Here is a 144,179-nt window from a genome sequence, read left to right as displayed (position 1 = left end):
TGCTGCTTCTTTTATATAGCATTGCATTTTGCAATAGTTAAACGTTGGCCGCTATGATGAGCCCCGCCTACTTCCTGCTTTTCCCTAATCTTAACCAAATTATTCAAACCTGCTTGTTTAATTATCTTAACCTGCTGCGTAATTTATAACCTGCTCAAAAATAACTTCCGGTCGTAGCTGTTCTTCTTTGAGGTTTAATGGCAATTGTTAACCAATAAATGTTGCATTACCTCCACCTACTAGACTGTACAACTCCCTTATTTATTTTTTTCACCTTTATTTAACCAAGTAGGCCAGTTGAGAATAAGTTCTCATTTACAACTGCGACCTGGCCAAGATAAAGCAAAGCAGTGCAACACAAACAACACTGAGTTACATAAATAAACAAATACCCTACCATCTAACAACACTCAAATTATAAAACACCACCCTACTCCACTATTTAAATCTATTTAGTTCTACCTCAGGCCAACAACCTGAATGGATGGGACACCACCACTTAACACACCCTGTAATGCTTCTGAAGTCTCACACACCGAAATCCCTCTCTGCAGTTGCCACCACAACCTACATTTTCTGCAATTTACGTTCCATCTCTGCAGTACAGTTGATAACCATTGCTATAAATGCTAAAAATCCAATCTTACTGAAACATATCACTTGTTGGCCTATCCCTCTGTACTGGTACAGATCTACTACTCACACCACTCTTTTCAGGATCCCTCCCCCTTGACACATCTTCCTCTACTATCTTCACTGTCTCAGCATATGACAACTTCTGCGCTACTCAAACCCTGGAAACCTCAACCTGCCTCTCACTTCTGATCCCCAGAACTATGGGCACCCCTACAATTAACACATACCACTACTTTCCCTAATGCTACACATTCCTTTGTCTCATGCCCTTCTGAACACTTCTCACACACAGGAACCTCCCTCCTTCACACTGCTGCCACATGCCCATAAGCTTGACACCTGTAAAAATGTAATGTATTTGGCACATAAGCTCGTACAGGATAACTTATATATCCTAACATCACTTTGTCGAGCAAAGACTCAACATCAAAACTCAAAAGAACAATGACTCTTCTGTTTAACCACTCGCGCCACCCTGTGTGCGTCGCACCAAGCGAAAAACATCACAAACACTGGGAATCTTCTCCTTCAGTTGGTCAACTTTTACATTTACTGCTACCCCATTAATCACGCCTTTTAATGGCACCCTTTTCTTGAGTGCAAAACAATTCACATGTCTTGCCCCCATTCGTTCTAATGCGGAGCACCTTCTCCCTCTGACCAGCAGAAACAAATGATTATCACAAGACCACTTCTGGTTACCCTCACTGATTCCACAGCATCCAACTCTGCTTTCACCCACCCTGAAAGCACCTGGATCAGCAAAAAGGCACTTTTTCCAAAACCACTCCTACTGTCAGACTCATCTTCGTCCTGATCCTCGGTCGTAGCTCAATCGAAGGGGCGTGTTTTTATAGGGAATTGTGTAATTAAAAAATAAATGTATAGGCCTTGAACAAGAAGTAGGTGGGATTTTCATGGTAATTATTATTTTATTTTTTTGCAATGTGGTTATGAGTAGGTTTAAAATCAGATTTTAATAAATCTAATAAATAAATCTAATAAATTGTAGAAATAGGCTGGATTTATAAAATGTTATTGGTCACATACACATGGTTAGCAGATGTTAATGCGAGTGTAGCGAAATGCTTGTGCTTCTAGTTCCGACCATGCAGTAATATCTAACAAGTAATCTAACAATTTCACAACTACCTTATACACACAAGTGTAAAGGAATTAATAAGAATATGTATATATAAATATATTGATCAAATCAAATTTTATTTGTCACATACACATGGTTAGCAGATGTTAATGCGAGTGTAGCGAAATGCTTGTGCTTCTAGTTCCGACAATGCAGTAATAACCAACGAGTAATCTAACCTAACAATTCCACAACTACTACCTTATACACACAAGTGTAAAGGGATAAAGAATATGTACATAAAGATATATGAATGAGTGATGGTACAGAACGGCATAGGCAAGATGCAGTAGATGGTATAGTGTACAGTCTATACATATGAGATGAGTAATGTAGGGTATGTAAACATAAAGTGGCATAGTTTAAAGTGGCTAGTGATACATGTATTACATAAAGATGGCAAGATGCAGTAGATGATATAGAGTACAGTATATAGATATACATATGAGATAAGTAATGAGAGTATGTAAACATTATATTAAGTGGCATTGTTTAAAGTGGCTAGTGATACATTTTTACATAATTTCCATCAATTCCCATTATTAAAGTGGCTGGAGTTGAGTCAGTATGTTGGCAGCGCCCACTAAATGTTAGTGGTGGCTGTTTAACAGTCTGATGGCCTTGAGATAGAAGCTGTTTTTCAGTTTCTCGGTCCCTGCTTTGATGCACCTGTACTGATTTTGCCTTCTGGATGATAGCGGGGTGAACAGGCAGTGGCTTGGGTGGTTGTTGTCCTTGATGATCTTTATGGCCTTCCTGTGACATCGGGTGGTGTATGTGTCCTGGAGGGCAGGTAGTTTGCCCCCGGTGATGCGTTGTGCAGACCTCACTACCCTCTGGAGAGCCTTACGGTTGTGGGCGGAGCAGTTGCCGTACCAGGCAGTGATACAGCCCGACAGGATGCTCTCGATTGTGCATCTGTAGAAGTTTGTGAGTGCTTTTGGTGACAAGCCGAATTTCTTCAGCCTCCTGAGGTTGAAGAGGTGCTGCTGCGCCTTCTTCACCACGCTGTCTGTGTGGGTGGACCAATTCAGTCTGTCTGTGATGTGTACGCCGAGGAACTTAAAACTTACTAACCTCTCCACTACTGTCCCGTCGATGTGGATAGGGGGGTGCTCCCTCTGCTGTTTCCTGAAGTCCACAATCATCTCCTTTGTTTTGTTGACGTTGAGTGTGAGGTTATTTTCCTGACACTACACTTCGAGGGCCCTCACCTCCTCCCTGTTGGCCGTCTCGTCGTTGTTGGTAATCAAGCCTACCACTGTAGTGTCATCCACAAACTTGATGATTGAGTTGGAGGCGTGCATGGCCATGCAGTCGTGGGTGAACAGGGAGTACAGGAGAGGGCTCAGAACGCATCCTTGTGGGGCCCCAGTGTTGAGGAACAGCGGGGTTGAGATGTTGTTACCTACCCTCACCACCTGGGGGCGGCCCGTCAGGAAGTCCAGGACCTAGTTGCACAGGGTGGCGTGTTTGGAGGGTACTATGGAGTTAAATGCTGAGCTGTAGTTGATGAACAGCATTCTTACATAGGTATTCCTCTTGTCCAGATGGGTTAGTGCAGTGTGATTGCGATTGCGTTGTCTGTGGACCTATTGGAGCGGTAAGCAAATTGGAGTGGGTCTAGGGTGTCCGGTAGGGTCGAGGTGATATGATCCTTGACTACTCTCTCAATGCACTTCATGATGACGGAAGTGAGTGCTACGGGGCCATAGTCCCACAAAGTCTATGACTTTGTTGTGGTAACTATTAATGACCGATTTTCATAGGGTATTGAGAATCATTAGGAATTGTGTTCTGTTGTAATAGCTAGGTATGAAGTGTCCCACTTCAGGAGGGCGGACGTGTGCTTCAGGAGGGTGGACATCTGTGCTAGAAAAGCAGAGGCCTTGGGCAGAGCATGTGAGCAGAGTTGAGCAGTTGGAAATCCTGCTCATCTGAGATGTGCACTCCAGCGCTCCATGTCCTTTCCTACCACAGCTAAAAACGTCCCGGTGCTCAGTTTTTTTTCTTCTCCTAAGCTCCTTTCGTTAAAAATCACAATTTAACCAACAGCCATCTATTTTTGTGACTACCTGGACCCCTATATGGATTTCAATGAAATATATTTGACTAAACATGGAAAGGGGAACGTAAGAAGCGAACATAATTTCAAAAAGCTACATGTCATATTAAACAGTATATAAACACTCTAAATAAGTCAGGAGCCAGACAGGGAGCCTAAGGAGGAACGGAAATTAATTATTTAGGGTATATTATTTCAAGGCTATAACCTACAAAGAAATACATTGTGAAGCATTTGCGAGTGCGACACAATAGGCTGGTAGGAACAAAGCACATATAGGCTATGACTTGCTTCGTCATTTTTCATTTAATTTGTGCCTTTGAAGTGCCTTTGAATTCATTTTTTAGAAACACGAGTCTGGCCGGTCTGTGGCTTCAGGCTCATACGATGGTGCCTGGAGAGCCGGTCAGCAGCAGAGAATATCCTCTCCACACTTGCAGAGCCACTGGGGATGCTAAACACCCTTTTGGCCACTCTTGCCAGGCTGTGCAGAGATGCAGTGCTACTGATTTTTTTTCTATAGGTAGGTCTAAAGGTTTTAAGGCAAAATAACCCAATCAAAACGGAAAGCTCCTTGAACGTGGGAATATGCCAGGCCTATTGGGCAAAAATCTATTATGGCCTATTGTATAGATAAAAAACGAAAATTAACAAATCGTTTTAAGAGATCAGATTTTTAGTTTAGAAATACTTTGCTCCAATGACACACTTATCTACCCACCTCGTTCTTTTCTTTTAGCATGTGCCGGTAGTAAGTACACCATCATGCTTTTGGGATAAGTGTCTTTTCAGATCCCAAAATGATTCTTTAGTTGTGGACACTACATCACCGCACTCCCTCACTTGATCTTGGTCCTCATCTTTGTAAGTCACCTTGATGTAGCACCTGTATGTTTTATCAGTTTCTGTATGAAAATATCTAGCGAACTCCATGACAGTAGCTAAAGTAAGGGGCTATAGCAGCACACAAGTACACTACAAATGCATGCTGGGGTGGGCATGCCCTAAGCTTATGAAGTGAGCACTATTGGAGCGAAATTGGAGCAGGCCGACGCTCCTTTGGGATTTTCGCTCACGCTCCTTTGGGATTTTCGCTCAAGCTCCAGTCAAATTGGGCACGCTCCGCTCGCATACTCTGGCCCTGGGTTCAAGCAACAATAGAACAATGAGCCAGATATTTCACCTGATGTACAAATGTGAAGCATCCAGTTGGCGTTTCCACTCACTACCAAATATGGTGAGAGGAAGCTCACTGAAGATGGAGCGAGATGGATTTTGGCAGACATTCTGCACATTTTCTGCATACATTTTTCTGTTTCCAAAACGAGAATCTGTAACAAACAAGTGGACTGCGTTTTGTAGATTTTACCCTTTGCCAAAGATTCCAAAAAGTGCATTGTTTAGGAAGAGTAAATGGGCTAATTGAGGTATTGCACACTTCGGAGTAGGCGTTGCATACTGGAAATATGCAAATAAATGCTAGAACACGCCAATAGGATCTCACTAGCTCGTGCTTGACTCTGCCCACCTCCTTGCTTGTTCTGCCCACTAGGATTCATTTGTTCCAATTGGAAACGACAAACAAGAGCCTATCTTGGATTAGTTATAAAACTGTGGTTCAAGCCTCTGTGTGAGTCGAATCAGGAGGAAGTAGTACTCGCTAAGCAGCGTGACGTTAGCCGAGGCATCCGATAGTGGCCACTAGATCTGCACTATTGTCTAGGATTGCATTCCCGGTGGACCGGCTTGTACATAAAGCATCCTCCATTCAGGCTGCAAATCCATACTTTTATTACTTTTGATCTTTTGGTCTTAATAAAACACAATTTTCCACCGCTATTTTTGGAATTTCTGACAATTTAGGATGTTGCACACTGCGTTCAGCCAAGGGTGCGCAACAATCCCAAAGCCTTGTTCACATTAAAAGCTCTGCATGATCAATCCAGCGTCTGCAGTAGCCGTACAGCATTTACTGTGATAAGGCCTCCGCAGAAGTCTGAGCAGCGGACTTGAAGGAAGTTGTCAAGGAAGGAAGTTTTTATACAGGACCTCCCGCCCCCACCTACCATCAACCAATAATTTCAATACTAGATTTGGCCTCTGAAAGGCTCCGCAATTGCGTTAAACCCTCCATATTGAGCCTCTGAATTGCATTGCCAGAGCAAGCATACATTTATATCATCTGTGGTATATTGATGCACGATGGCGCACGCGCACAGCCGGTTTGGGTTCCGTGTTACATTTTGACCCCCCACACCAAACGCGATCACGACACGCAGGTTAAAATATTAAAACAAACCCTGAACCAATTATGTGAATTTGGGGACAGGTTGAAAAGCATTAAACATTTATGGCAATTTAGCTAGCTAGCTTGCACTTGCTAGCTAATTTGTCCTATTTAGCTAATTTGCTGTTGCTAGCTAATTTGTTCTGGGATATAAACATTGAGTTGTTATTTTACCTGAAATGCACAAGGTCCTCTAATCCATCAAGTTAATCCATAGACAAAATGGTCAACCAAATCGTTTCTAGTCATCTCTCCTCCTTCCAGGCTTTTTCTTCTCTTGACTTTATATTGCGATTGGCAACTTTCATAAATTAGGTGCATTACCGCCACCGACCTATTTTGTCTTTGTCACCCATGTGGGTATAACCAATGAGGAGATCCCACGTGGGTACCTGCTTATATAAACCAATGAGGAGATGGGAGAGGCAGGACTTTTGGTGCGATCTGCGTCAGAAATAGAACTAACTTCTATTTTAGCCCTTGGCAACGCAGACGCTCGTTGGCGCAATAATTGAATAATAATAGATTGCACGCATCACGAGCGGTGTAGTCAGTCTGTTAGATGTTTTTCGAACTTTACGTCGTCTTCAGTCCAGCCAGAGTTCATTGAAGAACAGGAAGTTACCAAACCACAGAAGATGAAAATATATGGGTTTCGGTGATGGCTTTATGGGTTAGCTAGCAATTTGTAAATAATGACCTATTCCTGTGAGTACTATTTTAATAGTAATGTTACATTGCCTGTTAAGCCAACTATATTATGGCTGTTGCCTCCCGTTAGTTTATTGTGATGGTAAAGATGTTTGATTTTATGATAATTATTAGGTGGAGGTTGCTACAGTGGTATCATCAACCTAGCTTTTAGCTAGCTAGCTGCTCTGCAGTGCAAGGTAGCTTGACTTGCTATAAAGTTAGACAAACAAGTTGATGAAAAAGTAACTAAACAAAACATGTTTTATCACCTGAAACAATATATTTATCCTGTCTTGAATGAAAATGTCATATTTAGCATTTGTACAAAACAAATGCCATCTCTGACAAGACAGGCTCTTTTTCATCTTTCGTTACAAACACTAACTTACACTTGTCTGTTCAGTAGCGGGGCAAGACTCCGTAAACATGACCTACAGCGTAAGGAAATCCGTGTGGGGCATAAGTTGTCAGAATCTGAAAATGGTGGTGGAAAATTTGTTTTATTAAGACATTACACATTTGTACCATTTTTACCCAACGGCTCACCATTAAAGCTGGAAAATGAGGAAAATGATGCCGTAGAAGCCCGAATGACGGATGTTTTATTTACCAGCCGGTCCACTGGGACACTAGTGTAATACCGGGAATACACATAAATCCTAGACAGTGCAGATCTAGCGGCCACTATTGGCTGTCTAGGCTATCGTGACGTCCTTTACTTCTGTCTCTGATGGGTTTGGTGTCTGTATTTACAGTTGATGTTTGCCAATTTGTCAGCCATGATGACCCATGGGTTTAAGAGCAGTAAGCAAGACTTCACATTCGGACCATGGAAAGTGACTGCTGCAAAAACCCACATAATGAAGTCCAAGGACATTGAACGGTAAGCTATTCCAAGTATTTTGTGTCAAAATTTTGTGACAAATACTTTGTCTTTTTAATTCTCTGTTTAATGTTCTTAAGGTTTAGTCTACATTGGGGAGCTTGTTTATCGACTTAGACTTACTTTTAGTCATTCAAATTTCGACAATTTACCAACTAAGCTACATTGAGGTTAGTTGTGCAGGTTTCAATCTTGACAGTTTCGTCCCAGGTTAGGGGAGGAGATGCACATGCCCTCGCTCCCAGAGATGCTGTTTGGGGACAACATTCTACGCATCCAGCACACAGACGGCTATGGCATTGAGTTCAATGCCATCGATGCCCTCAAGAGGGTCAACAACATGCATGACTCTGTGAAAGTGGCCTGTGCACAGGAATGGCAAGAGAGCAGGTACAACCCATATCATAAGACCTCTGTGATAATACACTAGCCACCTGCTGTTGAAGTAGAAAAAACTGTGGCATTTTTAAATTGTTTAGTCCTAATCAGTCCTATTATGGAGAATGATCTCAGTGAGTGGATGTGGCTGTATTCCCAGGGCTGATTCTGAACACTCCAAAGAGGTAGTGAAACACTACGACTGGACATATACCACAGACTACAGAGGCACCTTGTTAGGAGAGGACCTGCAGATGACGGTGAGAGGCTTCTCGGTTCACACTGTGGATACACCACAATATACCAAACGCAAACATGACAAAATAAGGGACAAATCTTAACTTCTAAGTCCAAATTTAACTTAGACTCACATTGACATCGATGCATGACTAAGTGGAAGATTTTCTCCTAAGTCATTGGCTGTGTTTAAGGCAGACTTTATTTATTGCAGATGCCTGCCAGATCTCACATTGCTTGGATAGGTGATTAACATGTCATCTAACCACGCCATATGATATGGCAGTCTGACGCCCGACTGCGCCGTTAAGGATGTGTCACACAACCATCGGTTGATGAAATGCAACGACTGCAATGTAGTTAGTCTGGAACGCAATAGTTTTTCCGCATAGGCTTAATATTCTAAAACATTTTGGTCTCAAGATGTCTCTTGTCTGGGGGGCATTCACTAGGAATGAAACGGGCTGAAATGGGGAGGGTCCTACCTGAATGTGTCTAATAAGAAACTTTTATTTTCGTGGCAAAATACTTTATTTTTGCTATGGTGTGCACTAATGAATACACACCTGCTATTCCATCAGGCGACAGAAACGTCGGAGCGCATTGACATGGAGAAGCTGAAGGCGCGAGAGCAGATCATGTTCTTCGACGACGTGCTTTTGTTTGAGGACGAGCTGCACGACCACGGAGTGTCCATGATCAGCGTCAAAATAGTGAGTGGTAATTTCAGACAGGAACTGACACTTTATGATGACATCGCCCCATATGTCTGTCTCCGTGACAAGCACCAAAGGACATGCTCTTGGGGGGGCTGTAAGACCAGGAATAAAAAAGGCAATTTTCCTATTCAACTACTTATGTTAAATGCATTTCCTGAAATGCTTGCCTCTGAGAGGCTGATGAGGTTTTGAAGAATGACTTATCCTCTTGTTACCCACATGTGTGATACAGAGAGTGATGCCCACCAGTTTTTTCCTGCTTCTGAGGTTCTTCCTGCGAGTGGATGGAGTTCTGATCCGTATAAACGACACGCGGCTCTACCACGAGGCAAGTGTGACTGTGCTGTCCTGAGAAATGACAATCGATTAACCACCAGAGTGGATGTGCATGGCAGTCATATTCTGTGGATGTCTTTAGCAGGAAATGGACAATATTCACTGTTAAGAAGTTCAACAATGAAATGGCTAGGCCTACTTATGAAATGAGTCATCACTTACCCTGGTTTTCTTTACAGGCTGGAAAGAATTACATGATCAGAGAGTATAGTACTCGAGAAAGCAACATTTCAGAATTGCAGGTGAGAATTGTGTTTTCTGTTTGGAGAGTACATGTGTAGCGGAAGTCAGCTGGCAAGTCAGAGTAAGTTTAGTATCGTCTCCTTCCTGAAAGCTTGAAGCACTGATGCCTCAGATCCTTAAACCCCCTTACACTCGTGGAAAAAACATGTCTGACCAGTGTAGCATTTGAACAAGAACACTTTGAAGATTATGGGGAAATTATCTCACCAAAGGTGAGGACACAACAGTTCACCTGACAGAGGATTGAATCCAAACATTAAACTGTTGATGGGCGTTTTACATTTGCTGAACTTTTCACAGCATTAGTCAATCACGAAATCTGAAAATACTCTGGATACATTCAGTAACATAAGAATATTCATTGACATTTTGGAGTAGGTGCAGGATAAGATAAAACGATTACAATGGTTTGAGCGAGAGGTCTAACTTTTGTCTCCCAAGTGGCCGCACCTCCAAACTGCACCGCGTCTAAGTAATTTCAATGCAATTTTATGACTCAAGGAAAGAGCCTTCAACTATAAGGCCTTTGGTATGACTCGGCCAGGGTTTGAACTTCCAATCTCAGGTCACTTTTAACCACAAGTGATCAGCATTTCCATACTTTGCCAAAAAGTATGTATGGTTTTGTCTAAAACATATTGTCCAAATCATTCATGCATGTCACTGTGCAGCTGATACTATCATACCGCTATTGTAAAGGGTTAGTCATTTGCAAAATCTCCCTTCTTGTCTTCCAGAACGTCCCTGCTGCACTGTACACCGACCCCAATGAGATCTCCCAGCACTTAACCCTGAAACTGACTAAGTGTGAAAAGCTGGAGCTCCCTGAGACAGGCCCTCAGCCAGGGAACACAGAGGCCCCCCAGTGATGGAGAGCAGGCTGGGCACTATGACTGGACATCACATTCACTTGTGTCTGGACTTAAGACAAGGGCGGGCCAAACAAGGAAGAGTTTACCCTCCCTTTATTTTTTATAAACTGAGAACACTGCACCTGCCTCCCTCCACACAAAAAAACAAACAGTTCATAGATCTTCATTTTGGCATGGTCAAGTGGCCTCTTATTTGTGTTATTTCACATTTCCTCTATGTAAATGTTTTGGTAGGAAAACTGTGATAATTGTGTCTTTTCTATTAGAACACCACATAATGGTTGCGTTGAATTCTACGTAACGTAGTCTGATACTTGAAGGTTGTGCTATGTTAAATGCATGCAGCTTTGGCTTGGATATCACAGAGATGGCTACACTGAAAAAATATATATAAACACATCATGTAAAGTGTTGATCCCATGTTTCATGAGCTAAAATAAAAGATCACAGACATTTTTCATACGCACAAAAAGCTTGTTTCTCAATGTTGTGCACACATTTGTTTATATTACTGTTAGTGAGCATTTCACCTGACAGGTGTGGCATATGAGCAAGCTGATTAAACAGTATGATCATTACACAGGTGCACCTTGTACTGGGGACAAAAAAAGGCCACTAAATGTGCAGTTTCACACAACACAATGCCACAGTTGTTTCAAGTTTTGAGGAAGTGTGCTATTGGCATGATGATTGCAGGAATGTCCACGAGAGCTGTTGCCAGAGAATTTAATGTTAATTTCTCTACCGCCTCCACGTCGTTTTAGAGAATTTGGCAGTACGTCCAACCGACCTCACAACCGCAGACCACATTTGCACACCTGAAGAATTCCTGCACAATCTGTCAGAAACAGTCTCAGGGAATCTCACCTTTATGCTTGTCATCCTCACCAGGGTCTTGACCTGACTGCAGTTTGGCGTCGTTACCGACTTCACTGAGCAAATGCTCACCTTAGATGGCCACTGGCACACTGGAGAAGTGTGCTCTTCACGGATTAATCCTGGTTTCAACTACCAGGTAAATGGCAGACAGCATGTGTGGGCCAGCGGTTTGCTGATGTCAACCTTGTGATCAGAGTGCCCCCATGTTTTTGGCGGGATTATGGAATTAGCAGGCAATCGCTACGGACAACAAACACAAGTTTTTTTGATCGATGTTTGAATGCACAGAGATACCATGACGAGATCCTGAGGCCCATTGTCGTGCCATTCATCTGCCGCCATCACCCCATGTTTCAGCATGACAATGTACGGTCCAATGAATGACACACGGATCTGTACTCAATTCCTGGAAGTTGAAAATGTCCCAGTTCTTCCATTGCTTACACACTCACCAGACAGGTCACCCATTGAGCATGTTTGGGATGCTCTGTATCAAAGCGTGATCCAGTTCCCGCCAATATCCAGCAACTTTGCACAGCCATTGAAGAGGAGTGGGACAACATTCCACAGTCCGCAATGAACACCCTGATCAACTGTATGCAAACGAGATGTCGGGCTGCATGAGGAAAATGGTGGTCACACCAGATACTAACTGGTTTTCTGATCCACGTCCCTATTTTTTGTATCTGTGACCAACAGATGCATATCTGTATTCCCAGTCGGGAAATCCATAGATTAGGGCTTAATGAATTTATTTCAGTTGATGGATTGCCTTGTATGAACTGTAACTCAGTAAAATCATTTATATTTTTGTTCAGTGTATTATGGAGTTCCATTCCTCATGTGATCAAAACATTAAAAGAGCCTTTGTGTAAATAAATAAACTACACCAGAGTGGAACGGAAAGCACTTGTTTCCCTTCAGACATTATACGCTGCAGGATGGAACACAATTGTCACGTTTAGCTATCAAACCTAACTGGTTAGGTCAAGTTTTGAAGTAGAGGGAGTGCAGGGCTTAGCATGTCCCTCGAGGAGGCTAAAAAGAGATTTCGACTTGAAATAAAATATTTTCAGGAGTCGGGTAAAGGGAGGAGGATTGGAAGGAAAGAGAGGAGGTTGGAAAGACTGAGGGAGGCAGAGGATGGGTTTCTATCTGTTGAAGATACTGTAGCAATACTAAGGGAAAGAGTATGTCGAGGAAGATTGGTGTCAAGTTCAAACAGAGTGAGCCAGATGCCAGTTCAAGTTCTGGAGGTGAAATGGAAAGGGAAGAAGGTGTTGTGAGAAGCTCGGAGCCTGAGCCTTGCACTGATGGACATGGTTATGTTAAAGATACATTTGGTCCAGTGTGAGTAAGATTTTTGAAGAAGGTGGAACCAGTTCTTTCGGCTGATCCATGGGTGGTTTCAGGTTGGGTGGAAAAGATGGTGGGTGCTGTTGAGTCTGTGAAGCTTGTGATGTTGGTTTGTGTTTCTTCAGATCAGATGGAGCAGGCGCTTCATGCGAGGCAACTTGGGGAAGACCTGTATCTTACTTTGCGCTGAGCATTTATTCAGAGTCTTTACCTGACAAAGTAATGTTAGATATGAGTTATGCTATTAGAGCTTTAGTGCCAAAAAGACTGCTGTGTTATAGGTGTCACGTTTATGGGCATGTTGCAGCAGTGTGTTGGAGGGAGAATCCAAGATGTGGGAAGTGTGCTGGAGGACATGGGAAAGAGGAATGTGTAGTTTTAGTGGAAAAATGTGTGTTAACGATAGGGGTGCTCATGTTGCTGGTGATTGGAGGTGTCCTGTGCGAGAGCAGGTTGAGGTTGCCAGGGTCAGAGTAGTGCAGAAGATGTCTGCTCTATGCTGAGGCAGTGAAGAAAGATAGACCAATGAGTGATGTGTTTGAGTATGGTTGGCTTCTTAGCGTTCATCACGATGGTTATCAACTGTACTGCAGAAGTCACAGAAAATAGATGTTGTGGTGGCAGCTGCAGAGACGTACTTGGGGGTAGGTACGAGAATTGACTTCAGAGGAGTGACAGGGTGTGTTAAGTGGTAGTTTCCCATCCTCTCAGGTCGTTGGCCTGGGCTAGGATCAAATCTAATTTTATTTGTCACTTACTCCGAATACAACCGGTGAAATGCTTACTTATAAGCCCTTAACCAACATTGCAGTTCAAGAAATAGTTAAGAAAATATCTACTAAATAAACTAAAGTACATTATTTATTTTTTAAATCAAAATTAACAAGAAAATTACATAACAATCACGAGGATATATGCAGGGTGTACTGGTATCGAGTCAATGTGAGGGGTATATCTGTATTCCCAGTCGTGAAATCCATAGATTAGGGCTTAATGAATTTATTTCAGTTGATGGATTGCCTTGTATGAACTGTAACTCAGTAAAATCATTTATATTTTTGTTCAGTGTATTATGGAGTTCCATTCCTCATGTGATCAAAACATTAAAAGAGCCTTTGTGTAAATAAATAAACTACAAGTTAGTCGAGTTCATTTGTAAAGTGACTTCAAATCACCCAGTAATGGCTATCTGCAGCGTTCTAGGTAAATGTTGCAATCCTTCAGCCAGTCCTGGACCTGTGACCAAAAACGAGCTACATATGGACAGTACCAAAATAAATGATCGAATGACTCTGCCTCCTTGCAGCAAAATCTGTAGAGCTGGGAAGATTGTATCCCCCATATACAGTTGAAGTCGGAGGTTTACATACACCTTAGCCAAATACATTTCAACTCAGTTTTTCACAATTCCTGACATTTAATCCTAGTAAAAATTCCCTGTCTTAGGTCAGTTAGGATCACCACTTTATTTTAAGAATGTGAAATGTCAGAATAATAGTAGAGATAATTATTTATTTCAGCTTTTATTTCTTTCATCACATTCCCAGTGGATCAGAAGTTGACATACACTTAATAAGTATTTGGTAGCATTTCCTTTAAATTGTTTAATTTGGGTCAAATGTTTTGGGTAGCATTCCACAAGCTTCCCACAATAAGTTGGGTGAATTTTGGCCCATTCCTCCTGACAGAGCTGGTATAATTGAGTCAGGTTTGTAGGCCTCCTTGCTCGCACTCGCTTCTCAGTTCTTACCACAAATTTTCTATAGGATTGAGGTCAGGGCTTTGTGATGGCCACTCCAATACCTTGAGTTTGTTGTCCTTAAGCCATTTTGCCACAACTTTGGACCTATGCTTGGGTTCATTGTCCATTTGGAAAACCCATTTGCGACCAAGCTTTAACTTCCTGACTGATGTCTTGAGATGTTGCTTCAATATATCCACAATTTTCCCACCTCATGATGCCATCTATTTTGTGAAGTGCACCAGTCCCTCCTGCAGCAAAGCACCCCCACAACATGATGCTGCCACCCCCGTGCTTCACGATTGGGATGGTGTTCTTCGGCTTGCAAGCCTCCCCCTTTTTCCTCCAAACATAACGATGTTCATTATGGCCAAACAGTTCTATTTTTGTTTCATCAGACCAGAGGACATTTCTCCAAAAAGTACGATCTTTGTCCCCATGTGCAGTTGCAAACCGTAGTCTGGCTTTTTTATGGTGGTTTTGGAGCAGTGGCTTCTTCCTTGCTGAGCGGCCTTTCAGGTTATGTTGATATAGGACTCGTTTTACTGTAGATACTTGTGTACCTGTTTCCTCCAGCATCTTCACAAGGTCCTTTGCTGTTGTTCTGGGATTGATTTGCACTTTTCGCACCGAAGTACGTTCATCTCTAGGAAACAGAACGCGTCTTCTTCCTGAGCAGTATGACGGCTGCGTGGTCCCATGGTGTTTATACTTGCGTACTATTGTTTGTACAGATGAACGTGGTACCTTCAGGCGTTTGGAAATTACTCCTAAGGATGAACCAGGCTTGTGGAGGTCTACAAAACATTTTCTGAGGTCTTGGCTGATTGCTTTAGATTTTCCCATGATGTCAAGCAAAGTGGCACTGAGTTTGAAGGTAGGCCTTGAAATACATCCACAGGTACACCTCCAATTGACTCAAATGATTTCAATTAGCCTATCAGAAGCTTCTAAAGCCATGACATTTTCTGGAATTTTCCAAGCTGTTTGAATGCAGTCAACTTAGTGTATGTAAACTTCCACTGGAATTGTGATACAGTGAATTATAAGTGAAAAAAATATGTCTGTAAACAATTGTTGGAAAAATTACTTGTGTCATGCGCAAAGTAGATGTCCTAACCGACTTGCCAAAACTATAGTTTAACAAGAAATTTGGGGAGTGGTTGAAAAACTAGTTTTAATAATGACTACAACCTAAGTGTATGTAAACTTCCGACTTCAACTGTATGTATGTCCTGGGAAATGTTCTTGTTACTCACAACCACATTAGCTCAACCGTCCCGAGGGTGGTACACCGATCTGTAGAGATCATTAAGAGGTTTTAACTTCCTCTTGCTGAATCTGAGCTGAGCGGGGGGAGTAACATTATATAGAAAGGACCAGGAAAATAGTGTTGGGTCATTGAATATAGAAATACAACATATAAGTAACTGTTTAAATAATAGAAACATCAATATAAAGTGTCTTAATAGGGAGTTGGGCCACCACGAGCCGTCGGAACAACTTCAATGCGCCTTGGCATAGATTCTACAACTGTCTGGAAATCTATTGGAGTGATGCGACACCATTCTACCACAAGAAATTCCATAATTCGGTGTTATGGTGGTGGAAAAATCTGTCTCAGGCACCAGTCCAGAATCTCCCACAAGTATTCAATTGGGTTGAGATCTGGTGACTTACACACACACTTAAACCCTCTATGCTCCTTTGAGACCCTTCTTTCAAAGTCACTTAGATAGATATTTTGCTCTAGCCATGGTAGCTGAAATAATGGTCAACTGGGCATTTTTATACATGGCCCTAAGCATGATGGGATGTTAATTGCTTAATTAACTAAGGAACCACACCTGTGTCGAATCACCTGCTTTCAATATACTTTGTATCCCTCATTTACTCAAGTGTTTCCTTCATTTTGGCAGTTAGCCTTTGTCCTATATCACAATGTAGCTCAAAACAAGCATTTTGGAATCAACAAAATACTGTAAATACTGTAAATACTAATGGTCACATGGTTAAAGCCTGCCTGCCTTGTGATGCCCAATTCCAAATTGAACCCCTGCTCCAAGGCACTTGTAGATCTGAAATGATTTAGCTATCAGTAATTTGGTACCACTTACACCTATCCAATCTTTTCAGATCTACAAACATTTTACAAATGTTGTTGTGTTACTGCCTGAATTTAAAATGGATTAAATTAAGATAATTTTTTGTCAATGGCCTCTACACAATTCCACATAATGTCAAAGTGGACATTTTTACAAATTAATTACAAATGATAAGCTGAAATGTCTTGAGTCAATAAGTATTCAACCCCTTTGTTATGGCAAGCCTAGATAAGTTCAGGAGTAAAAACAAGTCACATAATAAGTCGCATGGACTCACTCTGTGTGCAATAATAGTGTTTAACATGATTTTTGAATGATTAATTCATCTCTGTACCCCACACATACAGATTATTGTAAGGTCCTTCAGTCGAGCAGTTCATTCTAAACACAGATTCAACCACAAAGACCAGGGGGGTTTTCCAATGCCTAGCAAAAAAGGATATCTATTGGTAGATAGGTTTAAAAAAGCAGGCGTTGAATATCCCTTTGAGCATGGTGAAGTTATTAATTACAATTTGGATGGTGTATCAATACACCCAGTCACTAGAAAGATACAGGCGTCCTTCCCAACTCAGTTGCCGGAGAGGAAGGAAACCGCTCAGGAATTTCACCATTAGTCCAATGGTGACTTTTAAACAGTTACAGAGTTTAAGGGCTGTGATAGGAGGAAACGGAAGATGGATCTACATTGTAGTTACTCCACAATACTAATCTAATTGACAGAGTGAAAAGAAGGAAGCCTGTACAGAATATAACTATTCCAAAACATGCATCCTGGTTGCAACAAGGCAAGTAACAAACAAGTAATACTGCAAAAAATGTGGCGAAAGCAATTACCATTTTGTTCTACATACAAAGTGTTATGTTTGGGTCAAATCCAAAACAAGACATTACTGAGTACCACTCTCCATATTGTCAAGCATAGTGGTGGCTGCACCATGTTATGGGTATGCTTGTAATTGTTAATGACTGGGGAGTTTTTCAGGATAAAAACTAAATTAAATGGAGCTAAGCACAGGCAAAATCCGAAAGGAAAACCTTGTTCAGTCTGCTTTCCACCAGACACTGGGAGATGAATTCACCTTTCAGCCGGACAATAACCTAAAACACAAGGCCAAATATAAACTGGATTTGCTTACCAAGAAGACAGTGAATGTTCCTGAGTGGCCGAGTTACAATTTTGACTTAAATCTACTTGAAATTCTATGGCAAGATCTGAAAATGGTTGTCTAGCAATGATCAACAACCAATTTGACAGAGCTTGAAGAATTTTGAAAAGGATAACAGTATAATGATTTCAAGGTTTTACTGCTAACCTACAAAGCATTACATGGGCTTGCTCCTACCTATCTTTCCGATTTGTTCCTGCCGTACATACCTACACGTACGCTACGGTCACAAGACGCAGGCCTCCTAATTGTCCCTAGAATTTCTAAGCAAACAGCTGGAGGCAGGGCTTTCTCCTATAGAGCTCCATTTTTATGGAATGGTCTGCTACCCATGTGAGAGACGTAGACTCGGTCTCAACTTTTAAGTCTTTACTGAAGACTCATCTCTTCAGTGGGTCATATGATTGAGTGTAGACTGGCCCAGGAGTGTGAAGGTGAATGGAAAGGCTCTGGAGCAACGAACTGCCCTTGCTGTCTCTGCCTGGCCGGTTCCCCTCTCTCCACTGGGATTCTCTGCCTCTAACCCTATTACAGGGGCTGAGTCACTGGCTTACTGGTGCTCTTTCATGCCGTCCCTAGGAGGGGTGCGTCACTTGAGTGGGTTGAGTCACTGACGTGGTCTTCCTGTCTGGGTTGGCGCCCCCCCTTGGGTTGTGCCGTGGCGGAGATCTTTGTGGGCTATACTCGGCCTTGTCTCAGGATGGTAAGTTGGTGGTTGAAGATATCCCTCTAGTGGTGTGGGGGCTGTGCTTTGGCAAAGTGGGTGGGGTTATATCCTTCCTGTTTGGCCATGTCCGGGGGTATCATCGGATGGGGCCACAGTGTCTCCTGACCCCTCCTGTCTCAGCCTCCAGTATTTATGCTGCAGTAGTTTATGTGTCGGGGGGCTAGTGTCAGTCTGTTATATCTGGAGTTCTCTTACTCTTACTTCTCCTGTCTTATCCGGTGTCCTGTGTGAATTTAAGTATGCTCTCTCTAATTCTCTCTTTCTTTCTCTCTCTCGGAGGACCTGAGCCCTAGGACCATGCCTCAGGACTACCTGGCATGATGCCTCCTTGCTGTCCCCAGTCCACCTGACCGTGCTGCTGCTCCATTTTCAACTGTTCTGCCTGCGGCTATGGAACCCTGACCTGTTCACCGGACGTGCTACCTGTCCCAGACCTGCTGTTTTCAATTCTCTAGAGGGCAGGAGCGGTAGAGATACTCTAAATGATCGGCTATGAAAAGCCAACTGACATTTACTCCTGAGGTGCTGACTTGCTGTTCCCTCGACAACTACTGTGATTATTATTATTTGACCATGCTGGTCATTTATGAACATTTGAACATCTTGGCCATGTTCTGTTATAATCTCCACCCGGCACAGCCAGAAGAGGACTGGCCACCCCTCATAACCTGGTTCCTCTCTAGGTTTCTTCCTAGGTTTTGGCCTTTCTAGGGAGTTTTTCCTAGCCACAGTGCTTCTACACCTGCATTGCTTGCTGTTTGGGGTTTTAGACTGGGTTTCTGTATAGTACTTTGAGATATCAGCTGATGTAAGAAGGGCTATAAAAATAAATGTTATTTTATTTGATAATGTTGCACAATCCAGATGTGGAAACCTCTTTGATTTACCCAGCAAGACTCACAGCTGTAAATGCTGCCAAAGATGCTTCCACAAAGTATTGACTCAGGGTTGTGAATACTTATGTAAATGAGATATTTCTGTATTACGTTTTCAATACATTTGCAAAAAATTCCCTTTTTTTTCTCACTTTGTCATTATGGGGTATTATGTCTAGATGGGTGAGAAAAAAAATATGTTTATATATATTCATATATTTAATTTTGAATTCAGGCTGTAACAACAAAATGTTGAATAAGTCCAAGGGTATGAATACTTTATGAAGCCAACCTGATAATGGTCTCCTTTCTCTAGGTCTAATCTGTTTGTGTCTGTGTTCTTCACAGCTGGAAAGATGCCTGTGCTGGAGGATACGTTCTATCTGAGGTTTAAAGACCATCCTCGTGTGTTTGGAGACGTGTGAAACCCCATCAGTAAGTGCATTTCAGTTGTAACAATTTACGTGTATTACCTAGCTGCTCTTAGAATCACATGATGTGTGTGTGTGTGTGTGTGTGTGTGTGTGTGTGTGTGTGTGTGTGTGTGTGTGTGTGTGTGTGTGTCTGTGTGTGTGTGTTTTGGATGGATCGTTATCGATGGTGGTCAATGTGATGCATTATCTGAGGAACAGAAGGGGGAAACACATGATGAGACAGAGTGATGAAGAGGAGGAAGAGGACCCCTCTGAGGTAACATGGCACATGTTGCATAAACAACATATTTAGTTGACATCACAATATCATGTATAGCTATTGGATGGATATTACATTTAAGTCAAAGTACATCTGCTATTTGGATATCAGCTTTCTTAAAGTGGATTATAAACTGTGCCACTCAGTCAGGATTTGAAATGGTTCATGAATCAATATGTTTGTGTTACTGTAGTTCATATTGCCCCTCATCAAAGTATTGAATCAGAAGATAGATGAGGCCCCATTCCAGATGTTTTGTTTAAACGGGCAAAATGCATGGTCTTGCCGTCAATTACTGAAATATGTCCCACATGATTGTGATGTTTCAGGAGCTGTCTGTAAGGTTCTGTCTCAGTCGTCTTCTGTCTCTCTCCTAGCCCACCGGCATGACCTTCCTCTGCGAAGAACCTCCCGGCCATCAGGCAGCTGCAGGCTGGACAGCCCATCCTTAGTGGCCCTGCTGAAAAAGGCGATTGGACAATGACAAAGTCCAGAGGACCGTGGCGCTCTTGTCGGAGGACCTGCTGGAGGTGTGCTAACGTACTAAAATGCAAACAGCATGCTCGTAAACCAACAACCACTGCCTTATATTAGGTCACACAATAATTAAATAAAGAGTCCTTTTTTAGGGGTTCAAGCAGCAAAGCTTGTGAACCCTGTTGTATTTTTTGCCATTCATTATTATGATTCCTGTTCTGCCAATTTGGTGAAAAAAATATTTTAAAAAAATATAAAAATAATATGGTGGTAAAGAACCATGATGGCAATGCCATACCAAATGACCTCATGTTGGAGCTATAACAAACTATTGAAAATGCTAATTTTGAAAGCTCACACACCTCACGCCTTGTGACCTAGAGTCATGAAATTTGGTACATAGGTTTTTCTCCTCACAAGGAACAAGGTTGCCTCAAGGACCCATAAGGTTCGCCATAATGGATTTTCAGCCATTTAGAATTTTGTGAAAAACACTTAAAACGCTACTCCTCTAGCACAGAAAGACTTATCTGCACAAAACGTAATATACAGTGCATTCGGAAAGTATTCAGACCCCTTCCCTTTTTCCATTTTTTTATTTAACATTACAGCCTTGTTCTAAAATTGATTAAATACATTTTTTCCCTCAATCTACACACAATGCCCCACAATGACAAAGCGAAAACAGGTTTTTAAATGTTTTGGAAAATAAAAAGAGAAATGCCTTATTTATATAAGTATTCAGACCCTTTGCTGTTTCCATTGATCATCCTTGAGATGTTACTACAACTTGATTGGAGTCCACATGTGGTAAATTAAATTGATTGGACACGATTTGGAAAGGCACATACCAGTCTATATAAGGTCCCACAGTTGACAGTGCATGTCAGAGCAAAAACCAAGTCATGAGGTTGAAGGAATTGTTAGTATAGCTCCGATACAGGATTTTGTGGAGGCACAGATCTGGGAAAGGGTACCAGAAAATGTCTGCAGCATTGAAGGTCCCCAAGAACACAGTGCGTCAAGCTTGTAGCGTCATACCCAAGAAGACTATAGGCTGTAATTACTGCCAAAGGATGCTTCAACAATGTACTGAGTAAAGGGTCTGAATACTTCTATAAATGTGATATCAGTTTTTTATCTAGAATAAATTTGCACAAATTTCTTAACCCGTTTGTGCTTTGTCGTTATGGGGTATTGTGTGTAAATTGATGAGGGGGAAAAAATGTTTTAATCATTTTAGAATAAGGCTGTAATGTAACAACATCTGAAAACAGTCAAGGGGTCTGAATACTTTCTGAATGCACTGAAAATCTATGGACCAAGGTCTACATTTGTCAGGCTAATATGTCAAACAACATTAACATTAAAGTGGGCTGGTACATAAATGCATATACATCAGACACAGATATTTGTATTGTAACAAAACTTTGTACACATGTTTCAAACACTGTCAAGACTCAACATACGCAAGCAAAATCAGATCGACCACACAGTGGTGCTACTCAGGACACATGTTTATATCTCTATATCTTTTTGACTCAGAGTGATGAAATTTGGCACACATGCTCAGTGATATGAGTCTAGCTGACCTGTAAAGCATGGTTCAGAAAAAAAACTGAATGCAAGCTCATTGGCTCATAGCGGCCATGTACATCTCATATGTATATACTATACTCGATACCATCTACTGCATCTTGCCTATGCCGTTCTGTACCATCACTCATTCATATGTTTTTATGTACATATTCTTCATCCCTTTACACTTGTGTGTATAAGGTAGTTGTTGTGAAATTGTTAGGTTAGATTACTCGTTGGTTATTACTGCATTGTCGGAACTAGAAGCACAAGCATTTCGCTACACTCGCATTAACATCTGCTAACCATGTGTATGTGACAAATAAGATTTGATTTGTTTGAGATACAGTCCTGGAAAATATTGCATTTAATGACATGGATACAGTGACTTGCGAAAGTATTCACCCCCCTTGGCATTTTTCCTATTTGTTGGCTTACAACCTGGAATTAAAATGGATTTTGGGGGGGTTGTATCATTTGATTTACACAACATGCCTACCAATTTGAAGATGCAAAATATTTTTTATTGTGAAACAAACAAGAAATAAGTAAAAATAACAGAAGAATTGAGCATGCACCACTATTCAGCCCCCCAAAGTCAATACTTTGTAGAGCCACCTTTTGCAGCAATTACAGTTGCAAGTCTCTTGGGGTATGTCTCTATAAGCTTGGCAGATCTAGCCACTGGGATTGTTACCTATTCTTCAAGGCAAAACTGCTCCAGCTCCTTCAAGTTGGATGGGTTCCGCTGGTGTACAGCAATCTTTAAGTCATACCACATATTCTCAATTGGATTGAGGTCTGGGCTTTGACTAGGCCATTCCAAGACATGTAAATGTTTCCCCTTAAACAACTCTAGTGTTGCTTTAGCAGTATGCTTAGGGTCATTGTCCTGCTGGAAGGTGTACCTCTGTCCCAGTCTCAAATCTCTGGAAGACTGAAACAGGTTTCTCTCAAGAATTTCCATGTATTTAGTGCCATCCATCATTCCTTCAATTCTGACCAGTTTCCCAGTCCCTGCCGATGGAAAAACATACCCACAGCATGATGCTGCCACCACCATGCATCACTGTGTGGATGGTGTTCTTGGGGTGATGTGAGGTGTTGGGTTTGCGCCAGACAGCATTTTCCTTGATGGCTTAAAAACAACATTTTAGTCTCATCTAACCAGAGTACCATCTTCCATATGTTTGGGGAGACTCCCACATGCCTTTAGGCGAACACCAAACGTGTTTGCTTATTTTTTTTTTAAGCAATGGCTTTTTTCTGGCCACTCTTCCGTTAACCCCAGCTCTGTGGAGTGTACGGTTTAAAGTGGTCCTAGGGACAGATACTCCAATCTCTGCTGTGGAGCTTTGCAGCTCCTTCAGGGTTATCTTTGGTCTCTTTGTTGCCTCTGATTAATTCCCTCCTTGCCTGGACCTTGAGTTTTGGCGGCCCTCTCTTGGCAGGTTTGTTGTGGTGCCATATTCTTTCCATTTTTAAATAATGGATTTAATGGTGCTCCGTGGGATGTTAAAAGTTTCTGATATTTTTTTATAACCCAACCCTGATCTGTACTTCTCCACAACTTTGTCCCGGACCTGTTTGGAGAGCTCCTTGGCTTTCATGGTGCCGCTTGCTTGGTGGTGCCCCTTGCTTGGTGGTGTTGCAGACTCTGGGGCCTATCAGAACAGGTGTGTATATACACTGAGATCATGTGACAGATCTTTTGCCACATAGATTGCACATAGGTCGACTTTATTTAACTAATTATGTGACCTCTGAAGGTAATTGGTTGCACCAGATCTTATTTAGGGGCTTCATAGCAAAGGGAATATAATACATATTCACGCACCACTTTTTCCATTTTCTATTTTTTAGAATTCTTTGAAACTAGTTATTTTTTTCATTTCTCTTCACCAATTTGGACTATTTTGTGTACTGTATGTCCATTACCTGAAATCCATATAAAAATCCATTTAAATTACAGGTTGTAATGCAACAAAATAGGAAACATGCCAAGGGGGTGAATACTTTTGCAAGGCACTCTACATAGATGCTATATACAAAATGTGGTGCCAATCGGTCCAGCGGTTCTGGAGAAGACGTTTAAAGTGGTCCAAAATACATCAAAAGCATATTGCATGATCATGTTTGATTTTGAGTTCTGATATTTGTCAAAACTGGTAAGAAGTATAGAAGTAACTCATATTAACCTCTACGAGATCGGTGTCCCTGAACCTGGACGGTTGTTGCTCAATATGCAATAATGTGACTCAAAAATGTTGTATACAACAGCCAACTTTCCAGGACATAGACATGCCTTATAGGTGATGTCCAATTTCTCCTGATGGTGGCACAGAAGGCCCACAGCTTGAACCCTGGCATTGCTGCTTGCAGCTCTACTTCTACTGTGTGCTTGAACCCATTTAAACGTGCGTGCGTGCGTGCGTGCGTGCGAGAGAGAGAGAGAGAGAGAGAGACAGTGATAGAGAGAAATAGGGTGGGTGGGCATGTATTTTTCGGAATGTTTTATCACAGTCCAAAATATTTTGGGAATTGTGTTTACAGATCTGATATGACTCTAAATGTATTATTATAAACTGGGTAATATGGGATCTGGATGCTGATAGGCTTAAACATCACCCTAGCTGCTCTTGCAAAATGTCTGTATGCCAACAGACTTTCTTGGTCCCACAGGTACACTGTAGTTGAATTGATCTGTGAACTCAGGCTGGATGATGTGGGCTGTGAGGACTGCAGCAGTTGTACATGGACAGTTCCAGAACTAGTCACAGGGAGGCTCTTTAGGGACCACAGGATGTTAAGCAGTAAACACTTGAGTTAGGGTCTTATCACTCTTTGAGTCAGTTGATAGGGTCTGTGTTACAATTCTGTGCCATTCTCCAGAAGTGTGCACTCTTCACTCCCCTTCATTAATTTAAAAGCATTGGATGTAAGGGAGGGAGTTTCCACCACATATTTCCTCAAGCCAGTCTATTCCTTTTAAATTCAAGTGCACACTTCGGTAAAAGAATGGATAATCCGAATGTAGCCAGTTTAAAGGTAGCGGTATATCATGTCAATAATCAGTCTGTCTCCCTCCAGTGGTCAGGGTCACTAACTGCAGTCTACAGACTTGTCGCATGAGAAACAAGATTCTCTGGTCTGATGAAACCAAGATTGAACTATTTGGCCTGAAGGAAACATCTGGAGAAAACGTGGCACCATACCTGCAATGAATTTTACGAACCTGTTGTTGCTTTGTCATTATGAGGTAGTGTGTGTAGATTGATGAGGGGGAAAAAAACAAATGTATCCATTTTAGAATAAGGTTGTAATGTAACAAAATGTAGAAACATTCAAAGGGTCTGAATTATTTTCAGAATGCACTGTATATAAGTGCTTTCATTTCTGAACAGTAAAAGAGATATATGTATGACAATACCCTCAAATTAAAGGTAACATTCTGTACTGTCGCCTCATATGAAACACGCTCAAGTATAGAGGCAATTATTTTTTTTATCTTCACTGTTCAAATACATATGAGGTAGGGAAATAAGCCACAGTTATTGTATTAATGTTAGCTTTAGTGAGAGGACAGTGTTTTTAGTGACAGGCCATGCTGTGGGACTGCAGCTGGCCAGGATAAAGCAAAGCAGTTCAACACATACAACAACACAGAGTTACACATGGAATAAACAAACATAAAATCAATAATACAGTACAAAAATCTATATACAGCATGTGCAAATGAGGTAGGATAAGAGAGGTAAGGCAATACATCGGCTATGGTGGCAAATTAATTACAATATAGCAATTAAACACTGGAATGGTAGGATGTGCAGAAGATGAATGTGCATGTTGAGATACTGGGGTGCAAAGGAGCAAGATAAATAAATAAATACAGTATGGGGATGAGGTAGATTGGATGGGCTATTTACAGATGAGCTATGTACTGGTGTGAGCAGCTCTGACAGCTGGTGCTTAAAGCTAGTGAGGGAGGTAAGAGTCTCCAGCTTCAGAGATTTTTGCAGTTCGTTCCAGTCATTGGCAGCAGAGAACTGGAAGGAGAGGCGGCCAAAGGAAAAATTGGCTTTGGGGGTGACCAGTGAGATATACCTGCTGGAGCGCGTGCTACGGGTGGGTGCTCATCGGCCATTGGACATAAACATTGCACAATAAGTTGGAAATCCACAGTGTCTCCCAACCCCTCCTGTCTCAGCCTCCAGTATTTATGCTGCAATAGTTTATGTGTCGGGGGGCTAGGGTCAGTGTGTTATATCTGGAGTATTTCTCCTGTCTTATCCAGTGTCCTGTAAGTATGCTCTCTCTAATTCTCTCTCTCTTCATTTCTTCCTTCCTTTCTTTCTTTCTCTCTCTCGGGGGGATCTGAGCCCTAGGACCATGCCTCAGGACTACCTGGCCTGATGACTTTTTGCTGTCCCCAGTCCACCTGGTCATGCTGCTGCTCCAGTTTCAACTGTTCTGCCTGCAGCTATGGAACCCTGACCTGTTCACTGGACGTGCTACCTGTCCCAGACCTGCTGTTTTCAAGTCTCTAGAGACAGCAGGAGTGGTAGAGATACTCTGAATGATCGGCTATGAAAAGCCAACTGACATTTACTCCTGAGGTGCTGACCTGTTGCACCCTCGATAACCACTGTGATTATTATTATTTGACTCTGCTGGTCATCTATGAACATTTGAACATCTTGGCCATGTTTTGTTATAATCTCCACCCGGCACAGCCAGAAGAGGACTGGCCACCCCTCATAGCCTGGTTCCTCTCTAGGTTTCTTCCTTGGTTCTGGCCTTTCTAGGGAGTTTTTCCAAACCACCGTGCTTCTACACCTGCATTGCTTGCTGTTTTGGGTTTTAGGCTGGGTTTCTGTACAGCACTTTGTGACATCAGCTGATGTAAGAAGGGCTTTATAAATACATTTGATTGAAATCGCAAATTCAACAATGAGTGGTTTGGAAGGAATCAATGAGTGGTTTGGAAGGAATCAGTGTGGCTAACTACAAGCATTGCAAAGCAATCATTAGCCGGCTGTGTGGTCCCAAGTCTAAGATTAAGGGTCTCTTTTCCTAGTTTAACATTATAAACATTCAACATTGGTCATGCTGTCAATGAAGCATGATTTGGTGTACAGGGAGAACACTGTAAGAATGGCGCATGTTCTGAATTATGTTGCTGTACTGTACATTTCAAAAGTGCTGAACAAATAGTTATATTGACAACGTCCGTCCTAACTCGCTCATTAATGTCTTAACTGAAATTACGGATTGTCTCTTATCCGTTTGTCGTCCCCTTATGCCATAGTGTGTACATCTCAATTGTCAGTAGAAACCACATTTGTTTAAGCAAGTCAGCCATATCAGCTATGTTTTTTGAAAAGGCAGTAAATGAGGCTGAATGAACTGTTTCGCTGCCAGACAAGGCTCCGCTGATAGCCAGGTGTAGCAGTGGTAAGGTGTTGGGACTGCCTTTGGGACTCTGCTGTTGGGACAGCTTTATGTAGGCCCTAACAGTTTGTGGGCACCGTTTGTCACCGTTATAGTGCAATTAACGTATTGTTTAGTGTTGTGTTATGTAGTGACTTTGCTGGCATGCATCCCACCATTTTTTGTTGTTGTCCCACCTAGATTTACATGCTATAAAATCGCCACTGTTAAGGACCAAAATATTATCATAGGAGCCATGGATAACTACAAAGATGGGGGCTCATGGAGGCTCAAATTGCTTGTATTTGCAATGTGGGATATTTTTCCTCACAAAAATGTTGTCTACAAGGCAAAAAAAATAAAGAAAAACCCCAATAATCATGTAATCTGAACACTTTTACTAGTTTCTTCCTATAACATTTCTCTGTTCACAAACATTGCTGATGGATGCCCCCTATATTACTTTTGTGATGCTATTTTCTTTTTCAACCATAAATTGTATAGTTTAGAGGCTTTTTTCAAAAGATCCCATAAAAGTCCCCAATAGAAATCCGTTCAAAATAAACTACAAGGCTTTGCAGGTAGACTATCAGTGATGCAGGTAGCATTGTGATATCATAACAACCATACTGTGTAGACAGACCATGGTAGAATTGTCGTAATACCTGTGGTAAAATGTTGGTACATTGATGAAACCTCAAAATTGTAAAACTGATTCAAATGTCCGTATTTCAAACTTCAACCGTATGGGAACAAAATTGAAAAAACATTTTACAATGATATCCTTGATTAAAAAAAACTTTTTGTATCTTTGTATACAAAACACAACTTAAAATACAGTGGCAGTGAACCATTAAATCACACCTTGAAGAATAAACGTGTCTTCCTTAACCTCTAACTTATTTATCCTAGATCCTTGCAGCGGGATGATCAGGAATGGGATCCCAGACCGCAATGTGCTCGAGTCCCGCCTCTCGGTGACCAACCCCCGGTAGGCAGAGGCTGGTCCCAGCACAGATTCTGTGCCCCAAGCGGCTTCAACAACAACAAGAGACAGGCCTGTGGTAGAGGACACCGTTCCTGACCTGTTACCAGAACAAATGAAGGTACAGAAGAGTTCCAGAGGCTCCTCAGCGTTTAACTACGAAGGTGTTACAAAGTAACCCTGACATTCAGTCTATGACAATTGTCCTCTGGGCTGCCATTCTGCTTAAGAGGGTACTTTGTTCTTGAGGGCTGTCATCTTGACTGTGAGCTTTGAGCAGTCCAGCTCCACAAACCCTTTCTGGAATGCCTCGAATATGTACTTCAGCTTTTTGGGGTAGCTGAGATTCAGAGCATATGTCATGTCAAGAAGAATGGCACAAGCCTGTGCGGCCCTGCCCAGACCGGTGATCACTTGGACCATCACTCAACATGGCACCCTCCTTCTTGATCACATAGAATTGCATTACATGTTGTGCAAGTTCTTGCAGGACATCACCCCCTTCAGCTTCCTGTAAATAAATAATACAGACAGATTCTCTCTCACACACACAAAGACACACACAAACACAGGGGATAGAATATTCCGATCAGAAAATGCTTTATTGCCCTCAGATGTTAGTCTTTAATGAGGTCACTTCCATCTTCAGCCAGGTAGTGAATCAAGCAACGTAAAACCACATATCTTGTCTTCTCAATGGGGGTACTGCTTGGGTTTTGAAATGAGGTAGATTGATGAGAAGAAAAAAAAGATTTGATCCATTTTAGAATAAGGCTGTAACGTAACAAAATATGGAAAAAGTCAACGGGCCTGAATATATTCCAAATGCACTGTACATTAGACCATCGTATTTACCTACAATGGGAAACGAATGTGATGCTTAGAGTAATCACCCAATTCCCTGACACATTATAAGCACCCATCGAGCGCATCCTGACTGGTTGCATCACTGCCTGGTATGGCAACTGCTCGGCCTCCACTACAGAGGGTAGTGCGAACGGCCTAGTACATCACTGGGGCCAAGCTTCCTGCCATCCAGGACCTCTATACCAGGCAGTGTCAGAGGAAGGCCCTAAAAATTGTCAAAGACTCCAGCCACCCTAGTCATAGACTGTTCTCTCTGCTACCACACGGCAAGCGGTACCCCCCCCCCCCCCCCCCCCCACACACACACACACACACACACACATTGACTCTGTACCGGTACACCCCTGTATATTGTCTCGCTATTGTTATTTTACTGCTGCTCATTAATTACTTGTTACTTTTATTTCTTATTCTTATCCATATATATTTTTTAACTGCATTGTTGGTTTGGGGCTCATAAGTAAGCATTTCACTGTAAGGTCTACTTCAAATTAAATCTAACTTTATTAGTCACATGCGCCAAATACAACAGGTGTTGTATTCGGCGCATGTGACTAATAAAATTCGATTTGATTTGAAGTGGTACACATCACCAAGTTCCTGCTGCACAACAACAATTACTTTCCCAGAGTACTCCAACTGATAAGACCTCAGATGCTCATCATACCAGGCACTTAGTGTCTTCACAATGAAGTTGACAATGAAACTTCACAATTACATTTTCCAAGATGACGATCTGAATTATATCCACAGAGTCAGGTAGTCCACCAGTACGGCCATAAGACAAGATCATACCGATACTGTATCTTGGACAATTGTACACGTTTGAGTAGGTTCCTTTTTTTAATGGATTCCCGTATTTCCTCATGCAGTCCTTCTAAAGGCACTGAAGATACTTTGGTGACACAAATGGTAGGTTTCATTGCATTTCCTTGTAAGTGGTAAGCCATCATCAGTTGATACCTTGTTGCCAGACTCTGTAACACATTTTTTAAGTTGCTAGTGTGTGTGACAATACGCTTGAAAAAAAACAATGTTTGGCCTCAAAGCGCATTGTCCATAATCCAACCAGAGGATCGAAGGCTTCAGTCAATCCAGGGTAATGTTCCAAAGAATGGTGTTTTGGGAACAACTTCACTTCAGGGAAAACGTCTAACAATCTATGAGTGTTCCAATATTTTTGAGTCAACGTAACAGATCGTTTCCTTGGTGTGGACAGGGACCACAATATGTTCCACAATGTCTTTTCACATCATGAGAATCTCCCATGCTGGCTCATCCAAAGGTATCCTTGGTCCTATTATGGGTGGCAATAACTTTATCAGGGCCCAATTCTCATGTGTGTTTCCTACAATATTCCTTTGAGCAGCAGTTTTTTCAGACTGACTGAGGGCAGTTTGTTTAACATCATCTGCTTTGCACAGGAGAGACAAGTATATGGATGTCAGTACGGACTGCAACTCTGATGGCACATTTGCCAGTACCCAATACACAGCTATTATTTTGTGCTTTTCCGGGAAGTTCCAAGAGGGTTACAACACCTCAAAGTCATCAATATAAAGAACTATACAGATTCAACTCAACTCTTCTAGAGCATAAAAATGATTTTGCTTATAATGTTTACCATCATAGAATGACTCATAACTAGAGGTTGGATTTTGTTAATGCCTTCTCTGCAATGTCTTTGTTCGCCAGTAGGTCCTGCAGTTTCAATAGCAGAGTGCCAATTTCTTCAACAATTGTATTTGACACATCTTCCTGATGATCACAATCTAAACGTGTGTCCTCACTGTCATTGTACTCCGGCACAGAAGGGTCACAAACGTATGGTTGAGCAATTAATTCATGTTGGCGTTGTCCAATAATATCTGCATTAAAACTACTGATTGAATGAGGATTGTGCTTTCTGCTTTTGTGAGTCACAAATGTGCCATATATATTTGTCCTAAAATCACATCCTTCAAATACACATTCTCCTGTTTCATGTTTCTTTAGATGCGTGCCAACATGTTGAAAATAGTCCTTCTCAGTAGGATAATGGGTGCCACACACGTTGCACAAAAAATACAGAACTACTCCTGGCCCATGTGTTTCCTCTTCTGTGTTCCATGTTTTGAAAGAGCAAGGGCAAGTTGAATGTAGACAAGGTATAGAATTTCCACAAGCAAATGTTCCATGCTGTAGTCTATAATGCTTCAGAAGAGCACCCTTAGAGGATGACACTGAATTGCAGACTGTACACTGCCATCTCATGGGTTGGTACCTAAGAAAAACAATAACCTTCAGTATCCACTCAAATCAATAGCCTAGGCAAAATATCCTATATTCACAAACTAGCAATCTTAGATGGTAGCTAGTCCAATTTTGACAAAGCACCACTTACATTAGTCAAAGGCTACTTTTAAAGATGCCATATGTGAAGTTTGGCCACTGGTTCAGAAAGTGGCCAAAATGGCTGACGACAAAATTATATGGATTCAACTAAAGGTTGTAGCTAATTGAGCTAAGACAGTAATTATGAATGTATTGAATGCTTATTGACCAATTCCTACCAAAGCGAGAGATTTAAAAAATATTTTGTCACCAACATTGCGGTCGTCATCTTTAATATTAAGGGTAATGATGACTGATTTTGCTAAATCAGTTTCATAATCATGATCCTACAGTTAGATGGTACAGTATATGTCATAAATTGTTTGCTAATTAGCCCACACAAGTGCAATTATTGAATGCAATATGCTGAGATGTACATACCTTTATGTTTCGAGATAATATGAATCAGCCACAATGCACATCTGTTAAAAGAAGAATATAGATGATTAACCATAACAAATAACACATTATCAAGAACCTGCAACAAGTAGCTGCAAAGTGTGTGTCACAAAATTGATTCATTATTTACATATCCATCCATGCCAAAGACTCAGCTACCTGGACCTCACATAACAAGCATTCACAATTTCGCTACATATTTTTTTTATTAGGTAACTAGCTAGCTAGATCTATACCAAATACTCAAATTTAGACATAGAAAAGAATGCAAAGCTGAAAAAGTCAAACCATCACATTGGTCTTCTACCAGAGCGAGCGCCACATGCAAATGAGCGAAAATAAATTAAAACTTCAGTCATTAGCTAGTTATTAGCTAACGTAAGTTAGAAATACACGGCTGACACATGACCACACCCCACCAGTTCGGGAGTTGTGGACATTGCTACACTACTAGCTAGCTCGCTATAATAAACATGGGCAGACAAACTTAAATTGGCTAATATTATCTAGCTAACACAAGCTCTCTTACGTTAGCTAGCTAGCTACTTACTAGCTAAAGTTATCAATAAAAAAATAATAAATTAAACCTAACAAGTTAGCTAGCTAGTATAGGTTATGTTAGCTAGTAACACATTACCAAACGAGATAGCTAACCATCGGTCACATTTTATCCAACAAATGCGCAGACAAAACAAGTTATCAAAAATCTGTTGTTACAATAATGCACAATACTCCATCATAGATTTGACTGGCAAATGCAGCTGATTTTTGGCCATCACCATCGCATTGAGCTAGTTGGAGCACGTTAATGTTAGCTAGCTAGCTAACCTTGTGCCTGCTAGCTAAATAAGTAATTATGTAAACATTTTCAGCTAACTTATTAGAAACTGTGTGGAGGCAGATCTGATAGAACAGCGCAATTTGCAGCAGACAGGAAGTGCAGAATATTAGATCCTAATGAATCCAATTGAATAGATTATTCTCTCTTTGGGGTGAATTATAAAATATGCTTAGATTTTAAATTGCCTTCTGAAGTAGGATTTAGTCTTCACGTTTTTTATTAAATTAACGTAGATCATCACTGCACAGATATAGAAAAACTTTAATTAGTCCATTTAAAAAACATTTTTTTTTATACATAATCTACTACCCAGCAAGCAATGAGGATTCGGCCCAGAAGCGGCCCTCTTCCGGTGGGCTGGAACTGATTGAATCGTCCCGGAATCGGATGTCGGACTCGGCCCGGAATCAAAATGAATGACTGCCCAGAATGTTTGCGTCTACTGGAATTCAACCGATTTTGCTGGCATCTCACCAGAATCCCCCCAGAATTGGCCCGATGCAAATGTAAATAATTGTATACAAAATTACCAGATTTAGTCATTTTAAATATTACTATTGTACATTTTATGCAGACAAATTATACCCATCCACCCCCCCAAAAAAATAAATATATACACCTTGTGACCATGTCAGCGTGCATGCACCTGGCCTGCCACAGGAGTCGCTACAGCACGATGGGACAAGGACATCCCAGCCGGCCAAACGCTCCCCTAACTCGGACGACGCTGGGCCAATTGTGCGTCGCCACATGGGTCTCCAAGTCGCTGCCGGCACGGGTATGGAACTAGAATTTTGTGCAAGTCGCTGCCGGCACGGGTATTGAACTAGCATTTTGTGGAAGTCGCTGCCGGCACGGGTATCGAACTAGCACTGCGATGCAATGCAGTGTCTTAGACCCCTGCCCCCCCTAGGAGGCTTCATCCACAAATTGCCTTGCACAAAGTATCAAAATACTAGGACTTTTAAAGAATTTAATTTAAATGTTAATTGTATTTTTTTGATCAAAGAAACAATGAGAAAATATGGGAAAATAAATAAATAATGAATAAAATATAAAGCAGCCTGTGTAATCATCTGCCAGAGAGTAGCCCCAATCGTCCCGAGACCCAAGTAATACATTTGGGCCAGATAACTCACACCGGAATCGGCCCGAGATCAATCCCCGCATCCTAGCCATAATTAATACTGCCTAAGGCGGCCCAGACTCGGGCCACATGATGTCAGCAGAGTCTGACTCTCAGCCGAGTGCCCCGACTCTGCAGGAATCGGTCCAGATCCACTGTGCTAGCTGGGAAGGCACCCCATTTTTTTTTTGTGCTTGTACACTCGCTCCATTTGATGAATGGAAATAGACATCCGTTTACAAAACACCAAGAAGTGTGCCTAATGACATTCAGTGATTGCAATTTATTAGGCCTACATTCATTGATTGACATATTTTTGTAACCTGAAACGTCAGGACACCTGAAATGGGGCTGAAACTGTCCTGGGAAAAAAGGGATAGTCACCCTCAATTTACTAGACTAGTCTACAATGTGTAGGCCTATTACCATGAACTTAAAATAGGCCTACCAGTAGCCAGTGATGTAGTGGTAAAATAATAGATGTGTCAACTCTGATTGTCGGTCGTGGTGAAAAAAGTAACGCAACCAATACTTTCAATGCATTTTTCGGAAAAAGGTGGCTAAACTGCGTTTAGTTGGGTTTACCCTCCACTAGGCCTACACCGCTGCCGGTACCCTCTCAGCCTAGGCAATGTTACGCACATGAACACACGCAGAACAGGTAGCCTACATTCAATACAATACACAAGTTGAATCAAACCATGTTTACACCCTAGTTCATGAGTTGTACAAAATGCATGAGTTGAATGCTTGGAGTCTTCACAGATCATGTGACATAAAACACTACCTTTCTTTCCTTACACAGGTCCCAGAGTGGCCCAGCAATCTAAGGCACTGCATCTCAGTGCAAGAGGTTTCACTACAGTCCCTGGTTCAAATCCAGGCAGTATCACATCTGGCCATGATTGGGTGGCGCACAATTGGCACAGCGTTGTCTGGGTTTGGCCGGGGTAGGCTGTTATTGTGAATAAGAATTTGTTCTTAACTGACTTGCCTGGTAGAATGAATGCCATTTATGACAGTTATTTGTAATTAATAAGTGTTTAACAATTGATTTAGAACATTGAACTTAAACGCTCTACGCTTTCTGGATGTTGGAGATCTTGGAAAATTAATTTAACTATACCTATTTAACATTTCATTATGTTTCACCATGAAAACAATTCTCATGGGCACACAAATCCAAAATAATTGATAGAAAATAATAAAGCTAAATAAATGGTCTACTTCTTCTGGCCAAAGACGGCACAGAGAGCACCGATACCCGCGCAACCGCCCCAGAAATTGCAAAAAACAAATCAAACAACGATCAATCAATCAAATTTAAAGACCTTCCTACATCAGCTGATGTCACAAAGTGCTGTACAGAAACCCAGCCTAAAACTCCAAACAGCAAGCAATGCAGGTGTAGAAGCACGATAAATCAATGCATTGGAGCAAAGGCATAGTCTATTTTTATCAAGGGTGCATGGCAAACAAATGACGAAAATGAGAAAGTACAAAGGAAAATGTATGCATTTAAAAGAGCTCAGCTGAGGCCGGAATTCAGCACTACTGAGTGGACAGTGCCATGGACAGAGATACAGCTTGTGCAGCCACCTAGAAATAAATGGTTTAACCATAACAGAGAGGTGGGAGTATTATTCATATTTTCATTTAATTTGGAAGCTTTTATTTTCATATTTACCATTACTTTTTAAACAAAGAACCAAAAGGTTCTATATAGAACCCCCAAAAACATTTTTTTTATAAGAGTATAGACTGACATATATAAAAATATTATTCATATTTTCTTCAACATACAAAGGACCTCATAAGATTCCTATAATATTTTTCCATATGGGTAAGCAATTCAGGCACGTGTAGCCTGGCATTTTATATAAGATGTACAGTACATACTAACAATTTTGTGAGATGGTAGACCGATGCCCTCTCACATCGGAGAGACAGAGATGGTGATCTTGCTTATAGCTTATTTTTATGAACAACTTGCAGACATCTCCGCAGTACCTTCCACACACTCAACAGAATCCTCCATTTGAAAAAACTGAGCCCTTGAGGCAGGAGGCCACAGGTGTGAGCAATCAACTAATTAACAGTCAGTGCAATGGATCAGTTCACAATTAAAGGGACATTAAAGGGACAACTCAGTCTACATTAAAACACAGGTAAAGGTTGGGCTGGTGAATAAAGACACATTAACTGGATTTAGATTCGATGATGAATAGGATCCTTGAATAGAAACACAATAGAATACATTTGCACAAATGACAGTGAAGGCTACTCCTCCACAAATTCCTAGGCAAGCTAATGTCTTGAAATTAAACTGTAATATCAACAAGGGCTTTTGCTAAACAGAAATGATTTCTGATGTGAAATTCTGATGGAAAAGGTTCCATGTAGAACCTCCCACTGGGCAAATACTGGTCAACGTTGTTTCCACTTCATTTCAACTAAAACAATATATATGTGAATCAATGTGGAAAACTGATTGAATTTGCAAAGTCATCAACTTAAGGGCATTTCATATTTTTTTCACCGAACTTTTTGCCTAAATGCAATGACATGGTGGCATTTTATTGATTTCACGTTGAATTCACGTTCGTTGACAACTAACTAGACATTGAACTGACGTCTGTTCCCAGTGGGCTTTCAAAAAGGGGTTCTTTGGATGAGAAGGGTTCTAGGTAGAACCCCTTCCCCTCCACAAATCACCCTTTTTTCCAGAGTGTAGTTGGTTAACTGTTGGCAAGCAGGCCATGGTTGGTGCAATGTTGGCATTTTGAATAGCTGCTAGAGGCAACAGCAGCTAAAAAGCAAACTATATCAGCTACTATCAGTTAACGACAGGGATTTGATCAGCTAGCCTTCGTCCACACGGCCTCAATCACAAGTCCCATAATCAAATTCACCAATAAGACCCGACAGCCGTCCTGTTGAAAGTAAAAACAGAGATACTGAATTAAGAGCCATGAGAATAAACCATCATCGAGCACTGAGTCTACAACAGTAGTACAGGTAGATAGCAGTACAACCATAGATATACAGTGAGTAGCATTATCTGTGCCTTTTCAGTCATTTTTCATAAGTCTTGTGGTTCCTCACCAGTAGATTTCTTCCAGTAGATCAGTCCAGCTACTACAAAGACCACCCCCAGCAGCAGCCCACAGACACCGATCACTATCTTGTTCTTCTCAGACTTAGGCAAGGAGGGGTCTGCAATTACACATTTAACAAAGATTATGGTCTCCAAACCACACGCAAAAGAAAATAGTATTTTAATCTCCCTATTCACCAGAGACATTGGGCTGTACGACACAAACTGGTGAACATTTCAGAGATGACTTGTGACTGTTCTACTCTTCAGCTGATGAGTTAAGAGTTGACTTTCCTTGTCCCCATGTTCATATTAGTGAGCCCTAAGATGAAATAGCCACTGTTCTGCAGCCCTGTTGGGGAGTCGGGTGAAGTCGCTCTCACTTATACACTTACTCCACCCACACACCCTTACTCCACCCATACCCTTACCCCAGTGATAAAGTTTGGGCTCAGTCTGGCTGATGTGCTCCACCATACAGATGATTCTCTCTCCAGTTGTGGGTGTGTACTTCAAATAGGACTGTATCTGGTAGCTCCAGAGTCCATTGGCCAGTATGTCAGTGGAGGTCACATCTGAGGTCACTTCCTCCCCGTTCCTCAGCCACGTCACTCTGATGTGTTTGGGGTAGAAGAAGTGGACGCTACACACAAGGCTGGAGTCACTGGATGGCCCCTCTAGCCTCAGTGTGACGTTGGGCTCAACTAGAGAAGAAGGTCAATGAATCAATGATGATACGTTATAACTGGAAAAATAAGGTTTCAAGCAGAAATGTTGAGTGCTTGCTACAGAAATCTGTAGCCTAAAATGGTGGGAAATGTGCCTGACCAGCACTCCATTGTTGAATTTCCAAATTTGTTAAAATTAGGTTAAGGGTTTGGTTGGTAAAGGGTAAGTTTAAGATTTTGGCTAGTCAGGCTGTCAATGGGATGCTAGTCAGAAAAGTCCCCTTAGTCTGTCCCTTCCCAGCTCAAGCAGTTAAATCCACAGTCAGTAAGATTTCCAGTTGTTTATGGTTCATTCCAACAATTCCTCCTTTATTTAGAAGAATATGGCTTTGAACCTTACTAGATTATTACAACTGACCTACAGTATTACTCCATGGTCTATGTTTTGTTGAAATGCAATAATGTAATTGAAAGAAAATGTGACATGTTATCAAGTACTGCAGAGCATATGCTATAGACGTAAAACAAATCAAGTGAAGGAGAACTTCCAGTTGTTAGTGAATTGTTATAATCACCCATAAACATCTCTACTGTGTTGTCGATCCGAGAAGCGTATGGCTTGCATAACACATCCATATCTGCTCTCCTCCTGGGGATCTCATCTGGGTCCTCATTCCACTTCTCTGCAGATATCACTCCCAATGCTGTGTATCCTGTCCACCTCTCTGTGGTGCTGTTGTACTGAGCCACCATGATCTTGTTAAAATGATGCTCTAAAATATACTCCATATCATGTAAATCTCTGGAGCTAAACCTACACCATGCATCATCGTGTGCAAAATCTTCATCTGAGGAATGAACTATAATAACAGAAAAAGGACATGTAAAAGTATTTTTTAATAGACAGATTTGAAGAGTTATGCACACTTCAGAAATATAATTATTAGGATATATCTGGCCGCCAGCCCATTAAATGCCCCCCTGAAGAAATTGGTCCAAAAATAATTTGTGCAGCCCTCCATTGAATTTCAAAATCCCTATGTGGCTCTCGAGCCAGAATTATTGCCCATCCTTGTTTTATAGTGTGTAAATTACTAGCATATAACTAGCCATACAAATGTGTTGTTTCATTGCAAGAATATGGGACAAATGTAAAACACTTTGGCCTAGATTCAATCAGATCAAGCCTTAATTAACCGCCGATTGCAGACACATAGCATAATATATTTTTTAGCGGTGTTGGAGGTGGAACTGCCTTGAAGTCACATTCCAGTGTTCGAATTTGTAAAGAAGGCTGCATGGGATTTCTGTTAATGCGACTCAGTTCAGCCAATTGCAATGTCCACTTTCTTTCACTGTTGAAAAGCAATAAAATCTCATTTGGATTATGATTGTTTGAACTCACCCACTTCAGACAGAGAGGAGAAGAGGAGCAGCAGGTGGATGGAGAAGCAATTCAGCACATACATGATCAAGTCTCAGAGTTAGAACTTTTCAACTGTGAAACAACACTGAGGAAACTAAAGCTATGTTTCAAAACCACCCTTTTAAACAGCTGGGAAACTTCCGTTTTGAACTCAGCAGGACAGTTGCCAACCTGGACTCAGGGGTAGACGTAACATAGTAGATGTAAATCCGGACCTGCCAATTAGTATGATATGTTACGGTATGTATTAAGTTTTAGCTGTTCTTCATCCATTTTGTATATGATATGTTATGGATTACAATTCCTTTGATATGTTACGAATTGCAATTCATACAATATGTTACGAATTGCAATTCATACAAAAGGTGTAGACCTTACAGTGAAATGCTTATTTACGAGCCTCTAACCAACAATGCAGTTTCAAAAAATACAATTATTTTAACAATTTGCTAAACGTATTATATGTTACGAATTCCAATTTGTTTTGGATAACGTTCGCAAGGAAGCTAGGTGACTAACGCCAACGTTAGCTAGGTGACTAACATTGGCTGGGCTAAGGTTAGGGTTAAGGTTAGGGTTAATTAAGGTAAGGTTTATGGAGTTAGGTTAAAGTGGCGCTGTATGATGCAACTTTTAAAGGAGAAACCACTGTATGTAGATATTCCATTAAAAATCAGCCGTTTCCAGCTACAATAGTCATTTACAACATTAACAATGTCTACACTGTATTTCTGATCAATTTGATGTTATTTTAATGGACAAAAATGTGATTTTCTTTCAAAAACAAGGACATTTCTAAGTGACCCCAAACTTTTGAACGGTAGTGTACATCAAAAGGTGCCATGTTATGGGCAAAGACACAAAACATCCACATCAAATTAAGTATTTTTCTTGATTTAATAACATGGAAAACAACCACTTTTGTGCAGTATTAATTGACCATCCATACAAACCACTTAATGTAAATGTACATTACTGTGTTGTACATAGGCTGGTCATCTAGGTTTGTACCTGTAGACTTTCCAGCGCCATGAAGAAAAACAATGCACAATACAGTAATTCAGTAATTGAGTACATTGAGACATAAAGTGGTTTGTGATGATGTGGCTCAGTTGGTGGAGCAGCGGCATGCAATTCTAAGGTTGTGGGATCGATTCCAATAGGGCACTGGGCCTTTACTAGTCCTGTATTAGCATACCTATATAGACCCCTTTACTGCATTCATTTCAAGAACCATACTCTTTCACTTCCTAAAACCTTCCCTTTAGGTGAATCCCCATGGCCACTGTTAGTAAATACTGTACGTTGATTCAGAGATAGCAGATAAAATTAGGGTTAGGCTTCTGCTTCCAAAATCAAAACGTGTCCGTTGCCAAAATCCAAAAGGAAGGAAAAAATAGGCAATGTAATCTCTAGACTGGCAGTGCTTATCTTTTCCATTCATTTTGAATTTCTGGCATATGTCAAGCTTTTTTAGCACCTTTTTACCAAAAGTAAATGACTGTAAGTCGCTTGAGATAATTCAACTTATTTTGACATTAGACTAATTGTGGATGTCTGAAAACATTGGAGTGCAATGTCCCTGTGATTAAATGGTAATAAGAACGATATAAAGTAAGGTATTACTCAGTCCTGTTTCAAACGGAGTTAGCTTCCCCAGTAGGCCGTCATTGTAAATAAGAATTTGTTCTTAACTGACTTGCCTAGTTAAATAAAGGTTACATAAAAATAAAACAGTTAAACTTACTAATACTGTAGTATTTACTATGGCAAATCTGTGGATGGGGGAGAAAATAAACATAAACATGTTTACTTCTCAGAGTTAGTTCCCCTCTGAGCTTTGGAAAACTGCAAGGGGAGGCACCAGTCATGTGAAGGTGGAGGATATAGTTTCATGAGATTTCGGGAAGCTAAAAATGTCGCTAAAAATCCCCTAATGTACAAAACTTAATTCAGGAACATACTTTTAACTCACTGCACACCTCAAAAAGAGGGTCCTGTTTGTTACTGTTAAATTCACAAAGTAGATTTCCCAGAGAGGAAGCCACCAATTGAAATCCAGAAAGTATCCATGAGGCCAAATCTAATCAGAACAAATGTAATCGAGGGCGAATATTATTATATCAATACATGGAGGACAGCACTTGCAACCATTCTCCATCAATGACCTTGCTTCGAATTAAGACAGAAACATAACAAAGAAATGGGAAAAGATAACAAACAAACACTCCACAGCAAAATACTGGATGACTCAGCACACACAGTGGGACTGCAGTTTTGTTATTAACACCCTCATCCAGGATACACTGCTGTGTAATGTAATGCCCTGTTGAAAGTTCAGTACTTTCAAACCTCGCTCACACAAAAAGCCCGACACATACTTAAATTAATTCCAGAAAAAAACATAGCAGTGGTCAAATGTTTTTTGTAAGTCAGAACATTTACATTTGAATAAGCTTCGGAATGTACAGTACTAGTCAAAAGTTTGGACACACCTACTCATTCAAGGGTTTTTCTTTATATTTACTATTATCTACATTGTAGAATAATAGTGAAGACATCAAAACTATGAAATAACACATATGAAATCATGTAGTAACCAAAAAAGTATGAAACAGATTCTTCAAAGTAGCCAGCCTTCGCCTTGATAACAGCTTTGCACATTCTTGGCATTCTCTCAACCAGTTTCCAGGTAGTCACCTGGAATGCATTTCAATTAGCAGGTGTGCCTTGTTAATTTGTGTAATTTCTTTCCTTCTTAATGCGTTTGAACCAATAAGTTGTGTTGTGACAAGGTAGGGGTGGAATACAGAACATAGCTCTATTTGGTAAAAGACCAAGTCCATATTATGGCAAGAACAGCTCAAATAAGCAAAGAGAAATGACAGTCCATCATTAATTTAAGACTTGAAGGTCAGTCAATACAGAACATTTCAAGAACTTTGAAAGTTTCTTCAAGTGCAGTCGAATAAACCATCAAGTGCTATGATGAAACTGGCTCTCATGAGAACCGCCACAGGAAAGGAAGACCCAGAGTTACCTCTGCAGCAGAGGATAAGTTCATTAGTTCCCCTCCTCAGAAATTGCAGCCCAAATAAATGCTTCACAGAGTTCAAGTAACAGATACATCTCAACATCAACTGTTCAGAGAAGACTGTGTGAATCAGGCATTCATGATTGAATTGCTGAAAAGAATCCACTACTAAAGGACACCAATAAGAAGACGAGACTTGCTTGGGCCAAGAAACATGAGCAATGGACGTTAGACCAGTGGAAATCTGGTCTGATGAGTCCAAATGTGAGCTTTTTGGTTCTACCCGACGTGCCTCTGTGAGACGCAGAATAGGTGAACGGATGATCTCCGCATGTGTGGTTCCCACCGTAAAGCATGGAGGAGGAGGTGTGAAGGTGTGGGGGTGTTTTGCGTGTGACACTGTCAGTGATTATTTAGAAGACACACTTAACCAGCATGGTTACCACATCTGGTTTGGGCTTAGTGGGACAATTACTCAACACACCTCCAGGCTGTGTAAGGGTTATTTGACCAAGAAGCAGAGTGATGGGAGTGCTGCATCAGATGACCTGGCCTCCACCATCACCCGACCTTAACCCAATTGAGATGGTTTGTGATGAGTTGGACCGCAGAGTGAAGGAAAAGCAGCCAACAAGTCCTCAGCATATGTAGGAACTCCTTCAAGGCAGTTGGAAAAGCATTCCGGGTGAAGCTGGTTGAGAGAAGGCCAAGAGTGTGCAAAGATGTCATCAAGGCTAAGGGTGGCTACTTTGAGAATCTCAAATATTATATATGTATATTTATATATATATATTTATTTGTTTAACACTTTTTTGGTTACTACAAGAAAAAACCCTTGAATGAGTAGGTGTGTCCAAAATTTTGACAGGTACTGTATCTGTAATGAATACTCAGGGAGAAAAAGGTGTGAGATTCACGCGCAGGGTACGACAGATGCTTAATGCCCGGGGGCAGTATTCGGTAGTTCGGATAACTGACGTGCCCAAAGTAAACTGCCTGTTACTCAGGCCCGGAAGCTAGGATATGCATATAATAGGTAACATTGGATAGAAAACACTCTGAAGTTTCTAGAACTGTTAAAGTAATGTCTGTGAGTATAACAGAACTGATATGGCAGGTGAAACCCCAAGGAGAATCCATCCAGAATTATTATTTTTGAGGTCACAGGCCATTCCAATGCTTGTCTATGGGATATTCAAAGGAATTCCTCCCAGATTGCAGTTCCTATGGCTTCCACTAGATGTCAACAGTCTTTAGAAAGGCACTTCGTTATTTATTTCCGGTATTGAACATACTACATTCCGTCTTAAATGTAATAATTTATTTACATATTAGGGTACCTGACGATTGATTAGAAATGCTGTTTGACTTGTTTGGACGAAGTTTACCGGTAACTTTTGGGATTCCTTTGTCTGCATGTTGAACGAGTGGAACGGGTGGATTACTGAATCAAACGCGCCAACTAAACTGACTTTTTGGGGATTTAAAGAATGACTTCATGTAACAAAACTATCATTTGTTGTGTAGCTGGGACCCTTGGGATTGGAAACAGAGGAAGATCTTCAAAGGTAAGTGATTTATTTTATTGCTATTTCCGATTTTTGTGAAGCCTCTGCTTGTTTGGAAATGTTTTTAATGCTGGTGAATGCGGGGCGCTTTCCGGAGATAATCGCATTGTATGCTTCCGCCGTAAAGCCTTTTTGAAATATGACAACGCAGTTGGATTAACAAGAAGTTAAGCTTTTAAACGATGTAAGACACTTGTATTTTCATGAATGTTTAATATTACAATTTTTGTATTTTGAAATTTGCGCTGTGCAATTTCACCGGATGTTGTCGTGGTGGGGCGCTAGTGTCCCACCTAGCCCAAAGAGGTTATTAAGCCTTCGCAGAAGGCAGGAATTGTGGTCACAGGCAGGCAATTGTCAAACACAGGTAGGCAGTCAAAAACAAACAATACCTCACAACCATACAAACAGAAAGACCTGAACTAAATAGGGAGCTGATGAGACCAGGTGAGAAATGATCACAGGAGAAATCAATGAACAAAAATGAAAGATAGGGCTACGTTCAAGAACACAAAGAAAAATAACACAAGGTTGACTAAGAAAAGAAAAGCAGAACCTTACAGTATCTCCCAATTTATTTATTTTTTATTGTAAAAAAAATACTTATTCTAAAAAATACAACTAACCTTCTACACTTTTTCAAATAGACAGAAATCAACAGCGAGTAATGGCGTACAGTGTTGACTGTGATTTACCAATATTGTGCACAATGTAATGTGATTATTATGACACTTAATTGCTTCAATCGTAATAGCTAGATCTCTCTAGTCCAGTGCCTCACTTCCCATCTTTTTTCCTGAGACTCAGTGGCTCTCTTTCCTTTGTAGATGAAGAATATTCCAGTAGCCAGCCCCAGCAGCCCAAGAGTGAGGCCCACTCCACAGAATACAGCAGGACCAGGACCAGCACTGGACCCACTGACCTTATATTCTGGAAGACAAGATGTGTCACCAGAATCAGCACAATACACAACCACTCATCACACACTGCCTTGGAATGGCTTGTTTCAGGTCTCAATTTCAGAGTTGTTTGAGTTCCTTCTTAAGGTTTAATATTAAAGTAAATATACTGAACAAAAATATAAACGCAACATAAAAGACCCCAGACATTTTCCACTTTTGTCCACAAATTTCATTACATCCCTATTAGTGAGCATTTCACTTTGCCAAGATAATCCATCCACCTGACTGGTGTGGCATATCAAAAAGCTGATTAAACAGCATGATCATTACACAGGTGCACCTAGTTCTTGGGACAATAAAAGGCCACTCTAAAATGTGCAGTTTTGTCACACAACACAATGCCATAGATGTCTCAAGTTCTGAGGGAACATGCAGTTGGCATGCTGACTGCAAGAATGTCCACCAGAGCTGTTGCCAGAGAATTTAATTTTAATTTCTCTGCCATAAGCCACCTCCAACGTAATTTTTGAGAATTTGGTGTATGTCCAACCGGTCTTACAACTGCAGATCACATGTAACCACGCCAACCCAAGACCTCAACATCCGGCTTCTTCCCTGGCGGGATCGTCTAAGACCAGCCACCCGAACACATCTGATTGGCTGGGCCTGGCTCCCCAGTGGGTGGGCTTATGGCCTCCCCTGGCTGCACTGCCTTCCCAGTCATGTGAAATCCATAGATTAGGGCCTAATGAATTTATTTCAATTGACTAATTTTCTTATATGAACTGTAACTCGTTGAAATTGTTGCACGTTGCGTTTATATTTTTGTTCAGTATAGAACCATGTACAAAAATATTATGTCCTCTCTCACCCCTGGTTTTGGGGTCCTTCAGGGCCGTGTGCGCCACAGCGCAGATGTAGACGTCTTCCTTTTGTGGGGTGAAACTCAGCCTGGAGAACTGGTGGAACGTTCCATCTTTATTAGGATAGTAACGACTGAGAGAGAATCCCTCAGTCACCTCCATTCCATTCTTGGTCCAGTTGACTTTGACAGGCGGGGGAAAGAAATCATTCACAAAGCAGATGAGGGTGTTCTCCACCCCCAGTTCCACCTCATCCCTGGGGTAGATGGTGCTCTCAGGGGCATCTGGAGGGCAACAAAAGCCTGAAACTGTATTCACTCAAAAATTGAAGTTTGTCAGACTTTCGAAATGTCAGTGCCTATTGTCCCATTCATTTGGGAATAAGGCAGATACTGTACATAGACCTACTCAAAAGATAGCATATTTGGTATTTGGTATTTTATTAGGATCCCCATTAGCTGTTGCGAAGCAGCAGCTACTCTTCCTTGGGTCCACACAAAACATGAAACATTACATAATAAAGAACATTAAGACAAGAACAGATCAAGGACAGAACTATATCCATTTAAAAAGGCACACGTAGCCTACATATCAACACATAATGTACACACAAATAATCTATGTCAAATAGGGGAGAGGCGTTGTGCTGTGAGGTGTGTGCTGTGAGGCTTTATCTGTTTTTTTTAACCAGGTTTGCTGTTCATTTGAGCAATATGAGATGGAACTGTACGCTTTCTTGAGTTTGTTCTGGATTTAGGGACTGTGAAAAGACCCCTGGTGGCATGTGTGGTGGGGTAGGTGTGTGTCAGGGCTGTGTGTAAGTTTGGGATTTTCAACTCATTACTGTTTCTTATAAAAATAAGAAATTATGCAGTCAGTCTCTCCTCAACCTTTAGCCAAGAGAGACTGGCATGCATAGTATATGACATTAACTCCGCTTGACAGACCACTCTGACAAAGATTGATTTTGGAGACGCACAAATCATATTGAATCACTGATTATTTATCAGTTTATGTGAGACATTCCCATCAATCTTCACTTACCTTTGATTTTTGGTATTTTCGGTTCAGACAGTTTGCCCCATGCGATGCTGTTTTTGCACCAAACTCTGCTAATGGTAGCATATTCACAAGCCCTTTCTTTATCCTCTGGTGTAATAGATATGAATTTAGGTAATGTAAACACTACATCTGCTATTAGACATGTATTACTGTTTTTATTGAAGTCACCATAGAAGACTTCATCTCCATCAATCTCAAGTCCCACCGCAGGATCACTTGACTCAAAGCATCCGTAGATAAAGTGAATTTCATGATGAACTGAAATGGGGGAAAACACATTACTTCAAATTAATCAACTGAGGTTTATATAATTTATCCAGGATGGTAATATCTACACTACCGGTCAAAAGTTTTAGAACACATACTCATTCAAAGATTTTTCTACATTTTTTACTATTTTCTACATTGTAGAATAATAGTGAAGACATCAAAACTATGAAATAACACATATGGAATGATGTAGTATCCAAAGAAGTGTTAAACAAATCAAAATATATTTTATATTTGACATTCTTCAAATAGCTACCCTTTGCCTTAATGAAAGCTTTGCACACTCTTGGCATTCTCTCAACCAGCTTCACCTGGAATACTTTTCCAACAGTCTTGAAGGAGGTCCCACATATGCTGAGTACTTTTGGGCTTCTTTTCATTCACTCTGCAGTCCGACTCATCCCAAACCATCTCAATTTGGTTGAGGTCAGGGGATAGTGGAGGCCAGGTCATCTGATGCATCACTCTCCTTCTTGGTAAAATAGCCCTTACACAGCCTTGAGGTGTGTTTGTTCATCCATATATTTATATGTCATATTCTTATTCCATCCCTTTACTTAGATTTGTGTGTATTAGGTAGTTGTTGTGGAATTGTTAGATTGCTTGTTAGATATTACTGCACTGTCGGAACTAGAAGCACAAGCATTTTGCTACACTTGCATTAACATCTGCTAACCATGTGTATGTGACCAATACAGTTTCATTTGATTTGATGTGTTGGGTCGTTGAAAAACAAATGATAGACCCACTAAGCCCAAACCCGATGGGATGGCGTATCGCTGCAGAATGCTGTGGTGGCCATGCTTGAGTGTGCCTTGAATTCTAAATAAATCACAGACAGTGTCACCAGCAAAGCACCCCCACACCATAACACCTCCTCCTCCATGCTTTACGGTTGTCACGTCTGCTCCCGCTCCCCCTCTCCGGTGCTCGAGGTCATCAGTTCACTCATCATTACGCACACCTACCACCGTCGTTATGCGCGCCTGCACTTAATTTTGTGACTCACCTGGACACCATCACGTCATTTACCTCCCCTATATCTGTCACCTCCTCAGTTTCATTCCCGAGTCAGCATTGATGTTGTTATGTTTCTCCTGTCCAGACGCTGTTCTTGTTTTGTTTCATGTCTATTTATTATTACACACCTTGTACCTGCATCTCATCTCCCAGCATCTGTCAATACGGAACTGTTACAGAATGCTGACTCCACAATTGGAGGCATCAGGGATGTTTTTTTAATTGTATTATCATTTTCGGGGGGTGACGTCGGGTCCGGGTGCCGCTACCGACGCAATCGGGGATACCTCAGCTGGCTTGTCAGGCTCCCACGCCTCGACCAGCCCGTCAGGCTCGCCCAGGTAGGACGCCAGGTGGCGCCCCTAGTGGGGGGAGGTACTGTCATGTCTGCTCCCGCGCCCCCTCTCCGGTGCTCGAGGTCATCAGTTCACTCATCATTACACACACCTGCCACCATCGTTACGCGCACCTGCGCTTAATTATCGGACTCACCTGGATTTACCTCCCCTATATCTGTCACTTTCATTCCGGAGTCAGCATTAATGTTGTGTTTTTCTGTCCAGACGCTGTTATTGTTTTGTTTCAAGTCTATTTATTATTAAATCCACACCCTGTACTTGCTTCTCGTTGCCCAGCGTCTGTCGTTATGGAAGCGTTACAACGGTGGGAAATACACATGCGGAGATCATCCGTTCACCCACAGTGCGTCTCACAAAGACACGGCGGTTGGAACCAAAAATCTCCAATTTGGACTCAAGAACAAAGGACAAATTTCCACCAGTCTAATGTCCATTGGCAATGTTTCTTGGCATAAGCAAGTCTCTTCTTATTATTGGTGTCCTTTAGTAGTGGTTTCTTTGCAGCAGTTTGACCATGAAGGCCTGATTCACACAGTCTCCTCTGAACAGTTGATATTGAGATGTATCCGGGGCGGCAGGTAGCCTAGTGATTAGAGCGTTGGACTAATAACCGCAAGGTTGCAAGTTCAAATCCCTGAGCTGACAAGGTAAAGATCTGTTGTTCTGCCCCTGAACAAGGCAGTTAAAACCTTTTCTCAATAGGGGGTGCTGTTTGCACTTTGTAAAAATGTCGTTCCCAAATTAAACGGCCTCGTACTCAATTCTTGCTCGTACAATATGCATATTATTATTACTATTGGATAGAAAACACTCTCTAGTTTCTAAAACCGTTTGAATTATTTCTCTGAGTGAAACAGAACTCATTCTGCAGCACACTTCCTGTCAGGAAGTGAGATTTCTGAAATCGAGGTCTCTGTTCTAGGGTCAGTTTATAAATTCCCATGTAAGCTATGGGGCTACATGCACTGCATACGCCTTCCCCTAGGTGTCAGTAAGCGTTGAGAATTTGAATGGAGTGGATTGCACCATCTGGGGCACTATAAAAGCTCTTGGAACGGAAGGTCCGACCTTTTCAACGGGGGGCCTGACGCAGGAGGGACATCACCATGGCGTCCTGAAAAGCTTTCGTTTTAGCAGTTCTATATCTCCGGCTCTGATTTAATTTGATTTTTGTCTTAAAAACTTCATAAGGTAGTTAATTTAAACCGACTTATAGCAGTTTATATCAGTTTATTGCGATTTTCTGGAATTTCTTTGTCACGCGCTATCGCGAGTTGGACACCTCTCCGGCACATGGCTAGCGTTAGCGGCTAATTCTACAGGAGAAAAGGACATCTTTCAACCAAAAGACGATTGTTCTGAACAAAGGACACCTTGGCCAAGATTCTGATGGAAGCTCATCAAAAAGAAGTCTTTATGCTGTTTATTCGTATTTATGTTGAAGAACGTTAAACAATAATTCCGCAATGAATTTCGGTGCGGTATCGCTTTAGCGCACGCTGTATGTCGTAGTAACGTTAATTTTAAAAATCTAACACAGCGGTTGCATTAAGAACTAATGTATCTTTCATTTGCTGTCCAACCTCTATTTTTTAGTCAAGTTTATGATTAGTTATCGATTAGATTAGGTGCCTCTCCAAGATGGCGCCGGACAGATTGCTTGAATTTTGGCTACTAATCACATTGTACAACCACGATTTGTGCCGCTGCATATGCACATTTTCGAACAAACCCTATGTGCATTGTGTAATTTGATATTACAGGACTGTCATCTGAAGAAGTTTATGAAGTTTAGTCAAAAATTATATATCTTTTGCTTGCTTGTTACGATCGCTAACCTTTGCTGCTGGTAAATGGCTTGTGTTTCTGGCTATTGTGGTAAGCTAATATAATGCTATATTGTGTTTTCGCTGTAAAGCACTTATTAAAAAATCTGAAATATTGGCTGGATTCACAAGATCTTTGTCTTTCATTTGCTGTGCGCTGTGTATTTTTCAGAAATGTTTTATGAGTATTTAGGTAATTCACGTTGCTCTCTGTAGTTATTCTAGTCGCTTTGGTGAGAGTTGTGATGGTGGCTGCAATGTAAAACTATGATTTATACCTGAAATATGCAAATTTTTCTAACAAAACATGTGCTATACAATAAATATGTTATCAGACTGTCATCTGATGAAGTTGTTTCTTGGTTAGTGGCTATTTATATCTTTATTTGGTCGCATTTGTGATACAACTTCTGAGGCTGGTAACTCTAATGAACTTATCCTCTGCAGCAGAGGTAACTCTGGAGCTTCCATTCCTGTGGCAGTCCTCATGAGAGCAAGTTTTATCAATGCACTTGATGGGTTTTGCGACTTCACTTTCCAAGTTCTTGGAATGTCCGGTATTGACTGACCTTCATGTCTTAAAGTAATGATGGTCTGTCGTTTCTCTTTGCTTATTTGAGCTGTTCTTACCACAATACACAACTGATTGGCTCAAATGCATTAAGAAGGAAAGAAATTCCACAAATGAACTTTTAAGAAGAAACACCTGTTAATTGAAATGCATTCCAGGTGACAACCTTATGAAGCTGGTTGAGAGAATGCCAATAGTGTGCAAAGCTGTCATAAAGGCAAAGGGTGGCTATTTGAAGAATCTCAAATATAAAATATATTTTGATTTGTGTAACACTTTTTTGGTTACTGCATGATTCCATATGTGTTATTTCATAGTTTTGATGTCTTCACTATTATTCTACAATGTAGAAAATAGTACAAATAAAGAAAAACCCTTGAACGAGTGCGTGTTCTAAAACTTTTGACCGGTAGTGTATATCAAACATGAACAAAGGCATTTACACTAGTACAGCATAAAACATAAATCAAACTCTTACTTTCTGCAGAAGTGCAAACGGCTCCAGTGAGAATCAGAATAATCACAGAGTAGTTCATCTCGAAGCTCATCTGTGTGTTTGAGAGAGTGCTGCAGAATCTAACTCTTTCAGTCTCTGATGGGAAGCTCTGAAAAGGAGGAAACTACAAATGTGTTGTTTCTGCTATTCTAATTCCTTTCATTCTTATGTGACCACACACCAAACTTATACACCCAGGCTAAGTTAAATACTGTTGTGGAAATTCACCACTAAGGACTCAAACTCAAAATAAATGAAGCAATCTTTATTAACGCAAGGAGAGGTTCACAAACTCAATACAAGTTTGATGAAAACTCTGAAGAGGATGTTCCCATTCAGTTATTTTATACTGCTACACAAACAAGTTATAAGCATACCGTAGATGGTTTCTGTATGTGACAGACTGATACCACATGAAGGCTTCTTACCTTGAAACTGACATAGTGTATCACTCCTTCTAGTTTGCAGAGCAATGTTCTGACCGTACTACCAAATTGCTTATGAGTGAAAGTGTGGTTTCCTCTGTGCACTCAACCAGTCACATGCTTGAAGCCAACCAAGACAGGTTATTACAAGAGCTGCATTGTTCTAAACATACAATCACATACACACCATAAAATGTCCATCACAATGTAATGAATTAGTTTTTTAATGTATGATTATACATTTCCATTGCTCTGAAACGGACGTCCGTTTCGTGGTTCACTAAAGCCCTGAAACAGGCCTTCAGTGAAACACTTCAGCTAAACATGTTCTGAATGTGATAAAAACAAGTCGTGTTGACAAAGAATGTGATGGCCTGAAAATAAGACTAGGCCTAGCTCAGCTCCAAACGACCATTGGTTGGGCCTACATCAAATTAAGCTGCTGGGCTAGAACTGTGACGCCCTGATCCGTTTCACCTGTCCCTGTGATTTTCTCCACCCCCTCCAGGTGTCGCTTATTTTCCTCAGTGTATTTATCCCTGTGTTTCCTGTCTCTCTATGCCAGTTAGTCTTGTATGTTCAAGTCAACCAGTGTGTTTTTCCCCCCGTACCCCTTTTCTATTCTCTTTTGCTAGTCTTCCCGGTTTTGACCACTGCCTGACTCTGGACTACTTATCCACCTGCCTGATCATCCTGCCTGCCCTGACCTTGAATCTGCCTGCCCTTCGGTACCTATTGGACTCTGAACTGGTTTTGACCTTTTGCCTGTACACGACCATTCTCTTGCCTACCCCTTTTTGGATGAATATAACATTATAAGACTCCAACCATCTGCCTCCTGTGTATGCATCTGGGTCTCGCCTTGTGTCATGATAAGAACCATATACAGCACCTTCAGAAAGTATTCACATCCTTTAACTTTTCCCATAAAAAAGTGATAGCCTGAATGTTATGAATTAAATTAAGTATTTGTGTCACTGATCTACACACAATACCCCATAAAGCAAAAATGTAATTTTGTTTTGAGAAATGTTAACAAATTAATTTTAAAATTAAAAGCTGAAATGTCTTGAGTCAAGTATTTAACACCTTTGTTATGGCAAGCCTAAATAAGTTCAGGAGTAAAATTTGCTTAACAAATCAGTTGCATGGACTCATTCTGTGTTCAATTGTCACGCCCTGACCATAGAGAGCTTTTATTCTCTATGTTGGTTAGGTCGGGGTGTGATTTAAGGGTGGGTTATCTAGGTGAATTATATTTCTACATTGGCCTAGTATGGTTCCCAATCAGAGGCAGCTGTTTATCGTTTTTTCTGATTGGGGGATCATATTTAGGTAGCCATTTTCCCATTGTGCTTTGTGGGATCTTGTCTATGTATAGTTGCCTGTGAGCATTATTATTTAGCTTCACGTTTCGTTTGTTCGTTTTGTTGGTTGAAGTTTTCTATTCCATAATAAAAGGATGGAAATATACCACGCTGCATCTTGGTCTACTCCTTATGACGAACGTGACATCAATAATAGTGGGTGTCAGGATTTTGATGTGGCAGTTATTGTTGTAATGTTTTTCCCCCATGAGACACCATAGGAACAAAGCCAGTATCACTTCCTCAAAATAAAATAACTCAAGAAATCTGTAATACATTTTTTTATTTTTTGCAGAGGTTTAAGTTTTACATCAATTTCACATCTAGCTAACGTGTTTGGTCCAGTATTTCGCAAGTAAAAAATGCGTGATGTGTTGTCTTATGTAAAAAATAAAAAATAAATCTGATCCGCTGCACTGTTGGGCAACTGTCTGCTGTTTGTGTGTTATGTAGTAGGATTGGATAGAGCGCAAACACCCCAGCTGTGTATCCCGTGTTAGTTGGCAAGTGAGCAGTCTAAATCAAAACCCAACCCTCAAGTAAGTCATGACGAACTGACTTAAACTCAGTTTTGGACGACACTGACTTTATGTTAAAAACTAATATCGATGTCACATAGGCTGTTTTCTGTCAGAGAAGTTATTTATAGCCTTCTGGTGTGCATTAAGCAAAGGAAGTAACTTTTTGTCCTGAATACAAAGCATTATGTTTGGGGCAAATCCAACACAAAACATCACTGAGTATAACTCTTCATACTTTCAAGCATGTTGGTGGCTGCATCATGTTATGGTATGCTTGTCATCGGCAAGGACTAGGGAGTTTTTTTAGGATAAAAATAAATGCAATATAACTAAGCACAGGCAAAATCCTACAGGAAAACCTGGTTCAGTCTGCTTTCCAACAGACACTGGGAAATGAATTCCCCTTTCAGCAGGTCAATTATTCAAGGCCAAATCTACACTGGAGTGGCTTACCAAGATGACATTAAATGTTCCTGTGTGGCCTATTTACAGTTTTGACCCTTGTAGGTCTAAGGACTTATATCGCAATAACTACTAAGCTAACATAAGACATTGTTTTAAGATGGTCATAATATGTATAATTTAGCCATTTGATTCAGAATTTTAGGACCACTGTCTTGAACTCACTGAATTCTGATTCGCCAGTTCCGAGTTTCCAGTTGTTTCGAACGCGGCAGAAGTCATGCCAATTTTGAGTGTTTATCCTTTTAAAGCTTGGAAAAGAGACCCTTAAACCCAGACTTGGACCACACACCCACTCCACTGAATAGCAATCTAGTGATTGCTTTGCAATGCTTGCAGTTAGCCACAGATTCCATCCAAACCACTCATTGTTGAATTTGCGATTTCCAACTTGTTGTGTAACATTATGTCCACTGGCCAATGAGCACTGATACATTTTATCTATGATTTCTCTTCATAATTTCTTTTCATATGACAAGGATTGAAAATTATTTGCCAGTAGATTGTCAACTTGATTCATGATTTTGACTGTTAGCTTACTAGCTAAGATTTTGAAAGTATGATGTTGACACGATCTGTCCAGTCAAAGCTACGGTACATATGTGATTTGACATAATTTTATCTGTGGACAATGACCTCGAGCCTTCTTGGATGGGCACTTCTAATGTAACTATGGCAGCACTTAAGGGGCTTAAATTTTCAAGCACTACCCGTAGATTCTGTGGTGATGTAGTGTCCCCATGAATGACAGAACACTGAGCCAATCACGGCGCAAATAGAGAACATTACCAACCCCTACGCACTGTATTTTCCGCTGTCAAAACCTGTCACGATTCAGAGTGACTCAAGCCAGTATGGACTTGGCTGTTGCCTCATGCAGGAGGGCCAGCCTGTGGCATTCGCCTCTAGGGCACTCACCCCAACAGAGCAGAACTATGCCCAGATAGAGAAGAAGTGCCTCAGCATTGTGTTTGCATGCCAACGCTTCCACCACTATCTGTACGGGCGCAAAAATATTACCGCAGAGACAGATCACAAGCCCCTTATTGCTATATTCAGCAAGCCTCTTCTGAATGCCCCAAAACGACTGCAGAGCATGCTACTGGCCCTACAAAACTACAACCTCAAGGTGGTGTATAAGCCAGGGCCAGAGATGTATGTGAGTGACACGCTCAGCAGGGCTACTGCATCAGGCACTTACACACGCTCCATGCATGAACAACACACAGTGTGCAGCTTACAAACAGAGCAAGTGGATGTTGAACACATCAACCAGGCTGACTACCTCAATGTTACGGACCAGCGCCTTATACAAATCAGACAGCACACAGACAGGGACGGACAGCTCCAGGCATTGAGGTCTGTGATTCTGAGGGACTGGCCCGACTGCAAGGAAGAAACTGCTTTAGCCGTCAGAGAATATTGGCCAGTCAAAGAGGAGCTCAGTGTTCAAAACGAAGTAATATTCAAGTGTCAGAGAGTCATTATTCCCCGGTCTCTGCGCCCTGAGATGTTGGCGTGTGTGCACTCAAGTCACATAGGAGGTGAGGCCTGTTACAGACAAGCACGTGACACACTGTATTGGCCAGGAATGCAGAGTGAAATCAAAGACTATGTCAGTAAATGCACAATCTGCAATGAATATGCCAGTGAGCAACAGAGAGAGACGATGATGTCCCACGAGCTACCGATGTGCCCCTGGCAGATAGTAAGTCTAGATCTCTTCCAGCACAGTGGCAAAGACTTTCTGCTGGTAGTCGATCATTACTCAGACTTTTGGGAGATTAACCTCCTCCCCGACCTCTCAGCAGAGACAACGATCAAACGCTGCAAGGCTCAGTTTGCCCGCTATGGCCAGCCCGATAGGGTAATTTCAGACAATGGACCCCAATTCTCCAGAGTTGAGTTCCGAAAATTTGCTGCAGGATGGGAATTCGAACACGTCACTTCATCACCACTACACCCAAAAGCTAATGGAAAGGCGGAGTCCGCAGTAAAACCGCAAAGAACCTATGCAAAAAGGCTCTGCGAGAGGGCAAAGATGTCTGGAAAGCAATCCTGCAGTGGCGCAATACCCCGACAGAAGGCATGGATAGCAGCCCGGCCCAGCGCCTCATGGCACGACGCTTAAAAGCAGCTCTGCCAGTAGCCAGCACTCTCCTGGAGCCATGTGTGGTGACAGACGTGCTGGTGAAGCTACGTCACAGAAGACAGGTCTCCAAGTTCATCTACGACAAATCAGCAAAAGACTTACCTGAGCTCAGGGTGGGTGAAACGGTCCTCGCAGACAAGCCCCCTGTCTTTTCACGCTGCGGACGTCTGTCCCAGCCACCAAAAATACTTAATCTGTAGGTTTCCCATCAGGGATTGTTGACAGACAGAGATAAAAGCGAAGAGAGTATCAAAATGTGTTGTTGTTACCTGAGAGAAAAAAAGAAAAGAAAAATACTAAACTGTTCCTGTTGGAAATTATTATTACTAGGTTTGTTTTGTTAGTGAATTGACACCTCCTGTCCTATTTAATTAAAAGGAAGATGTTATGGGTGTAAGATGGCACAGTGATGCCATCTGTTGGTAAATGTTCATTACTGCAACTCATGTGTTTTACCGGGGTGCTTGAGATACCCGGATGTATTGTGATGTACTGAACAAGACTGGTTACTCGCATCAATGCCTGTCTCGTCATTTAACATTCAAACACTATTCCAGTGTCATGCACTTCCACAGTAGGTACTCGGTTTATCTTATGTGCTGTTGCCTAGTCACCTTACCCCTACACACTCTAAGTGCATTCGGAAATTATTCAGACCCGTTGACATTTTCCACATTGTGTTACATTACAGCATTTTTCTAAAATTCAATTAATTTGTTTCCTCATCAATCTACACACAATACCCCATAATGGCAAAGCGAAAACAGGTTTAACATTTTTTGCAAATGTATTACAAATGAAAAACACAAATACCTTATTTACATCAGTATTCAGACCCTTTGCTATGAGAATTGATATTGAGCTCAGGTGCATCATGCTTCCATTGATCATCCTTGAGATGTTCCTACAACTTGATTGAAGTCCGCCTGTATTAAATTCAATTGAGTGGACATGATTTGGAAAGGCACACACCAGTCTATATAAGGTCCCACAGTTGACAGTGCATATCAGAGAAGAAACCAAGCCATGAGGTTGAAGGAATTGTCCGTAGAGCTCCGAGACAGGATTGTGTCCAGGCACAGATCTGGGGAAGGGTAAAAAAAAATGTCTGCAGCATTGAAGGTCTCCAAGAACACAGTGGCCTCCATCATTCTTAAATGGAAGAAGTTTGGAACCACCCAGACTCTTCCTAGAGCTGGTCAAACTGAGCAATCGGGGGAGAAGGGCCTTGATCAGGGGGGTGACCAAGAACCAGATGGTCACTGACAGAGCTCCAGAGTTCCTCTGTGGAGATGGGAGAACCTTCCAGAAGGTCAACCATCTCCGCAGCACTCCACCAATCAGGCCTTTGTGGTAGAGTGACCAAACGGAAGCCACTTCTCAGTAATAGGCACATGACAGCCCACTTGGAGTTTGGAGGAAACCTGGGACCATCCCTACGGTGAAGTATAGTGGTAGCACCATCATGCTGTGGGGATGTTATTCAGCGGCAGGGACATGGAGACTTGTCAGGATTGAGGGAAAGATGAACGGAGCAAAGTACAGAGAGATCCTTGATGAAAATCTGCCCCAGAGCACTCAGGACCTCAGACTGGGGTGAAGATTTCACCTTCCAACAGGACAACAACCCCAAGTACACAGCTAAGACAACGCAGGTGTGGCTTTGGGACAAGTCTCTGAATATCCTTGAGTGGCCCAGCAAGAGCCCGGACTTGAACCCGATCAAACATCTCTGGAGAGACCTGAAAATAGTTGTGCAGCGACACTCCTCATCCAACCTGACAGAGCTTGAGAGAATCTGCAGAAAATAATGGGCGAAACTCCCCAAATACAGGTGTGCTAAGCCTGTAGCGTCATACCCAAGAAGACTCAAGGCTGTAATCGCTGCTAAAGGTGCTTCAACAAAGTACTAAGTAAAGGGTCTAAATACTTATGTAAATGTGATTTTTCCATTGTTGGGATTTGAGTTTGCAAGAAAGGCATTTCACTGTACTTGTGCATGTGACATTAAAACTTGAAACTTAATTGGAGAGTTAATGTTTAGTGAAAAGTGTCCTTGTACAAATCAGGAGTCATACCTGCATTAGCATATTTGATTCTTCTGAAATCCACATTGTCACCTTCTGCAGTAGTCATTGTGTTCGTGGCGTACCTAAAACCTGAAACACAGCATCATCAAAATCAGCATAATCAATATTCAGCTCAGTTGCCTTGGTTTTGCTTGGCTCAGTAATGTGTACATGGCTTGTATGTTCCACAATGCTGTGACATTGGCATAAACTTTTCCCAAGCGCTGGTAGACAGGAGTTTCAGATGTATTTGGAGGACATGAGTGAGGTCACACGACACAGCCTAGGCCACTCACAGTGGGATCCCTCTCCACCACCAGCACCCCGTCCAGAATTATCTTCTGCTTCAGCCAGTAGACGATGGACCAGCCCACCACGCCCCCTCCTACAATCACGATGTAGGTAGGAGTGGTTCTTCACAAACGGTGTCCAGTCACTGCCAGGCATGGCGTCCGCCGCGTTCACCCTGAACGCTTTGCACTGGTTCTCTAGATCTGTGTTGAGAGATAGGTTGTTATTGTTATTTCTATTAGGACATAAGGCACTTCATTGAAGAAAAGCCTTTGATGTGTCATTCTAGTTATAACTAAGAAAACTACTCAGTTCTTCTCATATCGACTGCAGAGGGACTTGATGAGAATACATGGCATTCACACCAACTACAAGAAGAATTTCAACATATGATATTTTTACCTTTCATTTTAAATTTCAAATCAACTGAAATGATGTATGGGATTCATTTCAACATGTCAACAAAAAGTATTACAGCAAACAGCACTAAATGTCAACAATCAAAATGCATGTAGTAGTTTATCATCATTCACAATATATGAATATGAAATGTAATGAAAACTTATTTGGTAAATTAGCTAACTGGCTAATTAGGACATGGCCCATTCATAGACGCTAACTACCTTTAGCACCTATTGAGATAGTATCTTCTTCCTGGGGGACTTTTGTTTAGCCCTTACACTCGTGGAAATTGACCTATATGTACAGGGACAAATTTAAATGTTTCTAACAGAAGAACTATTTTAAAAAAAACATATGCCTGACCATGGCAGCATTTGAAAGAGAACACTTTGGAGATTATGGGGAAATTATCAGACCAGAAGGTGAGGACACAACAGTTCCCCTGAAAAGACTGAATCCAAACATTTCCACTGTTGATTTTATGTGCATTTTACATTTCCTGTAATTTTCACAGCATTTGTCAAAAACTAAATTCAAAAAATACTCTGGATACATTCAGTAACAAAGTAAGAATATTACATTTTAGCGTAGGTGCAAGATAAGAAATAAGGATTACAAGGGTTTGAGTGACGTCTAACTTGTGTCTCCAATTGGCCACACACTTCCCCAAACTGTGTACATTTCCTAAGTAATGTCAATGCACTTTTATGACTCAAGGAAAGACCCTTCAACTGTAAAGGTGGTTTTCTTTTTTACCTCTCCTAGCTTTGCCATTGAGGAACTGAAGTAAGCACACTTGTAATTGTTTTGTTTGGCACACAGTCCTACGTCCTCACGTCACACAATTACTGTAGTTGTTTACGCAATCCAAAAACGTTCCATTATAAATCGCAATCTGGGTCAGGTGGGCATCATTTGAATGCTTATTCTATTGCCAACATGACTAACTAAGTTATAAATTCCGGTATCACAGTGTTAGGCTTTCAAAAGGCACTTCAGACAAACCGATTAAAACTTTAATGCGCATAGAATGGAGTCATGAGAGCGTTCAAGTGCCTGTTCCTCAGCTAATTTTCTTCACAATACAACACACAGGCTGATTCTGTTCAGGACATGTCATCCTTGTAAAGGTGTCCGAATGCTTCCCAGCCGAAACAGTTCTGGGCAGTTTGTGCATATATTATACCGACGACATTTTGTGACGTTTTTGTACATTTTGGTTATTAGTGCACAATACATTTTTTCTCGAGCCAAGCCGAAGTAGTAGCCAAAGTCTACGCCTCTTTGTCAGTGATTGGTCAACAGTAGGGATTCTTCAATTAAGTGTTTGTCATCATTCAACAAACACTACCAGATCCACTAGCCCGTCAGCTTAGATGTTTTTATAAAAGAATGTTAGCTGATATAAAAAATGTTTGCTTATTGGCTAGTTGATCTAGACATTTCTGACAAGTTATAAATAGCTCTCTAAGGTATGCATTAACTAACATTACACGAGGAACTAATGATGCACTACCCACTTAACATTACACGAGGAACTAATGATGCACTACCCACTTTCTACTATTACAACTTTCAAGACTAAGTGTAAAACTGGACTGAGTTTCTTTTAAATATATGCCTACACCTCGGGCGCCCCACAGTTTGGGAACCACTGACCTAAGCAGGACCTAGCAAGACTAAGGCCATGACCTCAGCTATTAGCAGACTTAGAATTTTGTTTAACAATATTAAAAAAGGAATTCCGTTACCAACAGTAATACAAATAACAAAACATTATTAATAATAATAAGTTAATATTAATAATATTATGATAGTCTTATGGATCAAATCCCTTTAGCGGGATCGATTTGACAACATCCGGTGAAATGGCAGAGCGCCAAATTCATAAAAATATATAAAGATTTAACTTTCATGAAATCACACATGCAATACACCAAATTAAAGTTACACTTGTTGTTAATCCTGCCGCAGTGTCAGATTTCAAAAATGCTTAATGGCGAAAGCAAACCGTGCTATTATCTGAGGACAGCACCCCATCAAACAAAGACAGACAATCATAATTCAACCCGCCAGCCGCGACACAAAACTCAGAAATAAAGATATAATTCATGCCTTACCTTTCACGAGCTTCTTCTGTTGGCACTCCAATATGTCCCATAAACATCACAAATGGTCCTTTTGTTTGATTAATTCCTTCGTTATATATCCAAAATGTCCATTTATTTGGCTCGTTTGATCCAGAAAAACAACGGTTCCAACTCACGCTACAAAATCTTAAATGACCTGTAATCTTTGTCCACACATTTCAAACAACTTTCGTAATACAACATTAGGTATTTTTTGACCTAAATAATCGATCAAATTGAAGACGGGATAAGCAGCGTTCAACACCGGACGAAAATAAAGAAAGCATGTTCTAGGTCATGCGCACCAAATCAATAAAGTGAACCTGGAGTGACACAGGAAAATAACAGGGCTACTTCTTCATTTCTCTAAAGAAAAATATAAACCAATTTCTAAAGACTGTTGACATCTAGTGGAAGCTATAGGAATCGCAAGGATATTTATATTAAAACGGCCCTGCCATAGAAAATAAATGGAAAACAGATTGACCTCAAAAAAAAAAATCCCTGGATTGATTGTGCTCGGGGTTTCGCCTGCCAAATCAGTTCTGTTATACTCACAGACTTTATTCAAACAGTTTTAATTAAGAATCATGTTCCCAAAACAGTAGCAGAAACTTTAGAGTGTTTTCTATCCAAATCTACCAATTATATGCATATCCAAGGTTCTTGGCCTGAGTAGCAGGCAGTTTACTTTGGGCACACTTTTCATCCGGACGTGAAAATAGCGCCCCCAAGCCATTAGAAGTTTTAAATCACATTGTTATTTAGCCCATTCATATTGGTCATTCAGTACATTTTTCATATTGGATATAATGCACCGTAGTACACAATTTCCTGTACATTGATTTACAGTAAAAGGGGGGTCCATTCTACTTAGGAACACCTCTAGTTTCCAAATCCACAGAGTGTACAACCCAAGGAGCGCCACTGCTCATTCTGCGGCCCTTAAATAGTAGCCTAACAGCTTAAATCCAATCCGTTTTTCATATTGGACATACACTGAACCAAAATATAAATGCAACATGTAACGTGTTGGCAGCGAGCTTTACACCACTCCAGCCGCCACTTGGCCGTCCACATGATAATCTTAGGCTTCTGTGTGGCTGCTTGGGCATGGAAACCCACTTCATGAAGCCCCCGAAGAACAGTTCTTGTGCTGACGTTGCTTCCAGAGGCAGTTTGGAACTCGGTAGTGAGCGTTGCAACCTAGTACAGACAATTTTTAAGCGCTACGTGGTTCATCACTCGGCGGCCCTGTTCTGTGAGCTTGTTTGGCCTACGCGGCTGAGCCGTTGTTGCTCCTAGACGTTTCATCTTCACAATTACAGCAATTGTATTTGACCGCGGCATCTCTAACAGGGCAGAAATTTGACGAACTGACTTGTTGGAAAAGTGTCATCCTATGACGGTGCCACATTGAAAGTCACTGAGCTCTTCAGTAAGGCCATTCTACTGCCAGTGTTTGTCTATCGAGATTGAATGGCTGTTTGCTCAATTGTATACACCTGTCAGCAACGGGTGTGGCTAAAATAGCCATATCCACTGATTTGAAGGGCTGTCCACATACTTCTGTATATATAGTGTATCTGTATTTCCAGTAATGTGAAATCCATAGTTTAGGGCCTAATGAATTTATTTAAATTGACAGATTTCCTTATATGAACTGTAACTCAGTAAAAGCTTTGAAAGTGTTGCATGTTGTGTTTATATTTTTGTTCAGTGTTCATATTGCACCATACAAAATTATCTGTACATTGTGTCGCAGTTAAAGCTGGTCCATTCTACTCAGGAGCACTTCTATTTTCCAGATCCACAGAGTTTACTACCAGAGGAGCGTCGCTGCTCATTTATGGGCCTAGAGAGTGATGGGCCTAGAGAGTGGCCCATCAACTTCATATTGGACATACACATTGCACCGTACAAAAGTATCTATGGATTTGGAAACTATAATTGACTCACCTTTTACTGCGACACGTACAGATCATTTTGTATGGTACAATATGTATGTCCAATATAAAAAAACATTTGGGGTTACCAAGATTTTATATATATATATATATATATATATATATATATATATATATATATATATATATATATATAGTTAACTTTTATTGTAATTGCCATTACAGTCAATGGGTGAAAAGTAGGTGAAAAACATAGTTGTGATATCAGGGTGTCCACAACAGAGGACATTTCTTGATAAGCTCTTATGTCAGGGTCACACCCCAACACGTGATATTATTGAAAACGCCAGAGTGTCCTCTCAAAGGGACAGCAGGACAGTGGCTCATATGGCCTCAGAGATATGGAACAAGAACTGATTTTCACTAGGGATGACAAAAATTAATTGCTGTGTCTCAGGAGGAAAAATGACATGAGTACACAACAGTATATCGTATAGAAATTCTTTAAATCATTATTTGTAATGGAACTAGCATAAAATATATTGAGAATTTAGCAAATTTTCGCCCTAATTATTCATTTACAAAGTATACCGGACGTGACTTTTATTCTGAAGGAATAGAAGAAAAAAAATCCGTGACCCGGAAGTACTTCTTTATTCTTGCGTGCTTCACAGCGGTTTGAACAACAATAACAACCATTCGAAGGAAACGACAGAGGAAGGTAAGGAATGTTTTCTCAATGCCTTTTCGAAAGAGATGTGGTCCAATTGAACGATTATTATTGTTATGCACCATTGATTGAGGTGCAATATATGCCCTAAGTACATACGCATTTCTTTACCCGTCCAAGTAGCTACTGTTTTGGGAACATGATTCTCAATTTTTTTAAATGGTGTTCGCACAGTATCAAAAAACAACCAACCAGTACAGAATACAAACACGGATACATTATGCCATTGTTTATAGCAATGTAACAATGATGTCGCATTGCCCATCCATATAATACTTGTTCTATCGTGGATTGCCTTCTACATTGAAGAGGCTATAATATGGACACACCTGGTGCCCAAATTTACAAATTGATGACGTTTGTTGCACAGCGAGAGTCGAGTGGAGACGAACAGATTCGGTTCAGTCAGTCTTGATGATGAGCCCTTTCCAGTGATCTAGTTTATGGCCGTATTCGGATTAAAGCGACTGCCAACTGACCGATCTATTATTATCAATTATACTTACACATTGACTTTAAAATCCTGGTTCACAGTTACCAAGCTATCCACAACTCTGGAACCAAGTAAATGTCTGAACTCATCCTACCCCATGGGCACCCCACACGCACCCTTTGCCACTCCATCCACCTTCAGCAGGCCAACAGCAGTCTAAAAACTATGGGCGACAGGGATTTAGGTTGTGCTGCTCCTCGGCTGTGGAACACACTTTCAGTCACTGTCAGGGCCAGGGTTGCCATGTCAAGCTAAAATGTGAAGCCCAATGACCCCTGAACCTGCCCACAAGGCCTGAAAACTAGCCCAGTTTTTTTGTTGCAGCAAGAGAGTTGCCACATTTACCCATGAAACCCCTTTTCCATAAAGTTATCGTGTGAATTTAGGGTATATTGACGTCATTTTTAACAAGGTAGGCTAAGAAGCTAAATTCGTTTTTTCATTAAAATAATAATTCTTGCTAGTTTAAGAATATGCCACAGGAGAAAATATAATTTGTCCTCATTAAACTTGCCAGATCATTTTCCATCAAATGTAGCCAATCATTTAATGTAATTTTCATTGTGGACTTTTCCCCCATAACAGAAGCATGCGAGCGAGTTCCGTAACTTCCATTTCAAATGTCCACTCTCGCAGCGCTCCAGACCCTGGAACTGAGCATGAGTAAAACCCCTTTGATTGATATGGTAATCCATAAGAATAGTCAACATTAGAATTAAGTTTACTTTAAACCTCCTCTGAGCGAATTCATCTAAAGAGCTCTAGTGCGCCTAAAGTCCTCATCGAATGCTTTGTCCCTGTTATATTAGTTCTAGCAGTTCTAGTGCATTAATATGTTTTATGGAAAGAGGCTGTCTCCATAATGACCAATCTAAATAGCCTACCTACAACTGGTAAAAAGTCTCCGTGACTCAGTTGCCTCTGCTGCAACAATCTCTCAACCAGTGTTCTCAATGCAACTTAACCCTTCCCAACATTCACTAACTCAGTAACAGCCTACTCGCTGCCTGATAGTCAGCAGCAGGTTACAATGAAATATATATCTAAGAGAAATGCCATGGTGGCTTCGGTGCAATTTAGAAGTAGTCCAAAAACCTGCCACCTGCGACCAATACATTTTCACCTGCGACATTCTGAAAGTAGGCCTAATTTTCAGGAAAAGTGCGAACATGGCAACCCTGGTCAGGCTGCAGAGTCTCTGGTCTTGTTTAATCCTTATTAAGGCACAGCTAAAGACTGAGCTGTTCAGTAAAGCTTTCAAGGGCCTATGTCAATTCTGTTCTAATGTCCATCAGATCTGACGACAGCTTTGATTGTTGTCTGCTTAAGATGTTCTGTGTTTTGGATAGTTTAAATTATTTTTATAAAATGTTTTATTTTCTTCAGCACCTTGGGTGTATGAAAGTGCTTTACAAATTAAATGAATTATTATTATTATTATCTACAAATCACCTTTCATCATAAATATCGACTCATTATTATTTGTCGGTCACAATTTACCCATGATACATTGCGGTTTTGATCCTCTCGAACATAGCCTATGCTTGTGTGGCCCACGTATCCGGTATAGAATCACGTTTTCGACTGCTCATACAGTTCTGCTTCAGTACTGCAGTTTAAATGACGCCCGAACCAGAAAGACAATTTCCATTGACGGACACATAGACATTTTAAAATCTGACTTCTCTAAGACTCTTAAGTCGTCACCTTTTGTGCGCAAAACATGAATTGAATTATTCAAATGATTGTAGCAGAGATCCCCCAAAAATGTAATCACTCACAGCCAAAGATATTAACATTTTATATTAATCCAATGTCTGCCATGTTTTTGGATGACATAAAGATGTTGTCGCTGCTCCCTGTGCGCCCGGTCCATGCTATCCGGGATCCTTTGCACATCCCTACACCATTTAAGTTAAAATGTAAAATAGTTAAGGTTCGGTTAGGGTTATAGAAACTTAATCGAGAATTAGAAATTTGTCTGCCGAAGTTGGGAATTGTGAGTGTTCAGATTCATTCTGTATGAGTAATTGTTTTTTACGAAAATGTAACATAGTTGTACTTTTTCAGCTCCATCTAATGGTTGTGTCAGGGACAACAGTTGTTGACAACTGTAGCATTGCAGCAAAGCCTACAATTTTTTGATTCCTCATCAATCCACGTGGATTTAACTGTTTTTACAGTCATTTTCTTAATGGCTGCATGCTTATTAGTAACTGGAATAAGCAATTTCACAAATGTGTCAAGTGCTGCATCTGGTTGCTCCTCATTATTATTATTATTAAAAATCACTACAATAAATGTGCTTTAGCCGTCAGCCTGGCCTGATATTGGCTATACTATCTAGCTACTTTCCTTATTGCGGGAGCGAGGGATACTGAGCACCATGTTGTTTTGTTGCCGGTGTGGTGAAACCCATGATTTGTCAGTACAGATGGTTTGTTTGTCTATCAACAATGACAAGTCACCTTGGTCTGATAACTTGGATGGAAAATTACTGAGGATGACAGCATACGATATTGCCACTCTTATTTGCCATCTCTTCAATCTAGGCCTACAAGATGGAAAATTACTGAGGATGACAGGCCCTCAGGCCTGAAGGGAAGCAAAAGTAATTCCGCTACCCAGGAATAGCAAAGCACCCTTTACTGACTCAAATAGCCAGCCAATCAGCCTGTTACCAACCCTTAGATACAATTCAATTTCACAGTTAACCCTTTTAACACCAGATTTTCACCACGCTTATAGGGAAGGGCATTCAAAATGTACGGCACTTACACAAATGACTGATGATTGGCTGACAGAAATTGATAATACAAATATTGTGGGGGCTGTTTTGTTACACTTCAGTGCAGCTTTACATCCCCTGCTATATTGTAGATCGAAAGTTACTTGTCTAACATAACACAGAGGGTGTTCTTTATTGGAAGCATCTCCAACACAATACAGGTGGACAGGCATTCCCCAGGGCAGCTTTCTAGGGCCCTTACTTTTTAAATATCTTTACTAATGATCTGCCACTGGCTCTGAGTAAAGCCTGTGTGCCTATATATTAGAGGTCAACATCGACATCGATTATTTATTTATTTATATATAAATAATCGATGTTAAAATCATAATCTGTTGACCTCTAATATATATATATATATATGTGTATATGTATGTGTATGTAATAATGACAATTACAACAATACTGAATTAACACTTATTTTAACTTATTATAATACATAAATGAAAATCAATTTAGTCTCAAATAAAAAATGAAACATGTTCAATTTGGTTTAAATAATGCAAAAACACAGCATTGGAGAAGAAAGTAAAATGGCAATATGTGCCATGTAAAAAAGCTAACGTTTAAGTTCCTTGCTCAGAACATGAGAACATATGAAAGCTGGTGATTCCTTTTAACATGAGTCTTCAAAATTCCCAGTTAAGAAGTTTTAGGTTGTAGTTATTATAGGACTATTTCTCTCTATATGATTTGTATTTCATATACCTTTGACAATTGGGTGTTCTTATAGGCACTATAGTATTGCCAGCCTAATCTCGGGAGTTGATAGGCTTGAAGTCATAAACAGTGCTTTGCTTCAAGCATTGTGAAGAGCTGCTGGCAAACGCAGGAAAGTGCTGTTTGAATGAATGCTTACGAGCCTGCTGCTGCCTCCCACCTCTGTCAGACTGCTCTATGAAATATAAAATCATAGACTAAATTATAATATAATAAACACACAGAAATACCAGCCTTAGGTCATTAATATGGTCAAATCCGGAAACTATAATTTAGAAAACAAAGCGTTTATTCTTTAAGTGAACTACGGAACCGTTACGTATTTTATCGAACGGTGGCATCCATAACTAAATATACTTGTGTATTGATTTTAAGAAAGGCATTGATGTTTATGGTTAGGTACATTGGTGCAACGACAGTGCTTTTTTTTGCGAATGCGCTTGTTAAATCATCACCCGTTTGGTGAAGTAGGCTGTGATTCGATGATAAATTAACAGGCACCGCATTGATTATTTGCAACCAGGACAGCTAGTAACATCATCAACCATGTGTAGTTAACTAGTGATTATGTGAAGATTGATTGTTTTTTTATAAGATAAGTTTAATGCTAGCTAGCATCTTACCTTGACTTCTTGCTGCACTCGCGTAACAGGTGGTCAGCCTGCCACTCAGTCTTCTCGTGGAGTGCAATGTAATCGGCATCCAAAAATGCATATTACCGATTGTTATGAAAACTTGAAATCGGCCCTAATTAATCGGCCATGCCGATTAATTGGTCGACCTCTACTATGTATGCTGATGACTCAACACTATACACGTCAGCTACCACAACAAGTGAAATCACTGTAACACTTAACAAAGAGCTGTAGTCCGTTTCAGAATGGGTGGGAAAAAAATAAGTTAGTCCTGAGTATTTCAAAACATAAAAGCATTGTATTTGGGACAAATCATTCACCAAACCCTAAACCTCAACTAAAGTATTGTAATGAATAATGTGGAAATTGAGCAAGTTGCAATATGGTCAAAACATATTGATGCAACAGTAACTAAAGATGTGGAGAGGTCTGTCTATAATAAAGAAATGCTCTGCCTTCTTAAAAACACTATCAACAAGGCAGGTCCTACATGTCCAAGTTTTGTCGCACCTGGACCTGGACTACTGTGCAGTCGTGTGGTCAGGTACCACAAAGAGGGACTTAGGAACATTTAGATTAGCCCCGAACAGGGCAGCACAGCTGGCCCTTAAATGTTCACAGAGAATATGCATGTCAATTTCTCCTGGCTCAAAGTAGAGGAGTGATTGACTTCATCACTACTTGTATTCGTGAGAAGGGCTGACGTATTGAAATGTTTTATTTAAAAAAAACAAAAAAAAACTTTATTTAACTAGGCAAGCCAGTTAAGAACAATTTCTTATTTACAATGATGCCTTACTGAAGAACAGTGGTTTTACTGCCTTGTTCAGGGGTAGAATGACAAATTTTTACCTTGTCAGCTCGGGGATTTGATCCAGCAACCTTTCGGTTACTGGCCCAACGCTCTAACCACTAGGCTACCTGCTGCTATTTTATTAGCTACCTGAATGCACCCAGCTGTCTGTTTGAACTTCTAGTGTACAGCTCAGACACCCATGCATACAACAAAAGACATGCCACCAGAGGTCTCTTCACAGTCCCCAAGTCCAGAACAGACTATGGGAGGCGCACAGTACTACATAGAGCCATGACTACTCTATTCCACATCTAGGAACTCATGCAAGCTGTAAAATCTGATAAAAGAACAGATAAAAATATACCATATGGAACAGCGGGGACTGTGAAGAGACACACATGGCACAGACACACGATAACACACCCAGTATACACACACGTACACATGGATTTTAGTTTATATAATCATTTTGATTGAAAATGTATTTATTTAGTTCAGTTTTTATAATAAAAACAGCCTGTGGTTATTTGCTATTGGATTGGCAGAATGACACAACTACTAACACATTAGCCTACAGCTGGCCTGAGCATAACTTTTTTGAATGCACTTTAATTATCCGATGGCGAGGTGAAGCCTGCGCCCAAAGCACTGCAGGCGGGTCCAGTTCTCAAAGCGCAATGCTTTTATCATGTTGCTCCCGCTGTCACTTGTCATGCACACCTGTCGGTCTTCGCTCATCTTCCACGATACCAGAGAGTCTTTGAGACCCTGGGCTATTACTTCACCCGTATGATCATTGGGGAAGTAAGATGTGTGGATGCAGACATTTTTGCAATTTCCAGTCTTCATTTAAGTAGTGGACTGTCAAACTTAGGTATGGCTCTGACGTTCTGCTCGACCATAGATCGGCTGTGGTGGAAAAATAAGAAACACTAGCCAGCTTCTCTGCGACTTTTTCGCAGGTAGCGGTGTATAATCGAGGCAGGGCTTCTTCCGTAAAGTACTTGCTGCTTGGCAGCTGATATTTGTGGTCAACTGTACCTAACAGCTTTTTAAAGCCTGGTTTTCTACTGTAAAGATTGGGACCATATCTTTCGCTATGTAATAGGTCACTGCATCTGTTATCTCCTTCCACCTCAAACTTTTCTTGTCATAAGGGATTACGTTTGAAAAGGATGCGGCTGTGGTAGTTTGTCTTTTAGCAGACGTTTTGGGAATGGGGCGACTGGAATCGGCGTTGCGTAGTCTCACGCGTTCCTCCCATTCCACCGCGTGTTTCAGTTGCAGGTGATGGAAGAGGTTGGTTGTGCTGCTGCTTTTCGTAGCAATTGTCTTTTGACACATTTTGCACAGGACATTCGTTTGCTGAACATCAGACCTCGTAAACCCGACCACTTCCATATTACTGAAAAAAGATTGCTGCCCTTTTTGGGGATGATTTCCTCCTCACGAGAGGCTGAGCTAGCTTCCTCACTTTCCATTTTGGTGAAACTCTTACCGCCGCTACACTTCTCCGCCGTGGTTTCAATTTGTGAAAGGGTCCAGGGTTGTGATTGGTGTATTGTCACGCCCTGGCCATAGAGAGGCTTTTATTCTCTATTTTGGGTAGGCCAGGGTGTGACTAGGGTGGGCATTCTAGTTTCTTTATTTCTATGTTTTCTATTTCTTTGTGTTTGGCCGGGTGTGGTTCTCAATCAGAGGCAGCTGTCTATCGTTGTCTCTGATTGAGAATCATACTTAGGTAGCCTTTTTCCCACCTGGGTTTATGGGTAGTTTTCTGTTTAGTTTGGTTACCTTACAGAACTGTTCGTTTGTCTCTTGGTTATTTTTGTTCGTAGTGTTTTGAGTTAAATAAAAAATCATGAACACGTACCACGCTGCGCTTTGGTCCACTCCTCATTCTTCATCAGACGAGCGTTACATGGACAACGCGTGCACAGAGGTTATCATGCAATTGGGACATGATTTGACATTGGGCTGACAAAGAAGAGACAGTGAGATGCTGCATTTGTAAAACGTTACAACATTATAACAGAACCTCGATTCTTGCGATACAGGCATTTTCCATATCACGCGAAAATATAAACTTGAATATAATGAAAAAACTTGATATATCGCCCAGCCCTGGTCAGCATGATACAGTGGAGTGTGAAAAGGGTATTGTGAGTTCTGATGGGTCCAGGCCAGAGAATCAGTTTGCTGACAGACAGAATTTAACCCAACCAGATAGTGAAACTGATCAGTCTGATAATTTAGGAAGCACTGTAAGAATCAGACCTCTGTGTCCTTACAGCAGAGGTGACAGCTCTCTATCTCCAGACCTGGAGAGCCACTCAGTATGCACACTTTTGTTCCAGCCCAGAAGAAACACACCAGGCCCTGATTCAACTAATTGTGGTTCAGAGTCAGACTGAAGACCATTATTCGTTGTTCATTTGAAATTGAAACAGTGCTGGGCTGTCACTAAAGCCTACGCACCCAGTAGCACTCCATGACAGTTGGAGTTGGAGAGAGTGCATGGGCTTTTCTTTTGCCACACCAAACGGACTGTTGGGCAAAATTTATGCAGGTCAAGTGAAATCCTGTTCGACTCTAGTTTGATATGTTGAGGAACATTAGAGTAGAGTGAATCGTTGTTACTTCATTGAAATAGGTCATTCTATTAAATGGTTGCTTAATTGAGATCATGTCACAATGTGGAAGGATAATTGGGTCACTCTTTTAGCTCATGTAACACAGGCCCTCTTTTTCGTTCTCGTCCAGCTGGCCTGAGAGAGACAGCACCTCCTCACCACACTACAGCACAGGGCTGGCTGTCTGTGGTCCACACCAACTTTGACCCCTAGAGTGGCCATATTTTTAAGTCTCCGCTAACCTCAAATCAATGTGTTGTAGCATGAACAAGATTTGGATTGTTAGCATGTAGGCTAGCAGCAGACAAGTCAGCAGAAAAGACATGTAACTAAAGCTATGCGCTTTAACATATTTACAAATAATTTGTAGATTGGAAATGGACCGCAAGAAGCCTAAACAGATATATTTGACAAGAAACATATTATTTCAAACCTAGCTTACATTTGTATACGATCACATATCTCTCTGTTATGCATGGCAGTACTTTGGAGAAAAAAATATATAGCCTTGTTTATTTTATTGTGTTACTATTTCTTATTTCTTATTTAGCACATTTTTCGTACTTTCTAACTCTGTGTTGTTGGGAAAGGGCTTGTAAGTAAGCATTTCACAGTAAAGTCTACACATATCAAATTTAATTTGTCACATGTGCCGAATACAACAGGGCCAGTGAACACCTTACAGTGAAATGCTTACTTACCAGATAGTAACCAACAATGCAGTTTTAAGAAAAATAAGTATTAAGTATAAAATGGATAAGTAACAAATAATTAAAGAGCAGAAGTAAAATAACAGTAGCGAGGCAATATACAGGGGGTACCGGTACAGAGTCAATGTGCGGGGGCACCAGTTAGTCGAGGTAATTGAGGTATTATGTACATGTAGGTAGAGTTAAAGTGACTATGCATAGATCGTAAACAGAGAGTAGCAGCATTGTAAAATAAGTGTGTGGGGGGGGGGGGGGGCAATGCAAATAGTCTGGGTAGCCATTTTATTAGCTGTTCAGGAGTGTTATGCTGTTAAGAAGCCTTTTGGACCTCGACTTGGTGCTCCGGTACCGCTTGACGTGCGGAAGTAGAGAGCAGTCTATGACTAGGGTGGCTGGAGGCCTTCCTCTGACACTGCCTGGTATAAAGGTCCTGGATGGCAGGAAGCTTGGCTCCGGTGATGTACTGGGCTGTACTCACTACCATCTGTAGTGGTTTCTGGGATAATGGTGCTGATGTGAGCCATGACCAGCCTTTCAAAGCACTTCATGGCTACAGACGTGGGTGATACGGGTCTGTAGTCATTTAGGCAGGTTACCTTGGTGTTCTTGGGCACAGGGACTATGGTGGTCTGGTATTACAGACTCAGTCAGGGACAGGTTAAAAATGTCAGTAAATACACTTGCCAGTTGGTCACGCATGCTTGGAGTACACGTCCTGGTAATCTGTCTGGCCCAGCAGCCTTGTGAATGTTGACCTGTTTAAAGGTCTTACTCACATTGGCAACGGAGAGCGTGATCACTTAGTCGTTCGGAACTGCTGATGCTCTCATGCATGTTTCAGTGTTGCTTGCCTCGAAGCAATTTTGCTTGTCTGGTATGCTCATGTCACTGGGCAGCTTGCGGCTGTGCTTCCCTTTGTAGTCTGTAATAGTTTGCAAGCTCTTCCACATCCAACGAGCGTCAAAGCCGGTATAATAGGATTCAATCTTAGTCCTGTATTGACGCTTTGCCATGTTTAATGGTCATCGAAGGGCATAGCAGGATTTCTTATAACCTTCCGGGTTAGAGTACCGCTCCTTTAGCTCTACCCTTTAGCTCAGTGCGGATGTTGCCTGTCATCTATGGCTTCTGGTTGGGGTATGTACGTACAGTCACTGTGGGGGCGATGTCATCAATGCACTTATTGATGAAGCCAGGGACTGATGTGGTGTACTCCTCAATGCCATTGGGAGAATCCCAGAATATATTCCAGTCTGTGCTAGCAAAACAGTCCTGTAGCTTAGCATGAGCTTCATCTGACCACTTTTTTTATTTTTCCTGTTTTTATACACCTGTTGTATTCGGAGTATGTGACATAATATTTGATTTGAAGTATGTCTTCCATTCATTTCTCTCTCGCTCTCTCATCAGACAGCTGGGTCCATGGAGTCCTCTGATGAAGAGGCGCTGCGCACCTTCGTCCAGGTGGTCAGTGAGAAGTACAACCCAGAGAATTTCCCATACTGCCGTGGGAACGGCATGGGCGTCGTAGTGCTTTCCAGTCCACAGGGGTCGCCCATTAAAGGTGAGAGGTCAAGGCGCTATATCTTATGCTGCCTTCAAATGCTCATCAGAAGTGGGAATTACGAGGTTCCGATTGGGCAACAACCACTTGACGGCCCTCCCAAGTCGGATTTCCGAGTGGGAATGTTGGAGATCATTTTACCTGAGTTGTTGACGTATTGTCACTGACCTTTCAGCTTTTCAATCAAAAGGTGATTAAGCAAATACATTTTTGACATTGTCAAACTTGTCATTATGGATAATGTAGCTAGTTTGACTCTATTGTCAACGTTAAGTAAGCTAATTAACTTTATCATTAGCAACGTTAGCTAGCTCATCTACATAGATTTAATCTCATTGGATGAGGAATTATTCCGACACAATCATGTCGTATTTACTACTTCATAACTGGGAGGTTTCCCAGTTCCGACGACCATTTGAAGGCAGTGATTGAGTAATAACTTTGTGGTTAGGTGGCCAATGCATATTTTCTCTCTTGCATTTGTTTCGCTCCCTGCTAAACTGTGTTGGTGCATTGTAGATGATTTATAGGCTGATGAACATGTCTGAAAAAGTTGTTATTCCTCAAAGCAGAAGAGTCAAGGGCCACACTACAACCTACTTACCTTTTTTCTCAGAAAAACATAATTAAGAGGTAAGAACTCTATGTAGGCCTACTCATATGCATTATACAAGGTAATCACACTTCTAGTTACCCAGGAATACTGCATGTAGGCCTACTTGTATCCCTTACATATGGTATTCACACACATGAGTCATTCACTCATGCCTTCGCTTATCCCCAAGGACACTGCCTATGTAGTGATGTAAATGAGTAATAACAAAAAGTGATGCCAGGCTTTTGTCCCATCATGTATTGGGAATGTGATTCAATAAAGAACAATTATTCACGAGAAAGATTGTTGTCTCTCTCCAGATCGTCTGAATCTGCCGAGTGTGCTGGTCCTGGACGGCTGTGGCATCAGTAAAGCTGGGGACGAAGCTGAGGTGGCCACCTTTTGTGCCCATGTGGTGGAGCTGGACCTGTCCCACAACCAGCTACAAGACTGGGGGGAGGTGGGTACTGTAGTTCTCCTCATCCTCCTCGGCCTGGTTGTCATGTTATGCACTATTCATTTATCAGCAGCTAGCTATTAGCAGGAAGGCTGGCACTACAGAGTGTTTTGCCTTATTTTCTACACATCTAGGTTGTTGTTTTTTTAAAGTCCAATAGCTGGTTATTTTGTCATGTCCAGCATCTCCTGGCTAGCATGAAATAATCATGTAACAATGCTAAAAGAAACGGACTATATCCACTAGCGGCTACCTACCACGTCGCCCAGAGACATCATTCAACAAACAAATTCAACAAACAAGACCTTCATCTGTCAGTCAGTTCCAATTGCGCCAATCTATCTTTGGGTTGCCAGATATGCAGCATTGTGTATACTATCTACAATTGGGTTGCCAGTACAGTCAGTAAGTGTGATGGCTCCAATCTGTTTTTTTTGGGTTGCGAGATCTGCACGATTGTGTCTAACATCCCCAACCTGGACTTCCTTAACCTGAGTATGAACCCTCTGAGTGGGATTGAGCTGGAGCCAGGCCTGGCTGAGGTGTTCTTCCGAGTCCGCCGCCTGGTTCTCATCAACACCCGTGTCACTTGGGACACGGTACACACACTCACACGCCAGACCCCTGAGTAAGTCATGACAGACACTGGACTGCGAATCACATGGCACGTGAATACATGAATGTGTGTGTTTTGTATTTCAATATTTATTTGTATTTGTCTATGTGTTTTGTGTGTTTTTGCCATTATACCTTTGACCTTCTCAAGTTCAGGCTTGTCCAGGCATGTATTATATTTATTTGTATCCATATTTAACATGTATTTCAATGCCGTATACAGGGAGGTGCGTAGTCCATTTTGGGTTTAAGGCATGTATTATATTTCCATGTATCATGTTCAGGGCATGTTCAGGTATGTCCTGGATACTGTAGTTCCATGTATCTCGTAACTCTGGGGATCAGCTTCCCTTTCCCCAATCCTAACCTTAACCATTATTGTGGAAAATGTGAAATGGACCAAAGATCAGCATCTAGGGGCAACTTCACCCTACTCATATCTCATACTTTGTATTTCGATTCCATTTACACATGGCTACCTCTTTTTGATGCTTATACTATCGCCCCCTGTAGGTTAGAGGAGCTCTTCCTTTGTCTGAACGAATACGACCAAGTGGCCGAATCCCCGGTTCCCTGCCCCTCCCTGCGCCTGCTTCAGATCACAGACAACCAGCTACAGGAGTGGGACGAGGTGCGTAAGTTTGGGCCCATGTACCCGGGCCTGCAAAACCTGGTGTTGTCCAACAACAAACTGGGCTCTGTGGAGGAGGACACACCTCAGGACACACTGCAGCGCCTGTTTCCTAACCTGCGCAGCATCAACCTCAACAACTCAGGTATGCGAAGGGAGGGTCACCCATGCACACATACACAAGTATGCTCATACAGCGTGATCACATGCAGACATGCGTAGCATGAAGATACACCTATGCAAACATACTCGTACACAGCATGATGATTCGCACACACACACAGCATGAGCATATAGACAAATATCCCTCTTTCCTCTACCCAATTATACTCTTTCCATTCACTATTTCTTCCCTTTTGTCCGGTTCTTACTACTCCTCTCCTTCGGTACCTCTCTCTTTCCCCTCTGCCCGGACAGGGAACCCTTTAAAAATCAGTAGGTCTAGTTAGAAGGGCTCAAGTTATTTTACATTCCAATGTATTTTAAATGTACATTTGGCATTTCAAGTCTTCTTTTTTTAATGTACACACACCTCAGAAAAGAGCCGTCTGATGTGAAAATAGATGAATTGTACTACTTCTGTACACCATATTCAATACTGTATCCTGGGATTCCATAGAGAATGAGTACTGATATTTTACAAATCCTAACTCGTGTGTGTTAAAGGGCTGAACCGATGGGAGGACATAGAAAGGCTGAATTTCTTCCCTAAGCTGGAGGAGGTGAGGCTGATGGGGCTTCCCTTACTGCAGCCCTACACAAACAAAGAGAGACGCAGCCTCACCGTGGCACAGTGAGTACACACACACATTTTAGTCATTTAGCAGACGCTCTTGTCCAAAGTGACAGTGCATTAATCTCAAGGTAGCTAGGACAACCACATTGCACAGTCATGGTAAGTAAAACCTTTCCTCAATAAAGCGGCTATCAGCAAAGTCACTGCTAGTAAGAAAAGACAAGTGTTTGTGTTAGTGCAAGAAAGGTGCAAATACAACGGTAGGATGTGATTTTATTTATTTGTTTTTTAATCGGGTCGGGGAGGGCAAGTGCTGTGGGATTATTCAAGATACCTTTTGAAGAGGCACACACACACACACACACACACACACACACACACAATTGAATACACCCCTGTTTGATTTGACACACGTCACACACACTCATACATATTCTTTGTCCTTTTTGCAGGTTGCCGTCTGTGTCTGTGTTGAACGGGAGTGTGGTGACGGAAGGGGAGAGAGAAGACGCTGAGAGGTTCTTCATCAGACACTACCTGGACTTTCCTGAAGAGACGCTGCCTCATAGGTACTGTTGACACACACTAGTTTGTTGAGGTGGAGCTTTGTCAGAGGAGCTGTAAAACATGCGCACACATACGATTTTCTTCTGATAAGAACAACCTCATGTAAAACTTATCTCTGGTTCATAATAGCAAGAGCCCTCTGAGACACCCACTGTACCTTAACAATGGACGGGAATCACTTTGATTCACTACCTCTCAGCTACCTCCTACCTCTTTTTGCTTATGTTAACTCCCCCCAGTGTTCTTACACACCCAACCTCCTGTAACATATTGTCATCTCAGGATGGGCATTTCGGGGGGGTAGGTTTGGTTTGGGCCCATGCTGGAAAACTGATTGGCCCACGATTTTTGCCAGCCACATTCCACTTAACCTTAGGAGAATGCAAGGGAGGGATTTGCGGGGGAAGAGCGTGTTCCATGACTGGGGGAAAGTAACATTTGTGAGACAATGGCGCCAGTCTCTGCCCACTCAATGACTTCTTTGTGCCTTGGAATACTCAGATCGGAAAACCGATACACAAGGTGGCAGGTAGATTTTTTTTTTTTACCTCCTTCGCTCGATCACCTTAGGGGGCGATTGAGAGGTTGACTCATTTCCGTGTGTAACCGGAGCTGATGTAGCCCAAAACTTGACTCCAAACCGACACAGTGTCTCAGATAAGGGTACTGCAATGGAAGTGTCTCAAAGCCACAAACCATTCTCTTTAGGTCTTCTTTTTCTCTTTGCATTTTAAAAGCAAGGAGAGAGAGAGAAAGCGTTTACTTGCTCTTGGGTCTAAGCCTGTTTCTTTGCATGTGTGGGTACACATGTGGACGTGTGTGAGAGTGTCGGATGCGGTCAATGAGCACTGGGAAGGACTTAGGCGGCCGGGCTATCCCCGTTTGGCGGTGGTGCTATGAGAGAGGAGGGGCTATGAGAGGGGTGGGTAAGGATAGAGGGGAGAGGGAGAGGATTGGGCTTGGGATAAGGAGAGAGAAAGAAAGCAGGGGCTACAGAGAAGGGTAGAAGGGAGAGATGAAGGGGCTTATGGTGTGAAGAGAAGGGTGAGATGCGACGTGGAGTAATTAGTATGAGACAGAGAAGAGGAATTGAGGGCATACCCGGGGAAGTGACTAGGCAGCTGAGGTGGATTAAAGAACAGAGAGTGAAGCATGAAACACCAGAGATCTAGGGTAGTTACAAGGTTAGGTATTAGCCACAAACAGAGGAGGCTGGTGGGAGGAGTTATAGGAGGATGGGCTCATTGTAATGGCTTGAATGGTATTAATGGAACGGAGTCAAACATATGGAAACTGTGTTTGACTCCATTCTGTTTATGCCATTCCAGCCATTACAATGAGCCCGTCCTCCTATAACTTCTCCCACCAGCCTCCCCTGGACCCAATACATTTAGCTGTGTATAGAAACACAGGTATTAAATTAATGGCACCGCTTTTTTCAGGCACCACACTAAGCTAGGACCATTAGAAATTGCATTTAGCATTACCATACCTCACTCTCTCAATATCATTTACAGGGGTACAATATACAAGTTTCCACATTTAAATGAGACCTTTGAGTGAATGAAAAATGGGTTTCTCACAGAATGGCACTTTCTGCATTGACTGAGGGGTTAGAGGAGAATTCCCATGGCGGTGGCGCTTGCTGCTTTAGGCTGAAGCCCTGGCTACACACACCCACACTGAAACCCTGGCCAGGCGGGGTTTTCAGCGAGGGAAGGGGAAATTGATTTGATTGGCCCAACTGTTACAGTAGCTTTGAAAATGGGCTTTTCTCAGGGATTTTATTTAATCGTTCCTTGTCTCTAACTCAGCGTTCCCTCAAGGTGGGTGAGCGCTTTCTCACGGCTGAGAGAGAGGTAGAGAGCTCGCTGTGTTTCCCGAACGAGCACACACCACTCTTAACAAATATACACACACACTCATTCACTCACACACATTTGTCCCAACTTACCCCCACAGTGTCAGAGAAAGCTGTTTTCTTGGATAGTGGTTAGTCCAAGGATAATAAGATTGTGGGAGCTGTACTGTTTTGTTTCATGTTTTGTGTAACCCCAGGAAGAGTAGGTGCTGCTTTTGCAACAGCTAATGGGGATCCTAATAAAATACCAAACTACCATGTGGCCCGCAGCCTCCCTTTTTATAGGCCCACAGATCAATTTCCAAATACTTTTTTAAAAAGTGTGTGGTGGGGGAGAACTGTCGGGGTGAGGTTGTGCATCAGCAATTTTTCTCTTGGTATGTCAGTCACTGACAGTCACTCAATTAGCCCATAGCTCAATTAGCCCAATTAACAACTTTGGGCCCCATTGATTTTGTTAGTCACTCTCCGTAAGATATCATATTAAAAACTGCAAACATTTCTCTCCGCCTAATGGCAAAATTTCAGGAAATTAGCTGTAAAATTGCAAATTTTTCTCTCCGTCCCATCGCAAAATGAGTAAAATTGCATGAAATTAGTTATAAAATTGCCTAGTCTTTTCTCTGCCCAATGGCAAAATGTGTAGATTTGCAGGAAATTAACTCAAACTCGAATAAATTTTGCTTACGGCCTCCAAAAATCTAGGGCCGGCACTGACTGCATGTGTGGGTATAGATATGGGTACACAGTAGGATTGGGTGGTATCCAGATTTTCATGTCGTCATACTGTCCTTCTCTCGCCCTGGGATTTACGGTATTACCAGCTTAGTACACAAGGGGATGCCGAAAAACCCAGCCAGAAACATAATTGGGTGTCTATTACCAGAATGCTAACAATATTTGAATAAGTAATAACGAATTTACATAGAGGCTGCTAGCTAAATATGCTAATGAGCGCAAATTAAAATAAACAAATTGCAAAGACAGGCAATCCAGCTCATAAAGTTATGCATACAGCGTATTCAGAAAGTATTCAGACCCATTGACTTTTTCCACATTCTATGTTACAGCCTTATTATAAAATGTATTTTTTTAAATCCCCACATCAAGCTACACGCAATACTCCCAGTCCTGCTGCTGAAAAACATCCCCACAGCATGATGGCTACCACCGTGATTCACCGTAGGGATGGTGCCAGGTTTCCTCCAGATGTGACGCTTGGCATTCAGGCCAAAGAGTTCAATCTTGGTTTCATCAGATTGGAGAATCTTGTTTCTCATGGTCTGAGAGTTCTTTAGGTGCCTTTTGGCAAACTCCACGTGGGCTGGCATGTGCCTTTTTTTTTACTGAGGAGTGGCTTCCATCTGGCCGCTCTTCCATAAAGGCCTGATTGGTGGAGTGTTGCAGAGATGGTCGTTCTTCTGGAAGTTTCTACCATCTCCACAGAGGAACTGGTGCTCCATCGGGTTCTTGGTCACCTACCTGACCAAGGCTCTTCTCCCCTTATTGCTCTTGCAAGAGTCTTGGTTGTTCCAAACTTCTTCCATTTAAGAATGAAGGAGGCCATTTTGTTCTTGGGGACCTTCAATGCTGCAGAAATGTTTTGGTACCCTTCCTCAGATCTGTGCCTCGACACGATCCTGTCTCGGAGCTCTATGGACAATTCCTTTGACCTCATGGCTTAGTTTTTGCTCTGACATGCACTGTTAACTGTGGGACCTTATATAGACGTGATCGTGTGCCTTTACAAATGGTGTCCAATCAATTGAATTTACCACAGGTGGTTTCCAATCAAGTTGTAGAAACATCTCAAGGATGATCAAAGGAAACAGGATGCACCTGAGCTCAATTGCGAGCAAAGGGTCTGAATAATTCAGTAAATAAGTTATTTTTGTTTTATAGATTTCTTTCTTAGCAAAGATTTTACCTTTTTTTTTCACTTTGTCATTGTGGGGTATTGTTTGTAGATTGATGAGGATTTGTTTTTAATTAATCCATTTTAGAATAAGGATGTAATGTAACAAAATGTGGAAAAAGTGAAGGGGTCTGAATACTTTCCGAATGTGGGCGGGGGATTGATCCGGTGGCCTACAAAAGTCTCTAATAGGGTGTCATAGGCCCAATTAAAAAAGTAAGCATTGGCCATTTATTACATCACTTTTTTCACATGGTGGGGGTCAAATTTATTTTAAAATAAAAATTTGGTCACGGGCCAAAAAAGTTTGTGAATCCCTGCCATAATGTATGCATAAGCGCGCCTGCCAAAACTGACCAATCGCCACTATTCTCTCTACCAAATGACAAATCCTAACCTCCCGTCTATTCTGTCTCGTCTCCACAGGTACCATGTCCTGGTGTCCAAGTACGGACGGCTTGCCCCGCTGGCCGAGGTGGACTTGCGTCCGCGCTGCATGGCCACGCTGGAGGTGCGCTGGGGCGAGCGGACGGAGACTCTGAGCTTGCGGTTGGAGCAGACAGTCGGGGAGCTCAAGAAGGAGCTCAGGGCCCTGGTGGACCTGCCAGCCAACGGCATGCGGCTGTACTACATCGCCCGCGAGCTAGGCTCCGCGCTGGGACCTGAGGAGATGAAGTACGGCAGTCGGGCACTCCACTCGTACATGCTCCAAGACGGGGATGAGATCCTGGTGGTGCCCAAGACTAAGAGACGCACCATCTCGTCCACCTCCTTGGAGTCCTAAGAAGAGTGTGTGTGTGTGTGGAGGACTCAGGACTTATTTATAGACTGAGAAGCTTTTGGACACCAACTGTCTACGCTGTCTTTTATTAAATGTTTTAGATGTTTCTTGGTAAAGCACCTTACTGTATATAAATATATATACACACACACCCATATGACTTACACATGTATGCTACACGCACACTATCACACTGAGGGCTCTATTTTGGGCTTGGTGCGAAGCATTGCTATTGTCAGACGCTGGTGGCACGTCACACCACTGAGATTTTTCCATTGTATTTGGTTTGTCAAAATAGAGCCCAGAATAGTATTTTATCAGAAATATTACTTTTTAAGTAATGTTAGCACAATTAGCATACCCCCCCTCTCTCACCCCAGTCTTAAATCATGTGCTTCAGATATCCCAAGATAACCCCTGAGTCAGTATCACAGGGGGTGGTGCACTGAGAGAGACGCTTTGAGGATGATAGAGCTTGTGACACACAGAGACCACACAGAACATCACTGACCCCAACTCACTCAGGCGATCTGTCGGAAAGAGACAAGACAAGGCCAAATAGAAGGGGTTGGGTTGGTGGGCAGTTGCTATTAAAGGTGGAAAGAGAGGGGGATCTGGAGAAGGAGGTGCGCTCGGGTTGCTGTAGGTCTTCCTGCTGTCTGATTCCACATGAAGGGAGCAGCTCTCTCCCCTGCCGAGGGGTAGAGAGGTGGAGTGGGTGTTGGAGGGAGAGGCGGTGAACCCCAGGCCAGCCTCACTGAGTAACCACATACCGGCTGCTGTGTCACAGTCACTTCCTCTGTGCTTGGATTACAATGGGTTCACCCAACGGGCTGTGGCCTTCCTCGCCGCTTGCTCTCTCTCTCTCTTTCCATCTTCCTCTCTCCCCGTCATCCACACTTCACCTCCGTCTCACACACCCAACACCTCTTACTGGAACCAGTGTCCATTATTTTAGTACACCCTGGGTCAACAATGTGGCCCCAGAATTTGTGCTCTCCCATTGGTTCATGTTGTCTAATAGGTGTCTTCAGATTCAGAGACCTCCAATTGGTGTAAAGATGTGAGAAATGCCCTATGGGTAATCATATTTTGTTGCTGCCAAGTCCAAAGTCAATTTCACTCTGCTTTGGCGTCAGAGGTTAGCTACTCTTCTTATACATGGGAGAAATCAGTAAACCAAAGTGACGATGAAACTGGGTTTATTTACCAATCACTCTACCGATTTAGATTTGTTTTTATAATCTGAATTCCTCTTTGATCTTTTCACTTTACGTATTATGCAAAGTTTGCACCGGTGCAAAAGCTAAATGAACGTGGCCCTCAGTCTGTCAGCGCTAGGCTTTGTTTAGCAAAGTAGATGGATCTCGACCTTTTGGGAATTATTTTAGGCACATCACAGGTGCTTCTTGATCCGTTTATGTTGTGTTCGCATGGTTGGTAATGGTAAAGTATGCAATATAGTGTGTTGGCTGGGATCGTGGTTGGATTTTTAAAAATAGTGAGCCGTCATTTACTATGGAGGATTGCATGGACTTGTAACTTAAACTTGAGGGAACTACAATAAGAGTGTATGCTATAGAACATAGTCTATATACTATGTTTTTCTGTTATATTTTTTAGAAGATGATCAGATTAATAATTATCAAAGTGTTTCCGATGTATAATTTTTTTTCTGAAAGCTTCAATGCCTCCCGTTTCAAGAAAATGTTTTACCTTTTATCTTTGCTTAAAATCAAACTTAGTGTACACACACAGAGATCATTTATGGACATATGTTTACCTGCTGACTGTTGTTAAATCTGACTTTATGCATAGCACTGTAATAGACGTCTGTCTAAGACCCTGTAAAGTAATCTTGCTATATGTAAATACATTTATCAGATAAATCTATTTAGTAATGTCATTTTGCTTTATTGTGGTGATAATGTAAGGGTTTCTTTACTTTATGTTGGTAATGCTTTATTTTACAGCCCCATGTCAGATGGTATTTACCTACAGGTTTTTACCTATGGGTATTTTCTGCTACTCACTGTACACACACACACAGTACTTCAAAGAATTCTACATAGTTGGTTACTTCCACCAGGTGGTAACCAGGATGAAATTGTTAAACAGTATTATTAGGATTGCCTCATATTATTTCCAAGTAAATATCGGACTAAAGAGGAATAAAGCGTTACTTTTTTTTTGTTTACTTTTTAATATACGTGCTTTGTTCATAACCAAGTGGGAAGGTGGAAAAATCCACTTGAACGCCCCTCCAACTGGTAATTACTAGTATGAAACTCGTCTCATCCTGAGCTCCCACATGCTGACCTCTGGCATCACCTACTGAGAAAATGACCGTGATGACAGCATTTTTGGCTGTTAATTTTCTTTTTTATTGTTGCATTTATGAAGAGCAATGCGCTCAAAGAGCTTTATTTTCATGTAATCTGACAAAAGCACAGGTTCCAATCCAATTGCTGATGCTGTTCATCAAACTCCAGGCATTTACATTTGTAGGATGACATGAAAATAAAGCTCTATGGCCACGCAATGGCCATGTCAGTCTCCGGACTTGAAACCCTGTGGTTTGAAATGAAGAGGGCAGTCCATAAACGCAGACAAATGATATCAAGGATCTGGAAGGATTCTGGCAGCTGCATTAAAGAGTACCCGCAAAACACCAGTCTCAACGTCAACGATGAAGAGGCGACTCCAGGATGCTGGCCTTCGAGGCAGAGTTCCTCTGTCCAGCGTCTGTTCTTTTGCCCATCTTAATCTTTTCTTTTATTGGCCAGTCTGAGATATGTTTTTTTCTTTGCAACTCTGCCTAGAAGGCCAGCATCCCGAAGTCGCCTCTTCACTGTTGACGTTGTGTAAAAGGTCTGGGTGTAGCTGCTGCAGAGGAGTCAGGCGCAGGACAGCAGCGATAAGTAATAAAAGTACTTTTACTCAAAATTATCAAATACATGTAGAAATACCAAGCCCACACAATAGGAACGAAATACATAAAACAAACACGCACAAAAACCATGGGGAAAATAGAGGGTTAAATAATGAACATGTAATTGAGGAATTGAAACCGGGTGTGTAAAACAATGACAAAGCAAATGAAAAATGGACCGGCGATGGCTAGAAGGCCGGTGACGTCGAACGCCGCCCGAACAAGGAGAGGGACCGACCTCGGTGGAAGTCGTGACACGTTGAGACTGGTGTTTTGCGGGTATTATTTAAAGAAGCTGCCAGTTGAGGATTTGTGAGGCGTCTGTTTCTCAAACTAGACACTCTAATGTACTTGTCCTCTTGCTCAGTTGTGCATCGGGGCCTCCCACTCCTCTTTCTATTCTGGTTAGAGCCAGTTTGCACTGTTCAGTGAAGGGAGTAGTACACAGTGTTGTACAAGATCATCTGTTTCTTGGCAATTTATCGCATGGAATAGCCTTCATTTCTCAGAACAAGAATAGACTGACGAGTTTCAGAAGAACGGTCTTTGTTTCTGTTTCTGGCCATTTTGAGCCTGTAATCGAACCCACAAATGCTGATGCTCCAGATACTCAACTAGTCTAAAGAAGGCCAGTTTTATTGCTTCTTTAATCAGAACAACAGTTTTCAGCTGTGCTAACATAATTGCAAAAGTGTTTTCTAATGATCAATTATCCTTTTAAAATTATAAACTTTGATTAGCTAACACAATGTGCCATTGGAGTGATGGTTGCTGATAATGGGCCTATGTAGATATTCCATTAAAATAAATCAGCCCTTTCCAGCTACAATAGTCATTTGCAACATTAACAATGTCTACACTGTATTTCTGATCAATTTGATGTTATTTTAATTGACAATAGTTTTCTTTCAAAAACAAGGACATTTTTAAGTGACCCCAAACTTTTGAACAGTAATGTATGTACTGAAGTCACCACCATGGAGCACAAGTCTTCCAACTGGAGCCAAGCCAGTCCAGTCTCACAATCGCCCAGATCACTGCAACAACTTGGCTGCAAGGTAATCAGGCTTAATTGGTATCACCAAGCCTGGAGGTGCCGAAAGCTCCTCCTCCCCTCACTCCCCATCTTCCAGGCAGGGTGTGAACCACACAAGACACATTTGGCTGATGCCATCAGTGTCACACTCAGCCAATTCTGGCTGTTTGCTTAAAGCACCCAGACCGCCAGCTCCCAATCCCAACCTCCAATCCCAGCAGAGGCTCTGTCACTGCGCAACAGATGTGGCTGAGGTCCCCTCTGCCTGGGCCTTCTCTGACTGGAGCACCAGGGCCTCAAATTCCTCTACAGAGGGAAGACTGTGCTGGCTTGGGGTTACCAGGCTGTGACAACAGGGCTGTCCCGCTAATGCAGGGTCACGCCGAAGTTGGGAGGTGGTGGGGGTCGAGATGTTGCGTTACCTCTTCGCACCCTTGTCCCGTACCCAAGACCTGGCCCGGGGAGGCTGTATCCTGATCTCCCCCATTGCATTATGGAGCAGAAGCAAGGGCAGTGAGGGCTGAACGGAGCCCATTGTGTGCCCAGGAGTAGGAGTCGTTTGGGAATGTGAGGTTTGGGTTACCACAAGGAGGTTCTACATTATGGAGGAGAGGAGAGGAGGGCAAGGCTAACTGCTGGGCATAGGGGGGAGGTTAGAGGGTTGATATGGAATGGCCCACTCTGGGGATTGAATGACTCTCGCACTGAGCTCACCCGGAATCCAGTCTAGGACCTTTTTTTGGAAGGTCAAGCTTGATGGACTCTCCAGAACTTTTGATGTTCAATGCGCCAGACTTTATTCCCACAAAATACCCTCACCTGTCACTGGGTGGTCCGCAGAAACTGTTGATGTAATGATTTTATGACTTATTGATGTAACTGATCAGTCTGTTTCAATCATCACTATTTTATTTTCTCAACTTTAACAATTGAAATTACAATCAGACCATTTAGAAGTAAACCTCCTTGTCAGCAAGACTGTTCCTAGAAATACATGTTCTTCATTGAGGCATAGATGTGTCCTACCTTACATGGGGCAAATAGACAATGTCACCTCAGCTGAGCTCACTATGTAACATCCAATTTATACAACACTGTCCCCATTCCCAGTGAGCTAAATGGAGGGAGAGGGAGTGAAAGACCTTTATCCTCTCACTATCCATGCTGTGTTGTCATGTGTTGCTGCCTTGCAATGTTGTTGTCATAGGTCTCTCTTTATGGAAGTGTTGTGTTGTCTCTCTTGTTGTGATGTGTGTTTTGTCCTTTATTTATGTTGTATTATTTCTTTATTTTTTAATCCCAGGCCCCCGTCCCCGCAGGAGGCCTTGTGCCTTTTGGTAGGTCGTCAGTGTAAGTAAGAATTTGTTCTTAACTGACTTGCTTAGTTAAATAAAGGTTAATATTATTTTTTTAAATACAACTATCATGTTGGCTAATGAATTGTGTGTGTGTGTGTGTGTGTGTGTGTGTGTGTGTGTGTGTGTGTGTGTGTGTGTGTGTGTGTGTGTGTGTGTGTGTGTGTGTGTGTGTGTGTGTGTGTGTGTGAGTGAGTGAGTGAGTCCATGTGACAGTGGGAGTTCAAGTGAGAAAATCGGGCCTATTGTCCCCTTCTCAATTCCTCCAACTTCTCCACCGTCCTCGACACTTCCCAAAACACCGGCCGTTAGCACAGGAGGATCTCGGTCCCGGCAGGCCCACTGGGATCATGTTTTTTTTGTCCCCTTTGGTGTGTCGCTCTCTTTTCACAGGTTGGTAAAGAGTATATACATTTACACAACAACGCACTGGAGGAGTAAAATAATCCACCACAAAGAGCCCCTACACTGGTCACTGGGAACCCCAGGTCAGCCCTCAGTCCTGCAGCCTTTGACACGTCCTGCTCCCCCTCGCTCCAGTTACCTCCACTGTCCCCCTTGCAACAAAGCACCGACTGAGTCCCCTCTGCTTCCCACAGCCTATCAGAACAGATCTACCTGCCATTTCTTTCATACCTAATCTCTCCAGGATCTATGGAAATGTGGTATGCTGTGTGCCCATGTAAATGAGGCCCTTACTAATTAAAGAGAAGAACACAGTGTGTCCAAAGTGACTCATGTTAATTCTGTAAGTAGAACTACCCAATGTCTTGAAAAAGCATGGTTTTAGCCTGCGTGTGGTTTTTCTCTCTCTTTGTTTTTAGCCTGTAGAGTTCTGCCTAACTATCTAGATCTGTGCCCAAACAGTTCGAGCCTCTACTTTTAAAAATCCACCTTTCCAGAAATACGTTTCTCACTGTTGCCGCTTGTTACAGACCCCCCTCAGCCCCCAGCTGTGCCCTGGACACCATATGTGAATTGATTGCCCCCCCATCTATCTTCAGAGTTCGTACTGTTAGGTGACCTAAACTGGGATATACTTAACACCCCGGCCATCCTACAATCTAAGCTAGATGCCCTAAATCCCACACAAATTATCAAGGAACCTACCAGGTACAACCCTAAATCTGTAGACATGGGCACCCTCATAGATATCATCCTGACCAACTTGCCCTCCAAATACACCTCTGCTGTCTTCAACCAAGATCTCAGCGATCAGTGCCTCATTGCCTGAGTCCGTAATGGGTCCGCGGTCAAACGACCACCCCTCATCACTGTCAAACACTCCCTAAAATACTTAAAAGATAAATAAACGACCTCATCCTGTCAGTAGAAGATGCCTGGTTGTTCTTTAAAAGTGCTTTCCTCACCATCTTAAATAAGCATGCCCCATTCAAAAAATGTAGAACTAAGAACGGACACAGCTCCTGGTTCCCTCTTGACTTGACTGCCCTTGACCAGAACAAAAACATCCTGTGGCGTACTGCATTAGCATCGAATAGCCTCCACGATATGCAACTTTTCAGGGCACTCAGGAACCAATATACACAGTCAGTTAGGAAAGCAAAGGCTAGCTTTTTCAAACAGAAATTTGCATCCTGTAGCACTGATTCCAAAAAGTTCTGGGACACTGTAAATGGAGAATGAAGAATAAGAGCACCTCCTCCCAGCTGCCCACTGTACTGAGGCTAGGAAACACTGTCACCACCGATAATCTACGATAATAGAGAATTTCAAGAAGCATTTTTCTATGGCCAGCCATGCTTTCCACCTGGCTACCCCTACCCCGGCCAACAGCTCTGCAACCCCCGCGCTTAGCTGATGTTCTGAAAGAGCTGCAAAATCTGGACCCCGACAAATCAGCTGGGCTAGACATTGAAATTGTTGCAACCCCTATTACTAGCTTGTTCATCCTCTCTTTCGTATTGTCTGAGATCCCTAAAGATTTGGATGCTGCCGCGGTCATCCCCCTTTTCAAAAGAGGGTGACACTTTAGACCTAAACTGTTACAGACATACATCCATCCTGCCCTGCCTTTTCTAAGGTCTTCGAAAGCCAAGTTAACAAACAGATCACCGACCATTTCGAATCCCACCGTACCTTTTCCGCTATGCAATCTGGTTTCCGAGCTGGTCATAGGTGCACTTCAGCCACGCTCAAGGTCCTAAACGATATCATAACCGCAATCGATAACAGAGAGTACTGTGCATTGACCTGGCCAAGGCTTTTGACTCTGTCAATCACCGCATTCTTATCGGCGGACTCAATAACCTTGGTTCCTCAAATGACTGCCTCGCTTGGTTCACCAACTACTTCTCAGATAGAGTTCAGTGTGTCAAATCAGAGGGCCTGTTGTCCGGACCTCTGGTAGTCTCTATGGGGTCGCCACAGAGTTCAATTCTCGGGCTGAGTCTTTTCTCTGTGTACATCAATGATGTCGCTCTTGCTGCTGGTGATTCTCTGATCCACCTCTACGCAGACGACACCATTCTGTATACATCTGGCCCTTTAGACACTGTGTTAACAAACCTCCAGACGAGCTTCAATGCCATACAACACTCCTTCCGTGGCCTCCAACTGCTCTTAAATGCCAGTAAAACTAAATGCATGCTCTTCAACCGATCGCTGCCCGCACCCTCCCACCCGACTAGCATCACTACTCTTGACGGTTCTGACTTAGAATATGTGGACAACTACAAATACCTAGGTGTCTGGTTAGACTGTAAACTCTCCTTCCAGACTCACTCCAATCCAAAAATAAATCTAGAATCGGCTTCCTATTTCGCAACAAAGCATCCTTCACTCATGCTTTCAAACATACCCTCGTAAAACTGACTATCCTACCGATCCTTGACTTCGGCGATGTCATTTACAAAATAACCTCAAACACTCTACTCAGCAAATTGGATGTAGTATGTCACAGTGTCATCCTTTTATCACCAAAGCCCCATATACTACCCACCACTGAGACCTGTATGCTCTCGTTGGCTGACCCTCGCTAAATATCTGTTGCCAAACCCATTCCCTCCAGGTCATCTATAAGTCTTTGCTAGGTAAAGCCCCACCTTATCTCAGCTCATTGGTCACCATAGCAACACCCACCCATAGCACGCTCAAGCAGGTATGTTTCACTGGTCATCCCCAAAGCCAACACCTACTTTGGCCACCTTTCCTTCCAGTTCTCTGCTGCCAATGACTGGAACGAATTGCAAAAGTCACTGAAGCTGAAGACTTATCTCCCTCACTAACTATAAGCATCAGCTGTCAGAGCAGCTTACCGATCACTGCACCTGTACACAGCCCATCTGTAAATTGCCCACCAAACTCCCTCATCCCCATATTGTTCTTTTTTTGCTGTTTTTTGCACCCCAGTATCTTTATTTGCACATCATCATCTGCACATCTATCACTCCAGTGTTAATGCTAAATTGTAATTATTTCGCCACTATGGCCTATTTATTGCCTTGCCTCCATAATCTTACTACATTTGCACACACTGTACATATATTTTCTATTGTGTTATTGACTGTACATTTGTTTATCCCATGTGTACCTCTGTTGTTGTTTTTGTCGCACTGCTTTGCTTTATCTTGGCCAGGTCGCAGTTGTAAATGAGAACTTGTTGTCAACTGGCCTACCTGGTTAAATAAAGGTGAAATAAAAAAATAAAATTGGCTGGGTCTGAGCTGCTCAGGCGGAAAGCTTTAGCCATACAAAGACATGGACAGGGCTGAGGGGGGGAATCAGGGCCCAATCCAGGGGCTGGCATCTATGTCCGAAATCCTCTTTGTTGTAACTGTTTTGCCTTCCATGATTGGAGGGAAATAGGGTTTGGTTTCAATAATTTGCCTTTGCTTGTTGTAGTCTTTCTGCCCTCATTTCCAGGATATCTCATTTGCTCTCTCCCTCACTTTCGCTCTCCCTCTCTGCCCACGCAAAGTCCCCCTCAACTCCCCACCTACTACTTTCCCCAAACACTGATCTCAGATTAAGTTGAACACTATCCCTGGTAAAATTTGCACCTGCCTCTTTTAGTAAAGTTCCTTCCAGAGCCTTGGCAGGGGCTTACACTTTTGCCGCCCCTCTCATACAAGGAATCTCTTTCTCCCTGCTCCTTTTGATATCCATTGCATGCCCTAGGCAAGGATTTTGGCTGTTTTCTGGGACTCCCATTTTAACAGTACCGGTAATCCTGCTGGAAGTGAACGCGAAGCGCCCCTCTGTTTGGACGTCCCCCCCCCTCCCCTCCCATTATCACCATAACAACCGCCACCCCTCCGTCTTTTTCCAGTCCTCTCTTCACTTCTTTTAAACTCTGTGGATGGTTCCCAGTTGGATGGAACACATCTGTGTACTGGAGGAAGCCTGGTGAGAGTGGTGAGGGGTTAAATGTCCGTGTTCTGAAGGCAGGTGAGCGGTCCACCTATCTACCTCGTCCTCTAGCTCTCTCTCTCTCTCTCTCCCTTTCCCACCAACACCTGCATCACCGATTGATGGACAGGTGAGCTGCATCTGAATCTGACTCCCGGATAGGTGTGTGTTCAAACTCGTTTATCCTTGGAATTTCATCGTTTTTTAAAGATAATACAGAAATTCCTAACATGGTGGATTATCCCTGTTACTGGTAGCCATGTTGTATTTAAGGTTTCATGACAGTTTATAGCCTCACCCAGTTCAGCTCTTAGGAAATCAGGACATGGGAGCAAAGAGGACTTCATACAGCTTTATGAACATGTGTATGGTGATGTCGCATAGGGAAGAGGACAGTGCCATCCTTGGCATTTGGTCTTTAGAATAATGTCGTCTCTGTGTCATTAGTTAATACTGTATTAGGATTTGATGTTGCACGTTATAAGAATGCCCACTGCTGAGCATCTGGCACTGTAGTTTTTGACTTGACAACATGTATGTGCTAATGTTGTGATTTAGAAGTTTATCAGTCTGTCATTTCGTATCTCAGGAGCATTAGCCAACAGTCCTTAATCTATTTATGTCTTGAAGATGCATGGCAATAATGCTGCATTATTTGAATGTTCTGCCTGATGTAATTGGCATGAATTGGATGATTTTCTACAGTTGTTTTCTGTTCTATTTGTTGTAGCTAGAGTAGACTCCTCCTGATAGAGTCAGACGTTTAGGGCACTGGATTGTGAGCCCAGAGGGGTTGTGTTTACACCACTAGAAGAGCCCTTTTTTGTCTCAATTGTTCTGTTGAAACATTATGGAGTAAATGCCTGTCAGATAACGTGTGGGGGAACTGAAGGAGTGAAAATAGGGGTTGTGGTAATCTCTGTGTTGACAAAGCATGATGACAGGGCGATGACTGAACAATGATCCCCTCTCACCAGGGTCCACTAACCTTGGCACACCTGAACACAATTTACCACCAGGCTGAATACTGTACACGCATTACAGAGATGACCGTGTAGATGTGGAAGAGATAATTAATTCACATCACATTCCTCAGAGATCACGTTGAGGATAATGTTACACTAACTCCTAACGCTAAACCTAATTCTAACACTAATTATACTTTAACCCTAAACCCCCTAGAAATAGCATTTGACCTTGTGGGGACGAACAAAATGTCCCCAATAGGTCACAGGCATAGTTAAACATGTCCACACACACACACACACACACATACACACACAGAGAGAGAGAGACACACACACACACATAATCACACACAGAGAGAGACACACACATAAATACACACAGAGAGAGAGCGAAACACAGACAGAGAGTAGAAATAAATATATTATTATGAATTTATTTTATACAATACAACCATCACAAGAATTGTAGTATTTCAGTTTTTACAAGAAAACTATCATCCTGAAATTCACTCTTGTTGAAGGACCCTAGTCTCTCCTGTGAAACACATTTCTTGTCATTTTTAATATAACCGTGTTCGGTGTATTTCTCTGTTTACAAATACAATAACAATGATTGGCATCATTTTAAATTCACATTTCTGTTTTATACTAAAACAACATTTTAAACTTAAAAAAGGTTTAAGGGTTTCTGAACAGACCATAACCCACCCATCAAACTAGTTATACAATGGCCCACCACCCCTACTAAACAATCCACAGAACTGATCAAAGTCACAATAAGTCTTTTGTACCCCAAATTGCAATGGCCATTTCCCCCAAGTCTCACAGACACACACACACACCACCCCCCTCCATCTAAACGTGAATCGATTCTCAATTGCGTTACGGTTCTAGAAACATAAAGCCCTCTACTTTCATATCACATCAAAATATATTCACAAACACAAAATACACACTTACTGTACACTGTTTTAACCGGCTTTATCACAGTTGCAGCCGACAGTATTTTTCAGTGACAACACGGTTCTGGCAGCCTTCTTCCTTTACACACAGGTATTCGGAACATGCTAGATAGCTAATTTAGTAAAGGTTGTCCCTCTGTCTTCCGTAAACATGCTCTGTAATATGGAGATATGGCCATGTGATACCATGATGATATGTATCAATCGGATTATCTTTTGTTTTGCAAACTCTGCTACTGCGCATGCAGACCACCAGTCATACACCAGTCTCTTGAGGTACACAAACCAAGCACGGCTCATCACACATCTAACACCATCCCTACCGTGAAGCATGGTGGTGGCAGCATCATGCTATGGGGATGCTTTTCAGCAGCAGGGACTGGGAGACTAAGGATACAGGGAACAATGAATGGAGCCAAATACAGGCAAATCGTTGATGAGAACCTGCTCCAGCGTGTAAACCACTTTAAACAGGGGGGAACATTTATGTTCCAACAGCACAATGACCCGAAGGATACAGCCAAAGCAATGCTGGAATGGCTTCAGAACAAGAACGTGAAAGTCCTTGAGTGGCCCAGCCAAAGCCCAGACTGGAATCCCATTGAAAATCTGTGGAAAGACTTGAAGATTGCTGTTCACCGCCGCTCCACATCTAACTTAACCGAGTTTGAGAAAATCTGCAAGAAAAAATGGGAGAAAATCCCAAAATCCAGATGTGCAGAGCTGATACAGACATATCCAAGACGACTCAAAGCTGCAATCGCCGCCAAAGGTGCTACTACACAGTATTGACTCAGGGGTGTGAATACTTATGTAAATTATATACATCTGTATTTCATTGCCAATAAATATGCAAAAACATTAAAAAAATGTTTTCACTTTGTCCTTATGGGATATTGTGTGGACTTTATGCAAACTGGAAACCACGTATCCTGAGGCATTTATTGTAGCTGGGGATTTTAACAAAGCAAATTTGAGGACTAGGCTGCCAAAGTTCTATCAACATATCGGCTGTACTACTTGCGCTGCTAAGACTCTCGACCATTTCTATTAAAATATTCCGGAATGCTTACAAGGCCCTCCCCTGGCCTCCTTTCGGCGAATATGACCACGACTCCATCTTGCACGTGAAGTACCCGTGCTTAGACCTAATCAATGCTGTCTGACCAATCGGAATCCACGCTTCAGGATTGTTTGGTTCACGTGGACTGGGATATGTACCAGGTAGATTGTGAAAATAATCTAGACGCATACACGGATACGGTGACTGAGTTTATAAGGAAGTATATAGGAGATGTAGTACCCATAGTGACTATTAAAACCTACCTTAACCAGAAACCGTGGATAGATGGTAGCATTCGCGCGAAACTGAAAGTGCAGACCACCGCATTTAACCATGGAAAGGTGATTTGAGATGATGGCCAAATACAAACTGTAGTTATTCCCTCCGAGGCAAACAAACAAGCAAAATGTCCGTATACAGACAAAGTAGAGTCGCAATCCATCGGCTCAGACAAAAGACGTATGTGGCAGGGTCTACAGACAATCACCGACTATAAAAAGAAAACCAGCCACGTCACGGACACCGACACCGACGTCTTGCTTACAAACAAACTTAACACTTTCTTCGCACGCTTTGAGAATAATTGAGTGCCACCGACGTGGCCCGCTATCAAGGACTGTGGGTTCTCCATCTCCATGTCCGACGTAAGTAAGACATTTAAACGTGTTAACCCTCGCAAGGCTGCCAGCCCAGACAACATCCCTAGCCGTGTCCTCGGAGCATACGCAGACCAGCAGGCTGGTGTGTTTATGGACATATTCAATCTCACCCTATCCCAGTCTGCTGTCCCCACATGCTTCAAGATGACCACCATTGTTCCTGTACCTAAGAAGGCAAAGGAAATTGAAATAAATGACTATCGGCCCATAGCACTCACTTCTGTCATCATGAAGTGCTTTGAGAGGCTAGTCAAGGATCATATCACCTCCATCTTACCTGTCACCCTAGATCCACTTCAATTTGCTTACCGCCCCCAATAGGTCCACAGACGACGCAATCGCCATAACACTGCACACTCTCCTATCCCATCTGGACAAGAGGAATACCTATGTAAGAATGCTGTTCATTGACTATAGCTCAGCATTCAACACCATAGTACTCTCCAAGCTCATCATCAAGCTTGAGGCCCTGGGTTTCAACCGCCCTGTGCAATTGGGTCCTGGACATCCTGACGGGCCACCCCCAGGTGGTGAAGGTAGGAAACAACAACTCCCCTTCGCTGATCCTCAACACTGGGGCCCCACAAGAGTGCGTGTTCAGCCCTCTCCTGTACTCACTGTTCGCTCATGACTGCGTGGCCATGCACGCCTCCAACTCAATCATCAAGTTTGCAGATGACACAACTGTAGTAGGCTTGATTACCAAAAACGACGAGACAGCCTACAGGGAGGATGTGAGGGCACTCTAAGTGTGGTGTCAGGAAAACAACCTCTCTCTCAACGTCAACAAAACAAAGGAGATGATCGTGGACTTCAGGAAACAGCAGTGGGAGCACGCCCCTATCCACATCAACGGGGCAGTAGTGGAGTAGGTGGAAAGCTTGAAGTTCCTTGGCATACACATCACGGACAAACTGAAACGGTCCACCCACACAGACAGTCTGGTAAAGAATGCGCAAACAGCGCCTCTTCAACCTCAGGATTCTGAAGAAATTTGGCTTGTCACCTAAAATCCTCACAAATTTTACAGATGCCGAATTGAAAGCATCTTGTCGGGCTGTACCACCTGATACGGTGGTAATATCACCACCTGATACCTGAACTGCACCGCCCGCAACCGCAAGGTTATCCAGAGGGTGGTGCGGTCTGCCCAATGCATTACCAGGGGCAAACTACCCGCCCTCCAGGACACCTACAGCACCCGATGTCACAGGAAGGCCAAAAAGATCATCAAGGACATCAACCACCCGAGCCACTGGCTGTTCGCCCTGCTACCATCCAGAAGGCGAGGTCAGTACAGGTGCATCAAAGCTGGGACCAAGAGACTGAAAAACAGCTTCTATCTCAAGGCCATCAGACTGTTAAACAGCCATCACTAACACATAGAGGCTGCTGCCTACATACAGACTTGAAATCATTGGCCACTTTAATAAATGGATCACTAGTCACTTTAATAATGGCACTTTAATAATGTTTACTTATCTTGCATTACTCATCTCATATGTATATACTGTATTTTTATACCATCTATTGCATCTTGCCTATGCCTCTGTCATTGCTCATCGATATATTTATATGTACATATTCTTATTCCATTCCTTTACTTAGATTTGTGTGTATTGGGTAGTTGTTGTGGAATTGTTAGATTACATGTTAGATATTGCAGCACTGTCAGAACTAGAAGCACAAGCATTTCGCTACACTCGCTATAACATCTGCTAACCAAAAATTAGATTTGATTAATGCTACATTTCAGTCAATAAACATTACAAATTAGTCTGGTGCGCGTAGATTTTATGTTGTGCACCAGTGCTATACATGTATTTATTTTAGAGCTCTGGACAGGACGCAAGTGTAAACTTTGTTTTTACATTCAATTTATGACAACCATTAATTTAACATTCTACTACCATTCAATCAAATACTGCTTTGAATTAGATCAGGTCTTGTCCCTTAGATCAACTTGGCAGTACATTTGTTCAGTATAGAATGTCTAAATGCAACATGTAAAGTGTTGGTCCCATGTTTCATGTGCTGAAGTAAAAGATCCCCTAAATATTCCAGATGCACAAAAAGCTTATTGTGCACACATTTGTTTACATCCATGTTCGTTAGCGTTTCTCCTTTGTCAAGATAATTCATCCATGTCAAGAAGCTGATTAAACAGCATGATCATTACACAGGTGCACTTTGTGCTGGGTACAATAAAAGGACAATCTAAAATGTGTAGTTTTGTCACACAACACAATGCCACAGATGTCTCAAGTTTTGAGGAAGTGTTCAATTTGTTCTCAAAACAAGGTCTGGGCATACTGCCAAATTGCAGATTCTGATAAGTGAGGATTCGTTAAATCAGTCACTCGCATGAACACAGAAATTGGTTATTAGAACAGCACATGAATAGAACACAGAAATGTGTTATCAGAAAAGCACAAACATTAAAATTCCATTACACATTTTAGAGATTTTGGCAGTACGTTCAACAGGCCTCACAACTGCAGACCACGTGTATGACGTTGTGTGGGCGAACGTTTTCCTGATGTCAACGTTGTGAACAGAGTGCCCCATGATGGGGGTGGGGTTAAGGTACAGGCAGGCATAAGCTACGGACAACGAACACAATTGCATTTTATCGATAGCATTTTGAATGCACAGAGATACCATGATGAGATCCTGAGGCCCATTCATCCGCCGCTATCAGCTAATGTTTCAGCATAATAATGCAAAGTCCCAAGGATCTGTACACAGTTTCTGGAAGCTGAAAATGCCCCAGTTCTTCCATGGTGTCACGTTCCTGACCTGTTTTCTGTTGTTTTGTATGTGTGTGATGGTCAGGGCGTGAGTTTTGGGTGGGCAGTCTATGTTTTCCGTTTCTATGTTGGTTTTGGGTTGCCTGGTATGGCTCTTAATTAGAGGCAGGTGTTTTGCGTTTTCCTCTAATTGAGAGTCATATTAAGGTAGGAGGTTCTCACTGTTTGTGGGTGATTGTCGCTGTGTCTGTGTATTTTGCACCACACGGTACTGTCTCGTCTCGTTCGTTCGGTCGTTCCTGTCTGTTCATGTGTTTCCTCGTTTCATGTAAGTTATTAGTCTAGTTCGTCTAGTTCGTTTTGTTATTTTGTTTATCATTCAAGTGTATTTCGTTTCATGTTTTTCCATCTTGTCAAATAAACATTATGTATTCATCACCCGCTGCGCCTTGGTCTACTCACTCACCGAAAGAGAGCCGTTACAGAATCACCCACCAAACAAAGATCAAGCAGCGGGTTAACGAACAGCAACGACAGCAGCAGTGGGAAAAGGAGGATTGGACATGGGAAGAGATCCTGGACGGTAAAGGACCCTGGGCAGAGCCAGTGGAGTGTCGCCGCCCCAAAGCGGAGCTGGAGGCATCGAAAGCGGAGAGGCGACGTTATGAGGAGGCAGCACGGAAGCAAGGCTGGAAGCCCGCAAGTACTACCCTAAAATTTCTTGGGGGGGGGCTAAGAGGTAGTGGGCCGAGGGCAGGTAGGAGACCTGCGCCCACTTCCCAGGCTAACCGTGGAGAGCGGGAGTACGGGCAGACGCCGTGTTACGCAGTAGAGCGCACGGTGTCTCCTGTACGGGTGCATAGCCCAGTGCGGGTTATTCCACCTCCCCGCACTGGTAGGGCTAGATTGGGCATTGAGCCAAATGTCATGAGGCCGGCCCTACATATCTGGCCACCAGTACGTCTCCTTGGGCCGGCTTACATGGCACCAGCCTTACGCATGGTGTCCCCGGTTCGCCAACACAGCCCAGTGCGGGTTATTCCACCTCCCCGCACTGGACGGGCTACGGGGAGCATGCAACCAGGTAAGGTTGGGCAGGCTCAGTGCTCAAGGGAGCCAATACGCCTGCACGGTCCGGTATTTCCGGCGCTACCTCCTCGCCCCAGCCCAGTACCACCAGTGCCTACACCACGCACCAGGCTTCCAGTGCGTTTTAAGAGCCCTGTTCCTCCTCCACGCACTCTCCCTATGGTGCGTGTCTCCAGCCCAGTGCCTCCAGTTCCGGCACCACGCACTAAGCCATCTGTGCGTCTCCAGAGCCCTGTGCGCACTGTTCCTTCTCCCCGCACTCGCCCTGAGGTGCGTGCCCTCAGCCCGGTACCTCCAGTTCCGGTACCACGCACCAGGCCTATAGTGCGCTTCGAGAGGTCAGTGTGCCCTGTTCCTGCTCCCCGCACTAGCCTTGAAGTGCGTGCCGTCATCCCGGTACCTCCAGTTCCGGCACCACGCACCAGGCCTACTGTGCGCCTCAGCAGGGCAGAGTCGGCCGTCTGCCCAACGCCTTCTGCACTGCCTGTCTGCCCAACGCCTTCTGTACTGCCTGTCTGCCCAACGCCTTCTGCACTGCCTGTCTGCCCAACGCCTTCTGCACTGCCTGTCTGCCCAACGCCTTCTGCACTGCCTGTCTGCCCAACGCCTTCTGCACTGCCTGTCTGCCCAACGCCTTCTGCACTGCCTGTCTGCCCAACGCCTTCTGCACTGCCTGTCTGCCCAACGCCTTCTGCACTGCCTGTCTGCCCAACGCCTTCTGCACTGCCTGTCTGCCCAACGCCTTCTGCACTGCCTGTCTGCCCAACGCCTTCTGCACTGCCTGTCTGCCCAACGCCTTCTGCACTGCCTGTCTGCCCAACGCCTTCTGCACTGCCTGTCTGTCCAGCGCCGTCTGAGCCATCTGTCTGCCCAGCGCCGTCTGAGCCATCTGTCTGCCCAGCGCCGTCTGAGCCATCCGTCTGCCCAGCGCCGTCTGAGCCATCCGTCTGCCCAGCGCCGTCTGAGCCATCCGTCTGCCCAGCGCCGTCTGAGCCATCCGTCTGCCCAGCGCCGTCTGAGCCATCCGTCTGCCCAGCGCCTTCTGAGCCATCCGTCTGCCCAGCGCCTTCTGAGCCATCCGTCTGCCCAGCGCCTTCTGAGCCATCCGTCTGCTCAGCGCCTTCTGAGCCATCCGTCTGCCCAGCGCCTTCTGAGCCATCCGTCTGCCCAGCGCCTTCTGAGCCATCCGTCTGCCCAGCGTCTTCTGAGCCGTCCGTCTGCCCAGCGCCATTAGAGCCGTCCGTCTGTCCCGAGCCATTAGAGCCGTCCGTCAGTCAGGAGCCGCTAGAGCCGTCCGTCAGTCAGGAGCCGCTAGAGCCGTCCGTCAGTCAGGAGCCGCTAGAGCCGTCCGTCAGTCAGGAGCCGCTAGAGCCGTCCGTCAGTCAGGAGCCGCTAGAGCCGTCCGTCAGTCAGGAGCCGCTAGAGCCGTCCGTCAGTCAGGAGCCGCTAGAGCCGTCCGTCAGTCAGGAGCTGCCAGAGCCGCCAGCCAGTCAGGAGCTGCCAGAGCCGCCAGCCAGTCAGGAGCTGCCAGAGCCGCCAGCCAGTCAGGAGCCGCCAGCCAGTCAGGAGCTGCCCTACAGTCAGGAGCTGCCCCACAGTCAGGAGCTGCCCCACAGTCAGGAGCTGCCCCACAGTCAGGAGCTGCCCCACAGTCATGAGCTGCCCCACAGTCATGAGCTGCCCCACAGTCAGGAGCTGTCCCTCAACCCGGACCTGCCAGAGTCCCTCAGCCCGGACCTGCCAGAGTCCCTCAGCCCGGACCTGCCAGAGTCCCTCAGCCCGGACCTGCCAGAGTCCCTCAGCCCGGACCTGCCAGAGTCCCTCAGCCCGGACCTGCCAGAGTCCCTTATCCCGGTGCTGCCCCTTCATTTAGGTGGTTTTAGTTGGAGGGTGGTCATTGGGAGGGGAATACAGAAGCGGGGAGTGACTATGGTGGTGTGGGGACAGCGTCCGGAGCCTGAGCCACCACCGTGGTCAGATGCCCACCCAGACCCCCCCCTGGACTTTGTGCTGGTGCGCCCGGCGTTCGCACCTTGAGGGGGGGGTTCTGTCACGTTCCTGACCTGTTTTCTGTTGTTTTGTATGTGTGTGATGGTCAGGGCGTGAGTTTTGGGTGGGCAGTCTATGTTTTCTGTTTCTATGTTGGTTTTGGGTTGCCTGGTATGGCTCTTAGAGGCAGGTGTTTTGCGTTTTCCTCTAATTGAGAGTCATATTAAGGTAGGAGGTTCTCACTGTTTGTTTGTGGGTGATTGTCGCTGTGTCTGTGTATTTTGCACACGGTACTGTCTCGTTTCGGTCGTTCCTGTCTGTTCATGTGTTTCCTCGTTTCATGTAAGTTATTAGTTTAGGTCTGTCTAGTTCGTTTTGTTATTTTGTTTATCATTCAAGTGTATTTCGTTTCGTGTTTTTCCGTCTTGTCAAATAAACATTATGTATTCATCACCCGCTGCGCCTTGGTCTACTCACTCACCGAAAGAGAGCCGTTACACATGGCCTGTATACGCACCAGATATATCACCCATTTATGTTTTAGGGATCCCCATTAGCAGCTACTCTTCCTGGGGTCCAAACACATTAAGGCACTTACATATAAAAGATATCTACAATCTACAAAGATATCTACACCACTACATATCTACAATACAAAATGTCCTCTGGTGGCATGTCTTTTGGGGTGTGCATGGGTGTCCGAGCTATGTGCTAGTAGTTAAAACAGACAGCTCAGTGCATTCGGTTTGTCAACACTTCTGATTGATATGCATATTATTAATGTTAGCTGTACGTGGACATTTAAGGGCCAGCCGTGGTGCCCTGTTCTGAGCAACTTGTAATTTTCCCAAGTCCCTCTTTGTGGCACCTGACCACACTACTGAACAGGGCCTGAAGGACCTAGTGTTGTTAAGAAGGCAAAGCAGTGCTTTATTAAATCTTTGAAATTGTTGCATTTTATATTCATTTCAGTATAATTTGGCAGTAGAAAGCCTGCCAAGCCAGGCATCAACACGACCCGCGAGTGCCAAAGTAAGGACCCTGGCAATTCAAGCCAGCTCAATTAAAGCCATCGGTGCTCCGCTGTTTACGCTGCCCTCTCTTTAACAAACAAGGCATGGCTCCTAAACAGACGTGGTAATGAGGTCCCAGGCCTAGCTTCCTTCCTCAGACAAAGAGACGCTGGAGCGGCTTGGGTTGGGCCGCAGGGTTCCTGGCTTGGTCCACTCACACGGGACCTCAAGGTAAATGTGATCCCGACACATTGTTCCTGAACCCATAATGGGGCCTTTTCAAGGCTCCTCTAATGGGCCACCATAGCGGAGGGAAGGGGCGGGGGGTACCCCCACGGGAGACCTGGGAGACTGATCTTAAAGAAGTTACATGTCATCTTCGACCGGCTGGCCGGTTGTCTCTCGTTCCCCAGTGCTCTTGTTAAATGTTTTTTTTTTAATGAGAAGTTGTCTCTGTGAGTCACTCTTACATGTTTTTGGTATCAGCCTCCTAGAAGATATATGGTTCAAGTTGCTGGTGATGTGGTTCATGAGGTTTTGTGGGTCTATGGCTTTGGAACAATCGGAAAACTAAATCAACAACACCTTCCTGAATCGCTCTCATTTAAATGCCTTGTCCTCAATTAATTTTTCTCACTCTCATTGTCCTCAGTGGCCTTACTTCAATCCCTTCTCTGTCTATTTCCTCGATCTAGAATGATCAGACCAGGCACTCCAGTCATTCTCTTCCACCTCTTCAGCTTCTTTTCTCAGAGAGAAGGTAAGTGACGTGGCTCCGATTCTGATTCTGTATCTTATCTAGAGATATAAGATCAGAGCAAATTGCTCAAGGATCATTGTGTTATAGACCGTTACGAAAGAGTGAACGTTGTGTATGTTTAGAAGACATATGTTATTTTCCCTTTCTTTCTGGTTAAACAAGCATCACTTTATTCTTATCTTGATTGAAATCACCAAAATGTATCAGATTACATGAGTAGTCTCTCTATATGTTTATGAACAGTTGTTCCCCATTCTTTGCTAGAGCTGTTACGACAGTTGTCTTCCCCTTCATTCAGCTCTTTCTCAGGAGATCATGTACCCCTATGGGCGTACCTACCGAGATCTGGAGACACCCAAGATGGATGATGGGAGTTCCACTGAAAAAATAATACTCATGCCATTCATTTTTTTCAATAACACCTACCGCTCCATCTATGTAAGCTCCCATTTACCCCTTCTTTCCTTCCATACCAGTAAATATCCCCAACTCATAAGAGAGAAATGTTGATCCACCATATCATCCATCTAACCAATAATTGTTATTTTGATCATCAATCTGTTCATCAATAAATCAATTGGGACCGTGCCTCCCTTTCTCTCTCTATCTCTGCAGGTCAACAACGGTGTGATCTCCTTCGACGTGCAGGTGAGCCAGTTCACCCCCGAGGCCTTCCCCCTGAGTGACAGCAGATCCTTCATCGCCCCACTATGGGCAGACGTGCACAACGGCATCCGCGGAGACGTGTACTACCGTGAGAGCACAGACCCAGAGCTACTGGAGCGGGCCACACAAGACATCCGCAAGTACTTTAAGAACATGCCCACCTTCACAGCCACCTGGATCTTCGTCGCAACCTGGCACCAGGTCACCTTCTACGGAGGCAGTCAGACCACCCCGGTAAAATAACCACAATCACGAATCCCAGGGACTGCTATATGCTCCACACACAAAACACCTGCATGCACACGGACGATGGCCACTGATAGTACCATTTATCCTACAAAAAATGTTTTTAATCATGTGTCTCTGTGTGATGCTTGTGCAGAACTGAGAGTAACTTTTCATATGTAGTCATCTCAAGTTGAAATATCTTTGAACTTCTGGGTAAGTATTTGTTTAGTCTAATAGGGGTTGTTTGTTTATGTTAAATGGTAAATTCTACCATGTGGTGAATTTTTGTTTTGTCTCACTATTGAACTGACCATATGCTTGCACATTCTCACCTCTCTATAGGTGAACACATTTCAGGCTGTGTTGATATCGGACGGTCTGTCATGCTTTTCCATGTTCAACTATGGAGAGATCAACTGGAGCACAGGCACAGCCAGTGGCGGAGACCCTCTGACTGGTTTGGGTGGTAGCACAGCACAGGTAGTCCGATCATGATAACCTACATATACCACCCCTGGCACACATCAAACCAATGAGGGGATTCGATTAATGCCTCTGGCATGCCCCGGGTGAACCGGGTTAGCGTTGATTGCATTTGATTTGGAACCGGACTGCCTCCCGTGTGTGAGCCAGGTGCCCCGTTCTGGCCGTAGGCACAAAACAAAAGTGATGTTGGTTAAGCGCGTGGAGTAATGAGTAAGGTTCTGTGTTTTCACATGCAAAATGGATTGCTTTTGATAAAAAATGCTTTATCTGACTTTATCTGACAAATTTTTAACTAGTTTGAAAATTTGAATCTATATTTTATGGGAAATAGATGTTGTACAATGCACCATTCTGCATTGTTGACAATATGACAGAGCGGCACAGATTACCATTCCATTTGTTCAGGGCGCACCTTCCTCACCGACCTCACCAGGTCACCTGACGGGCATAGTTTAATCGAATCCCCTCAATCTCAACGCCCCACTTACCACCCCTAAAACACATCAGCCCAATCATGATGCCCCATACACCACCCCTAAAACGCATCAGCCCAATCATGGTGCCCCATATACCACCCTTAAAACATGTCAGACCAATCACATCCTCACAGATATAGCTAAAATACAGCAGACCAATCTTGATGCCTCCCACCTCTATGAAAGTGATAACCTCCTCACTTGCCTTTTCCCAATCTCTCCCCTCTCCAGTCAGGTTTTAATGGAGGAGAAATCGGTAACTTCCTCAACCTGCCTGGGTCCCGTTCCAATGCTGTGGTTGAAATCGAGAGGACGACCAATGTAAACCTGCCTGGCCGGTGGGTCTTCCGTGTAGACACTGCCCTGATAGACCCTGCCAATGGCTGCAGTTACAATGGTGGGTAAAACGTATAACATAACAAAGACTTGACACACTGATCAAATGTCTTGGTTCAAATGTCTAGGTACTAGTCAAGTGCATGTAGACAGTTTCTGTAAACTTGAATCACTCTCCTCATAACACAGCATGAGTCCCCTTATTAAAAAGCATCATGGCTGGGGAGACCCATAGTCATGAATGTCCATATCTTCCGACCCTCACTACCACACTTTTGATGGCTTCCTCTACCACTTCCAGGGCACCTGCTCCTACCTGTTAGCTCGGCCCTGCTGGGAGGTGGCTGGCCTGCAGTTCTTCAGCGTGGAGGCCAAGAACGAGAACCGCGGCGTGGCCTCTGTGTCCTGGCTGAGAGATGTCACTGTGGAGGTGTACGACCACAGAGTCACCCTGCCTAAGGGCAGCCAGGGCACAATACAGGTGAGCAGAGCAGCACTTCCAAGGAGGACAAATATGTAGGGATGTCTAGGTTTTAGCTCAGCAGGCTAACAGTCTTGTCAGTTTGCCATAGGTCAGATGGTTATAGGTCAGACGTTGTGCCTTTGGGAGGCTAGGTACATAACAGTGGTCTGATCATGTAGTTTGACAGGTAAGACCAGCAGATCCTGTGTACCGCTCTCCAAGAGATTCATTAGGTCATTACCTAATGTTTTCATAGGAATATTCCATCAACGTCCCACCAAACATACAAAGAATATGGTTGACATCTTCTCAGAATATAAGATATTCATGTTTTAGACACCTTTCATGAACATTCCTGTGTATCAGCCGTCAGGACGTCGCTTGATGGTCCCAAAGAAACCCAATTGTTTCATTATAACGCAGCATCCTTTGTTACTGTGGCCGAGCCCATCAAGGCTCTGTCATCCATTCACTGTTCTTTGTCTGTTGACCATTTTCGGGACACACGCACAGTGCTTTCAACGTACATATTTGACACACTATGAAAAACCTGATTACATTGTGCATGTTCATTTATACAGTAATTATTATTCAGCATGTCTTCATCTCGGATTTGAACTCACAACCTCTTGGTTCACAGCCTTCTGATGTATCTGCCACGCCACCATGTCTGTGTAATCAGACTATTCTCTCTTAATTCATTTGATTTACTTATTTCAGAAATGTTAGGGCTTTTATATAGTTTTCTTATGTTGGTGGGGCATATAACCTTGTTTTAATGTTACTCTTGAATCGCAATTATTATTTTTTAAAAGAAGAGTTTTTCTTGAGTGTGCCTTTAACAGAGCTGAGATTTCCTTCAAAGTGTATTCACCCTATTGCTTACACCTATCCAGATGTTTCAGATCTACACGCGTAGGAAGACGATGTTAGGGTTTGTATAGTCTGGACAGTGCCAGACTATACTGGCTCAATAAGCACCTGCTTTAGGGTTATCCTTTATTGGGACAGTGGTTAGGGCATTTGTCATTGGTGCTTGTGGCCTGGGTTTGTCACCTGCTACCGGAGTCACACTCACATTATTAGCAGTATACAGTATGTTAATGTCATTATTTGGCAACATTTACAGCACCCGTAATTGATCTAATAGAAATGTGTTTCTCAATGAAAGATGGGAACCTGTAGGAATACCCATTGAGCACAAATTATTTCAAGCTAGCTGTGGAATGAGGTTAAGGCATGTTCTTAACTCCGTTGCATGAGCATCTCTCCATCGTCTGCTTGAAATGCACTTTGAAGTAAATCTCTTAAAGTGCACTCAAGAAAAACTATTTTATTGATCATAGTGATTGAGGAGTAACATTAAAACCAGGTAAAATGCCCCACCAACAATAGACCACTATATAGAAAGCCCTAACGTTGTTGAAATAAGTACATCAAATAAATGATGAGAGAATATTCAGATTAACTGCTAACTGACACAGCCATGGAGGCGTAGCATAACTATCTGAATGCCGTGAACCAAGAGGTTGTGAGTTCAAATTCCGAGGTGAGGACATGCTGAATAATAATTACTGTTTAATTGAACATGCACAATATTATCATATTTTTCAAAAAGTGTCAAATATGTAAGTTGAAAGCACTGTGTCCCGAACATTGTCAACAGACAAAGAGCTGTGAATGGATCAGTGGTTCACCAATCAGGGCCTTGATGGGCTCAGCAACAGTTACAAGGCGAAATGTGTAATGTGAATTTTTTTGGGGGGGGGGGGGGCACGTTTCTTTGGGATCATCAGGTGAAGTCCTGCTACTAATACAAATACATTTTCTTGAAATATTCCCATGAAACATGTCTAGAAAATGCATATATTATGTTCTGAGCACATGGCAACCATGTTCTGTGTAAATTATGTTTGACATTTAGGGAATGTTTGCCAAGACATGCTAAATAGGTTCTCAGGAGGTTTTTGCTAACAGACATAGAATGTTCCCCTAACTAACAGAAAACTGAACACTCAAACATCTGGGGAACATTACAGGTAACATTACAAAAAAGTTATCTTTCTCTAGAATTGTTAGTTGGGCTATCTAATCTAATATGGTGTTTATGTGGTACTGTACTGCATAATCTGCCCTGAATTTCCTACCTCTCCTTTTCAAGGTGGATGGACTGATAAAGACACTGCCAGTCCAACTCCAGCTAGGCGCAGTCAGGGTGTACCAGTCGGGCATGGCCGTCGCCCTGGAGACCGACTTCGGCCTCCTGGTGACCTACGATGGGCAGCACTACGCCTCCATTTCCCTGCCCAGCTCCTACTTCAACAACACATGCGGCCTGTGCGGTAACTATAACGACGATCCTGCCGACGACCCTGTGCTGCCCGACGGCTCGCTGGCCGAGAGCGTAGTGGCGCTGGGTGGCAGCTGGCGGGCGGAGGACGCTGACTGGCGCTGCGCAGACGGCTGTGCCCAGAACTGCAGTGTCTGTGAACCATTGACCGAGGCGTTCTACTTCCGTCCGGACTACTGTGGAATCATCAACAAGACGGACGGGCCTTTCAGGGACTGCAGGGCAGTGGTGGACCCAACGGCCTTTGTCTACAGTTGTGTCTACGACATGTGCAGCAACAAGGACAACATTACCACCCTCTGTCAGGCCATTCAGGCCTACGCCTTAGCCTGCCAAGCCCTGGGGGTCACCATACGAACCTGGAGGTCACACACCTTCTGTGGTGGGTGCTCTTCTGTCCCGATGTATATCTATATGTCGAGTAGAAATGGTTTTGTTTGGACATTTTTATAGCTACCTATCCTTAAAATAAATGACCTACTGTTTCTGTTAGTGATGGATCTAAAATGTGTTGGGTGGGAGGGGCTGGTCCAACTCAGTGTCATAAAAAAAAATGCACACCTCCCCAAAGTTTAAAATATTTTCACATGACTCTCCCCTTTTACCGTAAAATAAATTGAACACCCTTCCCCAATATAATTACCTGAAAATAATGTTTATGACCACAAATAACAATAACTGTGTTTATAAAAGTGGATATCAACTTTGCCACTTCAGCATGCTTTTGTGGCGCAGTCGATGCCACGCAGGGCTACGGGCCAGAAGGTTGAGGGCTGGCCGACCACCACAGACGAGCTCACTCACCCTGCCTGTTTCATTACACTACGATCAGAGTCGGCTGCACACACTGATCAGCTAGGGGGAAATCAGATTTTCAACATTTTGATGCCATATTTAATTGTATAAAATATATCCAATTAATTTTCCACCAACAGGTTTCTGTGCCAATGCACCACACGACCAATAAACAAAGCATAACGACTTTGGGCACTTTAATATCATGGTTTGTGTTTTTAACACCACAATAAATAGACAATGTCAATCTTGACAAACAGAAATAATATCCCTCCCTACCTTGTAGGCTTACCTAGTATCGAAGGCTTGGCTTGACAATCTCCGAATGTCATTAAACTTTTTGGTATTTTGTAACAGATGTCTCTTTCCATTCATCAATTGGCCGCTGCACAGTTTGGATTGATTGATTTTATTTGTCAGTAAAAGAAATACGTACAGTACCAGTCAAATGTTTTTGGCCACACCTACTCATTCAAGAGTTTTCTTTATTTTGACTATTTTCCATATTGTAGAATAATAGTGAAGAGTGAAGTAGTGAAATAACACATATGGAATCATGTGGTAACCAAAAAAGTAGCCAACCTTTTCCTTGATGACAGCTTTGCACACTCTTGGCATTCTCTCGAGCAGCTTTATGAGGTAGTCACCTGGAATGCTTTTCTAACAGTCTTGAAGGAGTTTCCACATATGCTGAGCACTCGTTGACTGCTTTTCCTTCACTCTGCGGTCCAACTCATCCCAAACCATCTCCATTGGGTTGAGGTCGGGTGATGGTGGAGGCCAGGTCATCTAATGCAGCACTCCATCACTCTCCTTCTTGGACAAATAGCCCTTACACAGCCTGGAGGTGTGTTGGGTCATTGTCCTGTTGAAAAAACAAATGATAGTCCCACTAAGTGCAAAACAGATGGGAATGCGTATCACCACAAAATGCTGTGGTAGCCATGTTGGTTAAGCATGCCTTGAATTCTAAATAAATCACTGACAGTGGCACCAGCAAAGTACCTCCTCCTCTATGCTTCACAGTGGGAACCACACATGAGGAGATCTTCTGTTCACCTACTCTGCGTCTCACAAAGACACACCGTTTGGAACCCAAAGGTTTTGGACTCATCCGACCAAAGGACCGTTTTCCACCGGTCTAATGTCCATTGCTCGTGTTTCTTGCCCCAAACAAGTCTCTTCTTATTATTCGTGTCCTTTAGTAGTGGATTCTTTTCAGCAATTCAATCATGAATGCCTGATTCACACAGTCTCCTCTGAACAGTTGATGTTGAGATGTGTCTGTTACTTGAACTCTGTGAAGCATTTATTTGGGCTGTTATCTGAGGTGCAGTTAATTGCCGATATCTGAGGCTGGTAACTCTAATGATCATATCCTCTGCAGCAGAGGTAACTCTGGGTCTTTTCTGTGGCAGTCCTCATGAGAGCCAGTTTCATCATAGAGCTTGATGGTTTTTGCGACTGCACTTGAAGAAACTTTCAAAGTTCTTGAAATGTTCTGTATTGACTGACCTTCATGTCTTAAAGTAATGATGGACTGTCGTTCCTCTTTGCTTATTTGAGCTGTTCTTGCCATAATTTGGACTTGGTCTTTTACCAAATAGGGCTATCTTCTGTATACCACCCCTACCTTGTCACAACACAATTGATTGGCTCAAACGCATTAAGAAGGAAAGAAATTCCACATATTCACTTTTAAGAAGGCACACCTGTTAATTGAAATGCATCCCAGGTGACTACCTCATGAAGTTGTTTGAGAAAATGCCAAGAGTGTGCAAAGCTGTCATCAAGGCAAAGGGTGGTTTCTTTGAAGAATCTCGAATATAAAATATAATTTGATTTGTTTAACACTTTTTTGGGGTACTACATGATTCCATATGTGTTATTTCATAGTTTTAATGTCTTCACTATTATTCTACAATATAGAAAATAGTACAAATAAAGAAAAACCCTTCCCCATAATTTTGATTGCGGGGCTTAATTTTTTACATAATTAATATATAATTACATAGATATAGAGATGAATAAATGCTCAACCTTCAGATGAGTATGAGGGGTGATTTTAAGTACAATTCTTACAACTTTGTTTGGCTGGTAGCTTAGTCTTTAGATGTTTGGGGCTGTTGGTGAACCATGATGTGCAGACATAATCAATGTGACACTGGACTAGCAAACTTGCCAGAGTCTTCAGCATGTCTATAGCTAGGTTTCCATCCAATTGGCGACAGATTTTCATGCAAATATTCGAAAATATTCATAAAAACAATATGCCATTTCAGAGTTTCCTTTAGGAAAATTTGGCACCGGACAACATGACAGGGAAGATTTTAATTTACCGAACTTTTGAGAAATTTTATGGACATCCATACGCATTCAAATTCAACCTGACGCAGCCAGCACCATCAATAAACGAGGGATGTTGGACAAATGAGACACATTTACGTGTCCTTAAAAACAGCCTATAACAAATTACAAAAACACTATTCCTTGTGTTCTGATGTGTAGCATATGCAACACTTTATAGTAATTTTTTTTGTAGGGGTTTAAGGCTACTTTCCTAAAACAATAATTGTCCACCTCACGGTTCAGCTGTCAGAGATTTGAGCACTAAATGTGTCAGGGCATTGCAAGGCCTATAGGCTTCGGAAGAGAATCTTAGGCCTAACCCCGGAGAGATAGAGATATGCAGGTACCATGCTACGACACCGACATGCATTTCTTTATGTCAGATGGTTACTGCGTCTACTACACAGATATAGACGTACAGAAGGAGGGTAATTTGTAAATGTTCTATCCTTATATTTTGTATAAAGATAAGCACTATATTGTTAGATATTAGTAACTCTGGTAGGCCTGAAACGGTTTTCCTCACCTCAAATTCAACTGTCAGTTGCGGCAGTTTGACAACCCTCCCCTATTTTTGACCACCCCTCCCCCCAGTAAATGTCGATCTGTCCCTTAGATGTGGTTAATATCATAATGTAACTTACAGTAGTAATCATGTAGCACATAACAGCATAATCTTAGGTTAATATGATTTGTTAAATGCAGTAACATCCTATTTCTCCTTTGATTGGCTGCCAGCCCTGAAATGCCCTGAGTCCAGCCACTACCAGGTGTGCACCAGTGCCTGCGCCGCCTCATGCTCGGACCTCACCTCCCACCTGTACTGCACCCACCCTTGCACAGAGGGCTGCCAGTGCAACCCGGGATACGTGCTGAGTGGCAACCGTTGCGTCCAGCACCAGGACTGTGGCTGCGAGCGTGAAGGACTCTACTACCCTCTCAACGACACTTTCTGGGCGGGCCCTGCCGGCGAGGGTGGAGAGTGCACCCTGCGCTGCGTCTGTGGACCCAACGGCGAAGTCTCCTGCTTCAACGATTCATGTAGAGAAGGCGAGGTGTGTGTGACAGAGTTCGGCCTGTTGGGCTGTTACCCCCGCAGGGAGGGGGTGTGTTCTCTGAGCCAGAATGTCGTGACAGCCTCTTTCGACGGGAACTCCATGCCCTTCCCGGATGACAGCTCCTACTACCTGCTGAGGTCGTGTGGGCCAACGCCGGCCAACGTGTCTGCTGTGGAAGTAAAGATGGGCCGGCGGCTGGTAAACAAGGGTCCGTACTGGATGCGGCCCGTGGTGGTCAGGGTGGCCAACCTGGAGGCCCAGATGGGTGGATCGGACTTTGACACAGTGAAGGTCAGTATTATAGCCTGGTGCTCCAGTTGGTTTGTGCTTTAGCCAACTTTTCTCTATGTTTGTTCATTGTCATTCCAAATATACAGTATGGGACCAGGCTATTTTGGTGCTACCTCAGTCCGATTGAGAGAAAATGCATGAGTCTCCAGACAAGTAAACATACAAAAGTATGTGTAAAGATTCTCTGAGCATTGATATTGTGCTACATTGTGGGTAGGTTTTCCAGACCCAGGCACAGGAGGTTGGTGGCACCTTATTGGGGAGGACAGGCTCATGGTAATGGATGTAGTAGAATAAGTGGAATAGTACCAAACACATGGTTTCCATTTTATTGTATGCCATTCCATTCGCTCCGTTACAGCCATTATTATGAGCAGTCCTCCCCTCAGCAGCCTCCACTGGACCCAGGGCAACTTTACTTCTGGACTAAGAATCACTTTCAGTGGAGAAACTTCATTTAGCATTATTTTACACCAGGAGTAGGCTAAATATGAGTCTGGGAAACTGGCCCTGAAAGTCTGTCATCAAGAGATGAATACCTTTCTCAAAGTAATTTAGCTGGAATACGTAGTTCAATTGAGTACAGGCTTAACTGAATGACAACAGAGATAATATAGTAAGGAATTGTATTGAATAGTTTAGTATAGGCTTTGTCTCCGAGGAATGCTCCTCAGAGCAAGATTCTGATGACAGGTTGCCCCATGCTGGGGGAAAAGAGTTCTAATGACGGGTCTTAAGGTTATTATGCTGGTGGTGGTGGGGAGATAGGTCATTGGACGACTGTTGCTGCAAAAAAACAAGGTTTGAGTCGACATATAAATACCCCCCCTAGATTCATGCACATTGGTTGAAAGAAAGATAGTGATTATTGCACGAGTGAGTAGGTTAATCAGCAACAGCGGTGGAATTGCCTTAGTGTGCCATGCTCATAGGCGGAAGTTAATAGGTGAACGACATTCCACACGCTTGCTAATAGAAGAGGAGGAAGAGACGTGACGCTGTGCTGACGAGCTAACATTAAGACACTATACTATAAATACCTGACATGCTGACAAGGTATCATTATAACCCCTGCCATATAAATACCTGCAATGCTGATGAGTGAGACAGGAAGCGATGTGAATTATGAGTTTACTAGATGAATGAAAAGATCCATTCAGACCAGCCTCACTGATTGAAAATGTGTAACTACGTGACAGATATATCACTGCACTACTGTACATTACAGTGACTGAATGTTGCTGCTACTACCTCTCCATGACATAATGTTACGATGTGTCTAAATCCCAGCTCAACGGTGAGCTGGTACTACTGCCTTATGTCCACCCACTGGAGACCCTTATGATCTACCGCGCCCCTGGCAACGCTACTGTGGTGGAATCCAGCGGATTGGTCCTAGTCCGCTACACCCGTCAGGGTCTCCTCAACATCTCTCTCTCTACCCTCTTTTACAACGCCACCTGCGGCCTGTGCGGTCTCTTCAACGGAAACGCCAGCGACGATCTCCGTCTGCCTAACGGCCGGCTGGCCGAATCCCTCGAACTCTTCACTGACGGCTGGCGGGCCATCGCTGACGACCTGACGTGCAATGGCAATTGCGACAACCTGTACCGCATGTGCACGGACCTGCGGCTCTACCAGAGCCCGTGGATGTGTGGCAACATCAACGACCTGGGGAACAGCTCCTTCCTGGCGTGCCATGGTGCCGTCAACCCCTCGCCGTTCTTCCGGAACTGCCTGTACAACATGTGCGTGCGGGAGGGAAACCGCTCGGTGCTCTGCTCTTCGCTGCAGGCGTATGCCTCGGCCTGTCAGGATGCCCAGGTGGGCCTTGCTGCCTGGAGGAGTGCTACCAATTGCCGTGAGTTAGTCCCTCGCCACCACCTTGGAGTGATGTTGAGTGATGGACTGATTGTGTATTTTTCCTTTATTAACCAAACCATGGCTCTGCTAATTCTGAATAGCCCTTTCTCTTGTTTCTGTTTCTATCTCTGTCCCGACCTCTCTCTATGTCTCTCTCCTTTTCTCTCACTCTCTTTTTCTTTCTGTTACGGTCCCTCTATCTCTCTCTCTCTCTATTTGTCTTTTACCCCACTCTCATCTCTCTCCGCCCACCCCTCGCTCTCCTTCCCTCAGCCTTGCCCTGTCCGGAGAACAGCTATTTCGATGAGTGCACCAGCGCTTGCCCGCTGACCTGCCCCGGCCTGGACGAGCCCGCCGAGCTGTGCCCACTGCCCTGTCAGGAGGGCTGCCAGTGCAGGGAGGGCTTTGCACTCCACAATGGCCAGTGCGTGGCGCGCAGCGACTGCGGCTGCATCAGCTCTGGGGGCCGGCAGCTGGCCACCAACCAGATCTTCTGGAATGACTGGGAGTGCCAGGAGCGCTGCTACTGCAACGGCTCGGACAACAGCGTCTACTGCACGCTGGCACCGTGCCGGGAGGGTGAGTACTGCCAGGAGGGCTTTGAGGGCCTCTACTTCTGCCAGGCGCGCACCGAAGCGCTGTGCGTTGCCGCTGGTTACAGCCACTTTCTGCCATTCGGAGGTGTGCCCTTCGAGCTGCAGAGTAGCTGTACCTTGATCCTGGCAACAACGAGGTGCAACGGCGGAGTGGCGGGAGAGGAGGATATGGACCAGAGCACCGCCACCCGACCCAGGACGAGCACCAGCGCCGACCTCCCTCGCTTCAAGCTGTCAGCCCGGAACGAGGAGAGGGACACGGGGTAAGCCATCTGGGTGAGCGGGTTCATCTTGGAAGTCTACGGCTATGAGATTGAGGTGTCTCGGAGCTACAAACACACCATCACAGTGAGTGTATTATACACTTTTCACACTACCTTTCTGTCCTGAATTAAACTGTACTGTACTGGCTCAGATATTTTCATTTCCCATTGTCCTTTTAATCACGATTCCAGAAACTATGGTGGATGCGTAACTAGGCCAGCTCAGTAAAATTTGGTTTGACTTGTCTCGGTTCCACTCAGTAGGGTGTAAAGCCTGGGGCACAGTCAGTCTTGTTAGACCTTATTAGGAAGAACCACGTGTTGTAAGTAACAGGCCAAGAATCTTACCAATGCTTTTCAGTGCTTTTCAATCCAACTGAAAAAAAGACAGGAGAAATGTGTTCTTACTATGTCTTGACACTTTTCATTTCAATGCATATTCATCCTTCCAGTGTGACTGATGTGTTGTGAATCTCGCACAGACGTGTGAGGGAGAGTTATTTGTTCATCAAGCCGATAGAATAGCGGAGCAAAGAGTGAATTCCTCTTTGATTGGCTCAGGGCGGATCTTATTTCCATCGGCATCTTTTATCAGGCTGGATTGGGCTCAGGGGAACGGCTGACCTGAGCGACATTTGGAAAAGGTTCACAAACCTACACAAAGATCTGAGGAGAACCACAATACACACACTCAATCCTATACACTCACACTTGCTAGTTATATCACACACACACACACACACACACACACACACACACACACACACACACACACACACACACACACACACACACACACACACACACACACACACACACACACACACACACACACACACACACACACACACACACACACACACAAACAGTCATGACTCACTCTCCCATGCTCTCTCCCAGGTGAATAAGGAACGTCTGTACCTGCCTTTGGAGCTGGGGCCGGGGAAGGTCCACATCTTCACTTTCAGCTGGTGGTGGAGACGGACTTTGGCCTGAAAGTTGCCTTCGACTGGAACACCCTGCTCCTGCTCACGCTGCCTCGACGCCTCTACAAAGCCACCTGCGGCCTGTGCCAGGGCATGCCACTTTCCTCTCCACCCGCACTCACCACCAGCAACTGGGGCACGGCCTGGGCTGAGCAAGACACATTCTGCCAGGTGGGCTGTGGCGACTCGTGCCCACGTTGTGGGTTGGTCGAGAGAGGCTTTGGTGCCATCGATGCCCCTTTACTCGTCACGGACGCTTACGTGGAAGGCGTGGCCCAAGATGGTGAGGGAGGAGGAATCAATGTTGATGGCGGGGGTTACACAGGAATCCGATTCCACCTGGGCGAGGGGCTATACTTGTTTGTGGAGCCCGAGGCAGTGCGTCTGTGCGGGTTGATCGTGGACCGCGGCGGTGTGTTTGCGCGCTGCCACAGCAAGGTGGCACCGGCGTTCTTCTACCAGAACTGCCTGCAGGACACATGCCTGGACCAGGGTGCCTCGGGGACCATTTGCAACTGGCTGCAGATCTACACCAGCACATGCCAGACCCAGGGAGTGCGTGTGTTAGGCTGGAGGAGTGACACACCCTGTGGTGAGCACAATAATAATTGAGGCATGAATCAAGTAGATTGAGTTGAGTTTAATTCTCTCCAGCCCAGGTGGAGGCTTATCTTACATGGAACTACTCCTCAGTAGTAATAGCCTATTAGATAATATTAGGTTCTGACAAACAGAGTGAAAAACTAACGGACAACTGGTCAAAGCTCAAACCAAGTTTATTCACCCACTGGGTCAAACAGCTGCAAAGACATAACATGTTTACACAAGCACATATATTTATACCTTCCTCCTATGCTGAGTCTCCTCCTTGCACATCTGGACAACCAATACATCTCTGTTTGCTAGACAGGACTTTAGGGGTGCCTGTTCTTTCTCACCTCATCTGACCTTACCTCATCTGACCTGACCTCGGCCAAAATTCCTCACTCCTCCCCAACTTACGCCTGTCCTACCTTATCTGTTGACTGAAACCATAACCATTGCCCCCCTTCTCTCCATAGGATACATGAGATTTAACAATAGCATGTTCTTACAAAATGTAAACTTTCTGCACTCCCCTTTCTCACTCAGTAGATGTCCATACCCTCAGGAGTTTCGAAGTTAGTGCCCAACAATAACAACTGATACTTTCACCAAGGTTACATGGAGTTCTCAGTCATATGATGGAAGGAGAGATGAATCACAAAGCAGCAGCTTTGCGCTGTCAAATGAATTACCAACTGATATTTTAATGTTTGTTCTTATGTATTCAGCATCTATCCTCCACTTTGCACCCAAACTGTAATCTGTCCAGAGAACCAATGCCAGGTAAATGAATCATGTAATCATCATGTCTGTGTCTCAATCAAAGGCATCATATGCCCTCTATAATGCTTGGAGTAGGGTGCCATTTTGGACGCAACCCACATTTTCATTATAAAGACATGTTATTTTTCTCCTTCCGCAGTGCTGACGTGCCCAGCCAACAGCCACTACTCTAGCTGCATGTCAGTGTGCCAACCGCAGTGCGCCCCAGCCCGCGGCCAGAGGGAGTGCACCCAAGACTGTGTGGAGGGCTGCCAGTGTGACCAGGGATACTTCCTCAATGGCAAGGGTTGCATCCGGCCCCAGAACTGTGGCTGCTACAACGACGGCAAGTACTATGAGGTGAGTCAGTCACACAGACAGTAGTCTCTCTCCACAGACATTCATATACACGTGACAAGCAAGATTTCAATTATGGCTTGTGAAAGTACACAGAAAGTACTTAAGACACACTCCAGCTATATTTTTACTTTTTCTGTTGAGGAAAATTATGTTTTTTAGACACATGTGTAAACTTCATGGAGTAGGCCATTCAAGGAGTTGGTCTGATGGTGCCAATGGCGTTGAACCATTCTCAGCACGTTTCCTAAAAGTTCAAACATGATTGAGGGTAGATATATTTATATATATATTTTTTTCCCTTCAGATCTTTCATATATATATATATACAGTACCAGTCAAAAGTTTGGACACACCTACTCATTCATGGGTTTTTCTTTATTTTTTACTATTTTCTACATTCTACAATGTAGAAAATAGTAAAAATAAAGAAAAATCCTTGAATGAGTAGGTGTGTCTTAGAAGAGCAATAGAGCCGTCTGTAGCACAGGCGAAGTTTTTTCCCCCACTGATTTATACAGGTAAAATCCCACTGGGATTTAAATCTATTTTGTGAGCAAGGAAAGGCATTTTTTTTTTAAATATTGTAAAATGAGGTTTGTATCCTTCCCCCTGCTATCCCTCCTCCAGCCAAAACAGCTGTTCTGGAACAGTGATTGCACCAAGCGCTGCCAGTGCATCGGCCGTAATCTCATCCAGTGTGACCCGCGCCGCTGCAAGGCCGAGGAGGAGTGCGCCCTGCGCCATGGCGTGCGCGGCTGCTTCACCCAGCGCTCGCAGCACTGCGTGGCGTCCGGTGGCGGTGTCTTCAGGACCTTTGACGGGGCGTCCCTCCGCCTGCCTGCCTCCTGCTCCTTCGTGCTGTCCACCAACTGCCACAAGCTACCTGACCTCTCCTTTCAGCTCATCGCAAACTTCGACAAGTGGAGCACGCCCAACCTCACCACCATCTCCCATGCATACCTCTATATTAACGAGGAGAATATCCTGATCTCTGGGAGCACCGTGAAGGTGATGGGGAGGGATTGAGGGTAGATTTTAATGGATGAATTAAAGGGTGGTTAGATGGTTGGATGGACAGTTGAGTGCATGGCCGCAGGAAGATGATTTGGGGTGGGGGTGATGTCAACGGGTGCATTTTATTTTTGCATCGCGATCATCTGTTTATTTTGGAGAGAATACATGTGAAATTTGGGTGTTTTTATTAGTTTGAGGTTGGATGGTGAGTCATGTGTATAGTTACATATATCATACAATTATTTGTGTGTGTGTACTTAAAAAGTCTGACCACGAGTGCATGAATCTCACAGCCTGTCCTCCCCCCAACCAGGTGAACGGCACTCCTGTGTCGTTGCCTTTTGTCACGGGCCTGATGACGCGCGTCTCCACATCGGAGGGCTTCCTGGTCATCGACACGCCGCAGGACATCCAGGTGCGGTACAACCGCTTCAACACGCTCAGCATCACTATGGGCCAGCGGCTGCAAAACAAGGTTTGCTGTTGTTTTCCCTTATGGTTGGAGAACATACGGTAAGCATTATGTAGAACATTACATGGTTATTGTGAAGCATCTTTGGGTTTTAGAAAATAACTAAGAGAGCTATAAAATAGCATGTATTATTATTTGTAAGGTGTGCGGCCTTTGCGGCAACTTCAACGGAGACCCCACTGACGACTACATCACCTCCCATGGGAAGCCGGCCATCAGCGCCCTGGAGCTGGCCCAGAGCTGGAAGACCAATGGCATGCAGAACAGGTGAGGGGGAGAGGAGCCATGGGGAAGGGGGGGGGGGGGGGGGGGGGCATGGGAGAGATAGACAGTTAGTGGTTAAAGTGACAAAAAATTATATTTTAAAAAACCACCCTATGGTGTTGTTGCTTCCTCCAAGCCATTGAAAAATGTGTTTGCTGGTTATTTAGCAACGTCCAGAATCTCCTAGGATTTATGGAGAATGTAGTGGTGCTAGTTGAAACATATTGTATCATTGGTGCATTCAAAAGCATGGATGGATCTGCTAAACTCTACCTCTACCTCCCATCTCTTCACCTTCTCTCACTCCAGCTGTGATGAGACCCAGTACATGGCGCTGGCCCAGTCGTGTGAGAACACAGCTGTGTTGGGCCTCCAGGGCGAGGAGGGGTGCCAGAAGCTCACCCAGATGAAGGGCTTCTTCCAGCCCTGCCACGGCCTGCTGGACCCCAGGCCCTTCTACCAGTCCTGCTACCTGGACGGTTGCTACAACCACCACAAGGCCCAGGTGTGCGGCTCGCTGGCTGCCTACGCCGAGGCCTGCCGCTCCCTAGGCACGCTCACCACCAAGTGGATTGCCCAGGAGAATTGTTGTAAGGGCACAGGCATGGGGAGGGTCATGGGGGCATGGCGCCACTGGCAGGAGAGAATGCGTTTCTGGAAAGGGGTTACAAGGGGAGGTACAAGGGTGAATATTGATAAAACATGATAAAGAATATTCAGAACACTAAGGCCCTCAAATTCAAATCTGGATCTTGAAGGCAACTCCACTGCTTTTTTTTTCCTAATCAGGGACTGGTAGCCCTGCTAACAATTCTGTGGCAAAGTGTGTCAAATATGCAGGGCCAGACTAAGAAATTATATATACAGTGTGTGTGTGTATGTATATATATATATGTGTGTATATATATATATATATATATATATATATATATATATATATATATATATATATATATATATATATATATATATATATATATATATATATGCTACAGTAGGCTTCTAACTAACATTTCCAGTGCCACACTGACTCCCCTAATGATGAAGGTGAAGCCGTAGGCTACTCACGGGGATGGCCAATGCGCTCGTCGTGGCATTAGCCCATCTCAAGATGAGCTACTTTGAAAAACATTTCTGCTGTTAGCAAAAAATTGGGTGTTGAGAAAAAGAAAATCTATTGGTTGTACAAAGATTAGTATTTCCAGCAGTAGGCATTTGCTTTCCAAACAGTACGATTTCCCGCGATTGTATTTTGAAATCTGCAAAAGAGGCATACTGACAGCCGCAACCAACCATAGTCAGTCAAAGCTCCCATTCAAGTCAGGAGGACTGGCATCCATAGATGACAGTTCCCACTCAAATCAGGAGGACTGGCATCCATTGCTAGTGTACCCATGAGTTTAAAACCTCTACCGCTTCTCTCTCCCGGATTCGGGATCCCCCCCATCAAAAAAGCTGACCAGCATAGTCTAGCCTAACGCGACAGGGATATCATATAACATAATTTTCATGAAATCACAAGTCCAATACAGCAAATGAAAGATAAACATCTTGTGAATCCAGCCATCATTTCCGATTTTTTTAATGTTTTACAGCGAAAACACAATATGTATTTCTATTAGCTAACCACAATAGCAAAAGACTCAACCGCATATTTTCAGCATTTTTCTACCGCATAGGTAGCTATCACAAAACCGACCAAATAGAGATATAATTAGTCACTAACCAAGAAACAACTTCATCAGATGACAGTCTTATAACATGTTATACAATAAATGTATGTTTTGTTCGAAAATGTGCATATTTGAGGTATAAATCATAGTTTTACATTGCAGCTACCATCAAAAATATCACCAAAGCAGCCAGAATAATTACAGAGAGCAACGTGAAATACCTAAATGCTCATCATAAAACATTTATGAAAAATACATGGTGTACAGCAAATGAAAGATAAACATCTTGTGAATCCAGCCAATATTTCAGATTTTTTAAGTGTTTTACAGCGAAAACACAATATAGCATTATATTAGCTTACCACAATAGCCAAACACACAACCGCATTTATTCACTGCATAGATAGCATTCGCAAAAACCAGCAAAATATATAAAATTAATCACTAACCTTGACCAACTTCATCAGATGACAGTCTTATAACATCCTGTTACACAATACATATATGTTTTGTTCGAGAATGTGCATATTTAGAGGTACAAATCGTGGTTTTACATTATGAATACGTAGCCAAAATGCACAAAATTCTCCGGAGATATTTTGGACAGTCACCTAATCTAATCAAAGAACTCATCATAAACTTTACTAAAAAATACATGTTGGACAGCCAATGAAAGATACACTAGTTCTTAATGCAATCGCCGTGTTAGATTTTTAAAAATAACTTTACCATAACAAACAGCTTACGTTATAGCGAGACAGCGCCCGCAAAAAGGAAGGAAAATAGGACTAAACATTTTCCACAGAAATACGAAATAACATCATAAATGGTTCTTACTTTTGCTGAGCTTCCATCAGAATCTTGTACAAGGAGTCCTTTGTCCAGAATAAATCGTTGTTTGGTTTTAGAATGTCCTCTTCTCCTGTCGAATTAGCAACATTAGCTAGCCATGTGGCGCGAACATGCCCAAATTCTCCTGACGCAAAGAAAGGAAAATTCCAAAACTCGCAATAAACGTTGAATAAACTGATTCAACTCGGTTGGAAAAAACTACTTTATGATGTTTTTATCACATCTATCAAATAAAATCAGAGCCGGAGACATCCACCGTCTATACCGAACGCTTTTCAGAAGCCAATGCTGATGTCCTTCCCGCGCCTAGGTAGAGAAAGGAAATTGTGGTCACGTCATTCCAAGAGCTCTTGTTCGACCTCAGATCAAGCTAGACACCCCATTCCACCTTCCACTGCCTGTTCACATCTAGTGGAAGGCGTATGCAGTGCATGCAAATCCATAGAAATTAGGCAATTGAATAGGGAGGCCCTGGAACAGAGCATCGTTTTCAGATTTTTTACTTCCTGTCTGGAAGTTTGCTGCCAAATGAGTTCTGTTTTACTCACAGATATAATTCAAACAGTTTTAGAAACTTGAGAGTGTTTTCTATCCAATAGTAATAATAATATGCATATTGTACGATCTAGAATAGAGTACGAGGCCGTTTAAATTGGGCACGATTTTTTCCAAAGTGGAAATAGCGCCCCCCTATTGACAAGAAGTTTTAACAGTCAAATTGCCAAGGTAAGAGGTTCTAAAACCTTTCTATGGATTAATTGTCTATGGCTACAACGCAAGAAGCTGTATATTTAGTGCACATGCTGCCCAAACTGCTGCCTTCCCAATTGTAGACATACCGGTAACTACCAAAATAAAGGAAACACGTGAGTAAACAAGGGATACAAAGTATATGTTATGGTGTTGGGTGCATTTTCCTGGTTTAAGACCACTTGTAGAATCTATGCCAAGGCTCATTGAAGCTGTTCTTGCAGCCTTTTAAGACACTTTATGTTGGTGTTCCCTTTATTTTGGCAGATACCTGTATGTGCTTGTGATAACTTAATCCACAGTTATTTTATAAACTATTGATCCTCTGTAGCAAAATTATGCTCTCTGGTGTATTTTAAACATTGAGAGTGGGCTCCTGTGGTTGGATAACTCACACAATTGACCAGTGACATTTATTTATTATGAAGTTTACACAGTGGACACACCTACTCATTCAAGGGTTTTTCTTTCAAAGTTCTTGAAATGTTCCGCATTAACTGACCTTCATGTCTTAAAGTAATGATGGACTGTCGTTTCTCTTTGCTTATTTGAGCTGTTCTTGCCATAATATGGTCTTTACAAAATAAGGCTACAGTGGGGCAAAAAAGTATTTAGTCAGCCACCAATTGTGCAAGTTCTCCCACTTAAAAAGATGAGAGAGGCCTGTAATTGTCAGCATAGGTACACTTCACACACCATCAGGCGAAGTCCTAAAAACGTATTTAGGGACGTCCCTCTGAACAAGCTGGGAACTAGACAAAAAACTTCAGAGGACCTTGACAGAACGTACTATGTTTTAAACTATGTCATTTGAACACAGGAATGTTCTTTCAACGTTCCCACGAAACGTGTCTAGAACATTAATATCTTATATTCCGAGAACATCACAACCATGTTCTATGAATGTTTGGTTGTGACGTTGATGGAATATTCTCCTAACCCTCAGAAAACTAGACACATGAATGTTCTTACAACGTTCCAATGAAAAGTGTCTACAACATTAATATTGAATATTCTGAGAACATGGTAACCATGTTCTGGGCAAGTTCCGTTTGACATTAAGGGAATGGTCTCTGGGAAACAGTCCTTGCACATCACTGGAAGATTCATATGAAAATATTAGGTAAAGACCTAATGAGACTCTAAAGGGAACATTCTCCAAAGTTGTGGGAATTTTTGTTAGCTGGGAGGTGTGTGCAATTAAATGATCAGGTAGGACAGAAAACCAGCAGTACTCTGGACCTTGTAGGGTAAGATTTGAATAACCCTACTTTAAGGTAACATACAGAGTTCGGCAGGGGTAGGTCCGTTAACACAAAACACATTATGCAATGGTTATGGCTTTCATTGTTACGCAGATGATACACAGTTAAATGAGGTGTAGCTGTGGGGTCAATGAATTACTTGGGTGTGGATCCAAAACTTTGAGCATGCGTTGGTGTCCGTGGGGGAAATTTCAGGGAAATTTGATTTATGTTTCTCTAAACTGAGCATCAGGCTATTCAAGAATGACAGTCAGTTCAGTTGTGTTCTCATGGGTGAGTGTTAGTGGTGTGACAGCTAACATTGTTCCTGGATCTGTCTTTAGCAGAATGGATCTACGACCCTTGTGCAGGAGAGATCTGCACCAACAACACGTGTGAGCAGGAGAACGGGGGAGACCTGTGTGGCTGCCCTGAGCTGCCCAACAACGCTGGTGGTGAGTGCGGGGGGGGGGGGGGGGTTGTTTGTTAGGGCTAGACAAGAATAGAGACAAATGTAGAAATGTCTTTTCTTTTTATCTCAGTCATTTATTTATCATACTCGGTCTAATTTTGATCAAATCTCTTACAAGCGATACCTGGGTTGTGTTCACTAGGCATGAAATGGAAGTAAACCGTTTGAACACGACTTAAGGCCAAGTCTAGAAACTGAATACTGGGTAGCTACCGTATTCTTATGATTCTCAAGCCCTGTGTTTTCCTGCCAGGCGAGGATGACATAATCCAGGCGGAGGTGACATGTAAGCACGCCCAGATGGAGGTGTCCATCTCCAAGTGTAAGCTCTTCCAGCTGGGCTTCGAGCGTGAGGACGTGAGGATCAACGACCAGTACTGCCCCGGCATTGAGGGAGAGGACTTCATCTCCTTTCACATCAACAACACCAAGGGCCATTGCGGCTCCATTGTACAGGTAATTAACCACAGATTGAGGGTCAGTGGATCATTTTTCAATTCTAACCTTTATCAATAGGGGTGTGATAATATATCTGTCCCTGTATCAGTGGTCTCCTTCCACATAAACAACACAAAGGAACAGTGTGGGTCTATCAGAAAGGTAGCCACAGATCTAGAGTCGGATTAGTCTACCTTTAATAATCAGAACTGGAATCATTAACGGGATGAAAAATATCTGATCCTGGATTATTGGTTAGAGTGCTACTTCCACCTACGGGTGGCGAACACGTTTTAGGCTTGTGACTAAGGGCTAATAGAGCTCCATTTTCCTGGTGAGAAACTGCTATAATCCGTGTAGCCAATAGGGTAGATCTGTCCTCCTACAATGCAAAAAAAGTGAAATCTAAGTAAGCCTAAATATCGTATATTGAGTGATAAATCTCTTAAAATTAGTTTTTTTCCCAAGTTTTTTCATGCAAAGCTAAATGAGCTAATGTCATTGACAGATAGGTTTGCTTATTTTAACCTAAAAAAGGCTTAATACAGGTAAAGGCTTAATACAGGTAAATGATCTGCTAATGACATTAGATAACTTACTTAGTAAAAAAAAAATATATATTTTTTTTTTATCACTCAATAGAAGATACTCTACTTGACCAACAATATGTGGACACCTGCTTGCTAAACATCTCATTCCAAAATCATTAATATGGAGTTGGTCCCCCCTTTGCTGCTATAACAGCCTCCACTCTTCTGGAAAGGCGTTCCACTAGATGTTGAAACATTGCTGCGTGGACTTGCTTCCATTCAGCCATGAGCATTAGTGAGGTTGGTCACTGATGTTAGGCGATTAGGCATGGCTCGCAGCCGGTATTCCAATTCATCCCAAAGGTGTTCGATGGGGTTGAGGTCAGGACTCTGTGCAGGCCAGTCAAGTTCTTCCACACCGATCTCGACGAACCATTTCTGTTAGGGCCTCGCTTCGTGCACGGGGACATTGTCATGCTGAAACAGAAAAGGGCCTTCCACAAACTGTTGCCACAAAGTTGGAAGCACAGATTAATCTAGAATGTCATTGTTTATTTTATTTATTTCACCTTTATTTAACCAGGTAGGCAAATTGAGAACACGTTCTCATTTACAATTGCGACCTGGCCAAGATAAAGCAAAGCAGTTCGACACATACAACAACACATAGTTACACATGGAGTAAAACAAACATACAGTCAATAATACAGTGAAAATAAGTCTATATACAATATGAGCAAGTGAGGTGAGATAAGGGAGGTGAAGGCAAACAAAATATATATATAAATAAATAAAAAATATATATAAAAAGGCCATGGTGGCGAAGTAAATACAATATAGCAAGTAAAAAAAATAACACTGGAATGGTTGGTTTGCAGTGGAAGAAGGTGCAAAGTAGAGATAGAAATAATGGGGTGCAAAGGAGCAAAATAGATAAATACAGTAGGTAAAGAGATAGTTGTTTGGGCTAAATTATAGATCGGCTATGTACAGGTGCAGTAATTTATGAGCTGCTCTGACAGCTGGTGCTTAAAGCTAGTGAGGGAGGTAAGAGTTTCCAGTTTCAGAGATTTTTGTAGTTCGTTCCAGTCATTGGCAGCAGAGAACTGGAAGGAGAGGCGGCCAAAGGAAGAATTGGTTTTGGGGGTGACCAGAGAGATATACCTGCTGGAGCGCGTGCTACGGGTGGGCGTTGCTATGGTGACCAGCGAGCTGAGATAAGGGGGGACTTTACCTAGCAGGGTCTTGTAGATGACCTGGAGCCAGTGGGTTTGGCGACGAGTGTGAAGCGAGGGCCAGCCAACGAGAGCGTACAGGTCGCAGTTGTGGGTAGTATATGGGGCTTTGGTGACAAAACGGATGGCACTGTGATAGACTGCATCCAATTTATTGAGTAGGGTTTTGGAGGCTATTTTGTAAATGACATCACCGAAGTCGAGGATTGGTAGGATGGTCAGTTTTACAAGGGTATGTTTGGCAGCATGAGTGAAGGATGCTTTGTTGCGGAATAGGAAGCCGATTCTAGATTTAACTTTGGATTGGAGATGCTTGATGTGAGTCTGGAAGGAGAGTTTACAGTCTAACCAGACACCTAGGTATTTGTAGTTGTCCACATATTCTAAGTCAGAGCCGTCCAGAGTAGTGATGCTGGACAGGCGGGCAGGTGCAGGCAGCGATCGGTTGAAGAGCATGCATTTAGTTTTACTTGTATTTAAGAGCAATTGGAGGCCACGGAAGGAGAGTTGTATGGCATTGAAGCTCGCCTGGAGGGTTGTTAACACAGTGTCAAGAGAAGGGCCAGAAGTATACAGAATAGTGTCGTCTGCGTAGAGGTGGATCAGAGACTCACCAGCAGCAAGAGCGACATCATTGATGTATACAGAGAAGAGAGTCGGTCCAAGAATTGAACCCTGTGGCACCCCCATAGAGACTGCCAGAGGTCCGGACAACAGAGCCTCCGATTTGACACACTGAACTCGATCAGAGAAGTAGTTGGTGAACCAGGCGGGGCAATCATTAGAGAAACCAAGGCTGTCGAGTCTGCCGATGAGGATGTGGTGATTGACAGAGTCAAAAGCCTTGGCCAGGTCAATGAATATGGCTGCACAGTACTGTTTCCTATCGATAGCGGTTAAGATATCGTTTATGACCTTGAGCGTGGCTGAGGTGCACCCATGACCAGCTCTGAAACCAGATTGCATAGCGGAGAAGGTATGGTGGGATTAGAGATGGTCGGTAATCTGTTTGTTGACTTGGCTTTCGAGGACCTTAGAAAGGCAGGGTAGGATAGATATAGGTCTGTAGCAGTTTGGGTCTAGAGTGTCTCCCCCTTTGAAGAGGGGGATAACCGCAGCTGCTTTCCAATCTTTGGGAATCTCAGACGACACGAAAGAGAGGTTGAAAAGGCTGGTAATAGGGGTGGCAACAATTTCAGCAGATAGTTTTTAGAAAGAAAGGGTCCAGATTATCTAGCCCGGCTGATTTGTAAGGGTCCAGATTTTGCAGCGCTTTCAGAACATCAGCTGACTGTATTTGGGAGAAAGAGAAATGGGGAAGGCTTGGGCGAGTAGCAGAGGGGAGGCCAGTGCTGTTGACCGGGGTAGGGGTAGCCAGGTGGAAAGCATGGCCAGCCGTAGAAAAATGCTTATTGAAATTCTCAATTATAATGGATTTGTCGGTGGTGACAGTATTTCCTATCTTCAGTGCAGTTGGAAGCTGGGAGGAGGTGTTCTTATTCTCCATGGACTTTACAGTGTCCCAGAACTTTTTTGAGTTTGTGTTGCAGGAAGCAAATTTCTGCTTAAAAAGCTAGCCTTGGCTTTTCTAACTGCCTGTGTATACTGGTTTCTAGCTTCCCTGAAAAGTTGCATATCACGGGGGCTGTTCGATGCTAATGCAGAACGCCATAGGATGTTTTTCTGTTGGTTAACGGCAGTCAGGTCAGGAGAGAACCAAGGGCTATATCTGTTCCTGGTTCTAAATTTCTTGAATGGGGCATGCTTATTCAAGATGGTGAGGAAGGCATTTAAAAAAAATATCCAGGCATCCTCTACTGACGGGATGAGATCAATATCCTTCCAGGATACCTCGGCCAGGTCGATTAGAAAGGCCTGCTCGCTGAAGTGTTTCAGGGAGCGTTTGACAGTGATGAGTGGAGGTCGTTTGATCGCTGACCCATTACGGATACAGGCAATGAGGCAGTGATCGCTGAGATCTTGGTTGAAAACAGCAGAGGTGTATTTGGAGGGCAAGTTGGTTAGGATGATGTCTATGAGGGTACCCATGTTTACGGAATTGGGGTGATACCTGGTAGGTTCATTGATAATTTGTGTGAGATTGAGGGCATCAAGCTTAGATTGTAGGATGGCTGGGGTGTTAAGCATGTTCCAATTTAGGTCGCCTAGCAGCACAAGCTCTGAAGATAGATGGGGGGCAATCAGTTCACATATGGTGTCCAGAGCACAGCTGGGGGCAGAGGGTGGTCTATAGCAGGCGGCAACAGTGAGAGACTTGTTTTTAGAGAGGTGGATTTTTAAAAGTAGGAGTTCAAATTGTTTCGAAGCAGACCTGGATAGTAAAACAGAACTCTGCAGGCAATCCTTGCAGTAGATTGCAACACCGCCCCCTTTGGCCGTTCTATCTTGTCTGAAAATCTTGTAGTTAGGGATGAAAATGTCAGAATTTTTGGTGGTCTTCCTAAGCCAGGATTCAGACACGGCTAAAACATCTGGGTTGGCAGAGTGTGCTAAAGCAGTGAACAAAACAAACTTAGGGAGGAGGCTTCTAATGTTAACATGCATGAAACCAAGGCTATTACGGTTACAGAAGTCATCAAAAGAGAGCACCTGGGGAATAGGAGTGGAGCTAGGTACTGCAGGGCCTGGATTCACCTCTACATCACCAGAGGAACAGAGGAGGAGTAGGATAAGGGTACGGCTAAAAGCTATGAGAATTGGTCGTTTGGAACGTCTAGAACAGAGAGTAAAAGGAAGTTTCTGGGGGCGATAAAATAGCTTCAAGGAATAATGTACAGACAAACGTATGGTAGGATGTGAATACAGTGGAGGTAAACCTAGGTAATGGGTGATGTTGAGAGAGATATAGTCTCTAGAAACATCATTGAAACCAGGTGATGTCATCGCATATGTGGGTGGTGGAACTGAGAGGTTGGATATATAGTGAGCAGGGCTAGAGGCTCTACAGTGAAATAAGCCAATAAACACTAACCAGAACAGCAATGGACAAGGCATATTTACATTAAGGAGAGACATGCTTAATCGAGTGATCATAAGGGTCCAGTGAGTAGAGGTTGGTTGGGGGCACGGCGATCCAGACAGCTGGCCGGGTAGCTGGCTATCGGTAGCAAGATAACATAGGATGGAGGTCTGTTTTTATTTTTATTTTTTTTATTTTTTTTGTCACCTCGTTCGTTTCCGTCGGTAGATTAGTGGGGTTCCGTGTGGTAGAGGGGATCGATCCAATTGGCAAAATAGATATAGTGACCCAGGAAAAAAGAAAAAAAAATTGGCCGGTATATTTATTTAGATAGCAGCCGATAAGACAGCTAATAATTAGCAGATGGGTATTCAGAAACGTCGCAATGGAAAAGCCTGTTGAAACCACCTCGGACAATTACGTCGGCAGACCAGTCGTGATGGATCGGCGGGGCTCCGTGTCGGCAATAAAGGGTCCAGTCCAATTGGCAAAAGAGGTATTGTAGCCCAATAATTCGCTGGTAGGCCTCTTCGGCTAGCCGGCAGATGGGCCTAGCTCGAGGCTAGCTCAAGGCTAACTGGTGCTTGTTTCGGGACAGAGGTATTAGCCAGTAGTAGCCACCTGGTTGCAGCTAGCTAGCGACGATGATCCGGTGTAATTGTCCAGAGCTTGCGTCAGGAATCCGGTGATGTGGTAGAGAAAAAGCAGTCCTATATTCTCTGGGTTGATATCGCGCCTGCAGACTGGCAGGTATTTGCCCGAGCTGAAGCTGGCTGGTGTCCGAGTTAAGGGTGAAGACCGCAGCAGTGGCTAACTGACTACTAGCTAGTAGCTAGTTATCTGGCTAGCTTCTGATTGGGGTTACGGTTCTAAAGTATAAAAAATAGCAGATCCGTACCACATTGGGTGAGGCGGGTTGCGGGAATGTATATTTAGTTCCAAGATGGAAAGTGAAATTAAAATATATACGAAATGTATACAAAAAATACGAGGACTATTTACGCGGGACAAGACGGGACAAGACAAGACAAACACACGTCCGACTGCTACGCCTTCTTGGAACCAACATGTATGCTGTAGCGTTAAGATTTACCTTCACTGGAACTAATGGGCCTAGCCCAAACCATGAAAAACAGCCCCAGACCATTATTCCTCCTCCGCCAAACTTAACACTTGGCACTATGCATTGGGGCAAGCAGCGTTCTCCTGGAATCCGCCAAACCCAGATTCGTCCGTCGGGACTGGCAGATGGTGAAGCGTGATTCATCACCCCAGAGTCCAATAGCGGTGAGATTTACACCACTCCAGACAACACTTGTCATTGCTCATGGTAATCTTAGGCTTGTGTACGGCTGCTTGGCCATGAAAACCCATTTCATGAAGCTCCCGACGAACAGTTCTTGTGCTGACGTTTCTTCCAGAGGTAGTTTGGAACGCGGTAGTGAGTGTTGCAACCGATGACAGACAATTTTTACACGCTACTTGCTTCAGCACTCGGCGGTCCCATTCTGTAAGCTTGTGTGGCCTACCACTTCGCGGCTAAGCCGTTGTTGCCCCTAAACAATAACAGCACTTACAGTTGACCAGGGCAGCTCTAGCAGGGCAGAAATTTGACAAACTGACCTGTTGGAAAGATGGCATCCTATGACAGTGCCACGTTGAAAATCCCTGAGCTCTTCAGTAAGGGCATTCTACGACCAATGTTTGTCTATGGAGATTGCATGGCGGTGTGCTCGATTTTATACACCTGTCAGCAACTGGTGTGGCTGAAATAACCGAATCCACTAATTTGAAGGGGTGTCCACATACTTTTGTATATACAGTGTATTAGGCTTGCTTAGATTTCACTTTTTGCAGTGTATCCAAATTGCGAGTAGGGCTACATCTTACTAGTGAAATCTCTTCCCAGATCAATAGTCATACTATACCTACTGTATTGACGGTTATTGTCTGGAATTTCTATCTTCAAAATGTGAACATTTTATTTTCTACCAGTCCAACGGCACACACATCATGTACAAGAACACGGTGTGGATCGAGAGTGTGAACACAGGCAACATCATCACCAGGGACAAGACAATCAACGTGGAGTTTACCTGCGCCTACGAGCTAGACATCAAGATATCCTTGGAGACTGTGCTCAAGCCCATGCTCAGGTTAGAGGACCTTCTTTTTCTCAACACTAGGGTTGCAAATTTTCCAAAAATTCCCAGGTTTTCCAGAAACCCCAATTGTAAGATTCCCAGAATCAGAAGGGAATTAGCAGGAAATCTAGAATACTTGAATAAGGTTTTCTGGGAAACCTGGGAATTTTGCGGAAAGTTAACAGAATTTTGCAACCCTACATGATGAAATGTAGTCTGAAATATGCATTTATTTTGGTTTTATATCTATACATTTATGTGAACGATAGATATACAGTATGTGCCATGTCACATTGGACAAGGAGACAAGAGATTGCACACAACCAATGTTTTCCATTCCCTGACTTCCCTCTCTCCATCTCCCCCCCACCTTATCTCTCTCTCTCTCTCTCTCCCAACCTCCCTCTCGCTTTCTCTCTCACTCCCTCTCTCCAGTGTTATCAACCTCACTCTCCCCACCCAGGAAGGAAACTTCATCACTAAGATGGCGCTGTACAAGAACTCCTCGTACCGCCAGCCGTACCGCGAGGGCGAGGTGGTCCTGAGCACACGGGACGTCATCTTTGTGGGGGTGTTTGTGGAGGGGGCCGACGAGGACCAGCTCATCCTCATTGTCAATATGTGCTGGGCCACGCCGTCCCGCTACAGCAACGACCACCTCCGCTACGTCCTCATAGAGAGAGGGTAGGCTCAACACCTACAGCCAAAACAGCACCCTATCCATTATTAGGCTCGGGAAATTATTGCAACTTTCCCAATGTAATGGGTGCGTGCTGGTGGCAGGGAAGTCAGGCGCAGGAGAGTGAACTTGGTATAAACGGAGCAGTTTAATAAAGGCTAAAAAACTCAGAAAACCAATATATACAAAAGACGATATAAAAGGGTACAAAACCCGTCGCACACCAGAACATGACTTCCACAAAACATACAACAAACAATCACCGACAAAGACATGAGGGGAAACAGAGGGTTAAATACACAACATGTAATTGATGGGATTGAAACCAGGTGTGATGGAAGACGAGACAAAACCAATGGAAAATGGATCAGCGATGGCTAGAAGGTCGGTGATGTCGACCGCCAAACACCGCCCGAACAAGGAGAGGGACCAACTTTGGCGGAAGTTGTGACACCCAAAGGTTTTCCAGAAATCCTGGCTGTAGGATACTGTAAGACAACAAAGGAAAGGACCACACTAACTTCTCCTTCTTTGTTCCAAAGTTGTCCCAACGTCAAGGACAACACCATCAGCATGGCTGAGAACGGGGTGTCCCTCACCTGTCGCTTCCACGTCACCGTCTTCAAGTTCATCGGGGACTACAGTGAGGTCCACCTCCACTGTGACGTGTCACTGTGTGACCACGAGACCAATGCATGCAAAGTGGTGAGGAGATCCTGAACGCTGCACACTGAACATGGTGGTGACCACTGAGCACAGGTTCATATTACATCAGGAACTACTTTAATCTGTCCAGGAAACTGTCCAAAAGTGTTAATACAATGGCTAAGCTTACAATGGCTACGTTATTCCACCTTATCACGTGTGTGTGTGTGTGTGTGTGTGTGTGTGTGTGTGTGTGTGTGTGTGTGTGTGTGTGTGTGTGTGTGTGTGTGTGTGTGTGTGTGTGTGTGTGTGTGTGTGTGTGTGTGTGTGTGTGTATATATATAGAACTGTCCCCACAACAGGAGAATGTACTCAGACTACAGCGATCACAAGGAGCAGATCCTCACTGTAGGACCCATCAGAAGGCGAGGTACACATCAGTGTTGCCCTAGTGTGTGTATGTGATACAGACACGTTACCTTAATGTATGAGTGTGTGTATTGTCTGTGTCTGATGTCCAACTGCAACATCTGCATGCATTATGTTTGTGTAAATACTAGTATGTGTGTGATTGAATCATTTTGTGTTTATGTGTGCATATTAGAGTCGGACTGGTGTGAGGTGGGTAACGGAGGCTGTGAGCAGATCTGCACCAGTAAAGGGATGGGAGCTATGTGTAGCTGTGTGACTGGGGTGCTGCAGAGGGACGGCAAGAGCTGTCGAGGTAAACACACATCATCCTCTCACATCTATACAGTGCTAATAAATAATATGGGTCATTCTACGAATACTGCGTTTAAGGTAGTGTAATTTGGTTAAAAATACATTTATTTCCCCTAATTGTACCATTCTGTCATAAAGAGCAACTTCATAACAAACATGTTTCCCATCTCAATAGGTTCAATGAACAAAAATGACTATAACAGTGACTAGGGTTGCAAAATTCCGTTAACTGTCCAAAAATTCCCAGGTTTTACAGAAATACCGGTTGGAAGATTATCGGAATCAGAAGGGAATAAGCAAGAAAAATGTAATCCTCAAATCAGGATTTCTGCATAATCTGGGAATTTGGCAAAGAAAAAAGGAAGTACAATGTACGAGAGTTGGGGTCAATTAAATTTCAATAGACTGAATTGAAAATGTATTGATCCCACGCACTGTACAGTGGGCACATACTCAGTCTTAATTTTGAAGGTACTTACAGTGCCTTCAGAAAGTATGCACACCCCTTGACTTTTTCCACATTTTATTGTTACAGCCTGAATTAAAAATGTTTTAAATTGAGAGTTTGTGTCACACAACACCCCATAATGTCAAAATGAAAAGCTGAAATGTCTTGAGTCAATAAATATTCAACTCCTTGTTATGGCAAGGTTAAATAAGTTCCGGAGTAAGAATGTGCTTAACAAGTCACATAATAAGTTGCATGGACTCACTCTGTGTGCAATAATAGTGTTTAACATGATTTTTGAACGTATCATAACAATGGCTGGAAAAGAGCAAATGGAAGGGAAACCATGTATTTGATACCATTCCACTCATTCCACTCATTCCACTCCAGCCAATACCACAAGCCCGTCCTCCTCAATTAAGGTGCCACCAACCATCTGTGACACATACAATTATCTGTAAGATCCCTCAGTCGAGCAGTGAATTTCAAACACAGATTCAACCACAAAGACCAGGGAGGTTTTCCACTGCCTCGCAAAGAAGTGCACCTATTAGTAGGTGGGTAAAAAAAAGCAGACATTGAATATCCCTTTGAGCATGGTGAAGTTTTAATTACACTTTGGATGGTGTATCGATACACCCAGTCACTACAAAGATACAGGCGTCCTTCCTAACTCAGATGCCAGAGAGGATGGAAACCAACCACACACCATTAGGCCATTTGGGGACTTTAAAACAGTTGAATGTCTGTGATAGGAGAAAACTGACCCAACAACATTGTAGTTACTCCACAGTACTAACCTAATTGACAAAGGGAAAAGAAGGAAACCTGTACAGAATAAAATATTCCAAAACAATCATCCTGTTTGCAACAAGGCACTAAGCTAGTACGGCAAAAAAATGTGGCAAAACAATTTACTTTTTGTTCGGAATACAAAGTGTTATGTTTGGGGCAAATCCATTACAACACATTACTGAGTACTACTCTCCATATTTTCAAGCATATTGGTGGCTGTATCATGTTATGGGTGTGCTTGTAATCATTAAGGACTGGGTAGTTTTTTCCAGGATAAAAAAGAAACGTGATGCCAAGCGTCGGCTGGAGTGGTGCTAAGCACAAGCAAATTTATGGAGCAAAACCTGGTTCAGTCTGCTTTGGTATTTGGTATTTTATTAGGATCTCCATCGGCTGTTGCGAAAGCAGCAGCTACTCTTCCTGGGGTCCACACAGAACATGAAATATGACATAATACAGAACATTAATAAACAACAACAGCTCCCCGACACTGGAAGATGAATTCACCTTTCAGCAGGACTATAGCCTAAACCACAAGGCCAAATATGCGGTACACTGGAGTTGCTTACCAACAGGACATTGAATGTTCCTGATTGGCCTAGTTAGTTTAGACTTAAATCAGCTTGAAAATCTATGGCAAGACTTGAAAATGGCTGTCTAGAGATGATTAAAAACCAACTTGAAGAATTTAAAAAATAATAACGTGCAAATATTGTACAATCCAGGTGTGCAGAGCTCTTACAGACTTACCCAGAAAAACTCACAGATGTAATCGCTGCCAAAGTTGATTCTAACATATGTTGCCTCAGGAGTGTGTTGAGTTCGTGGCCCATGCCGCCCATCTCATGGTTTACAACTCACTAAACCATAGCTACAAGAAAAGTAGGGGATAGTGCAGTATTTTCTCCTAATTATAGAAAAGAGATGCCCTGTTACAAAGACAACCAGTTCACGACTTGGAGGAGCATTCCCTTTCTGATCCGAGATGCGTTAGAAAGTTACATTTTACAGTATTTTTTAAATATTGTTTTCCAGTATTTATAGTACTTTTTCCACTGGTATTAACTTGTTATTTACTAGGAAATGATGTGGTATCAATGGTACTTTCTTGTTCTTGGGTCGTTCCACAAAATGATTGCCTTTTGCGTCCCTTTGATATTTTAAGAAGAAATTGTGCACCATTATTTACTTTTAAAAGCCTGTTATATTCAGTGAAGTGCCCTTTAATATAGACCACATGAAGAATTCAATAAATCCATTTTTAATATGGATAAAGACTTCCTAAAGTTCCAAAATCCAGCATTTTCTCAGTTCACCCTCTGTGACATCCTGGAAGATTTTAATCCACTTAAGCCCTGCATTTCTCAAAATTGTCACAATGATTGTAAAGTCCTAGTTATTTTGTTGCTTTATCAAAGTCATTTCTAAAAATGTCATTAGTAATTCATTTGAAGGTAAAACACTGACCCTTACAGGTCAACCCTGTTTCATGTACTCTTGTTTTAATATGGTGAAACTATTCCTTTGAAAAAAACTATTCTAAAGAAAGAGTGAACATCTAATAGTCAAATCATACCATAAAAGCAGGTCAGCTGGTTCTAGTCTTAAAAAATAATAATTACGAAGCTTGCATTCAATTGCCCCGCTCTGTTGCACACAAGCGTCCATTTCCACTGTCACAAGGGGATTTATGGTTGATTTCAGATAAAATCGTCAACCCTGTTACGATCAACCCTGTTACTTTATTTGGCACTTACTGTACTATAGTCTTTTTTTTCTCTTTAAAAAAAAGTTTAACTTTATTATAGAATGTTAAAATTAGGTGAAATGTAAAGTAATTTTTCACCAAATTCACCAAATTGGTGGAACGACCCACTTATACAACACAATTGGTAACTACTTGTTAATCAAATACAAGATTAATACAAATCAATCTTCAAGAAACAAGCACGTAAATCATTAATACTGTATTGTTACCATTTTACCATCTACTTTTTAAGTAATGCCTGGTTATTTCGGAACCATAATGTAAAGTACCACCAAAATGTTTTATTTGATACCAAAACCACCAGGGTTCTCTTGTTTCTCATCTGACCTTTTATTCTACCCTTCATAAGATTCTATTTTTTTATTCCCTCCATGCAGCTGTCAGCTCCAGCGTTGACCTTCGACCCCTTGTTTTTCCTCTGGCTCTTAGCACCGTGGTCTCCGTGCTCCTCACTCACACACACAATTCCCTCTTCTCCTAACCCTGGGCGGACAGTCAGAGAGAGAGAGAGAGGAGGGAGGGAGAGAGAGACAGATAAAGAGAAGAGGAGAGCAGTATAACACGAAAAAACAGCAAACCAGAGGAGAGCAGACATCTACACGTCCTACTTACTGTCACAGAGACTTCCACAGCAACCAATCACAGAGCAGAGAAGCACTTCCCACCCGTTGCACTAAACAAAAACAACAACAATTCACAAGACTGGGGCACTGGATCACAATGGAAAAAGCCCTCCAAAAGAGTCTCTCTATTCACGTATACTTTAGCTAGACAGCAAAAAGTCGGTATATTTCATTTAACAAACAGCATAGTGAGTTAGTACTAGATACAGTGTTTTTTTAATGAGAGGTGAGGGCATAGTTTGCCCTACATTTATCTTTGATAGCAAAGCTTGGTTGCTAAAACGTTTTTAAAATAATTGTATCATTATTTATGTGTGAAGTCAGAGGCTGTGTATGTGAAGCGATTACCTGTTCCCTTCTCAAACCCTAATCCCCTACTCTGAAACTACAGTATGAGTCTCAGTAACATACAAAGTAATGCTCTGGTGCAGTGGTTCCCAAACTTTTTATAGTCCCGTACCCCTTCAAACATTCAACCTCTAGCACCAAGTTCAGCACACTCTCAAATGTTGTTTTTTGCCATCATTGTAAGCCTGCCACACACACATTATATGATACATTTATTAAACATAAGAATGAGTGTGAGTTTTTGTCACAACCCGGCTTGTGGGAAGTGACAAAGAGCTCTGATAGGACTATGGCACAAATAATAATATAATAAAAATCAATAATTTTGCTCTTTATTTAGCCATAAATTATAAAACTTTATTTGTTCATCAAAAATGTTGAATAACTCACCACAGGTTAATGAGCACGGTATGCTTGAAAGGATGCACATAACTCTGCAATGTTGGGTTGCATTGGAGAGAGTCTCAGCCTTTAATAATTTTCCACACACAGTCTGTGCCTGTATTTAGTTTTCATGCTAGTGAGGGCCGAGAATCCACTCTCACATAGGTACATGGTTGCAAAGGGCATCAGTGTCTTACCAGTGCGATTTGCCAAGGCAGGATACTCTGAGCGCAGCCCAATCCAGAAATCTGGCAGTGGCTTCTAATTTAAATTCAATTTTCACAGAACCGCTTGTTGCAATTTCGATGAGGCTCTCTTGTTCAGATATCGGCAGGTGCACTGGAAGCAGGGCATGAAAGGCATAACGAATCCAGTTGTTTGTGTCATCCGTTTTGGGAAAGTACCTGCATAACTGCGTGCCCAACTCACTCAGGTGCTTCGCTATATCATATTTGACAATGTCCGTAAGCTTGAGTTCATTTGCACACAAAAAATCATACAATGATGGAAAGACCTGTGTGTTGTCCTTGTTAATGCAGACAGAGAAGAGCTCCAACTTCTTAATCATAGACTCAATTTTGTCCTGCACATTGAATATAGTTGCGGAGAGTCCCTGTAATCCTAGATTCAGATCATTCAGGCGAGAAAAAACATCACCCAGATAGGCCAGTCATGTAAGAAACTCGTCATCATTCAAGCGGTCAGACAAGTGAAAATTCAAAAAAACTTGTCAATACATTGCCCCTTGATAACCAGCACATTTCTGTATGTTGTAAAAGCGTTACATGGTTGCTGCCCATATCATTGCATAGTGCAGAAAATACACGAGAGTTCAGAGGCCTTGCTTTAACAAAGTTAACAATTTTCACTGTAGTGTCCAAAACGTCTTTCAAGCTGTCAGGCATTCCCTTTGCACCAAGAGCCTCTCGTTGGATGCTGCAGTGTACCCAAGTGGCGTCGGGAGCAACTGCTTGCACACAAGTTACCACTCCACTATGTTTCCCTGTCATGGCGTTTGTGCCATCAGTACAGATACGAACACATCTTGACCACCAAAGTCCATTTGATGTCACAAAGCTGTCCATATATCCTCTACTGTTGTCCTGGTTTCCAGTGGTTTGCGGAAGAGGATGTCTTCCTTAATTGACCCCCCATAAACGTAACAGACATATACCAGGTGCTATGCCAGGCCCGCCATGTCTGTTGACTCATCCAGCTGTAATGCATAGAATTCACTGGCTTGTATGCGAAGCAGTAATTGTTTCAAAACATCTCCTGTCATGTCACTGATGCGTCATGAAATGGTGTTGTTTGATGAAGGCATTGTCTGTATAGTTTTTTTGGCCTTTTCCCCCAGCATTGTCCCAGCCATGTCCATGGCAGCAGGAATAATTAAGTCCTCCACAATAGTATGGGGCTTGCTTGTACTAGCCACTCGGTAGCTCACCATATAAGACGCTTCTAGCCCCTTCTTATTAATGGTATCTGTTGCTTTATACATGTCTTACTACTCGAAAATCGTCTTTGTTCTCGCTCAAAAAACTCCTGTGGCTTATTTTTCAAATTGTCATGCTTAGTTTCTAAATGTCTACGCAAGAGGGAAGGTTTCCCGCGAGAGAGTAACGGTTAATGTGATTGGATGTTAATTATTTGATTAGGCTACCTGTATTTTACATTGTGTTGTTATTTCGCTGAACACGAGATGGTTTAATATTCTTTTTGGCAGTAAATCAAGGCTACTCAGATGAGAAAAAAAACTCACTCAAATGTATAGCCCCGTTGGAAAATATAAATGTACTGTTTGAAAATGTGAAGATTTTTTTTATTTTTAATGTGAATCACATTTTTATTTGGCGTACCCCCGACGTCAATGCGCGTACCCCTGTACGCTCACCCTAGTTTGGGAATAACTGCTGTGGTGGATGTGTCTTGAATACCAAAGTGTTTGGTCATGTCCCACTGACATTTTACATGCCTACTTCATGGCACATGTGCCAGTCTCAATCAGAAACAGTTCTAAAATAACTTATGTTTCAAATGATGCTTTCAGACACATTTGATTGAAAGAATAATAATATTGTGAAGGTTAAATTCATTCTCAAAAATGTATTTTGGTTAAAAAAAGTCACAACATTAATTTTATAAAGACCGATGTAGAACTGTCCAGACCGATATCAGTATGAGCTAAATATCAAAGTGACCTGGGTCAAATTAAAAATATATATATTTTTATTTTACCTTTATTTAACTAGGCAAGTCAGTTAAGAACAAATTCTTATTTTCAAATTATCGTATCTTCAAATGTGCCTACCTATGCTGTTCTCAGCAAGTGAACAGGTGATGTTTTTGTACAATGAATGACACAGAAGGAACCTCACCCCACTCCATATAGCTAGCAATAACAATTTCCTTTTAGAAAATATCAGAGTATTTCATAACCTTTTCATTATGTACAAATGCACATATTGTTAATACAGGCTTTTTAAAGTATATTGTATGAATTTCAAATGGCCTTTAAATGTTGAGTTTGGATAATTAAGCAACCCAAAAAGGCAGCAAGACAAGAGAGGCAACCATCCCATTTTAGAGAAGCAGTACCATTTCCAGAATAAAATAAATGGTTCTCATAACACATTACCATTGTGTCTCTTATGTCAATGTTTCTTAATTTGCTCCTACGTGCATTAATGCTTCAATGATTTTATAAAACCATAAACTCAGGGCCTCGGGGCCTCCCGAGTGGTTCACTGTAGTTACTGTAACGCGGTGCTAGAGGCGTCACTACAGACCTGAGTTCGATTCCGGGTTGTATCACAACCGGCCATGATCGGGAGTCCCATAGGGTGGCACACAATTGGCCAAGCGTCGTCCAGGTTAGGGGAGGGTTTGGCTGGGGGGCTTTACTTGGCTCATCGCGCTCTAGTAACTCCTTGGCGGGCCAGGCACCTGCAGGTTGACCTTGGTCTTCAGTTGAATGGTGGTTTGGCGGGTCATGTTTCGGAGAACACATGACTTGACCTTCGCCTACCGAGCCTGTTGGGGAGTTGCAGCGATGAGACAAAATCGAAATTGGGGAGAAAAGGGGGTAAAACACAGTTGGTGTAACGGCAGATTTCCTCCTCTTCGTCTGAAGAGGAGGTGTAGCAGGGATCGGACCAAAGCGCAGCGTGGTTAGTGTTCATCATGACTTTAATTAAGACAATAAACGTGAACACTACAAAATACGAAAACAATAAATGTGAAAAACCGAAACAGTCCTGTCTGGTGCATAAACACAAAGACAGAAGACAACCACCCACAAACCCCAACACAAAACAGGCTACCTAAATATGGTTCCCAATCAGAGACAATGACTAACACCTGCCTCTGATTGAGAACCATATCAGGCCAAACATAGAAACGTGAAAACTAGACACACAACATAGAATGCCCACTCAGCTCACGTCCTGACCAACACTAAAACAAAGAAAACACAAAAGAACTATGGTCAGAACGTGACAGTTGGAAAAAGATATTTCAACAAATATACAGAAACTCAATTAATTATATGGTTAACATTTGTGAAAGAGCTACAAATTTTAATATGCTTACCAGTAATTTGACTTTGTACAGGTGAATGATAAATAGGCACGAAATTCTACATATGAGCGTGTGCAGGACATGGGTATCTCGTCGCAAAAACTACTGTGTGATGGGCGGGTCTAAAAGACATTTAACATTTGTTTTTACTGGAGATCAGAAGTGTACGGTGAGAGAGAAAGGTAGGTTGATGTTGCCAGGATCAGAGTAGTACAGAGGGTGTATTATGCTGAGACAGTGAAGACCCCAAATGATTACTATTATATACACTGCTCAAAAAAATAAAGGGAACACTTAAACAACACACTGTAACTCCAAGTCAATCACACTTCTGTGAAATCAAACTGTCCACTTAGGAAGCAACACTGATTGACAATAAATTTCACATGCTGTTGTGCAAATGGAATAGACAAAAGGTGGAAATTATAGGCAATTAGCAAGACACCCCCAATAAAGGAGTGGTTCTGCAGGTGGTGACCACAGACCACTTCTCAGTTCCTATGCTTCCTGGCTGATGTTTTGGTCACTTTTGAATACTGGTGGTGCTTTCACTCTAGTGGTAGCATGAGACGGAGTCTACAACCCACACAATTGGATCAGGTAGTGCAGATCATCCAGGATGGCACATCAATGCGAGCTGTGGCAAGAAGGTTTGCTGTGTCTGTCAGCGTAGTGTCCAGAGCATGGAGGCGCTACCAGGAGACAGGCCAGTACATCAGGAGACGTGGAGGAGGCCGTAGGAGGGCAACAACCCAGCAGCAGGACCGCCTTTGTGCCAGGAGGAGCAGGTGGAGCACTGCCAGAGCGCTGCAAAATGACCTCCAGCAGGCCACAAATGTGCATGTGTCTGCTCAAACGGTCAGAAACAGACTCCATGAGGGTGGTATGAGGGCCCGACGTCCACAGGTGGGGGTTGTGCTTACAGCCCAACACCGTGCAGGACGTTTGGCATTTGCCAGAGAACACCAAGATTGGCAAATTCGCCACTGGCGCCCTGTGCTCTTCACAGATGAAAGCAGGTTCACACTGAGCACATGTGACAGACGTGACAGAGTCTGGAGACGCCGTGGAGAACGTTCTGCTGCCTGCAACATCCTCCAGCATGACCGGTTTGGCGGTGGGTCAGTCATGGTGTGGGGTGGCATTTCTTTGTGGGGCCGCACAGCCCTCCATGTGCTCGCCAGAGGTAGCCTGACTGCCATTAGGTACCGAGATGAGATCCTCAGACCCCTTGTGAGACCATATGCTGGTGCGGTTCGCCCCGGGTTCCTCCTAATGCAAGACAACGCTCAACCTCATGTGGCTGGAGTGTGTCAGCAGTTCCTGCAAGAGGAAGGCATTGATGCTATGGACTGGCCCGCCCGTTCCCCAGACCTGAATCCAATTGAGCACATCTGGGACATCATGTCTCGCTCCATCCACCAACGCCACGTTGCACCTCAGACTGTCCAGGAGTTGGCGGATGCTTTAGTTCAGGTCTGGGAGGAGATCCCTCAGGAGACCATCCGCCACCTCATCAGGAGCATGCCCAGGCGTTGTAGGGAGGTCATACAGGCACGTAGAGGCCACACACACTACTGAGCCTCATTTTGACTTGTTTTAAGGACATTACATCAAAGTTGGATCAGCCTGTAGTGTGGTTTTCCACTTTAATTTTGAGTGTGACTCCAAATCTAGACCTCCATGGGATGATAAATTTGATTTCCATCGATCATTTTTGTGTGATTTTGTTGTCAGCACATTCAACTATGTAAAGAAAAAAGTATTTAATAAGAATATTTCATTCATTCAGCTCTAGGATGTGTTATTTTAGTGTTCCCTTTATTTTTTTGAGCAGTGTATATTTTTAGGAACTCAGTTGGGGTCTCAACTTACTGTTGGTAGTTAAAATAGTACAATACACAAGGTGCAAGTTCAAAATTTGGTTGTGCTTCAACAGTTTTTCTCTTGTGTTGTCAGTCACTGACAGTCCCTAAATTAGTCATGTCAGCTAACAATATTTAGACTGGTAAGTTAGTCTAACCAGTTAAA

At 42.9% G+C, this 144,179-nt stretch overlaps 4 protein-coding genes and 1 long non-coding RNA gene across 5 annotated transcripts in view; 2 read left to right on the top strand and 3 right to left on the bottom strand.

Annotated features, from left to right (window-relative positions):
• Nucleotides 1-10,951, top strand: part of LOC129819982 (TIP41-like protein) — an 11,336-nt gene extending 385 nt beyond the window's left edge. Inside the window, exons 2-8 of the mRNA XM_055876738.1 lie at nt 7,581-7,708; nt 7,919-8,098; nt 8,247-8,346; nt 8,905-9,036; nt 9,275-9,370; nt 9,558-9,620; nt 10,359-10,951. Coding sequence (XP_055732713.1) covers nt 7,584-7,708; nt 7,919-8,098; nt 8,247-8,346; nt 8,905-9,036; nt 9,275-9,370; nt 9,558-9,620; nt 10,359-10,490 — 828 coding nt within the window. The 5' untranslated portion in view covers nt 7,581-7,583 and the 3' untranslated portion in view covers nt 10,491-10,951. The remainder of the gene's footprint in view (nt 1-7,580; nt 7,709-7,918; nt 8,099-8,246; nt 8,347-8,904; nt 9,037-9,274; nt 9,371-9,557; nt 9,621-10,358) is intronic.
• A 24,467-nt stretch (nt 10,952-35,418) lies between these two features.
• Nucleotides 35,419-41,784, bottom strand: LOC129819977 (H-2 class II histocompatibility antigen, E-S beta chain-like). The gene is made up of 5 exons (XM_055876723.1): nt 39,285-41,784; nt 38,455-38,739; nt 37,643-37,915; nt 37,220-37,330; nt 35,419-37,047 (listed from the first exon to the last, which is right to left on the bottom strand). Exons 1-5 carry the CDS (start codon nt 39,346-39,348, stop codon nt 36,998-37,000), a joined length of 783 nt encoding a protein of 260 aa, XP_055732698.1. The 5' UTR covers nt 39,349-41,784; the 3' UTR covers nt 35,419-36,997.
• A 2,352-nt stretch (nt 41,785-44,136) lies between these two features.
• On the bottom strand, nt 44,137-56,513 carry LOC129819965 (H-2 class II histocompatibility antigen, A-Q alpha chain-like). Its single transcript, XM_055876712.1, has 5 exons — nt 56,306-56,513; nt 51,259-51,385; nt 46,717-46,992; nt 45,681-45,956; nt 44,137-44,837 (listed from the first exon to the last, which is right to left on the bottom strand). Exons 2-5 carry the CDS (start codon nt 51,326-51,328, stop codon nt 44,662-44,664), a joined length of 798 nt encoding a protein of 265 aa, XP_055732687.1. The 5' UTR covers nt 51,329-51,385; nt 56,306-56,513; the 3' UTR covers nt 44,137-44,661.
• A 1,765-nt stretch (nt 56,514-58,278) lies between these two features.
• Nucleotides 58,279-61,506, bottom strand: LOC129868845 (uncharacterized). Its single transcript, XR_008761825.1, has 3 exons — nt 61,086-61,506; nt 58,569-58,766; nt 58,279-58,362 (listed from the first exon to the last, which is right to left on the bottom strand). It is a non-coding gene; the product is annotated as an uncharacterized LOC129868845 (long non-coding RNA).
• Nucleotides 61,507-63,614: 2,108 nt separating this feature from the next.
• On the top strand, nt 63,615-141,199 carry LOC129867106 (alpha-tectorin-like). The gene is made up of 33 exons (XM_055940287.1): nt 63,615-63,722; nt 73,917-74,070; nt 74,986-75,125; nt 75,569-75,750; nt 76,251-76,513; nt 77,035-77,161; nt 77,557-77,673; nt 81,874-82,224; nt 103,111-103,175; nt 103,474-103,613; nt 103,791-104,075; nt 104,412-104,549; nt 105,263-105,352; nt 105,669-105,848; nt 107,992-108,562; nt 112,063-112,673; nt 113,964-114,534; nt 114,810-115,395; nt 115,588-115,595; nt 116,305-116,973; nt 117,889-118,088; nt 118,716-119,096; nt 119,416-119,577; nt 119,717-119,841; nt 120,148-120,428; nt 124,702-124,812; nt 125,083-125,285; nt 132,008-132,168; nt 132,592-132,840; nt 133,378-133,540; nt 133,826-133,910; nt 134,085-134,204; nt 137,592-141,199. The coding sequence occupies exons 2-33, from the start codon at nt 73,929-73,931 to the stop codon at nt 137,693-137,695; spliced, it is 7,581 nt and encodes a 2,526-aa protein (XP_055796262.1). The 5' UTR covers nt 63,615-63,722; nt 73,917-73,928; the 3' UTR covers nt 137,696-141,199.
• The last annotated feature ends 2,980 nt before the right edge of the window (nt 141,200-144,179 follow it).

Source organism: Salvelinus fontinalis, chromosome 2 (assembly GCF_029448725.1).
Source record: "Salvelinus fontinalis isolate EN_2023a chromosome 2, ASM2944872v1, whole genome shotgun sequence".
NCBI classification, from domain to species: domain Eukaryota; kingdom Metazoa; phylum Chordata; class Actinopteri; order Salmoniformes; family Salmonidae; genus Salvelinus; species Salvelinus fontinalis.
Note: the sequence above shows the minus strand (reverse complement) of the source record. Positions and strands in the feature narration are given on the sequence as shown.

Bases quoted from the DNA above. Each gene is read 5' to 3' on its own strand.
- LOC129867106 (XM_055940287.1), top strand. From the start codon at position 73,929: ATGGAGTCCTCTGATGAAGAGGCGCTGCGCACCTTCGTCCAGGTGGTC. The intron at 75,751-76,250 runs GTAAGTCATGAC...CGCCCCCTGTAG, and splicing joins CTCACACGCCAGACCCCTGA to GTTAGAGGAGCTCTTCCTTT. The intron at 103,176-103,473 runs GTAAGTGACGTG...CCCTTCATTCAG, and splicing joins CTTCTTTTCTCAGAGAGAAG to CTCTTTCTCAGGAGATCATG.
- LOC129819965 (XM_055876712.1), bottom strand. From the start codon at position 51,328: ATGAGCTTCGAGATGAACTACTCTGTGATTATTCTGATTCTCACTGGA. The intron at 46,993-51,258 runs GTAAGAGTTTGA...CCCCCATTTCAG, and splicing joins CGTTTGCACTTCTGCAGAAA to TTCATCATGAAATTCACTTT. The intron at 45,957-46,716 runs GTAAGTGAAGAT...GTTGCCCTCCAG, and splicing joins GAAAATACCAAAAATCAAAG to ATGCCCCTGAGAGCACCATC.
- LOC129819977 (XM_055876723.1), bottom strand. From the start codon at position 39,348: ATGTATGTGCTGAATTGCTTCTCCATCCACCTGCTGCTCCTCTTCTCC. The intron at 38,740-39,284 runs GTGAGTTCAAAC...CTGTTATTATAG, and splicing joins CTCCTCTCTGTCTGAAGTGG to TTCATTCCTCAGATGAAGAT. The intron at 37,916-38,454 runs GTGATTATAACA...CTTCTTCTCTAG, and splicing joins CACAGTAGAGATGTTTATGG to TTGAGCCCAACGTCACACTG.